At 44.3% G+C, this 144,179-nt stretch overlaps 2 protein-coding genes and 1 long non-coding RNA gene across 3 annotated transcripts; 2 read left to right on the forward strand and 1 right to left on the reverse strand.

Moving 5' to 3' along the window:
- Positions 1-58,459: 58,459 nt before the first annotated feature.
- Positions 58,460-76,339, reverse strand: LOC135565612 (uncharacterized). Its single transcript, XR_010461739.1, has 3 exons — positions 75,537-76,339; positions 74,858-74,940; positions 58,460-58,888 (listed from the first exon to the last, which is right to left on the reverse strand). It is a non-coding gene; the product is annotated as an uncharacterized LOC135565612 (long non-coding RNA).
- A 70-nt stretch (positions 76,340-76,409) lies between these two features.
- On the forward strand, positions 76,410-102,556 carry LOC115121729 (72 kDa type IV collagenase). The gene is made up of 13 exons (XM_029650863.2): positions 76,410-76,784; positions 77,204-77,430; positions 78,276-78,424; positions 78,978-79,106; positions 79,358-79,531; positions 80,879-81,052; positions 83,509-83,682; positions 83,963-84,118; positions 84,352-84,478; positions 92,970-93,106; positions 99,294-99,453; positions 99,867-99,976; positions 101,522-102,556. The coding sequence occupies exons 1-13, from the start codon at positions 76,629-76,631 to the stop codon at positions 101,626-101,628; spliced, it is 1,980 nt and encodes a 659-aa protein (XP_029506723.2). The 5' UTR covers positions 76,410-76,628; the 3' UTR covers positions 101,629-102,556.
- A 1,217-nt stretch (positions 102,557-103,773) lies between these two features.
- LOC115121728 (lysophosphatidylcholine acyltransferase 2-like) lies at positions 103,774-115,279 on the forward strand. The gene is made up of 13 exons (XM_065013195.1): positions 103,774-104,008; positions 104,520-104,662; positions 106,943-107,160; positions 108,436-108,548; positions 109,285-109,345; positions 110,607-110,700; positions 110,989-111,043; positions 111,260-111,342; positions 111,434-111,559; positions 111,820-111,973; positions 112,782-112,880; positions 113,189-113,330; positions 113,761-115,279. The coding sequence occupies exons 1-13, from the start codon at positions 103,898-103,900 to the stop codon at positions 113,934-113,936; spliced, it is 1,575 nt and encodes a 524-aa protein (XP_064869267.1). The 5' UTR covers positions 103,774-103,897; the 3' UTR covers positions 113,937-115,279.
- The last annotated feature ends 28,900 nt before the right edge of the window (positions 115,280-144,179 follow it).

Below are 144,179 nucleotides of genomic sequence, written 5' to 3' on the forward strand. Positions count from 1 at the left end.
TCACGTGTGGAGGAAACCTGGCACCTACTGTGAAGCATGGTGGTGGCAGCATCTGCTCTGGGGATGTTTTTCGGTGGCAGGGACTGGGAGACTAGTCAGGATCAAGGGAAAGATGAACGGAACAAAGTACAGAAAACCTGCTCCAGAGCGCTCAGGCCCTCAGACTGGGGAGAAGGTTTACCTTCCAACAGGACTATGACCCTAAGCACACAGCCAAGACAATGCAGGAGTGGCTTCGGGAAAAGTCTCTGTATGTCCTTGAGTGGCCCAGCCAGAGCCCGGATTTGAACCTGATCGAACATCTCTGGAGAGACCTGGAAATAGCTGTGAGCGACGCTCCCTATTCAACCTAACAGAGCTTGAGAGGATCTGCTGAGAAAAATGAGAGAAGCTCCCCAAATGTAGGTGTGCCAAGCTTGTAGCGTCATACCCAAGAAGACTCAAGGCTGTAATCGCTGCCAAAAGTACTTCAACAAAGTACTGAGGAACGGGTTTGAATACTTATGTAAATGGGTATTTCAATTTTTTATTTTTAATACATTTGCAAAAATGTCTAAAAACCTGTTTTTGCTTTGTCATAAAGGAGTAGTATGTGTAGATTGATGAGGTAGAAACAATATTTAATCAATTTTAGAATAAGCCTGTAAGGTAACAACATTTGGAAAAAGTCAAGGGGTCTGAATACTTTGTGAATGCACTGTATATAATAACTACCTTTTAAAACCCTGTCTATCTTTGTTTCCCTAACACAATTCAACACAATCACAATAGCTTTTTTTGTTGTCTTTTAATCATTTGAATCATCTTTTAACGCAGGCTTAATACTTAACAAAGACTTTGCACTTTTTAAAACAATTTTAACATAAGCCAGGCCCTGTTGTTACCTCATATCACAGCAATAATGCCTTGCATTATGCCTGGGAAGAAAACAGTTCAATTTGCTCAACTTCCCATTGGCTCAAAATTTGGCTCAATTTACCCCATGGATATTGACTCAACTTACCCCAAGGCAAACATTTGAACAATATTACCCCTCAGCTACAAGGATGCACTTTCATGCTAGGTTTAGGACCTCATATTGAAGCTTATAGAGACCCCACCTGATGTACAATCTTAAAATGATCTACTTTGCTATAGATACAAGCCTAATGAAACCTTTAACACAATACATTCATTTGACTTGGTGAAAATCCGTTTTTCGGACCTAACTCCATGAAATGATGACCTCTTCCTAAATATTTTGTAAAATTACACATTTTGTGTATGGTTTCCTAGAAACAAGGGTGGCTCAAGTTACCCCTTTTGCTCAACTTACCTATCAAGAATGCATCTTACGGTCCTATTGTAGATAAATATCTTGGAAAGAGAAGGCTCTGGTAAATTATCTATTTTTTGGACTGAGAGGAGAGGAAGGGATGTGTTAGGCTAGTTTTAGCACTTCATTCATAGGGGTTGAAGGACAAGTCCTTTGGATTATCTATCAGTGGGCTATCAGGCTTTCCCATCCATCCCATCCATCCATCAGCACATCAAATGAGCGTCCCCTCAATGAGCTATGTGCCTCTCTGTACTGGGAGGAAGGATGTTTTTAGATGGGGTGGCAGGTAGCCTAGTGGTTAGAGCATTGAGCCAGTAACTTAAAGGTTGCTAGAACGACTCTCTGAGCTGAAAAGGTAAAAATCTGTCATTCTGCCCCTGAACAAGGCAGTTAACCCACTGTTCCCCAGTAGGCTGCCATTGTAAATAATAATTTGTTCTTAACTGACTTGCCTGGTAAAATAAAGATTTGTATCCCAAACCAGTTCTTAGAAAATCATGATGAAAGTGACCATTTTAGGACCCATTTTTAGACCTATACATGTCTCCTGTAAAACCCTATGATCTGTGAACTGTACATGATACAGACAACATCTTGGTGTCATTATACTTCTTATAATGTTATCTCAAATATGGACTATGTCTAGATTCTGAAATACAAATGTTCACATTCATTTATTCAACGTAAAAATATTAATATAAATACCTCAAATGTACCATTGTTGATACATTTTTAGACATTGTTTGAAACAATATACTCTACAAGTACATCAAATGTACACAGTGGGTGCTCTGCTACTACTGAAGTTGCGATACATTTATGAACATCACCAGCACAGTGAATTGGAAAATGGATTCAAAGGAATGCGCTCTGATGGTGATTTGCTGAATTTAGTATTTATTTTTTATAAACTTTAATTTATTTGAATAGCCCAATAGAGACCATGGTCTCATCCCCATTGGTGCCCTGAGTAAAAACATTTTCTCACAACAGGAAGAACAATATACATTTCAATTAAAACAAGAAGAATACAAATAGGCATAACTTCAACACCACAATTTCAACTAAGAAAACACTACAATCAATCAAAACTACTGCAACCCTCAATGAATCCATTCAACACTGCCCTAGCGGCACCATGGAATCAAGATGCAAAGAACTTTGTAGGTTATTCCAACAATCGGGGGCACTAAAACTAAAGGAGGATTTACCAGAGGGACCTCAATACTGCGAGCGGGTTTGGTAGCTCATTCTCTTATACGTTAGCAATGAAGTCGGGTAAATTAGAAGTTTGTGTAGCAGAGCTTTGTAAACAAACAGGGAGTAATGAATTGATCTACAGGACTTTAATGAGGGCCAGCCAACCTTTTGATACAGGATGCAGTGGCGAGTATTAAAACTGTCCCCTGTGATAAAACAAATGGTGCTGTGGTAGACGGCATCCAAAGGCTTTAGAGTGGTGGCTGCTGAAATCTGGTGAATGGTGTCACCATCAATAACAAGTGTTAGGAATGTGATTGGTTATTTACCTAGAATGTCTATTTCTATGTATACATTGGGTCACATCTCCAAAAGTAGCAGAGAGCCCACTATGGAAAATGTATATTGTTCCAAACAATATGTCTAAATATAAGCTCAATCGAAAAGGGTACATTTGAGATTTTTATTTGATTTATTTCACCTTTATTTAACCAGGTAAGCAAGTTGAGAACAAGTTCTCATTTACAATTGCGACCTGGCCAAGATAAAGCAAAGCAGTTCGACACATACAACGACACAGAGTTACACATGGAGTAAAACAAACATACAGTCAATAATACAGTAAAAAAACAAGTCTATATACAATGTGAGCAAATTAGGTGAGAAGGGAGGTAAAGGCAAAAAAGGCCATGGTGGCAAAGTAAATACAATATAGCAAGTAAAACACTGGAATGGTAGTTTTGCAATGGAAGAATGTGCAATGTAGAAATAAAAATAATGGGGTGCAAAGGAGCAAAATAAATAAATAAATTAAATACAGTTGGGAAAGAGGTAGTTGTTTGGGCTAAATTATAGGTGGGCTATGTACAGGTGCAGTAATCTGTAAGATGCTCTGACAGTTGGTGCTTAAAGCTAGTGAGGGAGATAAGTGTTTCCAATTTAAGAGATTTTTGTAGTTCGTTCCAGTCATTGGCAGCAGAGAACTGGAAGGAGAGGCGGCCAAAGAAAGATTTTTTTTTTTCGGGGTGACTAGAGAGATATACCTGCTGGAGCGTGTGCTACAGGTGGGAGATGCTATGGTGACCAGCGAGCTGAGATAAGGGGGGACTTTACCTAGCAGGGTCTTGTAGATGACATGGAGCCAGTGGGTTTGGCGACGAGTATGAAGTGAGGGCCAGCCAACGAGAGCGTACAGGTCGCAATGGTGGGTAGTATATGGGGCTTTGGTGACAAAACGGATTGCACTGTGATAGACTGCATCCAATTTGTTGAGTAGGGTATTGGAGGCTATTTTGTAAATGACATCGCCAAAGTCGAGGATTGGTAGGATGGTCAATTTTACAAGGGTATGTTTGGCAGCATGAGTGAAGGATGCTTTGTTGCGAAATAGGAAGCCAATTCTAGATTTAACTTTGGATTGGAAATGTTTGATATGGGTCTGGAAGGAGAGTTTACAGTCTAACCAGACACCTAAGTATTTGTAGTTGTCCACGTATTCTAAGTCAGAGCCGTCCAGAGTAGTGATGTTGGACAGGCGGGTAGGTGCAGGTAGCGATCGGTTGAAGAGCATGCATTTAGTTTTACTTGTATTTAAGAGCAATTGGAGGCCACGGAAGGAGAGTTGTATGGCATTGAAGCTTGCCTGGAGGGTTGTTAACACAGTGTCCAAAGAAGGGCCGGAAGTATACAGAATGGTGTCGTCTGCGTAGAGGTGGATCAGAGACTCACCAGCAGCAAGAGCGACCTCATTGATGTATACAGAGAAGAGAGTCGGTCCAAGAATTGAACCCTGTGGCACCCCCATAGAGACTGCCAGAGGTCCGGACAGCAGACCCTCCGATTTGACACACTGAACTCTATCAGAGAAGTAGTTGGTGAACCAGGCGAGGCAATCATTTGACAAACCAAGGCTGTCGAGTCTGCCGATGAGGATGTGGTGGTTGACAGAGTCGAAAGCCTTGGCCAGATCAATGAATACGGCTGCACAGTAATGTTTCTTATCGATGGCGGTTAAGATATCGTTTAGGACCTTGAGCGTGGCTGAGGTGCACCCATGACCAGCTCTGAAACCAGATTGCATAGCAGAGAAGGTATGGTGAGATTCGAAATGGTCGGTAATCTGTTTGTTGACTTGGCTTTCGAAGACCTTAGAAAGGCATGGTAGGATAGATATAGGTCTGTAGCAGTTTGGGTCAAGAGTGTCCCCCCCCCTTTGAAGAGGGGGATGACCGCAGCTGCTTTCCAATCTTTGGGAATCTCAGATGACACGAAAGAGAGGTTGAACAGGCTAGTAATAGGGGTGGCAACAATTTCGGCAGATAATTTTAGAAAGAAAGGGTCCAGATTGTCTAGCCCGGCTGATTTGTAGGGGTCCAGATTTTTCAGCTCTTTCAGAACTTCAGCTGAATGGATTTGGGAGAAGGAGAAATGGGGAAGGCTTGGGCGAGTTGCTGTTGGGGGTGCAGTGCTGTTGACCGGGGTAGGAGTTGCCAGGTGGAAAGCATGGCCAGCCGTAGAAAAATGCTTATTGAAATTCTCAATTATGGTGGATTTATCAGTGGTGACAGTGTTTCCTATCTTCAGTGCAGTGGGCAGCTGGGAGGAGGTGTTCTTATTCTCCATGGACTTTACAGTGTCCCAGAACTTTTTAGAGTTAGTGTTGCAGGAAGCAAATTTCTGCTTGAAAAAGCTAGCCTTGGCTTTTCTAACTGCCTGTGTATAACGGTTTCTAGCTTCCCTGAACAGCTGCATATCACGGGGGCTGTTCGATGCTAATGCAGAACGCCATAGGATGTTTTTGTGTTTGTTAAGGGCAGTCAGGTCTGGGGAGAACCAAGGGCTATATCTGTTCCTGGTTCTAATTTTCTTGAATGGGGCATGTTTATTTAAGATTGTTAGGAAGGCATTTAAAAAAAATATCCAGGCATCCTCTACTGACGGGATGAGATCAATATCCTTCCAGGACACCCCGGCCAGGTCGATTAGAAAGGCAAGATATTTAGTTTAATAATTTTAACGTTGAAAAAATGAATGTGAACATTTGTATTTCAGAATCTAGACATAGTCCATATTTGAGATAACACTATAAGAAGTATAATGACACCAAGATGTTGTCTGTATCATGTACAGTTCACAGATCATAGGGTTTTACCGGAGGGATGTATAGGTCTAAAAAGGGGTCCTAAAATGGTCACTTTCATCATGATTGTCTAAAAAATGGTTTGTGATACAAATCTATAAGGCGTATCAAACATCCTTCCTCCCAAATAAGTTCATTTGAGAATTGCAAGAACAATCTGAGACACCAAAAATATTTTCGGGTCTTCCTGGCTTGGAATCACCCTATGGAAGATGAATCAAACTGACATGACAGCGACGGCCAATTCATACTAATAAGACCCATAATAACAATAACATCCAGAACAACAATTTGTCCCTGGGCCTGACAAAAGAGCCAAAGTGGAGGTGCCATTTGATGTGTCCCACGCTGGGCTCGGAGGGCTCATAAACAAAGTCTTTGTGCTGATGGCTCAGGGTTCAAATGTTGATGAGGGGGACAATATACACACTTCATTACATTTTGTCAAAGGGCGCCATGAAATGTGTGTGGGACATTGTTTCGGTGCATGTCCTCCCTCCATGAAATTCCTGGTCGCCGATGTCGCTACAAGGTCTCTGCTAATGAGTTTTGTCAAAGATAATTATGGGGCTCGGCAGAGTGGCCAAAGCCAGGGATGAAAAGCTGGCATTGTGCGGCTCAGGAATAGACGTTGCATCGCGACCCCTGCTGCATCCTATGCCCCCTGGGTGACCTGCACCTCTCCTGGCCCACATCCACTCACTACCCACTGCTCCATGCCGGTCTAAAACTCAGGCAACAGAGACCTCTGATCCTCTCCTCTGATACTCTCCACTGATCCACTCCACCATCGTCAGACCCAGGGCTGTCCTTTGGGTACACTGGCCTACTAGGACACCCCTCTGCCCCCTTCTTCAGTGTCCTTGTTCTGATCCTAATTTAACCAAATGGAACTTGGCAAAAGGGTTATGCCAATACAGTAGGTTCCCAGGGACAGGCTCTGTGTCCCAAATGGAGTGTCATATGGAACTTACCCAGGGCCCATAGGGAATAGAGTGTCATATGGAACTTACCCAGGGTCCATAGGGAATAGAGTGTCATATGGAACTTACCCAGGGCCCATAGGGAATAGAGTGTCATATTGAACTTACCCAGGGTCCATAGGGAATAGAGTGTCATATGGAACTTACCCAGGGTCCATAGGGAATAGAGTGTCATATGGAACTTACCCAGGGCCCATAGGGAATAGAGTGTCATATGGAACTTACCCAGGGCCCATAGGGAATAGAGTGTCATATGGAACTTACCCAGGGCCCATAGGGAATAGAGTGTCATATGGAACTTACCCAGGGTCCATAGGGAATAGAGTGTCATATGGAACTTACCCAGGGTCCATAGGGAATAGAGTGTCATATGGAACTTACCCAGGGTCCATAGGGAATAGAGTGTCATATGGAACTTACCCAGGGCCCATAGGGAATAGAGTGTCATATGGAACTTACCCAGGGCCCATAGGGAATAGAGTGTCATATGGAACTTACCCAGGGTCCTCAGGTCTGGTGGCCTTCCGCTTGGCTTCCCCTCTGAGACCGGGAACAGGGGTTTGAAGAGTCCTCTGACCTGACACATAGTGTAACTCTATAGGAATATAGGCCTCCTCTGTGGCTGGGTACAATACAGAAGGCCCTGTTCGCTCCTCTCATCGCTCATCTCTCAGCTCAGTTCAGCTAGCCAGCTTCTGGGTCATTGTGAATGGGAGAACAGTGATACTATGTGGAGGGTCACCCTGTAACTAGGCCTAATAACGGTGCTTTCATAACTCTGAATGCCTGTGTTGCATATTGACGCAATGACAGGGCCCGGCTGGGCTACAAAGAATGGCCTAGATGTAAACTGGGAATTGGGATCTTTATGCACAAGAGAAACATTGTTTTATAGTGGTATTAAACTACAGCACCTAAAGGGTCTGTTTTAAACACGTTCTTAGATCATCCTCACACTCTAGATGGTTCTATTTGGCCACGTCTGCAAGGTTCTCAAATGTCACATTGTAATGTGTTGAAAGGCTGCACTGGTGATGGACTACATACGATAATAGAAACAGTCAAGAAGTCCCAATCACAAGATATGAGAAGAACACAAAGGGGGAACATTGGAAAAGAGAACCCCATGGAGGGACAGAACAAGAACAAGATAATCTCTCATTTGGAGAGGCTGAATCGCCACATTGTACCTGCTTCAAACACAGTCTTAGTCCCTAATGGCACCCTATTCCCTATGTAGGGCACTGCTTTTGGCCACAGACCTATGGACCCTATATAGGGAATAGAGTGCACTATATATGGAATAGGCTGCTATTTGGGACATAGCCAGAGTCTCTTTCTCCTTCCGGTTGTCTTGATGTTCTTTTCTGTTTGTCTCCTTCCTGTTGTCTTGTTGTTCTTTTCTGTTTGTCTCCTTCCTGTTGTCTTGTTGTTCTTTTCTGTTTGTCTCCTTCCTGTTGTCTTGTTGTTCTTTTCTGTTTGTCTCCTTCCTGTTGTCTTGATGTTCTTTTCTGTTAGTCTCCTTCCTGTTGTCTTGATGTTCTTTTCTGTTTGTCTCCTTCCTGTTGTCTTGTTGTTCTTTTCTGTTTGTCTCCTTCCTGTTGTCTTGATGTTCTTTTCTGTTTGTCTCCTTCCTGTTGTCTTGATGTTCTTTTCTGTTAGTCTCCTTCCTGTTGTCTTGATGTTCTTTTCTGTTTGTCTCCTTCCTGTTGTCTTGATGTTCTTTTCTGTTTGTCTCCTTCCTGTTGTCTTGTTGTTCTTTTCTGTTTGTCTCCTTCCTGTTGTCTTGATGTTCTTTTCTGTTTGTCTGCTGAAGTGGCAATTCTCAGCCAGTTGGTGACCTTGAGCAGACTGTCTCTGGCTGGCTGCTGCCTGCCGATGTCGGAATAATCTTCTGTGTCATTTTAATGCCTTTCAATAATCCCCCCATCTCTTATTTAATCTCCCCCTCTACTTCTGTTTTCTTCTCCTTTATGTCAGTCATCTGTTGGGCTTGAAGGCCTGCTGTTGAGTCTCCATTTGACTAGCACGCAGGGTGTATCATGTCACAGCTCTCAGCACAATCCCAGTACTATGTCTCTGTGCTCCTACGACTCCAGAGAAAGCCCCCTCGTTGTCTCATATCTAGTACACCATGGTAAAGCCTGCCAGGAACAGATACAAAACAATGTACAGAGGAGATGAGACAATTAAGATTATACAGGGGTACACTAACAAGGTATTAACAGGATACAAATAGTAATGTATTGAAGAGGGCATTTGGCCGGGGGTAGAGCGACATAATATAGATACTGTAGGGCTTATGTTTCTGATGTTATTGCACCTTTAGAAACATCATCTCTGACGACATTGTAGCAAACCGTATATAAAGTGTGCTGCTGATTTAAACGTCAGTCAGGTCTCTATTAGATGGAACAATCATTTGACTTGCACCCCAGTGTCTAATCCTGGAGCAAGGGCTTCACACAGAGAGGCAGGCCCCAAGCCGAGACAGAGGAGAGGAGCGTGTTGAAGACATACTGTAACACGGCCCTGCTGTGACCGCCAGTCAACCTCCTTATTCCCCCCACCTTCCTACATTCCAAACAAAACTAATGGAGTGGAAATACACTCTGCTCAGGTGGGGATTGCATGTCTATTCTAGCAATGCTACTGTTGGTACGTTTGATTATTCTACATATCAGATAGAGAGAGATACTACAATTATTGGCACATTTGGTTTGCTATTGCCTGGAAAGGAGGAAACTGTGGTAGTAATCTTCAAGCATATTATGTTAAATAAGTAGGTGCCTTTGACTTTGACTTCTAAAATGATCATCAGGCCATCAGCACTGAAACACATCACTGCTTGCAGCTACCACACAAAAACCAGGGTTCTCACAGAGGAAGAAATACTAAACAACCTCACAACAACAACAACAACAACAACAACCACAGTGGGCGAAAAATAATCAGGCGTTGTCATGGTAGCACGCCTGTAGTCATGACGCAGTGTTGGAACCATCCACTCCTCCAGCCCTGAGAGGCATCTAAGACAGGAAGTCACGACACGCTGCACATTCTAAAGGAGCAAGGTAAACAGCTAGTTCCTCACACACACACTGCTGGGGCCTGGGGGGGAGAAGAGGGGGAGGAGGAGGGAGGGAGGTAACATACAGACAGACCACACATTGTCAGAGTTCGCTCTTAAACACAGCCTCAGCTCCTCATAAAAATCAGGTCCCATTATTCGCGGGTGGGATTTTCTCTCTCTCTCTCAGCACACACAGCTAAACAGGCCCAAAAGGACCCCGGGGCTGCGTCCAATGACGGAGCAGCATAATTACGCCTCCTTTTTTATTGGCCGTCTTATTCCAGCTATGACTGATGCGGCTCCCAACCTCTAAGCGTTTCCATTTGCACCTTCATGTGGTAAGTGAGCAGAGAAGAAAAAGCCACGGCTCGCCTGCCTTTCAAAGGTGGCTGACAAATATTTACGGCCTGACGTAAAGTCACTTTTAATCAGCGCTCTTGACCTGTTCCTGGGGAATCTGGTCCTGGAAGGAACAGTAACACATCATTATCTCCTCCATTATCAATGAGCCTTCAAAGACCCACTGTGCCCCTTCATGTGGTTGTCTAAGAATATTAAGGGACACATTTATTTGGAATTATTCATAATCAAGGAAGGACTAGGCTATCAGAAGGCACAAGGCAAATGCTGCTGCCTTTCTGTGTTAGAAGGCAGAAATAAATCAATGATCTCCCTCTACTGGTCAGCATGAGAACTACACTACAAATGACCTGCTCTCTCCCTCAGAAGTACTAGCAAAGGATAAGACACACAGTACAAACACATGGAGGAGCGTTTTGAAGAAATATGTGGATAGCATAGTTGATCAAGGCAAACATATTTTCTTATGATGAAATTTGAGACAGGGATTTCTTAACGTATATTCTCTGTCAGTCAGAACATGCTAGAATATGTATTTCCAAATAAATAAAACTTCAGCACACATAAGCAATCATTTACGCTTTGCTGGGCTATAAAACATACAGGGGCTGAGGATGAAGGATACATGTTTGAGTTTGATCACCTCAAAAGGTTTTGGTAACAGATCTACTACTGACAAAATCCAAATTCAAACATCATCGAATCATTCTCTACAAACATTAAATACATTAATTCAATTCTCACTCACTCACACTATGAACTCAAAAGAAAACTCATGCATATATCTGATATGTTTTATAAACAGAAGAGGATGTGATTGATGATTTGGGCAATTGTACACAGAACAAAAAGGAAACAAGACATCTGAAAATAAAGCACTATATTTATATTTAATTTAACTAGGCAAATCAGTTAAGAACAAATTCTTCTTTTCAATGACGGCCTAGGAACAGTGGGTTAACTGCCTTGTTCAGGGGCAGAATGACAGATTTTTACCTTGTCAGTTTGGGGATTTGATCTTGCAACCTTTTGGTTATTAGTCCAACACTCTAACCACTAGGCTACCTGCCGCCCCAAATTAATAATGATTAATTAGTAATACAAATTAATTACTTAAACAGTATTAAACCAAACTTATTGCCTTAATATCAAAGCTAGAGTAACATCTAATCCCTCTGTTTCATTTCTCTCATCCACAGTTGGTCCTTCGGTAATCTCGCTGTGTGTTTAAAGATGTCTAGTTTGAAATGTAGATTTATTGCACCAATATGTTTTTTTCCATGCTTTAACAGCCTATAAGGCGTTATGGGAGGGCTGCGTTACTGAAAACACACATTTCCCCTGTATTAGGAGTTATGGTGGATAGTGATCCTTAAAATGAAAGCCATAAATCATATTTCCCAGCTATTATGTCATTAACAGGAGCATGGTTCTGTCATTTAGGTCATGCTAATAGTTTGGGGTAGCTGAGGTTGTGGTCGTGCCGTCGGGATAAGGGGGACGTGTTCACTTCTTCTCTTCCAAGTGAGGAAGGAGCATATTGTGTGATCTGAGGCTCAGACAGCTTGTGTTGGTGGTCCTGGGTTAGCTATAGTCCCACTGCCCCCCCCCTTCTCTCTCTCTCTCTCTCTTTGTATGTCATCTGCTCTGCATTTTACTGCTCTTTTTTCCTGTTTTTCAATTGACTTTCTAAACTCTGCTTCAGTCCTTGTGGTCTTCCAAAGAGACCCCACGACAATCTATCGGCACTTTTTTGCACAGTGCCGAGGCCCCTCCGATGCCAGCACAGAACATATTAAATTTGTTACTAATTTTAATCCTGGCATGGCGGTCCGTGTATCCTCCACTAGCTTACTGGAGGCAGGCGGGTTCTGGGTTCAACCCCAACGCAACCACAACCACAACACAAACAAAGCATGAGGAACAGCAGCTCCCAGTGTTCTCCTGACAGTAAATGTTTAGAAAAGGGACTATTAAAAATAACTCCATCGTAATAGAATTAGTGGGAAACTGGAGAAGCCCTGGTTGGCTGCAGGATCTGCTGGATTCATGTTCTCCTTTTTAAAACTACTGTACCAGATTAAAATAGAGTTTTGAAAAAACACAACAAAATTGAGGGATGGGTAGATGGATGGATGAGACTACTTTTGTATTTTAAAGACCTTTCATTTACCTCTTGTGAACTGTCATTGGGTGTATAATTCTAAAGAAATATTGAACCTAAAAAAAGTCCATGAAAGTGCTGTGAAATTTGAATATAGATACCGGCCAATGGTAAGAGTGAGAAATTCAGCTGCCTGCCGCAGAGGAAAAGACAGTGTTACAATAAAAGCCAGCTGACTTCCTCTTCCAATGTGCCTCTTAACATGAGCTTCATGAACCCACACCACTGATCCTGAAGCAGTGAGACTGGTTACACATTCCCTTCCAACCTCACCCTTCTCTCATTGAGACCTGAGCTGGAGCCAGGTGCATTCTAGGTGTGTAAAAACCTCCACCGTTCAACCCAAGCAGCACTAGTTCATTTAGATTCCACTGATCTCAGGAGCAGCTTCTCCCCTGAATCTGGTGACAAGGTCAGAGGGTGGGGGAGTGTGATCTGCGTGGCTGGCCAGTGGCCACCACTTGACAGTGTTTTGTGGAAACACATTGGCTCTCTTTTTTCTCTCTCCTCTTTTCCCCTCTCCCCTCATCCCTCTCTATTGTCTAAGTGGCCGTGTTAGAGTGTGTGTGTGCGGTGTGCGGTGTGCTGGCTGTGGCGGCCCCAGCTGTGTCTGTCACCCATGGAACTCCAGTGACCTCTAGAGACCGCTCCCTCCACGTACAATATGGAGGTTCAGTGACCTCTAGAGACCACTTCCTCCACGTACAATATGGAGGTTCAGTGACCTCTAGAGACCGATCCCTCCATGTACAATATGGAGGTTCAGTGACCTCTAGAGACCGCTCCCTCCACGTACAATATGGAGGTTCAGTGACCTCTAGAACCCACTCCCTCCACGTACAATATGGAGGTTCAGTGACCTCTAGAGACCGCTCCCTCCACGTACAATATGGAGGTTCAGTGACCTCTAGAGACCACTCCCTCCAAGTACAATATGGAGGTTCAGTGACCTCTAGAGACCGCTCCCTCCACGTACAATATGGAGATTCAGTGACCTCTAGAGTCCGCTCCCTCCACGTACAATATGGAGGTTCAGTGACCTCTAGAGACCGCTCCCTCCACGTACAATATGGAGATTCAGTGACCTCTAGAGTCCGCTCCCTCCACGTACAATATGGAGGTTCAGTGACCTCTAGAGACCACTCCCTCCACGTACAATATGGAGGTTCAGTGACCTCTAGAACCCACTCCCTCCACGTACAATATGGAGGTTCAGTGACCTCTAGAACCCACTCCCTCCACGTACAATATGGAGGTTCAGTGACCTCTAGAGACCGATCCCTCCACGTACAATATGGAGGTTCAGTGACCTCTAGAGACCACTCCCTCCACGTACAATATGGAGGTTCAGTGACCTCTAGAGACCGCTCCCTCCACGTACAATATGGAGGTTCAGTGACCTCTAGAGACCGATCCCTCCACATACAATATGGAGGTTCAGTGACCTCTAGAGACCACTCCCTCCACGTACAATATGGAGGTTCAGTGACCTCTAGAGACCGCTCCCTCCACGTACAATATGGAGGTTCAGTGACCTCTAGAGACCACTCCCTCCACGTACAATATGGAGGTTCAGTGACCTCTAGAGACCACTCCCTCCACGTACAATATGGAGGTTCAGTGAACTCTAGAGACCGCTCCCTCCACGTACAATATGGAGATTCAGTGACCTCTAGAGTCCGCTCCCTCCACGTACAATATGGAGGTTCAGTGACCTCTAGAGACCACTCCCTCCACGTACAATATGGAGGTTCAGTGACCTCTAGAGACCGCTCCCTCCACGTACAATATGGAGGTTCAGTGACCTCTAGAGACCGCTCCCTCCACGTACAATATGGAGGTTCAGTGACCTCTAGAGACCGCTCCCTCCACGTACAATATGGAGGTTCAGTGACCTCTAGAGACCGCTCCCTCCACGTACAATATGGAGGTTCAGTGACCTCTAGAGACCACTCCCTCCACGTACAATATGGAGGTTCAGTGACCTCTAGAGACCGCTCCCTCCACGTACAATATGGAGATTCAGTGACCTCTAGAGTCCGCTCCCTCCACGTACAATATGGAGGTTCAGTGACCTCTAGAGACCACTCCCTCCACGTACAATATGGAGGTTCAGTGACCTCTAGAGACCGCTCCCTCCACGTACAATATGGAGGTTCAGTGACCTCTAGAGACCGCTCCCTCCACGTACAATATGGAGGTTCAGTGACCTCTAGAGACCGCTCCCTCCACGTACAATATGGAGGTTCAGTGACCTCTAGAGACCGCTCCCTCCACGTACAATATGGAGGTTCAGTGACCTCTAGAGACCACTCCCTCCACGTACAATATGGAGGTTCAGTGACCTCTAGAGACCACTCCCTCCACGTACAATATGGAGGTTCAGTGACCTCTAGAGACCGCTCCCTCCACGTACAATATGGAGGTTCAGTGACCTCTAGAGACCGCTCCCTCCACGTACAATATGGAGGTTCAGTGACCTCTAGAGACCACTCCCTCCACATACAATATGGAGGTTCAGTGACCTCTAGAGACCGCTCCCTCCACGTACAATATGGAGGTTCAGTGACCTCTAGAGACCACTCCCTCCACGTACAATATGGAGGTTCAGTGACCTCTAGAGACCACTCCCTCCACGTACAATATGGAGGTTCAGTGACCTCTAGACACCGCTCCCTCCACGTACAATATGGAGGTTCAGTGACCTCTAGAGACCGCTCCCTCCACGTACAATATGGAGGTTCAGTGACCTCTAGAGACCACTCCCTCCACGTACAATATGGAGGTTCAGTGACCTCTAGAGACCGCTCCCTCCACGTACAATATGGAGGTTCAGTGACCTCTAGAGACCGCTCCCTCCACGTACAATATGGAGGTTCAGTGACCTCTAGAGACCGCTCCCTCCACGTACAATATGGAGGTTCAGTGACCTCTAGAGACCGCTCCCTCCACGTACAATATGGAGGTTCAGTGACCTCTAGAGACCGCTCCCTCCACGTACAATATGGAGGTTCAGTGACCTCTAGAGACCACTCCCTCCACGTACAATATGGAGGTTCAGTGACCTCTAGAGACCACTCCCTCCACGTACAATATGGAGGTTCAGTGACCTCTAGAGACCGCTCCCTCCACGTACAATATGGAGGTTCAGTGACCTCTAGAGACCGCTCCCTCCACGTACAATATGGAGGTTCAGTGACCTCTAGAGACCACTCCCTCCACATACAATATGGAGGTTCAGTGACCTCTAGAGACCGCTCCCTCCACGTACAATATGGAGGTTCAGTGACCTAGAGACCGCCCTCTAGAGACCACTCCCTCCACGTACAATATGGAGGTTCAGTGACCTCTAGAGACCACTCCCTCCACGTACAATATGGAGGTTCAGTGACCTCTAGACACCGCTCCCTCCACGTACAATATGGAGGTTCAGTGACCTCTAGAGACCGCTCCCTCCACGTACAATATGGAGGTTCAGTGACCTCTAGAGACCACTCCCTCCACGTACAATATGGAGGTTCAGTGACCTCTAGACACCGCTCCCTCCACGTACAATATGGAGGTTCAGTGACAGGTTTGGCACAGGGCAGGAGGGATGACAGCAGTGTGATTACAGCCAGGTTGAGACTGTTCTGCTGCTGGAGGCCAGAGACTGGATAGTGGATATGCCATCACACACACAGACACTGCATGCACACACACAACACACACACGCACAAACACATGCAGACACTTACAGAGAAACGTATGTACATATACACATACAGACGCGCGCACACACACACACATTGTGGAGAGCATGGGCCACCCGGGTGCGTCGCTGCACTGTAGATCACCCTGAGCAGAGCAGAGTGAGAGAGCTGAGGTTTGATCTAATGTCTTTAGCAAACAGTCATTTATTCTGCCTGTTCCGTAACACCACCCAGCCTGTGTTTATGAGCCTGGTTCCGCTCAGTTCATCTGCAGTTCATCTCAGCTCAAGCTTTTGATACACACACAGAAATACACACACATGCATGCATGCCCACACGCAGTGAAACACACACACACACATGCATGCACACCCACACGCAGTGAAACGCACACACACACATGCATGCACGCCCACACGCAGTGAAACGCACACACACACATGCATGCACACCCACACGCAGTGAAATGCACACACACACATGCATGCACGCCCACACGCAGTGAAACGCACACACACATGCATGCAAGCCCACACGCAGTGAAACGCACACACACACACACACACACACACACACACACACACACACACACACACACACACACACACACACACACACAGACACACACACACACAGAAACAGAGACACACAACACAGAAATATACGCAAGCAAGAACAGACACACACAAGCAGAAACACACACATTTTTGTAGAATTAATTTATAACTTGATGTTTGATTGTTTGGTGTTGCTGTCCATAAGGGTGAACTGAGACAATTCTCCTCAATATTAAATCAGAACTGCAGCCATTTGAATCAAATAGGAAAAGGTTGATTTTAAATATATTTTCATAGTAAATATTACCGTCTAGGGATGCCAGGTAAAACCTGTGACATTCTGTTGCACTAGGAGAGAGGCCAAATTATATTTTCTCTTTTTCCTTTCCGCAAATATGAAATGTTTTGATAAGCAAGCAGATAGATATACACACATTTCCTGCTAATTTAAATGCTAGAGAGAGAGGGAGGGGAGAGGGGGGAGAGAGAGAGAGAGAGAGAGAGAGAGAGAGAGAGAGAGAGAGAGAGAGAGAGGGGGAGGGAGAGGGGGAGAGAGAGGGGGAGAGAGAGAGAGAGAGAGAGAGAGAGAGAGAGAGAGAGAGAGAGAGAGAGAGGGAGGGAGAGAGAGAGAGGGAAAGAGAGGGAGAGAAAGAGAGAGAGGGAGAGAGAGAGAAAGAGAGAGAGCGAGAGAGAGAGAGAGAGAGAGAGAGAGAGAGAGAGAGAGAAAGTGGGGGGAGAGAGAGAGACAGAAAGAGAGAGAAAGAGAGAGAGAGATTTACTAAACCATTGTAGAACACTACCCTGTATATACTGTACAGGACCTACATCATGTACCATGTAATGGAACTGCAGCAACATCCCAACATATAAAACATCCTGAAGAGGCTATATTTGACCAAAATCCCTGTATTAGATATATACGTTTCATTCCAGAGAATACTGTAAAACTCTGCTCTTGCCCTTTACGTCTGTAGAGAAACATTCAGTGTCTCATTCAGGCCCACATGTTGTAAAGTTATTTTATATGGTAGTTATTGTTGTTATCATCATTATCATTCCGTATGTGCTATAAAAGATGGATGATGGAGGATGTATGAAGGAGCACAGCCATAAATAAGGGTTGTGGCTGTAGCCCTAAACCTGTCTCACTCCTCTGTGGGAGACTGAATAAAAATAAGCACCTCACCTTTCAGATAACATTTACACCAGCATCAAGTCGGACTTCTCCTCCTGGTCGTATGCAGTCCCACAGAAGAAGAGTACAGGTCTGACTTCTCCTGGTCGTATGCAGTCACGCAGAGGAAGAGTACAGGTCTGACTTCTCCTGGTCGTATGCAGTCCCACAGAGGAAGAGTACAGGTCTGACTTCTACTGGTCGTATGCAGTCCCACAGAGAAAGAGTACAGGTCTGACTTCTCCTGGTCGTATGCAGTCACACAGAGGAAGAGTACAGGTCTGACTTCTCCTGGTCGAATGCAGTCAAACAGAGGAAGAGTACAGGTCTGACTTCTCCTGGTCGTATGCAGTCCCACAGAGGAAGAGTACAGGTCTGACTTCTCCTGGTCGTATGCAGTCACACAGAGGAAGAGTACAGGTCTGACTTCTCCTGGTCGTATGCAGTCACACAGAGGAAGAGTACAGGTCTGACTTCTCCTGCTCGTATGCAGTCCCACAGAGGAAGAGTACAGGTCTGACTTCTCCTGCTCGTATGCAGTCACACAGAGGAGGAGTACAAGTCTGACTTCTCCTCCTGGTCGTATGCAGTCACACAGAGGAAGAGTACAGGTCTGACTTCTCCTGGTCGTATGCAGTCACACAGAGGAAGAGTACAGGTCTGACTTCTCCTCCTGGTCGTATGCAGTCAGACAGAGGAGGAGTACAGGTCTGACTTCTCCTGGTTGTATGCAGTCAGACAGAGGAGGAGTACAGGTCTGACTTCTCCTGGTCGTATGCAGTCAGACAGAGGAGGAGTACAGGTCTGACTTCTCCTGGTCGTATGCAGTCAGACAGAGGAGGAGTACAGGTCTGACTTCTCCTGGTCGTATGCAGTCACACAGAGGAGGAGTACAGGTCTGACTTCTCCTGGTCGTATGCAGTCAAACAGAGGAGGAGTACAGGTCTGACTTCTCCTCCTGGTCGTATGCAGTCAGACAGAGGAGGAGTACATGTCTGACTTCTCCTCCTGGTCGTATGCAGTCACACAGAGGAGGAGTACAGGTCTGGTGTGTTTAAGAGACGTAGAATGTGTTTAAGAAAGTAGAATGTGAATAATATGTTTCCCTACCCATAATGAAATGCCCTCAACACAAGGTAAAGGAACTTTTTTAAACAATTATATGGAAACTGAATAAGATTCATAAACGCACACACGGGGGCATGCATATGCACGCACAGACACACAAAGACATTACATTGCCCCCACACACACACGGGGGCATGCATATGCACGCACAGACACACAAAGACATTACATTGCCCCCACACACACACGGGGGCATGCATATGCACACAGACACACAAAGACATTACATTGCCCCCATACACACACAAGTCCCCAATCGTCCCTCCCTGGCAAACTGTTTGGACTCTGTTCCGTCAGGTCCATTATTGACACCCTTGATAAAGATGAGCAAAAAAATATAATGTTACAAATACTGAGCTGTAAAAAACGGGAAATGACATACTGTTATGCTAATACTTTTACTTAGAGAAAGACATTTTGTTTAACAAGTAATAATAAAATGTAAATACTCCAGCGCCCTCCCCATGTGAGGATAACGTCACTGAGCCTAATTCTAAAAGGTTTTATGAGATTGGAGAGCACGTTGGGAATGATCTTAGACCATTCCTCCATACAGAGTCTTTCCAGATCCTTGATATCCTTCGTCTGCTCTTATTGACTGCCCTCTTCAATTCAAACCACAGGTTTTCAATGAGGTTCATGTGCGGAGACTTATTGTCTTACTGGAAGATCCTTTGTGGCCAAGTGTCAACCTCCTTGCAGAGGCAACCAAGTCTTGGGCTAAAATGTCCAGGTTCTGGGTAATCTTCATGATGCTGTTGACCTTACAAGGGCCCCAGGACCAGCTAAAATGTCCAGGTACTGGGTAACCTTCATGACGCTGTTGACCTTACAAGGGCCCCAGGACCAGCTAAAATGTCCAGGTACTGGGTAACCTTCATGATGCTGTTGACCTTACAAGGGCCCCAGGACCAGCTAAAATGTCCAGGTACTGGGTAACCTTCATGATGCTGTTGACCTTACAAGGGCCCCAGGACCAGCTAAAATGTCCAGGTACTGGGTAACCTTCATGATGCTGTTGACCTTACAAGGGCCCCAGGACCAGCTAAAATGTCCAGGTACTGGTTAACCTTCATGATGCTGTTGACCTTACAAGGGCCCCAGGACCAGCTAAAATGTCCTGGTTCTGGGTAACCTTCATGATGCTGTTGACCTTACAAGGGCCCCAGGACCAGCTAAAATGTCCAGGTACTGGGTAACCTTCATGATGCTGTTGACCTTACAAGGGCCCCAGGACCAGCTAAAATGTCCAGGTACTGGGTAACCTTCATGATGCTGTTGACCTTACAAGGGCCCCAGGACCAGCTAAAATGTCCAGGTACTGGGTAACCTTCATGATGCTGTTGACCTTACAAGGGCCCCAGGACCAGCTAAAATGTCCAGGTACTGGGTAACCTTCATGATGCTGTTGACCTTACAAGGGCCCCAGGACCAGCTAAAATGTCCAGGTTCTGGGTAACCTTCATGATGCTGTTGACCTTACAAGGGCCCCAGGACTAGCTAAAATGTCCAGGTACTGGGTAACCTTCATGATGCTGTTGACCTTACAAGGGCCCCAGGACCAGCTAAAATGTCCAGGTAGTCGGTAACCTTCACGATACTGTTGACCTTACAAGGGCACCAGGACCAGCTAAAATGTCCAGGTAGTGGGTAACCTTTATGATGCTGTTGACCTTACAAGGGCCCCAGGACCAGCTAAAATGTCCAGGTACTGGGTAACCTTCATGATGCTGTTGACCTTACAAGGGCCCCAGGACCAGCTAAAATGTCCAGGTTCTGGGTAAACTTCATGATCCTGTTGACCTTACAAGGGCCCCAGGACCAGTGGAAGCAAAATAGCCCCACAACATCAAAGATCCACCACCATATTTTACAGTATGTATGAGGTACTGTTCTGCATATGCTTCTGTTTTTCAATGCTAAACCCACCGCTGGTGTGAGTAGCCAAAGAGCTCTATTTTCATGTCATCTGACCATAGCACCGGTTCCAATCCAAGTGCCAATGCCGTTTATCAAACTCCAGGCGGTGCTATGGTCAGATTACATGAACATAGAGCTCTCTCAATTGTATTAGTATAAATGAATATCATTTCCACAAACAATGGAGCATACAATATAGCTCAATATATCAGTGTTTTTTGCTCATTTTTATCAAGGGTGTCAATAAAATGGTCCTGGCGGTGTATCTCAGTATATACTGTATGTGGTTTCTATTAGCCAAATACTGTACACTTTATCAGACCACAGATGTCCAGTACAGTGCCATACGGCCTGTGGCTCATTAAAGCCCAGATCTAATGCATGAATCAAAGGGTGGAGGGGAGGAAACCATCAATCAGCCTAATGGGAATCCCCTGTGTGAGGAGCGTGGGCCGGGCTGTGGGGCCTGGTGGTGGTGGTAGACCCAGCTGTAGTCTCTCAGTGTGAACTCCCAGACTTAAACACACACCAGCCACCAAAGTGTCCGGAACGTTACTATGTTAAGATACACTACTGAGACTCTGAGAACCACAAGGCTGTGTAGCACACACAAAATAAAGACAGACACACAGACATGTGCGCCACACACACAGCCTGTGTGTGTGTGTGCGGGTGCGTGTGTGTGTGCTGATGAGGTTTCCAGAGCAGGCTTAGAAGACCTGGCGTATCCCACGTGGCAGATGGAGCTGCCTGGGTCCTCAGAGTAGAGTGTCGCCAGGCTAGCTGCAATCCCCACATGTGGCGGCCATATTCATCACACCACGCCACGCCAGGAAAGACCCTTGCTTAGTGCTTGATGTGGAGGACCATCAAAGAGGTGATAGGGATGAGATTTATTGGCCAACGGCTATTTTGGTTTGAGTCTGTGTTATGCATTGAGAGGATTGTATGTTTGGTTTATTCTAAGTGTGTGAGCTTGTGACCAGGCTCCATGGTTGTTATCCTGTGGAGTAGAATAACCTCAACTAAATGGGGTCAAGGTAAGGTTTGACACCCAAAGTCTAGTCCCTTCCTAGTCTCTCCAGACAGCTCTTTAATCTCTTACAGTTCTCATATTGACACACACACACGAGAAACACACACAGACACTAACACACACTACACACACCGATCCCTCATGAAACACTACTTATCTATTCAGCTCTGGATTGCCGGCAGCCCGTTAAGAATCGAGTTATGCTAAACAGAGGTTGATTTAAACCAGGGGTTGACCTTTGAACTGGGCTTAGAGGATAATGTCTCAGGCAAGGAGAGCAAAGTCCTGTTACCAACCATGAATCAGGACCAGCCGACACTATTTCAAAATTGCTTAGTTGCATGGAACTCCCTTTAGTGCTGAACGGACTTTCATAAAATTGATTTTCTGAGTACACCCTTTTAGTAGCTATAAGCTTGAAATATGAACCCTTCATTGCTGAAAGCATTTTATATTTTTCCTTTCCTTTTGCCCTCCTTGTGTAACTAATGATCTGGGGAAGGAGTGTGTTTGAAATTCTCCTCAGCAGCCATTTCCATAATTAAACACTGCTAATTATAGAGCTTTGGCTGACTTTAAACAAACAAGCCTCGCTGCGGCGCGGAGTGGAGCTGAGCAGGAGCTAGACTTGATGCCTGACGCCTTCCATTTGGAAATCTATGCAAATCAGACCCCTGGCTAATGTGTTTTCACAGATGAAACTACTGACAACATTTACACACATTGCTCATTCACACTTAGTACAGTAGATCTGACGGTGGAATGTATTAGAGATTTAGAGGGAGATTCAACGACGATATTAGCTTTCAGAGGGAGAATAATAGCTATGATATTGATGGTTTTCATGAAATGGCTTTCATATTGAATATCCACTATGATTACTTAGCTGTAAAATAAGAATCGAAAAATTGTATAAGCATGAATTGATCATATTCATATTTATGTAGAGTGTGTGTGCGCACGAGCGTGCATGCACGTGTGCATTTGTGCATTCATTCATTACTATGAGTACCCTCTATAGGAAACGCTGAAGAAGATTACCTATTTTTCCTTTGTCTGTGTCTTGGCAACCCACACAGCAAAACATTTCCGCATTGTCGATTTCAGTGCTGTGACAGTGGTTGTCAATTTATCACCCTTTGACAGCAAGCCACTAGAAGCCATTATATCAGAGAAATGAAAATTATATATGAAGATTAACATCAACTAATTTGTTAGGAAGAAAATACCCCGATTGAACCGAGCGCAGAGGACTGAGAGCTATGCTGCCAGTAATTCACACATCAACAGCATTTAAATTATTAAAAAGATTGGAAATAATAATTGGCCATATATTTTCTCCCCATTCTTCTGCACCAAATAGCCTTGCCCGGGGTACTTGACATTCACCAGTGGTTTATAATGTAAATGACAGGGAGAAAATTCTGTTCTATCTCAAACAGTGGATGGAGTGATTGACTACAGAATATTTATAGAAGCTTATAAGCAGCTATAGGTGGAGGTCAATTATCATTTGAATAATGGAGCCGAGACGTCGGCTGCCTAGCTGCCTCTGTGAAGTGTGACACATTTTTATCTCTATGCATTTCAATGAAGTCAGACTGGTACATAAAAGGTTATCACCTAGGAAACATATTTGCCTAAGCGCAAGTTAAACAGGCAAGTGAGATCGGCATAGATATTCAATTTAGCCAGTCAACCCTGACCTATAAATATTTCAACAAAACCCGATGAGGGAGTCTTTTTTTCTCCCCCCCTCTTTGATCCAATTCCATCTCAGCAGCAGGAGATATGAGGGGAGGAGTGGAGGAGATATGAGGGGAGGAGTGGAGGAGATATGAGGAGAGGAGTGGAGGAGATATAAGGGGAGGAGGGAGGAGATATGAGGGGAGGAGTGGAGGAGATATGAGGAGAGGAGTGGAGGAGAAAGGGATGGGGGGATGGGGAGGGAGGGACGAAAAAAGAAAGTCAAGCATACGGTATCTTATCTATTAAGTGGGTTGTTTAATGCATCTGGCATCTCTTCACCCAGGGGAGGGGGTCCGGAGGGGAAGGGGGAGAGGAAAGGAGAGATTTAACAATCCTGCACTATAGACACTGATGGCACCAATAGCTCCCAAAGTTCAACAGACATAAAATAATCTATAGTTGTGAGCTGACAAATCTGACCTGACACACTGCTCTATGGCGGACGGTGGTGTGTGTGCATGTGTGTGTGTGTGGTGGGCTGTACTCTGGAGATGGGCATTAATCACAGTGTGTTTGCTGCTGCCGAGTATGCGAACGGAGAGAGACCAGGCACACCGGGGACACCTCAAAGTGAGTTGGAGGTTATGCAGGCATGGGGATTAATCAATAAGGACCCCATAATAACATTGGGTCCTGGCGACTCTTAAACCACTCTGGTACAAACACACAGTACACACACGCACACGCACACACGCACACACACACACACACACACACACACACACACACACACACACACACACACACACACACACACACACACACACACACACACAACAGTCCTCCTAGCCTAACCAAGCCTCAGTCACCCTCAGAATGTGGATGTGTCTGTCTGCTATAGCGCCACACTGTGCTGCAATTACAGCAGTGCTGCCTAGATACAAGACTGATAAGCCCTCTCAGCTGGGAGTTACAGTACAGTACGGCTGCAGACACACACACCATAAAGCAGGAGGAGTATCCCGTCCTGTCCAGGCTGAGCCCAGGCTGGGCCCCCGGCTCTCGGCCCCCTCTGATGGAGCCCGCCACCCAGAGAGACCTCGATCAGCAGCCTCCCCTCCGCCTCCACCCGGCCCGGCCCACTCTGACAGCAGATCTGTCAATCCCTTCATACAGTCAGCACCAACTGATTTAGCAGGAAGCAGACAGTGTGGCAGGAGGTGAAAACTCCAGCTATTTGTCAACGTGGCGCTCCATGTCAAAGTGTCAGGCCCAGGGACATTCCCCATACAGCTGGCCTGTTAGCTAAAGAGACAGGCCGTATGGTCTGAGCAGCTAGGAGGACTGTTGACACTGTGTGTATGTGTGTGTGTGAATGCGTGCGTGTGTGTTGTTAGCTAAAGAGACAGGCCGTATGGTCGGAGTAGGAGCATGCTGCTGTCAAAGACCACTCAAAGCTGCCTGCTGGAGAGCTTCCTTCTCTCTCTCTCTCTCTCTCCCTCTCTATCATTTTCTTTCCCACCTGCTTCCTCTCATTGACTATTGGACTGTCTCAGTCTCTGTATTCTGTTCCCTCATATCTGTCTCGCTCTCGATCTCTGTCTCTTATTTTTACTGGCTTTTCATTCCCCTTGTTACATTCTTTGAAAAATAATATAATAGACAGGAATTCTGGTGTCTGCAAAATGGAGGACAGAGGCCCAGCAGTTTAGTGCTCAGGGACAGTGTAGATGCATGCACTAACATTCAAGATAAGGACTATGATACTACTCAACAATAATACCCCCAAATGTTATATATTCTGTGGGATTATCAGGCCTAAAATATCTTCATGTTTACACACCTCAATGCCAAACAACTATGTTTAAGTAAAAACAATTTCATGAATATCCCCCCCCAAAACTGAACAACAGTATAACCCATGTAGTTATAATGTTATGTCTAAAAGCCATGCCAAAATGACACTTCCCTTGTACTCTGGAGAATTCAAACCCATAAAAGATTAAGTGTCAAAAATAACAATAACAGAAAATCAAATCAAGGAGCATATGAACTGAAAAAAACAACATTAACTGTATTAATTCACTGAGAAATAAATAAATACACTTATCTTTTCTTAAGCTTCTTTAGCTTTGTGTTTACTATGGGGTAGAGAGGGTAGAGAGGGAGATTTATGAGCATACAAACAGGGTATTAATGGGTCAAACACAGCCTAGCTGGCTTTATTGACAGATTATGACCATTTTCACAAATTCAGTTTGATAGCAGTTTGATAACATTTTATAGCGTTTCATAAATAAACCTTATTAGGGGCACATTGGCACAATGCTAAAGGATTGGTACAGGGGATTGAGGAGAAGGAGGGAGGGGGTCTTTTCCTTTTTGCCTCTACTGACCATGCTGCAATTGTTGTTGTTCTCTCTCTTCTCGCTCCTCTTTCTGTCCGTTTTGTTTCCCTGTCTTCTGAACCCCCCTCCTAGGATCCATCTGGTACCTCTACTCCCCTTCAGAACACGGCCGGCCTGGTGGAATTCCCTGGACTAATTAATGAGTAGACAGTCACAGACGTGTCTGTCTCCCTACACCTCCTTCCCCCTGGAGAGACTTTATTGAAAAGAGAAATACATGAGATGGGCTGGTCAGAATGGTTCAGTCATACAGCACCAAAACATCATGTCAGCAATAAACTAACGTTTGGGGCCTTGTTGTTATTTAGATGTGTGAAACCCCCCTGAACTCAATATAATATATTGATGAAAATACTGGTTAAATACTAGTATAGTAGCTATACTGTATACACTGGGGAGTGGGAACCCCCCCTGAATTCAATATAATATATTGATGAAACTACTGGTTAAATACTAGTATAGTAGCTATACTGTATACACTGGGGAGTGGGAACCCCCCCCTGAACTCAATATAATATATTGATGAAACTACTGTTTAAATACTAGTATAGTAGCTATACTGTATACACTGGGGAGTGGGAACCCCCCCCCCTGAACTCAATATAATATATTGATGAAACTACTGGTTAAATACTAGTATAGTAGCTATACTGTATACACTGGGGAGTGGGAACCACCCCCTGAACTCAATATAATATATTGATGAAACTACTGGTTAAATACTAGTATAGTAGCTATACTGTATACACTGGGGAGTGGGAACCCCATTTCAGTTGTATTAATAATACTGGGGGTTGTGTTATGAATTGCCTTATGAAATATCAGCAATATGAAATGTCAGTAACCACTCAACTTAATATATATGAGGAGAGACTATTAGGGACTACAGCAGCAGGGATAGCCAGCCAGTCAGTCAGCCAGCTAGCCAGCCAGCTAGCCAGCCAACCAGCCAGGTAGTCAGCCAGCCAGTCAAGTAGTCAGCCAGACAGTCAGCCAAGTAGTCAGTCAGTCAGCCAGCCAGTCAGCCAGCCAGCCAGCCAGCCAAGTATCAGCCAATCAGCCAGCCAGGTAGTCAGCTAACAAGCCAGCCAGCCAGTCAGCCAGGTAGTCAATCAGCCAGCCTGCCAGTGAGCCAGCCAGCGAGCCAGCCAGTCAGTCTGCCAGTGAGCCAGCCAGTCAGCCAGCCAGCCAGTCAGTCAGTCAGCCAGCTACTCAGCCATTTAGTCAGCTAACAAGCCCGCCAGTCAACCAGGTAGTCAATCAATCAGCAAGCCAGCCAGCTAGCCAACCAGCCAGTGAGCCAGCCAGCCAGTGAGCCAGCCAGCCAGAGAGTCTACAGGAGGCCTAGGGTCTATGACGTCATACCTCCCCTCCTCTACACTGACAACAAGGGCCCGAAGCCAGAACAAACTACTAACTTACAGTACAGTATATACACAGTTTGCTGTGCCACAGTGGCCAATGAAGGGTACTGTACTGTTAACATCCAAACTACTGCCAACCAGTGCTGGAGAGCTTCTCACAAGAGTGAGTGACATCTCAGAGGGAGAGCCATAACTACCGTACTGTACTGTACATGGGCCAAACTCACTGCTGGCTGGGAGAGAGAGAAAAAAAGAAAATGAACAAGATGATGTTTTTAAATATGTTCCTTCTCTTGTGCAACTTTGAGTCTGGACATATTAGCGGAGCTGGGCATCAATCATGCAATAGTTAATGGCACATCCAGCCTATGAATCTTTCACCAACAAGTCCCTCTCTTCTCCCCCAACCAGGCTGGGTGGAGTGGGGCTCTTCCTGTTCAACAGCTGGTAGAGCATGGCACTGTGATGAGTATGAGGGCCCATGTGGATATGCCAGCCCCATCGCTTTGATCTATGCTTGTGGAACAGATAGCTGTGAGGTTCTGGGCCTGGTTCCTGGGCCTGGTTCTGGTTGCTTCTCCTCCATCCCTCCTCCACACAGACCTCGGTTCAAATACCATAAACCCTGCCCATCTGGCACTCCATACAGACTAAAGCAAACACTGAAAGTATTTCAAAGATTTCAAATATAATTTGAGCCCAGGTCTGCCTCCTCCACAGGCCTTTCCCAGGCAGGGAGGCAGTCTGAGCCCGGTTGGGCTGGGTACAACACAGGAACAGCCTGGTGTGTCCATGGTCCCAGAGGCTCCAGTGACACACTTTCCCTTTTAATGGGGCCACCTGCAGCCCCGCGTCGGGCCCCCGTCCGAACACTGTCAGAGGGGAAAAGAGCAGGAGCTGGTTGGGCAGGCTTGCAGTGTGGTGGGCATCTGCAACTGGCATTGACTTTAAGAGGCCTCTCAGTTATTCGTGTTGGAGAGAGAGTGCCATGGGCACCCATGCTGAACTGGCCACGGATACATGGGTTCAGGCCAGGAAGGGTACTGACACATGTCAGGAAATGCTTTCTCTGTGATCTGGGTCACAGGGAGTAACTTCATGCTCTGTCTGCATTGGTGATGTGTCAAGTAAGAGGGTAAGCATGGAAGCTAGCTGTGTAAATCCCCTGAAAATAACATATCAGCCAATGGGTGTGATCATAAACTCATTTGGTAACAATGGATTATATATGATGTACTTGTATGCACTCTTCTGAATGCATTTCAGTCCATTATGTATCTCCTGGCATTGTTAACCGTGTCTATTCTAAACAGGGATAACTGAAACACAGATAACTGAAATGCATTCACATAATATGCAGTCAATAATCTATACTTTATCTGCTGTGCCTGGCATGTCTTAAAACTGTTTAAACTTTTCCTGTTGAAAAGCAATATCCCAAGTATAAATACAGTAAAGTACACACACTAAATATGTTTTGAGCAAAATAGTGTTTTTAAGGCACAACTGTAAACTTCAAGTATCATCGGCCTCCGTCTTGCTTGAGGAACAATAGAGGAGTTTATGCCATGTCAGGAGGCACCTGAACCCCCTATTGGGAGTTGCCTTTTGTTAAGTAAATCAGGTGTTAAATGAGGTGAAAAGGAGACTGGAGTAGGACTTCAACTTTGTTCATACTCCTTTAATAATGGGGGTAAATCAAAAAGGGGTTTTGTCTTCCTTTCATCTGATGATAAGGTCTTTACATCTCAGTTAAATGTCTCCACTAAACTACTAACAGCTCCAGCTCCATAGCTAACCCTGCTCCACTCCACTCCCTCTACTCCCCCTCACTCTGCTCTGAGCTAAAAACATGATAATTCTGATTTAATGTGTGTATTTAAAGCAATAATTACCCAAACAAAGCTCACAGTAGGAATCCGTTGGACAACAGTGATGAAAAGGGCATGAATTCGCATAGAGCCTGGATTATGCATCCCAAATGCCACCCTATTTCCTATACAGAGCCTTATGGATCTTCACTTCAAAAGATGTGCACTATAAAGGGAATAGTGTTCCATTTGGGACAGACTGGGAGTGTGTCTAGTACCTGGGGTGTAATTTCCTTAAACGCCATCCTACCAGGCAGTTAAAAGGGGCGTTCTAGAGAAACAGGGTGTCCACGATGCCTGGAGGCGCCTGCAGTGGGTACATTTATGGGTGCACTTTGCTCATTACACCAGGGGATAATCAGCCTTTAAACAAACCTGTCATTTCCTCCTGGGCCTCTGATGCCTCTGAAGTCCACAGCCAGTCAGCCAGCCAGCCAGTCAGTCAGCCAGGCCTATTCATATCATTAGCCTCATCATCCCTCTGACAGACCCAGTCAGCCCACACAAAGAGAGAGATACACACACGCAGGTACACCCAAACACACACAGGCGCACAAACACAGGCTAGCAGACACACAGGCATGTGTGCACACACACACACACATACACAGCTCACTGACCTTCTGCTACAATAATAAGGCACTTATCAGAGAGCGACAGATTTATAGTGACAAGACACTTGGTTAGAGGGTGGTGTAGAGGCGTTAGGATGGGGGGGGGGCTCATTCACTGACAGAACTGAAGAGGGGGGGTTGACCACACACACAGTTCATTAGGGTTTATGTGGGATCCAGAGGAACAGGTGAAATGATCTGTTGATTATAGTTATTTTAAAAGCATGTCATTTTGGAGCCATTGGCTTGTTTACAACACAATATTTACCAGCTGTTATTTTGCCAAGCAACCAGTGAAAAGCATTAGGTTACTGCAGCAGCAGTGGATGTTCAGAGCAGCTGTATCCTGCCTCTGACTATCTGCCCCTCTCCATTCACTGGTACAGTATCACACCATGTAGGAGGTCGTCGATATGTTTCAAAACTAGATCGATATTCAAATCTAGATTAAAATCTCTCAAATCTGAAATGCTGTAGGCTATTTATTTCTGACTAGGCTACAAAAGCCTAATCATTTCAGGCATATCGTTTTTGAGGTAAACCAATTTTCTCCTAAACGCACACACCATCATTCATGACAGGAAACCTGACCCTGCGTTCTGAACAAAGTGGAAAGCGCAGAGAGCGAGTTAAGAAGGAATCAAAAAGAGAGCGATTTCATGGGAATTCAAGGGGATCAAATGGTGCCTTTATTGCAGGTTGAAGCCCCTGAACGGGGGCCTATGAAAGGCTGATCTGTGCTGTGCTACTTGGCTGCTACCTGGTTGGGTCTGGGCTGGATCTGGGCTAGATCTGGGCTGGGTCAGGTGAGACATCCACTGAGAGGGAGCACTCAGGTCTGCGGATCCCATTCACACCGTCACCAAACCCTCACAGGTCACCCTGCTTCACTGCTTTAGCCCTTAGCCTAGCATAGCACCACCACTAATGCATTTCTCAACAGGTACAGTGAGCAGGGCCGCGGAGACAAGGGCACAGGGCTTTGGGAGGCAGGTACATAGCTGTAACACTACGCTGATGGGACCACTCGGCTTTTCAGCGAGCAGGGCGGTCACTTCAATGATCATCGTGTTAGCAAGAGCGATGAGACGCAGGGCTTTTAAGTGAATGGAGCTAAATGAATGAGAAGGGTTTTGGCATTGAGTCTTTGACTGGTGAATGCCGGTGATGACAATCCAGGTCAAAGGTTATCTCTCATCTTACCAGGGTGTGTGGAGCAAATTCAATTTGGCGGCAGGGACAAAAGTATCTCAGAGCCAAAGAGGAAATATCATTCATAATTATACAACCCTCACTCAAAGCCTCACGCCAACCCTCCCTGTAGAGACGCAACAACAATGGGACTTAATTACATTTGACATTATATGTCTCCAACCCCTCCTCCCTTCAAAGTAAAACACATTGACGACAAATTTGGCATTGGGATTCAGGCTCATGGCTACTCGCCATGCCAGTTCCCCTTTTTTCTGTGCCATACGCCAAGACAAATCATATTAACATGTTACTAAAGAATACTAAACCTTTTGGCTCCAGTCCTCGGCCCTGCCAGTGTGCCAGTAAACTTCATTAAGCGCTATAGAATGCTTTTAGGAAACCTTGCCTCAGTTGCAATTATAAATAAGTTCCTTCATGGAGAGAAGCCCCCGTCATGGGTGGGCTGGTGGCCGGGCCGCTGGGCCACGGGCTGGGGGGGGCAGCAGGGCGATGGGGCGTTGGAGCTGGGGGCGTCTGGCTGGCTGGCGTGCAGACAACTGATCACTATTCTGAATGAAAAAGCAAGCTCAGTGAGTCAGCTCAAGTAACTGCGTTGTTACTGAATAAATGTTGCCGGCAACAAAGTTCAACAAAGAACCATTTGTCAACATGTTTACACCATAAATACTTATAACTATGGTGACGAAAGCCCAAAAAATAGGTTTGAATTGAATCCCCATAGAGGAATGGAAAGTAAAGGAGGAAAACACAATCTAGTCTGGGATTTGCTGTTTATAAGACACAACAAAACAACCTCGTGGGGACTGGGAGATGTGATGGTGCTTCTGTGGTGGAGGCACAAAGAGCCAGGTACCAGGCGTCAGTTGGATTGTGTGTAAGGTGAGATGATTGGGGCTGTTGAACAGTTACAATACAACAGACTCTTACGTATTCATTTCCACCAAGGACCTTGCCATCATATGGCTTCCTACCTACCTACACACACACACACACACACACACACACACACACACACACACACACACACACACACACACACACACACACACACACACACACACACACACACACACACACACACACACACACACACACACACACACACACACACACACACACACACACACACACACACACACACAATCTCACTCTCCCTCCTGTCCCTGAGCTGCTCTCTCCAATTAAATTAAGTTAGAAAACAGTGTTCATTAGAAAAGTGTTCCTCACAATCTGGCAACCCTGACGGTTTTACCCAGCCTTCCCATGGACCCCTGAGGCAAGCGCTCCGGCACGAAACATATTCATTTAATCTTAAATTACATTACTTAATTACTTCATTTATTTGCTTAGTAAACACTATGAAACCAGGGAATCTCACACATTCAGCTTCTGCATGCAAATAAGGCCTAAACACTTACAGACTGGTATAAACACTGATGTAGTCTAATCAAAGAAAAAACATGTTCAACTATACGAAAACTTGCTCAAAAGCACAAACTAGAATTTGTGTTAACTTTATATTACTTCAAACTGTATTTCATTATATAACTGTAACTCACATACCAAAATCTACAGAATATCAATAACTCCAAGTAATGACTCTGTGACAAGCTACACGCATGCAGTTATGTAGTTCTACAAACCATTTTTGACCTCTTTTGTGTTCATGTAGAAAACACATGGAACCGTGGTAAGAGCTATGTAGTTATCTGTAATTATCTACCTAGTATAAGGTAATTACACATGATATCTTGTAGTTACCTAGGTATGTAATTGTAATGTAAAGACATGCCTTGAATTATCGGCTATATTCCAAATGTAACTGAGATCAACAATGTAACTGAAAGGTAAGCCTTGGAACCTTTTCTCCAGGCCCGTTAAGAAAAGATAAAAGCCTTTAGTGAAGCCTAGCTGGACCAAAGCCCAAGTGTCACACAGCCAAAGATAATAATCCTGACATAGTCCAAGAGACTGACACAGGGAGAGAGAGAGAGAGAGACAGAGAGAGAGAGAGAGAGAGAGAGAGAGAGAGAGAGAGAGAGAGAGAGAGAGAGAGAGAGAGAGAGAGAGAGAGAGAGAGACCGCCTCTCCTAACACCTAAGCCTCCCCTGGCCTTGATCTGATCTGTCGTGACATGGTAGGACCATTTCTGGGATAATTAGGAATAATTATTAGACAATCCTCTGTGGTTGTGAACTCAAGTCTTAGATTAGGAACTAGAACAGAAACTCTTTGTGAATGTCGTGAGGAGTTAAGCACTGTCATGTCATAGTTCTAGCAGACCTAGCCAATACATGTTTCTTCTCCTCCATCACAAATCCCACTAAAAGGAAAATGTTTTTTTTTTCTTCCCAAAATGTTTCACACAGTATGGGTGATGTTGAAGAACTTTCAATACATAAAGACAGACAGAAACTAAGAAGGGGGGTTAGTTTAACATTAAAACCAAATGTAGCTGTTCCTTTCACATTCTCATTAAATAATAGCTTGTGAAAGCTTAAGGCTAGTAGCCATGTTGAGCCTCACTAATGCCCGTTAGGGCTCTTTTCATCTGTGGTTGCCTCCTGAGGCCTGGTTCAGACAGTGTTATGAATGGGAGAGCTGTTTAGCGAGTGCAACTGGACCAGGCTGCTGTCTCCTTGCCACTCCATCACTCAATGACCCCAACATACGACAGAAATCCCCTACTACCTGTTCCATGTGATACTCATACTGTTAGCCAGCATCTACACACACTAACACACACACACATACACCTCCCTGATAGACAGGGTGAGGGGTGAGGCGACAGGGATCAGGCCTCGTGTTTCAAACACACCATTAATCTTTCTTCCTTTCTCCTCTCTGACACGTGAAGCGGACCCTCGAGCGCAGCCCAGTGGGCCCAGACCTTGAACCAACCGCCAACCACCTCCTCTCTAGTCTCTGATAAGATCTGAGCAAAGCGGCAGGCCGCCTGCAGCGCACCGGTACCCCTCAGCCACTCACAGCCCGTCCTACCCCCTGCCTCACTCAACTCACTAACAGGCAACCATTACATACTGATGGGGAGCTGAAACCTAACCCATCTCTATGCACGCACACACACACACACACACACACACACATCTCTCCCTGCCCGACAATTTCTCTGATTGTAGTCAGACGCCAAACGGAGGAGAAGAGAGATCTGCGATCACTTCCGACGCCCACCTCCAGGCAAAGGCACAACAAAGGCTCTCTAAACGGGAGTCCTCCTACAGAGGAGGCACACAAACCCCACCACCGGTGAGGAGAGGGGGCCTGGAGGAAACAGTAACACACACGGCTGTGAAAAGGGAAAACAACTCGAAATCCACACCTGTGTAGAGGTGTCTTCACAGTTCACTCAGACACTAAACTCATGTGGGTTTTTATTGAAGACAAACCACGATCCTCCTCAGGTTTTGTATCCACACAGTGGAAGGAAGCTGTGATGATGGTTGACAGACAGGGACATTTAATTGATACCCACTGCAGTGAGATTGATATGACAGGGAATCATTGTGATGTGTGTTTGAACAGCAGCTGATAACAAGGTGAAGTGTGTCTCTGAGCCAAACATTTAATACACACCTGATTTCCTCATGGGGAAACACTGATAGTCATATCTGTTTGTCTAAGGTGTCAGACCTATTCATCTAAACAAATTCCATTGTCTCATCTTTGGGAACATTCCATTGTCTCAGCCTGTTGAACGTTCCATTGTCTCAGCCTGTTGAACGTTCCATTGTCTCAGCCTGTTGAACGTTCCATTGTCTCTGCCTGTTGAACGTTCCATTGTCTCAGCCTGTTGAACGTTCCATTGTCTCAGCCTGTTGAACGTTCCATTGTCTCAGCCTGTTGAACGTTCCATTGTCTCAGCCTGTTGAACGTTCCATTGTCTCAGCCTGTTGAACGTTCCCTTGTCTCAGCCTTGGGAACGTTCCATTGTCTCAGCCTGTTGAAAGTTCCATTGTCTCAGCCTTGGGAACGTTCCATTGTCTCAGCCTGTTGAATGTTCCATTGTCTCAGCCTTGGGACATTCCATTGTCTCAGCCTGTTGAACGTTCCATTGTCTCATCCTTGGGAACATTCCATTGTCTCAGCCTTGGGAACATTCCATTGTCTCAGCCTTGGGAACATTCCATTGTCTCATCCTTGGGAACATTCCATTGTCTCAGCCTTGGGAACATTCCATTGTCTCATCCTTGGGAACATTCCATTGTCTCAGCCTTGGGAACATTCCATTGTCTCAGCCTTGGGAACATTCCATTGTCTCAGCCTGTTGAATGTTCCATTGTCTCAGCCTTGGGAACATTCCAATGTATTAGCCTTGGGAACATTCCATTGTATCAGCCTTGGGAACATTCCATTGTATCAGCCTTGGGAACATTCCATTGTATCAGCCTTGGGAACATTACATGGTATCAGCCTTGGGAACATTCCATTGTCTCAGCCTGTTGAACGTTCCATTGTCTCAGCCTGTTGAACGTTCCATTGTCTCAGCCTGTTGAACGTTCCATTGTCTCATCCTTGGGAACATTCCATTGTCTCAGCCTTGGGAACATTCCATTGTCTCAGCCTTGGGAACATTCCATTGTCTCATCCTTGGGAACATTCCATTGTCTCAGCCTTGGGAACATTCCATTGTCTCATCCTTGGGAACATTCCATTGTCTCAGCCTGTTGAACGTTCCATTGTCTCAGCCTTGGGAACATTCCATTGTCTCAGCCTGTTGAATGTTCCATTGTCTCAGCCTTGGGAACATTCCATTGTCTCAGCCTTGGGAACATTCCAATGTATTAGCCTTGGGACATTCCATTGTATCAGCCTTGGGAACATTCCATTGTATCAGCCTTGGGAACATTCCATTGTATCAGCCTTGGGAACATTACATGGTATCAGCCTTGGGAACATTCCATTGTCTCAGCCTGTTGAACGTTCCATTGTCTCAGCCTGTTGAACGTTCCATTGTCTCAGCCTGTTGAACGTTCCATTGTCTCAGCCTGTTGAACGTTCCATTGTCTCAGCCTGTTGAACGTTCCATTGTCTCAGCCTGTTGAACGTTCCATTGTCTCAGCCTTGGGAACGTTCCATTGTCTCAGCCTGTTGAACGTTCCATTGTCTCAGCCTGTTGAACGTTCCATTGTCTCAGCCTGTTGAACGTTCCATTGTCTCAGCCTGTTGAACGTTCCATTGTCTCAGCCTTGGGAACGTTCCATTGTCTCAGCCTGTTGAACGTTCCATTGTCTCAGCCTTGGGAACGTTCCATTGTCTCAGCCTGTTGAATGTTCCATTGTCTCAGCCTTGGGACATTCCATTGTCTCAGCCTGTTGAACGTTCCATTGTCTCATCCTTGGGAACATTCCATTGTCTCAGCCTTGGGAACATTCCATTGTCTCAGCCTTGGGAACATTCCATTGTCTCATCCTTGGGAACATTCCATTGTCTCAGCCTTGGGAACATTCCATTGTCTCATCCTTGGGAACATTCCATTGTCTCAGCCTTGGGAACATTCCATTGTCTCAGCCTTGGGAACATTCCATTGTCTCATCCTTGGGAACATTCCATTGTCTCAGCCTGTTGAATGTTCCATTGTCTCAGCCTGTTGAACGTTCCATTGTCTCAGCCTGTTGAACGTTCCATTGTCTCAGCCTTGGGAACATTCCATTGTATCAGCCTTGGGAACATTCCATTGTATCAGCCTTGGGAACATTACATGGTATCAGCCTTGGGAACATTCCATTGTATCAGCCTTGGGAACATTACATGGTATCAGCCTTGGGAACATTCCATTGTCTCAGCCTGTTGAACGTTCCATTGTCTCAGCCTGTTGAACGTTCCATTGTCTCAGCCTGTTGAACGTTCCATTGTCTCAGCCTGTTGAACGTTCCATTGTCTCAGCCTGTTGAACGTTCCATTTTATCAGCCTGTTGAACGTTCCATTGTATCAGCCTGTTGAACGTTCCATTGTCTCAGCCTGTTGAACGTTCCATTGTCTCAGCCTGTTGAATGTTCCATTTTATCAGCCTGTTGAACGTTCCATTGTCTCAGCCTGTTGAACGTTCCATTGTCTCAGCCTGTTGAATGTTCCATTTTATCAGCCTGTTGAACGTTCCATTGTCTCAGCCTGTTGAACGTTCCATTTTATCAGCCTGTTGAACGTTCCATTTTATCAGCCTGTTGAACGTTCCATTGTCTCAGCCTGTTGAACGTTCCATTGTCTCAGCCTGTTGAACGTTCCATTTTATCAGCCTGTTGAACGTTCCATTGTATCAGCCTGTTGAACGTTCCATTGTCTCAGCCTGTTGAACGTTCCATTGTCTCAGCCTGTTGAATGTTCCATTGTCTCAGCCTGTTGAACGTTCCATTTTATCAGCCTGTTGAACGTTCCATTTTATCAGCCTGTTGAACGTTCCATTGTCTCAGCCTGTTGAATGTTCCATTGTCTCAGCCTTGGGACATTCCATTGTCTCAGCCTGTTGAACGTTCCATTGTCTCATCCTTGGGAACATTCCATTGTCTCAGCCTTGGGAACATTCCATTGTCTCAGCCTTGGGAACATTCCATTGTCTCATCCTTGGGAACATTCCATTGTCTCAGCCTTGGGAACATTCCATTGTCTCATCCTTGGGAACATTCCATTGTCTCAGCCTTGGGAACATTCCATTGTCTCAGCCTTGGGAACATTCCATTGTCTCATCCTTGGGAACATTCCATTGTCTCAGCCTGTTGAACGTTCCATTGTCTCAGCCTGTTGAACGTTCCATTGTCTCAGCCTGTTGAACGTTCCATTGTCTCAGCCTTGGGAACATTCCATTGTATCAGCCTTGGGAACATTCCATTGTATCAGCCTTGGGAACATTCCATTGTATCAGCCTTGGGAACATTACATGGTATCAGCCTTGGGAACAATCCATTGTATCAGCCTTGGGAACATTACATGGTATCAGCCTTGGGAACATTCCATTGTCTCAGCCTGTTGAACGTTCCATTGTCTCAGCCTGTTGAACGTTCCATTGTCTCAGCCTGTTGAACGTTCCATTGTCTCAGCCTGTTGAACGTTCCATTGTCTCAGCCTGTTGAACGTTCCATTTTATCAGCCTGTTGAACGTTCCATTGTATCAGCCTGTTGAACATTCCATTGTCTCAGCCTGTTGAACGTTCCATTGTCTCAGCCTGTTGAACGTTCCATTGTCTCAGCCTGTTGAACATTCCATTGTATCAGCCTGTTGAACATTCCATTGTCTCAGCCATTTGGGAACATTCCATTTGAACATTACATGGTATGTTCCATTTTATCAGCCTTGTTGTAACGTTCCATTGTCTCAGCCTGTTGAACGTTCCATTTTATCAGCCTGTTGAACGTTCCATTTTATCAGCCTGTTGAACGTTCCATTGTCTCAGCCTGTTGAACGTTCCATTGTCTCAGCCTGTTGAACGTTCCATTTTATCAGCCTGTTGAACGTTCCATTGTATCAGCCTGTTGAACGTTCCATTGTCTCAGCCTGTTGAACGTTCCATTGTCTCAGCCTGTTGAATGTTCCATTGTCTCAGCCTGTTGAACGTTCCATTTTATTGTCTCAGCCTGTTGAACGTTCCATTTTATCAGCCTGTTGAACGTTCCATTGTCTCAGCCTGTTGAACGTTCCATTGTCTCAGCCTGTTGGGTTCCATTTATCAGCATTCCATTGTCTCAGCCTGTTGAACGTTCCATTGTCTCAGCTGTTGATTCCTTCAGGAACATTCCATTGTCTCAGCCTTGGGAACATTCCATTGTCTCAGCCTGTTGAACGTTCCATTGTCTCAGCCTGTTGAATGTTCCATTGTCTCAGCCTGTTGGGAACGTTCCATTGTATCAGCCTTGGGAACATTCCATTGTATCAGCCTGTGGGAACATTCCATTGTCTCAGCCTTGGGAACATTCCATTGTATCAGCCTTGGGAACATTCCATTGTATCAGCCTGTGGGAACATTCCATTGTCTCAGCCTTGGGAACATTCCATTGTCTCATTCAGCCTTGGGAACATTCCATTGTCTCAGCCTGTTGAACGTTCCATTGTCTCAGCCTGTTGAACGTTCCATTGTCTCAGCCTGTTGAACGCGTTCCATTGTCTCAGCCTGGGAACATTCCATTTTATCAGCCTGTTGAACGTTCCATTGTATCAGCCTGTTGAACGTTCCATTGTCTCAGCCTGTTGAACATTCCATTGTCTCAGCCTTGGGAATGTTCCATTTATCAGCCTGTTGGGAACATTCCATTGTCTCAGCCTGTTGAACATTCCATTGTCTCAGCCTGTTGAACGTTCCATTGTCTCAGCCTGTTGAACGTTCCATTGTCTCAGCCTGTTGAACGTTCCATTTTATCAGCCTGTTGAACGTTCCATTTTATCAGCCTGTTGAACGTTCCATTGTCTCAGCCTGTTGAACGTTCCATTGTCTCAGCCTGTTGAACGTTCCATTTTATCAGCCTGTTGAACGTTCCATTGTCTCAGCCTGTTGAACGTTCCATTGTCTCAGCCTGTTGAACGTTCCATTGTCTCAGCCTGTTTGATCAGCCTGTTGAACGTTCCATTGTCTCAGCCTGTTGAACGTTCCATTTTATCAGCCTGTTGAACGTTCCATTTTATCAGCCTGTTGAACGTTCCATTGTCTCAGCCTGTTGAACGTTCCATTGTCTCATCCTTGGGAACATTCCATTGTCTCAGCCTGTTGAACGTTCCATTGTCTCAGCCTGTTGAACGTTCCATTGTCTCAGCCTTGTGAATATTCCATTGTATCAGCCTTGGGAACATTCCATTGTCTCAGCCTTGGGAACATTCCATTGTCTCATCCTTGGGAACATTCCATTGTCTCAGCCTTGGGAACATTCCATTGTCTCATCCTTGGGAACATTCCATTGTCTCAGCCTGTTGAACGTTCCATTGTCTCAGCCTTGGGACCATTCCATTGTCTCAGCCTGTTGAATGTTCCATTGTCTCAGCCTTGGGAACATTCCATTGTCTCAGCCTTGGGAACATTCCAATGTATTAACGTTCCATTTGGGAACATTCCATTGTATTGGGAACATTCCTTGGGAACATTCCATTGTATCAGCCTTGGGAACATTCCATTGTATCAGCCTTGGGAACATTACATGGTATCAGCCTTGGGAACATTCCATTGTCTCAGCCTGTTGAACGTTCCATTGTCTCAGCCTGTTGAACGTTCCATTGTCTCAGCCTTGGGAACGTTCCATTGTCTCAGCCTGTTGAACGTTCCATTGTCTCAGCCTTGGGAACGTTCCATTGTCTCAGCCTGTTGAATGTTCCATTGTCTCAGCCTTGGGACATTCCATTGTCTCAGCCTGTTGAACGTTCCATTGTCTCATCCTTGGGAACATTCCATTGTCTCAGCCTTGGGAACATTCCATTGTCTCAGCCTTGGGAACATTCCATTGTCTCATCCTTGGGAACATTCCATTGTCTCAGCCTTGGGAACATTCCATTGTCTCATCCTTGGGAACATTCCATTGTCTCAGCCTTGGGAACATTCCATTGTCTCAGCCTTGGGAACATTCCATTGTCTCATCCTTGGGAACATTCCATTGTCTCAGCCTGTTGAACGTTCCATTGTCTCAGCCTTGGGAACATTCCATTGTCTCAGCCTGTTGAATGTTCCATTGTCTCAGCCTTGGGAACATTCCAATGTATTAGCCTTGGGAACATTCCATTGTATCAGCCTTGGGAACATTCCATTGTATCAGCCTTGGGAACATTCCATTGTATCAGCCTTGGGAACATTACATGGTATCAGCCTTGGGAACATTCCATTGTATCAGCCTTGGGAACATTACATGGTATCAGCCTTGGGAACATTCCATTGTCTCAGCCTGTTGAACGTTCCATTGTCTCAGCCTGTTGAACGTTCCATTGTCTCAGCCTGTTGAACGTTCCATTGTCTCAGCCTGTTGAACGTTCCATTGTCTCAGCCTGTTGAACGTTCCATTTTATCAGCCTGTTGAACGTTCCATTGTATCAGCCTGTTGAACGTTCCATTGTCTCAGCCTGTTGAACGTTCCATTGTCTCAGCCTGTTGAATGTTCCATTTTATCAGCCTGTTGAACGTTCCATTGTCTCAGCCTGTTGAACGTTCCATTGTCTCAGCCTGTTGAACGTTCCATTTTATCAGCCTGTTGAACGTTCCATTTTATCAGCCTGTTGAACGTTCCATTGTCTCAGCCTGTTGAACGTTCCATTTTATCAGCCTGTTGAACGTTCCATTGTCTCAGCCTGTTGAACGTTCCATTGTCTCAGCCTGTTGAACGTTCCATTGTCTCAGCCTTGGGAACATTCCATTGTCTCAGCCTGTTGAACGTTCCATTGTCTCAGCCTGTTGAACGTTCCATTGTCTCAGCCTGTTGAACGTTCCATTGTCTCAGCCTGTTGAACGTTCCATTGTCTCAGCCTTGGGAATATTCCATTGTATCAGCCTGTTGAACATTCCACTGTATCAGCCTTGGGAACGTTCCATTGTCTCAGCTGTCACTTTCGTCGTAATGAATTGACCAAGGCGCAGCGTGAGGGGCCTTGGGAACATTCCATTGTATCAGTCTTGGGAACATTACATGGTATCAGCCTTGGGAACATTCCATTGCCTCAGCCTTGGGAACGTTCCATTGTCTCAGCCTTGGGAACGTTCCATTGTATCAGCCTTGGGAACGTTCCATTGTATCAGTCTTGGGAATGTTCCATTGCATCAGCATTGGGAACATTCCATTATCTCATCCTTGGGAACATTCCATTGTATCAGCCTTGGGAACATTCCATTGTCTCATCCTTGGGAATATTCTATTGTCTCAGCCTTGGGAACGTTCCATTGTCTCAGCCTTGGGAACATTCCATTGTACCAGCCTGTTGAACGTTCCACTGTCTCAGCCTTGGGAACATTCCATTGTATCAGCCTTGGGAACATTCCATTCTCATTGTCCTTGGGAATATCCAGCCTGTATTGTCTCAGCCTTGGGAACGTTCCATTGTCTCAGCCTGGGAATATTCCATTGTACCAACGTTCCATTGTATCAGCCTTGGGAACATTCCATTACCTCAGCCTTGGGAACATTCCATTGCATCAGCCTTGGGAACATTTCATTGTATCAGCCTGGGAACGTTCCATTGTCTCAGCCTGTTGAACGTTCCATTGTCTCAGCCTTGGGAACATTCCATTGTATCAGCCTTGGGAACATTCCATTACCTCAGCCTTGGGAACGTTCCACTGTATCAGCCTTGGGAACGTTCCATTGTCTCAGCCTTGGGAATGTTCCATTGTATCAATCTTGGGAACGTTCCATTGCCTCAGCCTTGTGAACGTTCCATTGTATCAGCCTTGAGAATGTTCCATTGTATCAGTCTTGGAATATTCCATTGTCTCAGCCTTGGGAACGTTCCATTGTCTCAGCTGTCACTTTCGTCGTAATGAATTGACCAAGGCGCAGCGTGAGTAGAGTTCCACATATCTTTAATAAACCGAAACTCAGCAAAACAAAACAAACAAGCACAAATGAAACGTGAAGCTACTGGTGCACACAGGCAACTGTCCGTAGATAAGATCCCACGAATAGCCATGGGGAAATGGCTACCTAAATATGATCCCCAATCAGAGACAAACAGCTGCCTCTGATTGGGAACCATATCAGGCCACCATAGAAATACAAAACACTTAGATGAACCACCCAAGTCACTATCACGCCCCAACCAACACAGAGAATAAGCCTTGGGAACGTTCCATTGTCTCAGCCTTGGTAAAGTTCCATTGTCTCAGCCTTCAAATCAAATCAAATCCAAGTTTATTCGTCACGTGCGCCGAATACAACAGGTCAGAATGAAATGCTTACTTACAGGCTCTAACCAATAGTGCGAAAGAAAAAGGTGTGTGTGTGGGGGGGGGGGTAAGTAAAGAAATACAACAACAGTAAAAAAACATTTGAAAATAACAGTAGCAAGGCTATATACAGACACCGGTTAGTCAGGCTTATGGAGGTAGTATGTACAGTGGGGCAAAAAAGTATTTAGTCAGCCACCAATTGTGCAAGTTCTCCCACTTAAAAAGATGAGAGAGGTCTGTAATTTTCATCATAGGTACAATTCAACTATGACAGACAAAATTAGAAAAAAAATCCAGAAAATCACATTGTAGGATTTTTTATTAATTTATTTGCAAATTATGGTGGAAAATAAGTATTTGGTCACCTACAAACAATTAAGATTTCTGGCTCTCACAGACCTGTAACTTCTTCTTTAAGAGGCTCCTCTGTCCTCCACTCGTTACCTGTATTAATGGCACCTGTTTGAACTTGTTATCAGTATAAAACACACCTGTCCACAACCTCAAACAGTCACACTCCAAACTCCACTATGGCCAAGACCAAAGAGCAGTCAAAGGACAGCCAGAAACAAAATTATAGACCTGTCCCCCTGCTTAAGCCAGTACATGTCCAGGCCCGTCTGAAGTTTGCTAGAGAGCATTTGGATGATCCAGAAGAAGATTGGGAGAATGTCATATGGTCAGATGAAACCAAAATATAACTTTTTGGTAAAAACTCAACTCGTCGTGTTTGGAGGACAAAGAATGCTGAGTTGCATCCAAAGAACACCATACCTACTGTGAAGCATGGGGGTGGAAACATCATGCTTTGGGTATGTTTTTCTGCAAAGGGACCAGGACAACTGATCCGTGTAAAGGAAAGAATGAATGGGGCCATGTATCGTGAGATTTTGAGTGAAAACCTCCTTCCATCAGCAAGGGCATTGAAGCTGAAACGTGGCTGGGTCTTTCAGCATGACAATGATCCCAAACACATCGCCCGGGCAACGAAGGAGTGGCTTCGTAAGAAGCATTTCAAGGTCCTGGAGTGGCCTAGCCAGTCTCCAGATCTCAACCCCATAGAAAATCTTTGGAGGGAGTTGAAAATCCGTGTTGCCCAGCAAAAGCCCCAAGACATCACTGCTCTAGAGGAGATCTGCATGGAGGAATGGGCCAAAATACCAGCAACAGTGTGTGAAAACCTTGTGAAGACTTACAGAAAACGTTTGACCTCTGTCATTGCCAACAAAGGGTATATAACAAAGTATTGAGATAAACTTTTGTTATTGACCAAATACTTATTTTCCACCATAATTTGCAAATAAATTAATAAAAAATCCTACAATGTGATTTTCTGGGTTTTTTTTCTTCTCATTTTTTCTGTCATAGTTGAAGTGTACCTATGATGAAAATTACAAGCCTCTCTCATCTTTTTAAGTGGGAGAACTTGCACAATTGGTGGCTGACTAAATACTTTTTTGCCCCACTGTACATGTGGGTATGGTTAAAGTGATTATGCATATATGATGAACAGAGAGTAGCACTAGAGTAAAAGAGGGGTTGGCGGGTGGTGGGTGGTGGGACACAATACAGATAGCCCGGTAAGCCAATGTGCGGGAGAACTGGTTGGTCAGGCCAATTGAGGTAGTATGTACATGAATGTATAGTTAAAGTGCCTATGCATATAAGATAAACAGAGAGTAGCAGCAGCGTAAAAGAGGGGTTGGGGGGCACACAATGCAAATATTCCGGGTAACCATTTGGTTACCTGTTCAGGAGTCTTATGGCTTGGGGGTAAAAACTGTTGAGAAGCCTTTTTGTCCTAGACTTGGCACTCTGGTACCGCTTGCCATGCGGTAGTAGAGAGAACAGTCTATGACTGGGGTGACTGGGGTCTTTGATAATTTTCAAGGCCTTCCTCTCACACTGCCTGGTGTAGAGGTCCTGGATGGCGGGCAGCTTTGCCCAGTGATGTACTGGGCCGTACGCACTACCCTCTGAAGTGCCTTGCGGTCGGAGGCTGAGCAATTTCCGTACCAGGCAGTGATGCAACAGATCAGGATGCTCTCGATGTTGCAGCTGTAGAACCTTTTGAGGATCTCAGGAGAGATAAGCTGTAGGGTTGTGGTCTCCTGTAACCTGACCTGATCAGGACAGTCATGACACTTGGTTACGTTGAGGAATATGTTGTTTTTCTGGCACCACCGGCCAGGTTTCTGACCTTCTCCCTACAGGCTGTCTCATTGTTGTCAGTGATCAGGCCTACCACTGTTGTGTCGTCTGCAAACTTAATGATGGTGTTGGTGTCGTGCCTGGCCATGCAGTCGTGGGTGAACAGGGAGTACAGGAGGGGACTGAGCACGCACCCCTGGGGAGCTCTAGTGTTGAGGAGCAGCGTGGCAGATGTGTTGTTACCTACCCTCACCACCTGGGGGAGGCCCGTCAGAAAGTCCAGGATCCAGTTGCAGAGGGAGGTGTTTAGTCCCAGGATCCTTAGCTTAGTGATGAGCTTTGAGGGTACTATGGTGTTAAACGCTGAGCTGTAGTCAATGAATAGCATTCTCACATATGTGTTCCTTTTGTCCAGGTGGGATAGGGCAGTGTGAAGTGCAATAGAGATTGCATCATCTGTGGATCTGTTTGGGCGGTATGCAAATTGGAGTGGGTCTAAGGTTTCTGGGATAGTGGTGTTGATGTGAGCCATGACCAGCCTTTCAAAGCACTTCATGGCTAAGGACGTGAGTGCTACGGGTCTGTAGTCATTTAGGCAGGTTGCCTTTGTGTTCTTGGGCACAGGGACTATGGTGGTCTGCTTGAAGCAGGTTGGTATTACAGACTCAATCAGGGACATGTTGAAAATGTCAGTGAAGACACCTGCCAGTTGGTCAGCACATGCACGGAGCACACGTCCTGGTAATCCATCTGGCCCCGCAGCCTTGTGAATGTTGACCTGTTTAAAGGTCTTACTCACGTCGACTATGGAGCGCGTGATCACACAGTCGTCCGGAACTGCTGATGCTCTCATGCATGCCTCAGTGTTGCTTGCCTCGAAGTGAGCATAGAAGTGATTTAGCTCATCTGGTAGGCTTGTGTCACTGGGCAGCTCGCGGCTGGGTTTCCCTTTGTAGTCTGTAATATTTGCAAGCCCTGCCACATAAGACGAGCGTCGGAGCCGGTGTAGTATGATTCAATCTTAGCCCTGTATTGACGCTTTGCCTGTTTGATGGTTCATCGCAGGGCATAGCTGGATTTCTTGTAAGCTTCCGGATTAGAGTCCCGCACCTTGAAAGCGGCAGCTCTACCCTTTAGCTCAGTGCGAATGTTGCCTGTAATCCATGGCTTCTGGTTGGGGTATGTACGTACAGTCACTGTGGGGACGAAGTCCTCAATGCACTTATTGATAAAGCCAGTGACTGATGTGGTGTATTCCTCATGTCATCGGAAGAATCCAGGAACATGTTCCAGTCTGTGACAGCAAAACAGTCCTGTAGTTTAGCATCTGCTTCATCTGACCATTTTTTTATAGACCTAGACACTGGTGCTTCCTGCTTTAATTTTGGCTTGTAAGCAGGAATCAGGAGGATAGAGTTCTGGTCAGATTGACCAATTGGAGGGCGAGGGAGAGCTTTGTACGTGTCTCTGTGTGTGGAGTACAGGTGATCTGGAATTGTTTTCCCTCTGGTTGCACATTTAACATGTTGATAGAGATTTGGTAGAACTGATTTAAGTTTCCCTGCATTAAAGTCTCCGGCCACTAGGAGCGCCGCCTCTGGATGAGTGGTTTCCTGTTTGCTTATTTCCTTATACAGCTGACTGAGTGAGGTCTTAGTGCCAGCATCTGTCTGTGGTGGTAAATAAACAGCCATGCAAAGTATATCTGAGAACACTCTAGGCAAGTAGTGTGGCCTGCAATTTATTACAATATACTCTACTTCAGGCAAGCAAAATCAAGAGACTTCCTTAGATTTCGTGCACCAGCTGTTGTTTACAAATATGCACAACCCCCCCTCGTCTCGTGTGCTGAGTGTGCTGTTCTATCCTGCCGGTGCAGCGTGTATCCCGCTGGCTCAATATCCATGTCGTCATTCATCCACGATTCCGTAAAACATAGGATATTACAGTTTTTGATGTCCCGTTGGTAGGATATTCGTGATCGTACCTCGTCTAGCTTATTGACCAATGTTTGCACGTTGGCGAGTAATGTTGACGGTAACGGCAGCTTTCTTAGTGGCCTTCTGCGGGTCCGGACGATGCATCCGGCTCTACATCCTCTGTGTCACTTCCTTTTGCGAATAATTGGGATGTCTACCCTGTGGGGTGTTTGGAGAATATTGTGTGAGTCCTGCTTGCTGTTGTTGTTGTTGTTTTTGTTGGAAAAATCTTTGTCTAATCCGAGTGATCGCTGTCCTGATATCTAGAAGCTCTTTTCTGCCATAACATATGGTTGCAGAAACATTATGTACAAAATAATTTACAAATATTGCGGGAAAAAAACACATTATAACACAATTGGTTAGGAGACCATAAAACGGCGGCCATCTCCTCCGGCGCCATTTTCCAATTGGGAACGTTCCATTGTATCAGCCTTGTTTCACTGTGTTCCAACTTGGTGTTCCAACTTTTCAGAGCATTTCTTAGAAGAGCTAAGTAAACAGTGTTAACAAGAAAGACAGAAACTCTTGTAGGTTCTTATAAGTGAACAAAAGCCTGGAAAATAGGTGCTCTAGTCTGTCTGACTGCTTCTGCTGCCATCCCCCTGAAATCACCATCTTAATCTAAGAGTCAGGCTGCATTGCATTCTGTCTGGTTTCTGTGTTACAACCAGGGGAGAGAATAGAGAGGAGCGGAGTGGGCCTGGCCAAGGGAGACATCAAAGAGACCAGGGAGACATGTATGGCTGCTAATTTTTCAGGCCGGCGCATTTGTGTCAGAGAGCTTGGATTTGAGAGGCTCTCCTCCTCACTTCAAAGCCTGGCGCCTTAAAAGGTCTGGCTGTGTTTTGACGTGGATCTGCAGAGGTGAATGAGAATCAAGCAGCCGCTGCTAGACCCTTCAGAAGTCAGGCTCACTCTCTTTAACCCCCTGCTCCCCTCCACACACCTACCACTACCCCTCCCGTCTCCACAAAGAAGAAGAGAAGAAGAAAAACAAGAAAATTCAATAATGCCTTAGAGAGGCAGGATTACCTGAGGAGACGCCTGCTAACTCTGCTATGCCGGGAGTGAAATCTAAAGTGCCTCTCTCTCTCTCAGCTAAAGACAGCCCTCAAAAAGCACATCAAAACTCTCCTTTGATGCCACAGCAAGCAATTAACCCCTTGAGTCCAAAATTACAGATTTCTGGTTGAAGTGACACTTTTTGGAGGAGTTGTGTGTGTGTGTGTTTGCATGGGTGGGGTGTATTGTTTGTTTTCAGACCAGGCTACTTCTTTAATGAAGCGGTTGGTTGGAGTCAGCGCCGTACCATGCTGTATTTGAGACAACCCATTTCTGTCAGTTTGAGAAGTAAAGTAGGCTAAACCTCTAGAGAAGGGTTATCTGGGGCTGGGAGGAAGTGTTACTGCAGCACTCCGTTATTTGTTACTCCTGCTCACTTCTGAGGAACACTGCTGCAAGACACAGCCTGGAACAAAGGAGACGGGCTCCTTGTGAAGCTTAATTAAGTCGTGGGCGCATGCAGCCAGACAATAAGGTGTGCGTCCCAATTGGGACCCTATTCCTATATAGTGCGCTACTTTTGACCAGAGCCCTATGGGAATAGGGTGTCATTTGGGATGCAATCAATGTCTACCCCTGATTTCTACTGTGTGTGTTGTGTCACCACCACCGCTCTGCCTGTATAGTGTTTGCATCAAAAATAATTAGGCGGCTTGTGAGGAGAGGTGGAGAACTAGAGATAAATCCTCTATGTTATGTTCCCTTGACTGATGTAGAAGATAAAGAACCTTATTGGACAGCTGTGGATTAACACTGGGTAAACAGCATGTATGGTGAAGGGGTTCAGCACTGGGATGGGATTTTACACAACAACTATTTCAGAGCTCATACGGGGGCAGGTGAGTGTGTGACAAGCCTTGCAGAGGAATGTGATGACACTGCTCCAGACAGTGGTGTGACAGGTGTGTGTGTGTGTGTCTGAATATTTTCACAATTGAAAGGGACATCCTCCACAGACATCCTGCCACAAGGGTACACACCTCTCCCTTATCTGAACAATTAAAGCAAATCCAAAGTGATTTATTACACCTTATAGATCTGGTGTCTGTTTCTACTGAGGACCAACGAGTCATCTAACTCATCTCACACACCAGATTCATGGCCTTTTAATCCTCCTGCCGGATACAGATACTGTTCTGATCTCAAGACATTGTTTTATGGAGGTCTCTCTGCTCTGCACCCACCACCCTCCCCTGGTCGACACTGAAATACACAATGATTATAGGCAACTCTACTGTATATTGTATGACAGCCCCATCCACGTGAGAAACTTACAATCATGTTTCATTAATTTGGCTTGAATGAAGCCTCATTTAAAGCATCGAGGAGGTTAAGATTTATGTGAAATTAATAACATAACAGATGTGTTCACAATTTCTGCCGCCCCTCTGGTAAGAATATACTGTAGTATATAAGAATATACTGTAGAAATACTGATTACCTCAAGAAACTCCAAAGTACTATGAAGGACTGTCCTCAAAAGCTAGAGCTTGTCACTTACATCCTTCAATGCCAAAATACCAGAGGGATACTCACATGACAGGTTTATATCTATAATCTACACCGTCTCTCTGCTTTTAGCCTATCTGGGGCACATCTTAAAAAGTGAGGTGTTGCATGCAGGAGGACAGTAAAATCATAGAGGAACACCAGGAAATCCTAGTAGGACATAATACGCAGGCAGGACGCTGTTTTATTTCTCATGAGATGCTATAATACCTTTGCATCAGTTATGTTCTTCCAACAAAATGCATATCTGTGTTCACAAATGTCTCCACTCTTCCCTGCCGCTTGGGGAGCCCTGTACTAGATAGCCTCAGGCCAAAAACACTGTAGCGTTCTCTTTCCCTTTCTTACAGTACTTCCTTTCTCTCTCTGGGTTACAAACACAGGGACATGAGCTTCACAATCCACTATCTTCCACAGTGCTGCCCCATCTATTCCCAAGGCGTTTCACCTAATGTCTGCTCTTTAGAGAGAGAGAGAAAGAGAGCGAGAGAGAGTGAGAGAGAGAGAAATGGAGAGAGAGAGAGAAAGAAAGAGATGGAGAGAGAGAGAGAGAGCGAGAGAGAAAGAGTTATGATAAATCATTCAGGTAAGGGGTTTTGTTCCAATGTTCCATAGAGCGGCTGCTGCGATCCCAATCCCTTTTTACAGTTTCCTTTGTCTTAGACTAAAACTGTCTGGATGTGATATGACAGATAGACAGAACATCCAACTACCTCTGCAGTTTGTTTATGCTGATCCATGGATCCGTCACTTTAATGCTTCCAAATTCAATATGACATCATTGACATATTCCCCTTTAGAAGAATGACTGATTCTAGAGCAGTGAGAGATATCACAGGTTGTTCACCTGTCATTGCACAAAATCCACCATGACACTCGATTTTCAGACAGAAGTATTATTTATTATATATTTTTTTTAAAGTCTTACATTTTGGGAGATTGACACATTTCTCAAGATACACACCTGCTCTTTAATGGCGGGTGCGCTGTAACAATTAGATTCCGGGTTTTTATTTGTATTTGTTTGGTGTGAATCTACTTCCGTACTAGAGAGGAAACAAGTCTCACCGATAGTTCAACGTTAGGCCTGTAATCAGTAGGCAGTAGAATAGATGAACAGATCAAATGGAAAATGGAAAAAGAACCCCTCTCATTTGCATGTAAAACTCTACTAATTCAAACTGTGGAATAAAAGGCAATACACCAAGAAGTGAACAAGAACAGCTGGCTGTGTGATGAAATACCATTAATAAAAGCTAAACCGACAAACTGACAACGATCGTGAATATATTAAAAGCCATTTGAGTCTGTGACTAATATTCATTTGCTTCTTCATAATTAATGTAATCATTTTTTTCCCCTTTTCTTCTCCTCTCACCGCTTGAACTATGAATCCAATTTATTGTCGGCCTCATTGAAGACACTGTATTTATTCATGATTGTGCAGTCGCTCTTACTGTCTCATTGGATCTTTGGGTCTTAATGTGTGTATGTCTTTGTTAGTGGCAGAGTGGCAGCGCTGGCAGAATTCCCGTCTACGCCAGACAGCACGCTGGCTTGATTCAGCTGTTGAAGCTTAAATACAATGAAAACAGGAAAACAATAAAGAGAAATCTGAGTTATTAAATTGGATATTGCGGTAATGCATAATCTAACTTCATCTCAATGGCTCCGCGGGAAAGTCTTTGTCTAGCCAGAGAGAGCAGAGGAACTCCAATAATTGAAAAACCAATTCAAAATTTTATGAGAGCCGATCCTCTATGCAAAAAAGTGGGTGGACTGGATGAATGAAGTGGAGGGAGTACATTGATCATTATAACCTTATTATTTTTTCCTCATTTCTAGATGAACAATTGTCTCCTGTATTATATGATCAAACTGAGTTTGGCTAATAAAGTCTGGAGAATAAGGCGGCTTACAGTGTGTCACTCAGACTGTTTTCTAATGGCGTCTAATACTAGTACACTCTGAACTCCCAACCCTCTACTCCTCTACTCTCTCTGCTTAGTTAACACTTCAATGGGCACATTGGGTCTCTGACTGACTGACTCCTGCAGCGAACACAGCAGAGCAGAATAAAGCAGAGCATTGTCCTATTAAAGTGTCTTTAATCTATTCACTTTAAATGGCTGGGTAATGTTCAATACGTCCGTTTTATAACTACGTTGAGTCAACAACTGGTGCATTCATGTTGCTACATCTCTCAGGGTGTTGAGTTCCACACCACAGAAGTTCTAAGAGAAGTCACTTCTGTAATAGAGACACACACACACACACACACACAGACACACACACACACACACGAACAGACACACACACACACGAACAGACACACACACACACAGACACACACGCACAGACACACACACACACACACACATACACACGCACCCATGCACACACACAGCTCTTTAATTCTGTGATTGACGTCCAATTATTTTATTCTCAGGAAGGTGAGTTAGGGGAGTGGGGTGGGGGGAGGTGGCAGGGGAGCTGGGGGGCCGGGGGGAGTCAGCGTATCTCTGACAAGGTGTTCATTTACTAATAAATAGGGGGTGAGGTGGGGTCTGTGGGAGGGCCGTGATGTGCTATAGTCTTGGTGCTGGCCCAAGGGTGATCCGTGGAGAGATGTGAGCACGGGGCCTTGGCTAGCGGCCAGCGCTCACTGTACTTATCCCTCTCCTCTTGCCAGGAGAACATCCATCTCCCGCTCGGCCCTGACACTCCGTTTATTCCCACATTCATTTGTCATGTCCCCCAATCACTGCGATGAATAGAAACGCTCCGACCATGATGGATGAGCTTTCTAATTAAGACCCAAAGAAAAGATCTGCGCTCAACTTGAGACCACACTTTTTCTTTTTCTCTCCCTCCTCTCTCTGTTCATCTAATAAGAGTCCAGCCTTCTTTTTTAAAGAGCTGGTGAGTAATGGTCTTTGTAGCCACTGTCAGTCTACTGTAGGTCATCTGACCAGACAGGAGGGGGGGGGGGGTGTTGGAGGAGGGAGCTGAAACTACTCTGCTGTACCCAGGATGCTGCTTGCTTTTGTTTGTTTGTTTGCAGTGTTTAAAACAAAGAGCGCATGGCATTGAGAATTCCATGTGAAGGAAATCCCCTCAGAGATTAGCTATTCAAAGGCATGCAAATGACATGGCCCGCCATGTGCTGGTTTCAGAAGGGGGTTGTATTCATTTTGGATCTGCTTAATTGCCTCATTTCTAAAATAACTTCTCTGTTGTTTACCAGCAACAATACACTACATATAAAAGCTGTTGTAGTGTACAGGAGGAGTTGTAAGCCATTGGATATGTCAGTTTTTGCATTGTGTGTGCATCATTTCACTGGATGGGAAGGCTCTGTATATCAGACATTCATATAGGTTACTGTAGACTAGAACAATATGACATATAGGTTACTGTAGACTAGAACAATATGACATATAGGTTACTGTAGACTCTAGAACAATATGACATATAGGTTACTGTAGACTAGAACAATATGACATATAGGTTACTGTAGACTCTAGAACAATATGACATATAGGTTACTGTAGACTAGAACAATATGACATATAGGTTACTGTAGACTAGAACAATATGACATATAGGTTACTGTAGACTCTAGAACAATATGACATATAGGTTACTGTAGACTAGAACAATATGACATATAGGTTACTGTAGACTAGAACAATATGACATATATGTTACTGTAGACTCTAGAACAATATGACATATAGGTTACTGTAGACTAGAACAATATGACATATATGTTACTGTAGACTCTAGAACAATATGACATATAGGTTACTGTAGACTAGAACAATATGACATATATGTTACTGTAGACTCTAGAACAATATGACATATAGGTTACTGTAGACTAGAACAATATGACATATAGGTTATAGACTAGTTACATATATGTAGACTCTAGAACAATATGACATATAGGTTACTGTAGACTAGAACAATATGACATATAGGTTACTGTAGACTAGAACAATATGACATATATGTTACTGTAGACTCTAGAACAATATGACATATAGGTTACTGTAGACTAGAACAATATGACATATAGGTTACTGTAGACTAGAACAATATGACATATAGGTTACTGTAGACTAGAACAATATGACATATAGGTTACTGTAGACTCTAGAACAATATGACATAGGTTACTGTAGACTAGAACAATATGACATATATGTTACTGTAGACTAGAACAATATGACATATATGTTACTGTAGACTCTAGAACAATATGACATATAGGTTACTGTAGACTAGAACAATATGACATATAGGTTACTGTAGACTCTAGAACAATATGACATATAGGTTACTGTAGACTCTAGAACAATATGACATATATGTTACTAGACTCTAGAACAATATGACATATAGGTTACTGTAGACTAGAACAATATGACATATAGGTTACTGTAGACTCTAGAACAATATGACATATAGGTTACTGTAGACTAGAACAATATGACATATAGGTTACTGTAGACTCTAGAACAATATGACATATAGGTTACTGTAGACTAGAACAATATGACATATAGGTTACTGTAGACTCTAGAACAATATGACATATAGGTTACTGTAGACTAGAACAATATGACATATAGGTTACTGTAGACTCTAGAACAATATGACATATAGGTTACTGTAGACTAGAACAATATGACATATAGGTTACTGTAGACTAGAACAATATGACATATAGGTTACTGTAGACTCTAGAACAATATGACATATAGGTTACTGTAGACTAGAACAATATGACATATAGGTTACTGTAGACTCTAGAACAATATGACATATAGGTTACTGTAGACTAGAACAATATGACATATAGGTTACTGTAGACTCTAGAACAATATGACATATAGGTTACTGTAGACTGTAGAACAAAATGACATATAGGTTACTGTAGACTCTAGAACAATATGACATATAGGTTACTGTAGACTGTAGAACAAAATGACATATAGGTTACTGTAGACTCTAGAACAATATGACATATAGGTTACTGTAGACTAGAACAATATGACATATAGGTTACTGTAGACTCTAGAACAATATGACATATAGGTTACTGTAGACTAGAACAATATGACATATAGGTTACTGTAGACTAGAACAATATGACATATAGGTTACTGTAGACTAGAACAATATGACATATAGGTTACTGTAGACTAGAACAATATGACATATAGGTTACTGTAGACTAGAACAATATGACATATAGGTTACTGTAGACTAGAACAATATGACATATAGGTGTGCCATTTCAAACAAAAGCTAAACAAAACAATTTGATTGAACTTGATTGAGTTAAATTTGATCATTTATGTTGATGATATTCATAGCTCAGTTTTATTTGAGTGAATGTAAGAGTCACAAAAGACTTCAAGTCACTCATCGACATTCTGATAAGTCAAGATTCTGAACTGGCCTCTCTCATGCTCATAGGAGGAACAGTCAAGATCCAGCAGGCCATCTTATCTCACCTGCCACATGTGACCCCAACACAATGCACATCTAGAGAAAGAACCTCCTTACAGTGCCACTACTCAACCTATGTTAATATGCCACAGAGGAAAATACGAGGACAGGTTTTGTTATTGAAGATGGTTGGGTATCTAGGTCTGTTTGTATTAGTGTATATGTGTGGGTGTGTGTATCAGTGTGTGCGTGTGTGCGTGTGTGTAAGGATTAACTAGAGATCAGGAGTGTGTGTGAGTGGTGTGGGCATTAGCCACAGTATGGGGCTCTATAGGGGCCAGTCCCAGCCCCCCTGCACCCCTGTGTCTGTTACCCCTGTGTCCTGTCCAGGGGCGAGGTGATTACCTCCGTGTGAAAAGGCCAGACTGAATTACCGGAGAGGTGGCTCAACGTGGCGTGCGTATCTCTGGAATTAAGCCATGCGTGACGTGACTGCACTCCCCTTTAAAACATGCAAGAGAGAGCTAGAGCCAGCGGGATCTCAAGGCGGCTTTGGAAATCAGTGAAAAGAATCAATTAGTGTAAATACATCAGGAGCAGCCATGCATGAATCACATGACATATCTTAGCATTTCAGCCAGCCTGGGCCTCCTGGACTACCATCACGGGGGCTATTGCTATCTATTGTGTGATTGTGGAGGTGGTAGATATGGAGGGTGTCCTAACTAATATCCCTAATATATAGGCAAGTGTATGTCATTAAATTACACTTTTTACGATGAATTGTTGCTCCCTCTTTTGTTGAACAACTAATATCAAAGAGTGTCAGATGAGATGTCTTGTATCTGGCACCAAATAGCACATTAGTTGTATGGTGGATGTTTTCAGGCTGTTTTTCAATCATAGGAGTAAAATGACCCCCCCCCCCTCCCCCCTTTCAACACAAACCCATCTTTCTGAGAAACGGAAGTCGTTGAATGAGCCAATCACATTTGTCTTCCTTGTAAAAAAGAAAATCATTGTTTGCTTATAATTTGATGTGGTCATACAATGTTTGTATTAATAACATTGTTTAGTTTATTTTGTTTACATCAATATTTTGATGCCTGTACAATAGATTATAATTTGTCATTGATTGTCTATAGTCCCAAAATGTTTTCAAAAGACACAACATAACATTACTGAGAATAGGATTCAGTTCAGTGTCTTTTGAAAAAATTTCAGAACATTAAGAGCCTAAAAAACATTGAGGAAAGAGGAAATGTTGTTGTCATATTTTAGCCTACCCCAAATCTCACCAATATTGCCTGAATATAGCTGTTCAGTACATCACATAACCTGCCGTGACCCCAATCAGCCCAAAAGCCTTTCTTTAGCTTTATATCAAGAGTAACATCCCTAATCTGATGTCCACCAAAATAACACATCACAATAACATCATCCCATAACATCATCCCACCGCCTCTGCCTAAATCTTTTTCCCATGTTGCTCCTGAGTGGACAAGCAATGTTTATTACTGTCAAACAAGGCAGGGACAAGGTTTAGGATCCCCCTGTAGACACGGTCTGAAGACCAAACCACTGTTTTCACATCCATTCCCAATGTCTACACGCTGTAAACCCACGCTGGTATCAGACGGAAACCTTTGTTAACACTTGTTTACAGGTGGTTCCTCTTGATTAGATAGCTGGTCAAAATATTGATCGTTACACATTTCGGACATTGTCTGTATGTATACAGGACACAGGACAGCAACCGTGAAAGTGGCGACGAGGATAGGATTCTCTCTCTGGATGGAAGAGAGGAACGGGAACAGGCCCTGTCTAATACTGTATGTGCCCACAGAATTATGCCACCAAATACACACGCACGCACGCACGCACACACACACACGCACATACACACACAGGCCTCTGTGTTCTCACTCCTCTGTTCAGTTTGAGGGGCATTAGCTGATCGTTCATTATTAGCTCCCGTCTGTCAAACGAAACAATGAATGGACTGCTCAGAATTGATGACTATATAGAAGTGCATATGAGCAAAAAGCCTTCCATTTAGTGCCCTACCTCTCTGTATAAAAGGTGACAGACATGATGGATATGACACTATACACCAGATTTATCTTGGAAATTGAATAATTACCCAGTGGATGCATGGCTGGTGGTCTGCATTAATACTGATAGCTAACAGGACACCCGCCCACCCACCCACACTACAGCCAGGATATGCATAAAGGGAGATGGGGGGTCAGATGGTGTGACGATGGTGATGGTTAAATCCCAAAGGCCTTATAGCAGTGCATTGGAAATCTTCACTAACTATGGGAAAATAGATTTTCCTGGTTCAAGGTTAAGACACTAGCCTAATATTATGCACTCTGACTATGTCACCTCCATCGGGGATAAAGAAGCTCATAGCAAGGTGACCCCAGAGCACCCAATGGTGACTAATACTCCTGTAGAGAGAAGCCAGGGGTTAGCAGGTGCCAGGCCATTTACACCCAGACCAACACGAGTTCACATTATGGATCAATAGGGGAAATTACACATCCCTCCACCTTTCTTCTTTGTCCCATTCCTTCAAAATCTAGTGAGGAAACACATCCTGGTAATGTAGAAATAATGTCGATGTTCTAATCGACTCCCTAGGTTTTACATAGTGAAGTCGATACATCAACGTAGAGCCATGTAAATGCTCCACTGTTTCAATAGAATGATTTTCCATTACAAGTTATCAGTTGAGTTGTTCTGCTCTGTCTGGAAACAGAACAAACAGCTCTACTATGCACTGAGCCTTTATAATTGACTGTGTGTTTCCCAGACATCAAAACAATCAGAATGTGTCGGCTTTGGGCCGCTCTGTCTCTCTCTCTCTTCATCATATCAGCCTAACTTCGGATAGGCTTTGTTTTCTCTCTCTTCTCTTCCTCTCCCTCTCTCTCCTCGGGGATGAAGCAATCCTTCAGTGGTGTCATGGAGGGTGTTTTGTAAAACACAAAGGAGAATCATCTCCTCTCTGAGGTATATTTTATTTTACAGGTATCAGTCATCCTGCTGTCAATCATGCCCAACAGATTTCACACGCCACTGCCACCTCTGCTCCACAGTCGCAACTCACACACACACATATTCACACACACACACACACACTCTGCATCTCACCTCCCCTTCCTGATTGTATTTATATATACACCCGCCAGTCTGTTCCACAGTGGACTGACTGCATCCAATTCCACAGCAACTCAAACATTTCATGCAAGTACATGCACAGGCCATCAGAGGAAGGAAACCATCGACTAATAAACAGTAGGAAGCCATTTGAGGATGGTGGGACTGTGGGATTGTGGTTGTTGTTCCAGCTCGCAAGACTACAGATCCACTCACAATGATTAGTTACTGTGTTGTGATGTGAAGCAGGACTGTGGATGAACTCACTCCACTACAGTGACGAAACAAGAGAGAGAGGGGGAGTGAGAGGTACAACACTGAGTAATGCAAACAGTAGTTTTTAAATTTTATTTTTGTACCTTTATTTAACTAGGCAAGTCAGTTCAAATCAAATCAAACCAAATTGATTTATATATCCCTTCATACATCAGCTGATATCTCAAAGTGCTGTATAGAAACCCAGCCTAAAACCCCAAACAGCAAGCAATGCAGGTGTAGAAGCACGGTGGCTAGAAAAAACTCCCTAGAAAGGCCAAAACCTAGAAAGAAACCTAGAGAGGAACCAGGCTACGAGGGGTGGCCAGTCCTCTTCTGGCTGTGCCGGGTGGAGATTATAACAGAACATGGCCAAGATATTCAAATGTTCATAAATGACCAGCATGGTCAAATAATAATAATCACAGGCAGAACAGTTGAAACTGGAGCAGCAGCACGGCCAGGTGTACTGGGGACAGCAAGGAGTCATCATGCCAGGTAGTCCTGAGGCATGGTCCTAGGGCTCAGGTCCTCCAAGAGAGAGAAAGAAAGAGAGAATTAGAAAGAGCATATTTAAATTCACACGGGACACCGGATAAGACAGGAGAAGTACTCCAGATATAACAAACTGACCCTAGCCCCCCGACACATAAACTACTGCAGCATAAATACTGGAGGCTGAGAAAGGAGGGGTCAGGAGACACTGTGGCCCCATCCGATGATACCCCAGGACAGGGCCAAACAGGAAGGATATAACCCCACCCACTTTGCCAAAGCACAGCCCCCACACCACTAGAGGGATACCTTCAACCACCAACTTACCATCCTGAGACAAGGCCGAGTATAGCCCACAAAGATCTCCGCCACGGCACAACCCAAGGGGGGGTCCCAACCCAGACAGGAAGATCACATCAGTGACTCAACCCACTCAAGTGACGCACCCCTCCTAGGGACGGCATGAAAGAGCACCAGTAAGCCAGTGACTCAGCCCCTATAATAGGGTTAGAGGCAGAGAATCCCAGTGGAAAGAGGGGAACTGGCCAGGCAGAGACAGCAAGGGCGATTCGTTGCTTCAGATCCTTTCCGTTCATCTTCACACTCCTGGGCCAGACTACACTCAATCATATTACCCACTGAAGAGATGAGTCTTCAGTAAAGACTTAAAGGTTGAGACCGAGTTTGCGTCATTCACATGGGTAGGCAGACCATTCCATAAAAATTGAGCTCTATAGGAGAAAGCCCTGCCTCCAGCTGTTTGCTTAGAAATTCTAGGGACAATTAGGAGGCCTGCGTCTTGTGACCGTAGCGTATGTGTAGGTATGTACGGCAGGACCAAATCAGAGAGATCGGTAGGAGAAAGCCCATGTAATGCTTTGTAGGTTAGCAGTAAAACCTTGAAATCAGCCCTTGCCTTGACAGGAAGCCAGTGTAGGGAGGCTAGCACTGGAGTAATATGATCAAATTTTTGGGTTCTAGTCAGGATTCTAGCAGCCGTATTTAGCACTAACTGAAGTTTATTTAGTGCTTTATCCGGGTAGCCGGAAAGTAGAGCATTGCAGTAGTCTAACCTAGAAATAACAAAAGCATTTATTAATTTTTCTGCATCATTTTTGGACACAAAGTTTCTGATTTTTGCAATGTTACGTAGATGGAAAAAAGCTGTCCTTGAAACAGTCTTGATATGTTCGTCAAAAGAGAGATCAGGGTCCAGAGTAACGCCGAGGTCCTTCACAGTTTTATTTGAGACGACTGTACAACCATCAAAATTAATTGTCAGATTCAACAGAAGATCTCTTTGTTTCTTGGGACGAACAAACATCTCTGTTTTGTCCGAGTTTAAAAGTAGAAAGTTTGCAGCCATCCACTTCCTTATGTCTGAAACACAGGCTTCTAGCGAGGGCAATTTTGGGGCTTCAGCATGTTTCATTGAAATGTACAGCTGTGTGTCATCTGCATAGCAGTGAAAGTTAACATTATATTTTCGAATGACATCCCCAAGAGGTCAAATATATAGTGAAAACAATAGTGTTAACAGTTAAGAACAAATTATTATTTTCAATGACAGCCTAGGAACAGTGGGTTAACTACCTTGTTCACCTCAGGGATTTGATCTTGCAACCTTACCGTTACGAGTCCAACAGTCTAACCACTAGATACCCTGACGCCCCAGTATGAGTGTAATCACACCTCAATGAAAGCCACTCCATGGTTAAACTAATTTCAGTCAATAGCTTCACTAATTCTTCATACATTTATGTGTTACCATTCGACCGGCAGTTGTTCAAAGATATATGAAAAAGCACAAATCCACCTTGCCTCCGGGAGACATGTTTGACAAATAGTACCCAACCAAATGATAGTCTCAACACTGATGGAAAGAGGTTTCAACCACATGCCTGAACTGAACCCATCTGCCTGGTTGATGATGATTCCCATTCATTCCTGTTCTAGTGATACGGGTGCTGTGTCAGTGTCTTTGATCAGCTGGATGGAGACAATAGTAGCTGTCCCCAGCCTGTGGTACTGGGTTTACCTGCTGCTAAGCCAGGTATCACAGCCTGCTGGGGGACGACATAGCACCTTAAAGCAGCTTTAGCCCACCTCCCTCTGGATCGGCCTTCAGCTGACATGATTCATGTGGGCCGGGACGTGGATTGGAGAGAGTCCCTACTGTGGAGGAACGTCGTCTTTCATGTCTCTGAGGAGTGTTTATGAGGATATGGGTACGTGAGGACGGTGTTCCATTCCTTTAAGCACTGATACTGAAACGACCTCAGGCTGGGTTAAGGCTTGATCCCTTCTCTGACGAGGAGGAGAAATCTACCTCTGGATGAATCCCCTTGTAGTACAGTTAATTCCCATAAGAACATGGCGCGTGAGGAAGCCTCATCTTGGTAAAAGAAAGGAATATGAGAGCAGATGAATATTACGAACAGTAATATTCCTGGCAGCAGCATCTGCATGCACCAGGGATTACAGGGCTCCCGGGTGATTACCGGCGGGGGAAGAGGGGTTACAAGTCCACACAACTTTTCATCTTCGTCCAGGGCACAGAGCACACACACATAGACATACAGGCACACACACGCATACACACACACACCATATGCTCAGTATAGCAATGACATGACATACTTCCGTTACTGGATCACAGTACACAAATAGTCTTGACACAGGGTGGAACACAGTACATACACTGTGTATCTACTGTCAGCTGATTGCATGTTCTAGCGATGTTATATGTTCCCATGATGAATAGAGTTGTTAGAGCACATTTTGTATGGATAGCAGACTGCATTAGCAGTAAATAAATAATGCAGTGTGTGAGCTTGAAAAGCATCCAACAATAATCTACTAACTACATTAAAACATGTTTCCATTCAGCACATCAATTTATATATTGTTTCTGTATTTTCCTGTAAGTGTGAGCACAGGAACTTTCAAAGGTACAAGGGTTAGCAAAGCCAAACTCCCATAGGACAGAGTGAGTGGAGCCCCTCAGGGCTGTGTGTCCGGCCCACTGATGATGTGGCGATCAGGTTCCAGTGAGGCTGAGGCCTGTGTGGTGTGTGAGGGGCCTGCCAGGGCCAGTCTGAGCCCCAGTTCTCTGTAAGCTCTCTTTATCCCCCCTGCCATCGGGCAGGCAGACGCCGGCCACGCGTGCAAAGCAAGCCCAGGAAATCGCAGCCAGGAGATGTCTTACGACCGATAGAACTCAGCAATTTCCTTGGCACCTTTCGCGTGAGGAATAACACACAAGTCTAGTCTGTGACCAATAAGCAGGCCTAATGAAGGCCAGGCGGGGGCAGAATAGGGGGCGACGCAGGGCTCAAACAGGCCTCTCATGTCTGAGAGGATCCTGAGGAAACTACCCTGACATTCTACTCTAGCTGCTGGCTGTAGTGTGAAAGAAAAGAAACAACACTGTTTCCATTTAGAGACTAAAGCCAAGAATCACAGGGTAGACATATTTGCTGGGAGAAAAACAGTGGGACGTTTCCCGTCTTCAGACTCAACTGTTGGCTTTGTAGTATGCCGCGGGGTGCCTGGATTTTGGACCAGAGGAAGGAAGGAGAGGGGGTGCAGGGCGACACTGCTGTGCTCCCCCATGTGGCGTCTAAACGTGTGTCTGCACCTCCTAATCTGGAGGTTCAAAGAAACCTCTGATAGAAGGGGGTACCAACCTACAATCTCTCCTCAGCTGCCAGCTGACTGCTTCCGATACTCACCCACCAGTCATCAATTAGGAACCTGACGGCCACCATCCATCCACGCACAAACAACACACACACACACACACACACACTACCCGACTGACGGACCTAGCGTGTGGAAAATACATACCTTTACTGAAGCTGGAAATCTGATATAGAAGGCTATACACTGGGGCCCACTCACAGAGCTTATAGCGGGAATAGACCTTCTACTTTCACATGTACAGTACTACTTTCACATGTCAGACCTACACTCAGCTACTTTTTTGCAGATGTGAAAACATATTGCAACAAAGTGTGACTGTTATAAGAATCAATGATTGATCACAGGATATATTGCAAAGAGAAAAACACATTTGTTAGTTAATACTTGAAAAAACAGAAGAGGAGAGGCTATACAATCATGCAGAAGCAGTTGGAAATGAATACGTTTCTCATTCTGCATACATTTCCAAAGGTAGCAATGAAGTGCAGTAATGTTCCATGAGAGGAACTCACATGAATAAATATCATTCCGCTCTTTCATTTTTCTTTTCTAATTCAACCAGTCTTAACACACGACACATTCCCCCACAAAGGCACTAAACGCTCTGTTGAAGAATGTGATTGGAAGGCGGGCGGGCCGGGTCATTGGTGTAATGGTCGCCTAGGTGATTATACCCCACAAATTGCTCTTTGCTATTAGAATAAGATTTCGTGCAGATGGTGACAACGTGCTCCGTCTCTGAAATTAAAGGGCAGCAGTAATCTTAACACCCCTCTCCTAAATATAATTTAAAGCGTTGTAGCGAGGAAACATCCCAATTCATAATCCCTGAAATATATCATTATTGGGATAATGCGAGTGGATGAATTACTTTGCATACACTAGCCGTCTGGAAGGCTGACCCTGGCTGGCAACAATTCCATACGACACTTATCCAGAGCCATATGAATTCATTTTCATTTTCCTGCAATGGCTGTCCTAATCAGCATGCCTTATTGTGACAGAGGGTTCATTATTGCTGTTCAGATTTCCTGGGTGCTACAGGAGCCTATGGGTGCTGTTCAGATCGCTGGACCTGGGAGTTAGAGGAGCCAATGGGTGCTGTTCAGATCACTGGGCCTGGGAGTTAGAGGAGCCTATGGGTGCTGTTCAGATCGCTGGGCCTGGGAGTTAGAGGAGCCTATGGGTGCTGTTCAGATCGCTGGGCCTGGGAGTTAGAGGAGCCTATGGGTGCTGTTCAGATTGCTGGGCCTGGGAGTTAGAGGAGCCTATGGGTGCTGTTCAGATCGCTGGGCCTGGGAGTTAGAGGAGCCTATGGGTGCTGTTCAGATCGCTGGGCCTGTGAGTTAGAGGAGCCTATGGGTGCTGTTCAGACCGCTGGGCCTGGGAGTTAAAACTTTCCTGTAATGCAGGAAATGTCAAACGTGTACTGTATTTGTCATTTATAAAGGCTTTTGAAGTTTGTAAATTACACTTAAAAAAAAAAATTTCCCTTATGAAAAAATGTCAACCCCTAAAAAAATGTCCATTAAATTTAATCCACATAATAATTCATATTTCCTGTTGCTGCAGGATTATTTTCCTGCTATAGCAAACTGGCTCAAATGAAGACCCAACATGGGCACTTTACTGTATGTTGTAACACACCAGACAGAAAGTAGGGTATGAGTAAAGGTTGACAGGATGAGGAACTGGGGGATTATAGTCTGAATAGCATCCCATCTGTAACCCAAACCAAACATAAGGTCAAAATAATCATCTGCCTGTATCTAAATCCTCACTCAGAACCTAATTGTGACAGGAACATGCGACCCATGGGGCCAGAGAATCACTGCTTTACGGAGACTGACATCTATGGGTTCCAGGCAGTTTCACAGCACTTTTAAAAAACAGATGGGAACTGCAGATAGGTGACATAAATGCATAAACAGGCCTGGTGCCTGTCGTAAATCAATACAGGCTTCTATTTGCATCACTTTGATCATGTTAAGGCAGAAGCAGGAGATTAAGAAACACAAGCTCTGCCTGACAGGCCGATCGTTTACATTAACATTAACACCAGTAGCAATCTGTCTGTACCTCCATCTACACGTCCTGTCTAACACTAGGGGAGATGCCTTAGGGAAGACCAGACAAGTGTAGAACATCAGTGAATTGCAGAGTGCAAATGTACTGTAAGACTGCGGACATACAGTAACAAACATACTGTACCTGTAGTTAGTGTTGTTTGCTGTTAGGTGAGTGTGCACATTGTGCACAACCTGTGTCAAGTAAACCTCAAATCATACATAACCTGACCTGACCAATTTCATCATCTAGTCGTCTTGAGTAGTACTATTATCAAACAGGTTACACATTTAACCAGAGAAAAGAGATCAGAATTAATACTTCCATTTCCTGGGAAAATTATAATCAGGGTATTGTAGAATTTGGGTCAACAGAGGCAATGTAGAATGGTGACCTCTGCACTTTCCTCTCTCAAACCCAAAAGGCCTCAATATCCCCCCTCTCTCAGACCCCTCCTCACCCCTCCCTTCCCCATTCTCACCCCCTCCCTGTAATCCTTTCAAGGATTGGTCCTCTTAAATGATTAAGCGACTCTGATCTGAGGAAACAGACTGCAATTTCATACGTCAGTGATATTCACAATGCTGTAGGAAATACCAGGGCATATTGTCCACCCCCACCTATCCACCGTTGTTCACAACACACACTACACACACACACACACACACACACACACAAACACACATCGTAATCACCAAAGCGGGTCTAACAATGTTTTTGGTGAGGGAAATCACGGTCCCTGATATATTACAGAGATATAAAAAATTATGTGTAGGATTACGTCCTGATACCAGCTCTTACTTCCTCCTATTGGTATAATAAAAACACCTGCCTCCAGTCCTGACCCAATAGGATCAGAGGATTCATCTTGGTAAGACTAAATACATACAGATGGTCAGACAGGAGAAATTAGAAAAATATGCAATATGAATACATTTGCCTTGTGTATTATGAAATATGAATACATTTGCCTTGTGTAATATGAAATATGATTAATCTATGGGAGAGACTACAGCCTGATGTATTGGTGTACTTAGCAAAGAGACAAAGTTCATTTCTTTATAGGCCAAATGTTCCTGCCAAGACCTGGGAATAATAATGATTCTTCTGGGAATATCATATAAATGACAGTTAGGCCGTCTATCCGGGTTGCATATTAATGCTGCTGGGGTTAGCACAGAGCACTGATTCATTTCATTCCCTGTCACATTCCCATATTAAAGATAAAATACACTCTGTCTAACATGCGACTGCCTGTCATGTGCCTTTAGTTATTTTACATAGAAATAAAATGTTCATACCCCAACTAAGAAACATGCACTGAAAACTAGAGGATAACAGACCTGCTACACAAACTCACTACACAAACCTAATACACATACCCACTACACAAACCTACTACACAAACCCACAGCACAAACCCACTACACAAACCTAATACACTAACCCACTAACACAAACCTACTACACAAACCCATCTTTATTATATAGATATAGAGTTCATTCTTGACATCCTTATATTTGGGTATCTCAACACCAGTGGGGGCTGCTGAGGGGAGGACGGCTCATAATAATGGATGGAACGGAGCCAATGGAAAGGCATCATGCCATGTGTTTGATACCATTTCACCAATCCCTCTCCAGCCATTACCACGAGCCCGTCCTCCCCAATTAAGGTGCCACCAACCTCCTGTGCTCAACACAAGGCTATGATCCCAGTGCTTTACAAACCCCCAAACCTGTCACCCATCAGACACAACTTCTGCTGTTACCTGGAGAGAGAGAGGTGATACAGTAATCTAGAGCAACACAACCTCCGCTCTCCAATGGCCTGTGGGCCTCCACTTCCTGACACAGGTCTTTTCCAATATCCCGTAAACTAACATCCCTGGTGGGTGGGCGGGTGGGTGTAGAAAGGAAAGAGAGGTGGCGTGCTTAGTTAGAGGGGGCCTACGGGCCACAGACTGACAGGCCTATACAACAGGACCGAAGATCCTAGATCACAGGCTGCAGAAATAGGAGGAGGCATGGGCTTCCATGACCAGAACACTGGCTCATACATGGAACCACCTCCGGGCCGCCGCCTGCTAACACGCATCACAACACAATGCTGTTTTCATAACCTACCATGCAGGCCAGGCCAGGGTAGAGTCTCTGTGGTGACAACATCCATTAGCATGCCTCTGCAGTCTGAAGACCTGCACGATGAGTAATAGTGTCTTCATATCTGGATCAACAAAGCCACTAGTTTAAGGCTATGTGACTAAAAGTGAATCAGTGATATAAGGTGGCGCAGTGGTCTAAGGTACTGCATCTCAGTGCAAGAGGTATCACTGCAGTGCCTGGTTTGAATCCAGGCTGCATCACATCCAGCGGTGATTGGTCCAGTTGGTTCAGTGTCGTCCGGGGTAGGCCGTCATTGTAAATAAGAATTTGTTCTTAACTGACTTGCCTAGTAAAATAAATGTTTAAAAAAATAATATATATATATACTGTATTTCATGGAAATTACAACCGGCTACACTCAAAGTCAATCTTAAATGAATCATTCTTTATTACTATCAGTGCACTGGAGAGGTTCCAACCAACTCAATGCGCCATAGTACACATGTCAATCAGGAGCTCTGCTGTGGCAGTCCCAGCAGTTGTCTTATACTATATACGGCAATACACAGACAAGTTATATTTGCATGATTTAGCATAATTAATTCATCATTACCGTTTTGTTTCATTCATGTGGCAGACCAATACCTCACAAGGATTCTTCTCTCTAAGCCGAGACCTTGAAACTGAGATATCTTTTGTTCTCAAAACAAAGGTCTGGGCGTACTGCCAAATTGCAGCTACTGATAGTGAGGATTCGTTCAGTCAGTCACTTGCATGAACATAGAAAACGGTTATTAGAAAAGCACATGAATAGAACACAGAAATGAGTTAATAGAAAAGCACAAACATTAGAAATGTCCAGCACAGGCGACTTCTTTACCAGCGTGTGATTCTGAGAGGGGCTTGAAAACAGCTGCACAATGACTGGGGTCTGTGGACAGTGTGGGCCAAAGAGGAACTGATGTAGCCAGTCTGATGTGTTTCTGTTTCTTGGGAAGGCTATAAAGGTTACATACATGGTGGAAAAGCAACGGTAATCCAACTCTCCTGGACTAACAAGGGTAACACGGGGTCAAAGTGGAATAAATAAGTGACAGGTTTATTGAATCATGCTTCCTCATTTTCAGAGGTGATTCTCTGGGTGTTATTGACAGGGAATAGGAAATTCACTTCTGTCTGGAATTTGTGACAGAGGGTACAAAACCACAACAATGCCATATTGAGCTTTAAAGCTATTACGTTTTTCCTGGAAGCCGGACCAATAAGGTGACTGAGGGACATTTGTTTGAAGCAGTTCGGGTTGTGAGAGAGATTTAAGTTTAAAATAAAACATGTCAAAACTCATATCGAGGCCAGCTGTTGAAATGTGCTGTTTGATGTAAAGCGGGTAGATACACATCAAATCAAATCAAATTCTATCTGCAAGCTCAAAGCAGATTAAACCTGCTTACCTGGGTGTATTACACATTCTCTGAATTAAGAGCCGAGCCTGAGGGACAAGCTGCTGGAGACCTCATAGTAGACTAGAGAGAGGCAGACAGGCTATACTCAATGATGAGGTCATCTCAGCCACTAAGCACACACAGACACAAACAGTGTCACACACATCACAATCACACACACTGTGTCGCACACACAGTGTCACACACACACGTCACACTCCCATACACAAAAAACAACACATTATTAAGACGACAGACTAGGGTTGGAATACATTAGTGCCAGGAAGGTGATGATACGAGCCCCCTGGAAAGAAGGAGAGAAGGGAGAATGGATTAGAGAGACGCTCCACCACCTCATGTTCAAAGAGGGATTTGTGTTCTCCTAGCCTGGGCCTTGGCATCTGCTCTCCCTCTCCCCAGAGACAAGGTAATGGGGCCTGGGAACATGTCCTTCTAAAGTGCCTATACATACCCTCCATTAAGAGTCAGTCATCAGGTAGTTACTATTCTACCATCATTTTCTTGTTCTCATGAGATTTACTATAGGTCAATCCTAACAACTGGAGCGCATTTACTAAAATAAGGAATCTCACGTGTTCTTTTTTCACAAAGCACTTATGAAAAATGTAAATCTTTCGGAAGAAGGAAGGAAGCTAAATTACTAGCTTGGGATGAGAAATAGGACTCTGGAAAATACATTATTGCTCTTTAAAACAAAACGTGATATGCTCTTTAAATCATACACAAGCCACGGGTAAAGAAATTAAGACCATTGATTGACTACATGTCATTTCTACTCATCATGATAATATCCTTAACAAACAGTAATCACTAGAAACACAATTGTCCCTGTCCCCATCTGACATGTACAAACAGCACCAGGAGCTAATCTGCAGCAGAGCTCTTAGAACTGTCAGACTGAATGCTTTCACTCACTTACATCATATTTCATTCACATCCCTCACCATCGGGGCAGGTACATCCAAACCTGAACATGACTTATCAAGGCTATTCATTTTCTTCTGTGACGGCCAAATCAGAACAACCACTGACAAAGTAATCCCCCTACTGTCAACCTGCCAGCTTGTGCATAGCAAGCAGGGGAGTGAGGCTTTCATTCCATAAATACCACTTTGAATATTTTACAATTACTAAAAGCAATTCAAGGTAAGCATTCATATTTCATTTCCATGTCCGAGTATGTACCTCTCTGAGATATCTTTCGAGAGTAATTTGTCTGAGACGTGAAAAAGGCATCAATATTTGAATATCTCTAAAACATATACATACAGGCCCAACGGTGCCATCATTGCCTAGTGGTGCTGATTCTTTTACAAACTGATGGTTTAGCTGTCTTCTATTGAGATGACAAAATGATATATGTACTACTTCACATTAAAAACTCTGATGCCTAATCTAAATCCCTGTTGTCTGACAGTCATGGAGGTTAAGGAAGAAAACAAATAAATGAGAGAGAGAGAATAAAGCCCAAAGACTGGGTTCTGATGCCTTGCTCTCTCTTAGTCATTTCTATGATGTGTATTTGCGAGGCCCCACCACAGAGTGGTGCAGCAGGAGTATGAGGATCTCTGCCTTGTAGTGACGCAGGGCCCGGGGTCGGCCTCATGTCCTATAAACACAATTCAAATCATTTACATGCTGCACTCATCAAAGCCACCTCTTCCTCCCTCATCTCCATAGAGATTCACTGCTGATCTGAGCTCCAATTGCATCTCGGAGCGCCGCCACCGCTGCTAACCTTTGCAACTGCCCAAAATGTTATACATTTTTCAAATACAGCTGTTGACCTATTATTGAGATGGAGAGGAGCCACGGGAGACGAGACGCAAGTCTCTTCCTCTCAGCGCTATAATGGAAAGCGTTACTGCATCAGTGTTTACACGGCAACACTAAAAGAGAAACAGAATGGAGGGGAAAAGCATTAAATACAACCATTCTGTTCATGTTGCTCTCTGGGCCAGGCTCTCAGATTTCACATACAACACGTCAGTCAGTCAAAACTGAGCGAGTAAAGCTGTGATTCATTGCATTTCAACTAACTTTGGTAGTTTGCAAGCATCCAAGAGGAGCAGACCTGGGTTCAAATACTATTTGAAATATTTCAAACAAGTGAAATATTAATAAAAGTGTATTATATAAAAGTGCCAGATGGGAAGGGTTTACACTTTTGAGACTATTCTATTGGTTAATTACGACAGGCAAGTCTACCAAGTACATATTAAGGATTTTAAATGTTTTTAAATAATATTTGAACCCAGGTGTGGAGAGGAGCAGTGACACAATATGGAACAATAATGACCCAGTAGTGCTGAAGTGTCTTAGCGTGCTTATAAATTAAATATGTCCAAGATAATGGATGTATGTTCTATAATTCATCATCACAATGTTTCAAACTGAGTGATATAATATGTGTCATACTATTCGCTAACACAGTGCTTAGCCAAATTAAAATAAATTAATTGGTCAGGGATAAGATGTTGGGTTTTGTTTACTCAGCAACCATTGCTTAATCATTTCAAACAACCAATCCTACCAGACTGATTATCAACCTCTCTGCGTCAGTCTTAATTGCTCTCAACATAACAACTACAATTCCATTCCACCACATCGACTTGAATACTAAGGCATGCAAGGAGGGACATGGCTTTTCCAGTTCCAGTCTGTTTCACTCAAAGCTGTGTGTGCCACTCCATCCTCCTAAGTTCTACTACTACCAGAACCGCTCTACAACTTTGAGTGAGAGGAGAGGGTGGAAGTGTATGTAGAGGAACTGTGACTTTTACCAGGTTGGACATTTAGAGAATCATGAAGAGGTTTGGTGATTCATCAGGCTTCTAAGAACAGCCAGAGGACCAAAGGAAGGTGTGTTGGTGTGTGTGTGTGTGTGTCTTCTGTTGGACTGGGGTCAATCAGTAGTACTTGAGCAGACCAAGGACCACTGGAGAGGCTTGATACAGTAGAAGAAACTCTTCATGTCCAGTCTGTCCCATTCCCATCCCTTGTCACATCCAGTGATTTATATACAGTGCCTTGCAAGAGTATTCACCCCCTTGGCATTTTTCCTATTTTGTTGCATTACAACCTGTAATTTAAATATATTTTTTATTTGGATATCATGTAATGGACATACACAAAATAGTCCAAATTTGTGAAGTGAAATGAAAAAACGTACTTGTTCCAAAAAAGTCACAAAAAAAAAAAAACTGAAAAGTGGTGGGTACATATGTATTCACCCCTTTGCTATGAAGCCCCTAAATAAGATCTGGTGCAACCAATTACCTTCAGAAGTCACATAATTAGTCAAATAAAGTCTATATGTGTGCAATCTAAGTGTCACATGTTCTCAGTATATATACACCTGTTCTGAAAGGCCCCAGAGTCTGCAACACCACTAAGCAAGCGGCACCATGAAGACCAAGGAGCTCTCCAAACAGGTCAGGGACAAAGTTGTGGAGAAGTACAGATCAGGGTTGGGTTATAAATAATATCAGAAACTTTGAACATCCCACAGAGCACCATTAAATCTATTATTATAAAATGTAAAGAATATGGCACCACAACAAAACTGCCAAGAGAGGCCCGCCCACCAAAACTCACGGACCAGGCAAGGAGGGCATTAATCAGAGAGGCAACAAAGAGACCAAAGATAATCCTGAAGGAGCTGCAAAGCGCCCAAAATAGAACTTTTTGGTAAAAACTCAACTTGTCGTGTTTGGAGGAAAAAGAATGCTGAGTTGCATCCAAAGAACACCATACCTACTGTGAAGCATGGGGGTGGAAATATCATGCTTTGGGGCTGTTTTCTGCAAAGGGACCAGGACGACTGATCCGTGTAAAGGAAAGAATGAATGGGGCCATGTATCGTGAGATTTTGAGTGAAAATCTCCTTCCATCAGCAAGGGCATTGAAGATGAAACGTGGCTGGGTCTTTCAGCATGACAATGATCCCAAACACACCGCCCCACTGCTACTACTCGCTGTTTTATCTATGCATGGTCACTTTACCCCTACCTACTTGTACAATTTACCTTGACTAAGCTGTAACCCTGTATATAGCCTTGTTATTGATATTTGATTTACTTACTTTTCATTTTATTTTGTACTTTAGGTTTTTTAGTAAATATTTGAACTCTATTTCTTGAACTGCATTGTTGGTTAATGGCTTGTAAGTAAGCATTTCATGGTAAGGGTGTTTGGTACATGTGACAAATACAATTTGATTTGAGTAAGCATATTGCACACAAACTGAACATCTTCCCTATGTAAAGAAAATAAAATCTGTTAGTCATTAAATCAAATATATGTGGGATGTTTATGATTATATTTAGGCCCTGTGCTATGTATGAAGTTATATACTGTAAATTATAGAAGTACTATTCGGCATATTCTATTACAATCAGGTTTGTTTCCCTTTAAAAGTCAACCATCAGGATGACATAAAATACAAAGGAGGAGATCAACACATGCAGACATTTGCAATCAAAACAACAAGAACAACACACACACACGCACGCACACACGCACACACACACACACATGGAGGAGCGAGAACTTGAGAGTCGCTGCCTTCAATCTAAAGGAGCTGTGGCAGTAAACAAACAGAGAATAAAAGAAACAATTTACATGCAAATCAAAGTTTATCATCTCAATCTCTTTATGCCCGTATCCCCTGCAAATGTGCATTCATATGCACAAAGGCATTCACTTAGCTGTTACCCAAGTTTACACGCCTCAGCATTTTCTATTTGGAAAAGGCAGGGTGCATGTACATTTAATGGGCATCCCTCTCTATTTGTCAGAGCTGTGAGAAATCTGTGTGTGTGTGTGTGTGTGTGTGTGTTTGGGTGCATGAGTCTGTGTGTGTGTGTGTGCACCTGCGTCAGTGCGTGCGTGTGTGTCCCACTCCCTGCGTGTCAGTCTGCGCAGATGGCTGCATGTATCAGTGCATGAAATGAAGCCCTGCTCTGCAGTGACAGGCCCAGGATATTGTAGGCAAATGGATGTTACATTTACTCTGCTTCAGCCACAAACAGGCCTATGCTATGAAAAATTAACTGTACTCTTGGCTAAAAGCACAGGAAATTGGTTTATGAGATAAGCCACAGAAATCCTATTTGCTAGCTCCAGTATATCCGCCTGTCTGTCTGTCAGATCTCTGGGTAAAGTCCTTTGGCTTCCTCTATTAAGGAGTCAGTTCACAGTTATACTGTCAGGGGTAATCCACGGTGATAGGAGAAACAAAGAGATGTCAAATGGAGTTAGGATATCTCTTAGAGATCCTGAGCCTATGTGATGTGGCTGGCCTAGCGTTGCTCTATGTGAGCTACTGATGAGAAAGAGATGCATGGCTTTGTTCAGCCACTAGAGGGAAATGATACAAATCCACAACCCTTTAATGATGAAGCTGCCTCACCACAATCCTTCACATCAAGCTGCCTCATCAAACAGGACAGGCTCCTGCTACTATGAGCTGCCCTGGCTTGTGGAAGGCTACTTAATATATATCTGTTCTAGAGTATAACAACAGCTCATGGATATGATGTTAAAGGGACTGCATTCAGCTTGATGATATGGGCCAAGATTGCCATTGGTTCAATACAGCAGCATACTGTATGGAAACAGAGGTAGCAAACATGAGTCAAGAAACACCTATGTCTTTAAACAAAACACATTTTCTAAGTGAGATAATGACAACAAGCCAAAGTCTATGTTGCCTTGTGTGGTGCCCAATTAAATAGTTCACCATGATTTTCCTGACTAGACTTCTTTCGGTACATAATGTATTTACACCACATGACCACCAGATGTCAGCCTTTCACCTCATATTGCATCACACAGAGTTTAGCATAATCTGGCCCAGTCTGAGAGGACCTCCATGTATGCAATGTTGAATGAGTTACATTTTATGACTTTTTTGGTGGGTCCCTTGGTCTACTACAATTTAAATAAATACAATAAATACAAATACAATTTAAGTAAAGTCCTAATGAAAGGAAAAGATCAAAGCAGAAGCTGCTCAATGTCTGTTGTTTAGCCATTCGACACATTCAACAAACCGCCATTATGTTGTATAGGCTGCTATACTCTACCAACCCTGTCATACTGAGCAGCCTATGAACATAGGCCTATTATTGGGCCAATGGGTCCTAGTACCATCTTCATTAGAATTTGACTGAAATTGGGTTTGTGGGTCAAGATTGCGATTTTTGGGAGGACAAAATTGACCAATACCGATATATCTGCCAATTACAGCAGGAAATTAAAAAGTGCCGTTGTTCCACACTGAGTTCTCTTAAATTGCCATCCCAAAGCGCAATTGTCCAAGAAATAGGTTTAAAATGTTGATTTCTTACACAGTGACAATAATGACACATCATGAGAATGATAAGCATGAGACTAACATTTTTTGAATATCGGTTATCGATGGGATTGTCACACGATATCGATATATCAGCTCTAATCTCCATGACAACACTAGAGATGATGTAATGTCACCATCGTGGTTGAATTATGAAATTGCCTTCGTTTTGCCATAGACTACTTATTTTCCAAGATTATCATTTGTTTTCCATAATACATTTTCCAAGAGGCACATTTTGGAATAAAAAGACAGTCCCACAAGATCAGCACAGAGGCTGTGTGAAGAGATTAAGGGATGATTTACTTTGCATCCATTGGTTGGCATTGGCACCACTGTTCACCATCAGAGTCCGAACAGCAAACGGTCCAATTGTAAACTCTCAGAAGCTGGGGAAGAAATACCACAATAAAGTGCATTCCATGACATGTTCACATGGAACTAGTGCTTGATATAGCTGGTGATTGATGTAGCCTAGTCCATGAGAGCAACATTACTATTCTTATCATGATTTGGAGCTATACATCATTTTTTTGTTAACATCACATTTTTTTAAAATAGTATTTTGGGTTATGGTTATATAGTATTAGGAGACAGTCTAAGCTTGCTAAGGTACATTCTTAGAAAAAGGGTTCCCAAAGGGTTCTTCAGCTGACCCATAGGAGAACACTTTTTTTCAGGTAGGACCCTTTTTGGTTCCATGTAGAACTCTCTCTGGAAAGAGTTTTACATGGAACTCAAAGGGGTTCTACCTGGAACCAAAAAGGGTTCCTCGAAGGGTCCTGCTATGGGGACAGCTGAATAACTCTTAGTTTCAAGATAGCATCTTTTCTTCTATGAATGAAGTAGTAAGCCACACCTAGGTCTAGGATACTAAATGTACTGTTCCTTGCAGCAACAGGTGTCAGGTAAACATGTTTGCTCACGCCTTTTGTAGGCATTTTGCTAACATAATCAGAAAGGTCTTAAGAGGGGCGCTGCTCACCTTGTAGCCAGGACAGAACAGGTGAACTCTCAACTTCAGGGCCTGGTGAGAGAGCAACTTTGCTGAACTCATGTTCCAACTTTTTCTGTGGTTTTAACATTTTGTTAAACTTAACTATTTCTAGCGATATTAGGCTACTACACACGTTACCATTTCGTTCACTGTTAAAGTGGTTGTTTTGATTCCTTGCCGCAACATTTGTCTCTTTCCTTAATTCATGTCATTATCTGGTGTTTGGTCCTCTGAGTGGATGAATGCGGTGTATAGGAGCTCAAACATTTTCTAACACTTCCGCTTCGAACACACCGACATAGTCATTGCATTTTGGTACACCAGAATTAAGTTAAAGCTGCGTTTGCCTTGCAGCGTGTTGGATGTATTGAACATATGCGGTCAAACTATATGTACAGCGGCTTGACAGAAATGGTAGCAGAAGTATAATGTTGAACTTTTGTTGAATACATATCCAGATGATGCTGCGTACTATTTTGCGCAAATCCCTGTCGGTGTGATCCAAGCGTCACAAGACATTCCCTGTAGTCCCGCGGCGGATGGCCTCTGTTCGCCTGCAGCCTAGAAAGGCGCGCTCTTTCCCGCGTTGAGTTATTTTATGCTATGACATAGACCTTGGATACAACTGTGTTCATTGCAATTTATTCTGAATTTTCCCTATCTGTTTGGTTTCATTGTTAATCTATCTACTATTTATGCTGGATTCGTGCCTTCATTGTACCCGCTTCAATGTATGCGCAAATACAACATTGTAGGCCTAGCCTACAATGCAAAGAAAACAGACCACAGAGGCTAGGAATTACGCAGTAAACTCGTAATTGGAACAGGTATCCGGTTACATTTCTCCAACGTTCCACTATTTGGGGAGACTGCGCAGTCTGTAGCCTACACTTCCCGTGGAAAGCAGCATACAAAATTGCATGTGTAAGCACAACTAAGTTTGCAGAACTGGGTTGCAGAGCAGAATGTCCCGTTGAGGAGAAGATAAAGCAACAGAAGAGGCAAGAGGACATCCAACCCAGAAACGTTCTGTTTTTCTCCATCCTGATTACATACACAGCGATTCTCCACCGGGGAAAGATGGGGTGCCAGACGGCATTTAGCCCCCGACACCTTGTCCTCAAAGTGTTTTTGGTACAGTTAATCGCCTTTCTCCAGAAAACCTCTGCAGCCCCCTCGCCCATTATCAAGTTCCCAGGAGACGATAGTCCAAAAACAGACAAAGAAGTGGCTCTGGTAAGTGTTCCTTAAACAACTTTTCATAGTGGGAATGTAATGTGACTTTTGCTTCAAAATACTTTATCGGTTATTTTCAATAAATTCAGGAATAACAAACTTAAATGCCATTCTACCATTTGTGAGTTACTTTAAAAAGACAAATCATTCATGAAATTCATAATGTTTTGGCTTCACATACCCACTGGGTATCCAACTGTTTCCACGTCATTTCAATTCAATTACATTAAACCAACGTGGAATAGACATTGAATTGACATCTGTGCCCAGTGGGGATGTTTCATTGTGTAATGCACACAAATGTTCATGCATTCATTGATACAGTATGTCTACATGGATGAATGCACTATATAGAGTAGGAAGGCATCAGAATAGATCCTATATCAACTCATAGGCTTGTCTTGTATTCTCTTCTGCAGCACTATCTGAACAAGTTCTATGGCTGCCCACAAGACAGATGTAATCTCATGGTGCTGAAAGACACCCTGAAGAAGATGCAGAAGTTCTTCTCTCTGCAAGAGACGGGCGAGATCGACCCCAAGACAGTGGAGATCATGAAGAAGCCCCGCTGTGGAGTTCCTGATGTTGCCCAATACAACTTCTTCCACAGGAAACCCAAGTGGCAGCAAAACGCCATCACCTACAGGTCAGTGGTCAAAACATGTTCGTTTGGCCCAAATAGTGTTCTGGTATAGGGAGTTGTGCATTAGGCTTTGAACCCCATGTGCAGTAGGGTTGTACTCCATATAACTCCCTATGTTGCTGTGCAATGTGCTGACTGCTGAACTAAGGAAATTACTAAGGAAATGACTCCTCCAGCCCCTGCAGTTTGTTTTGGGGAGATGAAAACCTCAACTATGTGCTGCCCACCAACCCAACCACAATCTGCTAACTCCAAGATTCCTGTACAATGTGTGCTTGTTTGATATGTTTTATTTGAGGTTAAGAAGAGAGTAAAGTTCTGTTGTTTACATCAGCCCTTTCTGTGTCCTCATGACCACTCAGACTCACTGTATGTACCATGGAGAAAAACAAAGATGGGGAGGAGTTAACCAAAACAACAAGAGACAGAGCGTTATCCTGCTCAGACAGGCTCACATAGCAGGGGTTAGTTGCTGGACTCTCTCATGGAGCATTCTAACCACATGAGTCATAGGCAAGGCCTGAAGACTGATGGACTTTATGTCCAGAAGGGGAGTTTAGGAAAGCTCTGTTCTATTGTTTTTGTCCTGTAAATAGAAGAGAGATGGGTGTACAAGCTTTTGCCTTCTGCATTTTGACATCGGTGAATCTCACGTTTGAGGGTTTTTAAATGCTGACGTTGGTCCCTCTTCTGCTTGTAGTACATGTATTTCCTCAAGCATACCTAGTCAATCACACAGTAATATTCCATTATGTAAGATGTATCATGCAGCACAACTTCATCCAGGGATGAGCTGTTTAATGAGTCTCCTCCTCAGTTTCTTCTCCTCTCTGTGTTCCACCTCTCAGGATTCTAGGCCACTCTCCTGACCTGGACGAGGAGACTATTGATGACGCCTTCTTAAGGGCCTTCAAAGTCTGGAGTGACGTCACCCCACTCAAGTTCACCCGCCTCATGGATGGAGAGGCTGACATCATGATTAACTTTGGCCGCAACGGTATTACAGAACAGTTTTGACTTTTATATTCTGCTGAATGTACTGTGTGAAACGTCAGCAATGCCAGATGATGAGTAGCCTAGTTAAACCAGACTTTATTCTGCTCTCACCTTCGTTCAGACTAGTTTAACCAGGCTACTCATCACCCGACTATTGCGCAAAAGGGCGGAATTGGCTGGGAACTAGATTAGATGATGGGTGCTCAGTGCTGCTAATCGTATAGTGTGGTACAGTAGGCCTGCCTGAGTTACTAGTTGCTCTTTCTCTGGGTTCCCTGTGTCTCACATAAAGTCAATATTCTCGTGGCGAGGCCAGACATCACGTAAGAACATATAGAGGTCACTGTCTGTGGTCAAAACAAGCCCAGAATGATGTGTTTTCATTACATGTCTTCATGGCACCATCCCATACGTGATCTACTCTGTTGAAGTCTAACACTAGCTACTTCAGAAACAGTTCTATTCTGAGTTGAATCCATCCAGTAAGGCTGTAATTTTATACTGATCTGTGCCTTTAGTCCTTTTGTTTTGACCCTTGTTATGTGAATCCACAGAGCATGGTGATGGCTACCCCTTCGATGGTAAAGATGGTCTGCTGGCTCATGCCTTCGCTCCTGGACCAGGCACCGGAGGAGACTCCCACTTTGATGACGACGAGCAGTGGACCCTGGGAGAAGGACAAGGTACTGGAGACTGTACTGTCTGAGTTGTAAATAAAGTCTGTAAATAAGAGTTCATCCTGATCTAATATATAAACCTACTTGTTTTTACTAATCACCTATTTATTCATGGTCACACATTTTTAAAGCAATTTGCGGTTAACATTTCACCAATGAAATGGAGATAGCTGAACCACACAGTATCTGAAACAGCTCTGTTTGAGCTCTTTGGATCATCACCTCTCCCCTCACCCCCATCCCCCTCCTCTCCACAGTTGTGAAGGTGAAGTTTGGTAATGCAGAGGGGGAGTTCTGTAAGTTCCCCTTCATGTTTATGGGGAAGGAGTACAACAGCTGTACCAATCAGGGCCGTGATGATGGATTCCTCTGGTGCTCCACCACATACAACTTTGACGACGACGGCAAATACGGTTTCTGTCCCCATGAGTGTGAGTAGGAGCCAACATGGCTGTGTTTTTCTTTTTCCTCTAAAGAGTTCCTGGGTTTCTGTCCCCATGAGTGTGAGTAGGAGCCAACATGGCTGTGTTTTTCCTCTAAAGACTTCCTGGGTTTCTGTCCCCATGAGTGTGAGTAGGAGCCAACATGGCTGTGTTTTTCCTCTAAAGACTTCCTGGGTTTCTGTCCCCATGAGTGTGAGTAGGAGCCAACATGGCTGTGTTTTTCTTTTTCCTCTAAAGACTTCCTGGGTTTCTGTCCCCATGAGTGTGAGTAGGAGCCAACATGGCTGTTCTTTTTCCTCTAAAGACTTCCTGGGTTTCTGTCCCCATGAGTGTGAGTAGGAGCCAACATGGCTGTTCTTTTTCCTCTAAAGACTTCCTGGGTTTCTGTCCCCATGAGTGTGAGTAGGAGCCAACATGGCTGTTCTTTTTCCTCTAAAGACTTCCTGGGTTTCTGTCCCCATGAGTGTGAGTAGGAGCCAACATGGCTGTTCTTTTTCCTCTAAAGAGTTCCTGGGTTTCTGTCCCCATGAGTGTGAGTAGGAGCCAACATGGCTGTGTTTTTCTTTTTCCTCTAAAGACTTCCTGTGAATGTATTGTGCAAAACAGTTATAGTGTGCATTTTGATATCTACATGGACTGTATAAAGTTAAGAGTGTTGCATTCAGCAGTCCCTCAAGGAACGTCTATTGTGGTGTTTTAGCTATAGTTTCTGACGAGGAGTTGGCCAGGAGTTACTCCAGATGAGAGGTTTGTGATTAGTTAGAAGAAGCTGAGTTGCTGTTGGACTGGGACCAAATGGGTGGGAGTACATTCTGGGAAACTAGTGTTGTTGTCTGGGTCATAAAATACTCCCACTTCTCTGTGTTGCTGGGCAAGATTCATGAAGCTTTTCATCAGTCCTTTTGTCTGTCTGTTTATGCTGCTGTCCATGGTACTGACATTAGGGTATAGACTCACCATAAATGAGCGCAAAGACATATTGATACATATAGGCTTTACAGTCGACTCATATGAGACCAACAGTCTTATGAAACTCCCTAACTGGTTATCCTTTGATCTTGAGAAAATGGCCTACTCAGTGAAGTCTTGTGAAACAGTTCTCTTGTTGATAGTTTTATACACTGCTGATATACTGTAGCAATAAACATTTGAGTCTGGACAGAGTGGATGTGTAACACCCTGACAAACAATGATTTTGCGGTTCAGTTAGCTTAAGATTGAGTCTGTGAAATCACTCAAACTCAGGCTCAACGTAACTGCCATGGCATTTGATTAAATTATGTAAACCTACTGTAAACTCTGTATAGATAATTCCTTCAACTTCCTGTGTTACAGTGCTGTTCACCCTGGGTGGAAACGCGGACGGAGATCCCTGTAAGTTCCCCTTCACGTTCCAAGGGGAAAACTATGATGGTTGCACCACTCAGGGGCGTGACGACGGCTACCGCTGGTGTGCTACGACTGAGAACTATGACAATGATAAGTCCTACGGGTTCTGCCCTGAAACAGGTGGGTTCCCAGTTCATACTGCCAAAGTCCGAAGGTGTCTCTCCGTCCATATAGCATACAAGCCTCATCAGCTGTGTTAACCCAAACAGCTAAGGGCACTGATGCATCCAACAGACCTGACTGTTGCATGGAAACCATAATCTGAGGATTATATTGAAATATGTGTGTGCTTTCGATTATACTTGAGCCAGGTTGTGTGTGTGCTAGCGTGTGTTAGTGGTGCGCGGGTCAGCTGTTTCTTCACCCGCCCACTATTGCTATTAACCCATCCGCAACCGCCCGACTATATGTGATAGTGAAAATCTGAGGCCCTCACCCAACCCTAACCTGTGTGTCAGGTATGCGTAAATGGCTGTAAGGGAGTCAGGTGCAGGAGAACAGATATTGGGTAGCAAACGGAGCCTTTTATTTAGGCGAACCAAAAGCACACGGCACAACGAACACGAAATACAATACGGGTTGACATAACCCAGAGCAACAGACTAACGTGCAAATAACATGAAACAGAATAAACAATACCACACAAAGACATGGGGGAAACAGAGGGTTAAATACACAACACATAATGAGGGAAATGAGAACCAGGTGTGTGGGAAAACGAGACAAGACAAATGGAAAATTAAAAATGGATCGGCGATGGCTAGAAGACCGGCGACGTCGACCGCCGAGCACCGGCCGAACAAGGAGAGGCATCGACTTCGGCAGAAGTCGTGGCACCGTGAATGTAGAAAATGTTTTATAGGCTACAGTCAAAGACTGCAAAACCATTTTTTGACTGGGTACAGGATATTTTTTTTGCCTGATTTAAATATGTGTCTGCTTATAATTTGACATTTTGGTGGGCTATTTGTTAGTCAACTTGTCTATAATTAGATACATGTAGCTGTCATTATACAGTGCACACATTTTGTTACGTTACAGCCTTATTCAAAAACAAAATATATGTTTATACCATGATGACAAAGCGAAAACAGGTTTTTAGAATTTAGTGCAAATTTATTAAAAATACAAATCTGAAATACCTTATTTACATACACTAATGTTAAAAAGTTTGGGGTCACTTAGAAATGTCCTTGTTTTCCATGAAAACATACATGAAATGAGTTGCAAAATGAATAGGAAATATAGTCAAGATGTTGACAAGGTTATAAATAATGATTTTTTTTATATATATATACATGTATTTTTTTACCCCTTTTTCTCCCCAATTTCGTGGTATCCAATTGTTTAGTAGCTACTATCTTTCCCAAAAGCATTATTTGGCTTTCTGCTCATTCCCAAAAGCATTATTTGGCTTTCTGCTCATTCCCAAAAGCATTATTTGGCTTTCTGCTCATTCCCAAAAGCATTATTTGGCTTTCTGCCCATTCCCAAAAGCATTATTTGGCTTTCTGCTCATTCCCAAAAGCATTATTTGGCTTTCTGCCCATTCCCAAAAGCATTATTTGGCTTTCTGCTCATTCCCAAAAGCATTATTTGGCTTTCTGCTCATTCCCAAAAGCATTATTTGGCTTTCTGCTCATTCCCAAAAGCATTATTTGGTGATTGGCGGTGTAGGCTATTTGGCACACGTACAGTTAAGCCCTGAAGTTTAGGTTTATGCACTAATACCAGATAGCCTAAAATAATCCAAGAAAAACCTCAGTGTAACCTATATATATCGCACAAGAATTATACATTTATGGATTTTTTAAGGTATTGTTTATCTTTATTCAACCCGCCCGCCTACCCACCCACCCTTCAGCCACACAATATTTAATGACCCTAAACCCATCCTCCCGGGACTGCGGGTTATGAGTCAACCTGCGCATCACTAGTGTGGGTGCTTGCATTTATTAGTCAAGGTGTGCTGTGCTTATGCCATGTATTGGTGGAGAATGTTATAATGTTCCAGACATATGGTTTCCAATCTTGCAGTAGCTATGCTCCTGAATGACTAAAAGTATTTTACTGAGTGGCTGCTGGCGGGGGCTATTTTCCATTGTGTCAGTGGGGCTGGCTCAGGGGTTTGAGGTAGAGTCGGGAGAGTGGGATATCGGGAGAGAAAGAGAGGCAGAAAGGGAGAGAGTGGGGGTTGAAGGCTGAGGTTTTCATCTGGTTCTAATTGGTTGGGAATGCTGGCGTGCAGTGTAGTCTTGTGTGTAAGAAGCACTGAATAAGAAACAGGCTGCTTAAAAAAAAATTGCACAGGCCCAGTATTGTGCTGTACCAACCCAGATATAATATTATCATGCAGGAAAAGAAAAGCCCCTTTTTGGAGAGTAGTATTTGGTTTTGTTTTGGATATACCGTAGATACAAAATACATCTGATGTCATTACAGTCATGGTAGTTTCTCAAGCAAATCCATTTAGCAATTCAACCCAAATCAAGTTGATCACTTTTAGCACGACCTCATCGGCACACAAAGAAAAGTCCATTTGGTCCTGAAATATGTGTGTTTGTTCACCCATGCAGCCATGTCCACCGTTGGAGGAAACTCTGAGGGTTCCCCCTGTGTGTTCCCCTTCACGTTCCTTGGAGACACTTATGACAGTTGCACCGCCTCTGGACGTAGCGACGGTAAGATGTGGTGCGCCTCCACCAAGAGCTACGACGACGACCGCAAGTGGGGCTTCTGTCCGGATCAAGGTAAATATGTCATCAATGACCTTTGACATTATGCTTGTTTGTAGGTGGTTTTAGCAGTTTAGTGGACAATGACAATTCATGTTTATTTATTTGAATCATTTGTATTATTATTCTGTTTTATTCATTATTGTATTCAGTCATTGTCTATGCAGAATGAAGGGAAAGTGGCCAACAGGAATTTCCCAACATGGAAACTATTTTCATTCACCTGAATATAACTTGACTTGTTATGCTTTGAATATGTGTTGCTGTATCTCTCACTCCTATTGGTGTTGTCCAGGCTACAGTCTGTTCCTGGTTGCGGCCCATGAGTTTGGCCACGCCCTGGGCTTGGAGCACTCCCAGGACCCTGGTGCTCTGATGGCCCCCATGTACACCTTCACCAAGAACTTTAGACTGTCCAACGACGACATCAAGGGAATCCAGGAGCTCTATGGTCAGTTTGAAATTCTTATGTACTGCTTATGGGTTATGTATGGGTTATGAATGTGTTATGAAATCATTATGTAGGTACCTTTTAAAATAACGTGTAACCATGACTTCACCCGCTGTTCATAACCAGAGTACTTTGGTGAATGTCCTGCAGGTAACGCATGTATTTCTCCTTGTTGAAGGATATCAATCTCATCTACTCATTGCTCACCATGTTGCCTCTCCTTTTCCTCTCAGGTACTGGTACAGACAAGCCTGTGCCTCCCACTCAGGGCCCAGTCACTCCTATGGACATCTGTAATGAACCTGTGGTGTTTGATGCTGTGGCCCAGATCAGAGGAGAGACCTTCTTCTTCAAGGACAGGTAAATGATTTACTGGGGATTCTACAGTATTACTTCTGATTGCCAATGGTTAGAGCAACATTTGACTTTTAGGTAATTCACTTTTGTTTGGTCTTCTCAAAAAGCATGTTGCCAATCTGACCACTGATCTGTCTAAACAGGCAGAAAGAAAACAGGCAGAAGGAACATTTAACCTGAAGACTCTTATTTTAGACTCTGTGGTTAGAGTCATTGGAGCAGACCAGTCCACAAGTTAGACCTCACAATCCACAACTAAATCATTTCACCACAAACAATGGGTAGTTAAATAGGGGGCTTTGTTTGGTCTCAGAATGAATTATTTTCTCTTGGCAATCAGTTGTTTTGTTTGAATGAAGGGGGTGGTGTTTTGTTTGAATGAAGGGGGTGGTGTTTTGTTTGAATGAAGGGGTGGTGTTTTGTTTGAATGAAGGGGGTGGTGTTTTGTTTGAATGAAGGGGGTGGTGTTTTGTTTGAATGAAGGGGGTGGTGTTTTGTTTGAAATGGGGGTGGTGTTTTGTTTGAAATGGAGGGGTTAGTGTTTTGTTTGAATGGAGGGGGTGGTGTTTTGTTTGAATGGAGGGGGTGGTGTTTTGTTTGAATGAAGGGGGTGGTGTTTTGTTTGAATGGAGGGGGTGGTGTTTTGTTTGAATGAAGGGGGTGGTGTTTTGTTTGAAATGAAGGGGGTGGTGTTATCTCTGTTTGTCTGAGCTCTAATGCTTAATATAAGTATAAAGTTATGAAATAACTGGTAATAATAACCACTCTCACAATCCTGTATCAACTATGGTAAACCAAAATGGCTTTCTGTTATTAAGATTGTAAACCAGAGCCTACTATACAGTACAGGGTACAGACTTCAACTGGGATTGTCCTATGTAGTGGAGAAAAGGAATAGGCCTTCTGTATCTCTCCATCTTACATTATCTGTTGTGGTTCATTCTGAGCTTTCCATGACTCAGTGTACTTTTCCTCTGAAACATGAACTCTTCACCACAACAGATTAATCCTGTCTGGGACAAATTATGTTAGGAACACTTTCAACCCAAACAATAAGCAATTGCATGCCATCCAAATGACAAAATGTTGACTGAAAAGCAGGTTTAGATTAGGATTCATTGGACATTTATATGTTCCTTCTCAGACTTTGCCGCCACATCTTTTAGCCTCCAAGGGGTTAAGGTGAGCTTTACTATATAGCTGTCATTGCTGACTTGGAACGGTGTCCAAAGCAAACAAGTAGACTGCCTGGCTTTGCCCCCTGCACACCCTGAGTCAGGGGCTGGAGGAAAACCACCCTCAAATCATGCTTACAAATCCTGCTTTAGTTCATAGAATCCTGTTTAGTTCAAATAATCCTGCTTTAGTTCATGGAATCCTGCTTAGGTTCATGGAATCCTGCTTTAGTTCATAGAATCCTGCTTTAGTTCATGGAATCCTGCTTTAGTTCATGGAATCCTGCTTTAGTTCATGGAATCCTGCTTTAGTTCATGGAATCCTGCTTTAGTTCATAGAATCCTGCTTTAGTTCATAGAATACTGCTTTAGTTCAAAGAATCCTGCTTTAGTTCATAGAATCCTGCTTTAGTTCATAGAATCCTGCTTTAGTTCATAGAATCCTGCTTTAGTTCATAGAATCCAGCTTTAGTTCATAGAATCCTGCTTTAGTTCATAGAATCCTGCTTTAGTTCATAGAATCCTGCTTTAGTTCATAGAATCCAGCTTTAGTTCATAGAATCCTGCTTTAGTTCATGGAATCCTGCTTTAGTTCATGGAATCCTGCTTTAGTTCATTGAATCCAGCTTTAGTTCATTGAATCCAGCTTTAGTTCATTGAATCCTGCTTTAGTTCATTGAATCCTGCTTTAGTTCATTGAATCCTGCTTTAGTTCATTGAATCCTGCTTTAGTTCATAGAATCCTGCTTTAGTTCATAGAATCCTGCTTTAGTTCATGGAATCCTGCTTTAGTTCATGGAATCCTGCTTTAGTTCATGGAATCCTGCTTTAGTTAAGCGTTAAGTCTTTACTCGCTGTGGTTCACCATGCATTAACACTGTTCAGGGAACAGGGACAAACATCATGCTGAAGGCTGTTCTGTGGACTATAAACCACTGTATAAACAGTGTCGTGTTTGGTTGATGTGTCAACGTAATATTCACTGTTAAAGGAGGGAGTACTGCCAATTAAAACCGGAGTATGGTTTTAACAGTCTCAATAGTTAGTTTAGAAAGGATTTGACTATGCCTGTAAGTCATATCTTTGATTGGGTTAGTTTGGTTATGTTCTAGGTATATCATCTGTTGTCTGCTGCTCAAACATCCTAGAGAATCCAAATCCACAAGATATCCAGCCATGATAAAAGCTGGCAGAATACCTATACAGTGATGTGTTGTGGACAAGACACTGGACCTGGGGATTTCAGGAGAGATTCTCCATTTCCTCATCAGGATCATTGTCTCATTGCAAGATCATTGTCTCATTCAAAATGATTTGCGGAGTTCTAGTTCTAGATATCACATATACCATGATATCATTAACAATGACACATATTCAATGATGGCTATAATTATGGGGTGTATATCTCTCAGATGGAGGGAAATGCCATTACGGAGGGAGTTACGGCTGTAGGATCTTAATTTGAGTCAGTTTGCTACAGAAAGGAAATGTGAATAATTATGTGGATCATAATTCATGGATATTTTTGTCGGTGTTGATACATTTTAAGTTAGTGAAAATCGAGTCTGAAATGTTAGTGGAAATTACAAACTTTAGATGCCTTTTAAAAACGTGAATAAACTGCTGTGCAGGAAAACTCTCATCAACAAAAGAGTGGTCAAATTAAGATCCTACATCTCTATGGAGGAGTTACAATACCAAACCCATAGCTGCAAGATATCTGGACTCAGAGGGCCAGTTAGGCTGTATCTCAGGTTTCAGTGGTGGGAGGACTTTGGTCCCTAGTTATTCATTGTTGGCTCTAGGTCACCAGATGGTTTAGCTATCAGAGCCATGGATCAGAGGAGTGAGAAGAGATGGAACAGAGATGCAAGAGTGAGAATAGATTCAATATAGAGAGAAAGAGTGAGGAGAGATTCAGTATAGAGAGAAAGAGAGAGTGAGGAGAGATTCAATATAGTGAGGAGAGATTCAATATAGAGAGAAAGAGAGTGAGGAGAGGAGAGATTCAGTATAGAGAGAGTGAGGAGAGATTCAATATAGAGACAAAGAGTGAGGAGAGATGGACACTCAAGTCAATAAGCAAAGATTAGGATAGAGACTACTAAGGTTATTTGCATTTCGTTTCCTCAGACAAAAAAAATATTTTCATGGAGCTGTCAACCAATCAAGGTTAATAAAAACAGCCTAGGCCCATTAGGATATTCATTTCTGTGTGCATCCGTTTTGTTTTGTTCTGCTTCTCCCTAGTTTTAGTCAGTAGACAGATAATTAGGAAGTCACAGACTGGAGGGCAGAGACAGATAAATAGGGAAGTCACAGTCTGGAGGGCAGTCCCCAGTCTAATGGGCCAATGTAATGTCTGGAGGGCAGTCCCCAGTCTAATGGGCCAATGTAATGTCTGGAGGGCAGTCGCCAGTCTAATGGGCCAATGTAATGTCTGGAGGGCAGTCCCCAGTCTAATGGGCCAATGTAATGTCTTGAGGGCAGTCCCCAGTCTAATGGGCCAATGTAATGTCTGGAGGGCAGTCACCAGTCTAATGGGCCAATGTAATGTCTGGAGGGCAGTCACCAGTCTAATGGGCCAATGTAATGTCTGGAGGGCAGTCACCAGTCTAATGGGCCAATGTAATGTCTGGAGGGCAGTCCCCAGTCTAATGGGCCAATGTAATGTCTGGAGGGCAGTCTCCAGTCTAGTGGGCCAATGTAATGTCTGGAGGGCAGTCGCCAGTCTAGTGGGTCAATGTCATGTCTGGAGGGCAGTCCCCAGTCTAATGGGCCAATGTAATGTCTGGAGGGCAGTCGCCAGTCTAGTGGGCCAATGTAATGTCTGGAAGGCAGTCACCAGTCTAATGGGCCAATGTAATGTCTGGAGGGCAGTCGCCAGTCTAGTGGGCCAATGTAATGTCTGGAGTCTGGAGGGCAGTCACCAGTCTAGCTGGTCAATGTAATGTCTGGAGGGCAGTCGCCAGTCTAGTGGGTCAATGTCATGTCTGGAGGGCAGTCGCCAGTCTAGTGGGCCAATGTAATGTCTGGAGGGCAGTCACCAGTCTAGTGGGTCAATGTCATGTCTGGAGGGCAGTCGCCAGTCTAGTTGGTCAATGTAGTGTCTGGAGTCTGGAGGGCAGTCACCAGTCTAGTGGGCCAATGTAATGTCTGGAGTCTGGAGGGCAGTCACCAGTCTAGTTGGTCAATGTAGTGTCTGGAGTCTGGAGGGCAGTCACCAGTCTAGTGGGTCAATGTAATGTCTGGAGACTGGTGAAAGGATACAGAGTATATCAGTTTAAACGTGTTGGTGTGGGTAGAATCCTCTCTCTAATCTCTCTGGTGTAGGTAGAATCCTCTCTCTAATCTCTCTGGTGTAGGTAGAATCCTCTCTCTAATCTCTCTGGTGTAGGTAGAATCCTCTCTCAAATCTCTCTGGTGTGGGTAGAATCCTCTCTCTAATCTCTCTAGTGTAGGTAGAATCCTCTCTCAAATCTCTCTGGTGTAGGTAGAATCCTCTCTCTATTATCTCTGGTGTAGGTAGAATCCTCTCTCAAATCTCTCTGGTGTAGGTAGAATCCTCTCTCTAATCTCTCTAGTGTAGGTAGAATCCTCTCTCAAATCTCTCTGGTGTAGGTAGAATCCTCTCTCTATTCTCTCTGGTGTAGGTAGAATCCTCTCTCTATTCTCTCTGGTGTAGGTAGAATCCTCTCTCTAATCTCTCTGGTGTGGGTAGAATCCTCTCTCTAATCTCTCTGGTGTAGGTAGAATCCTCTCTCTAATCTCTCTGGTGTGGGTAGAATCCTCTCTCTAATCTCTCTGGTGTGGGTAGAATCCTCTCTCTAATCTCTCTGGTGTGGGTAGAATCCTCTCTCTAATCTCTCTGGTGTGGGTAGAATCCTCTCTCTAATCTCTCTGGTGTAGGTAGAATCCTCTCTCTAATCTCTCTGGTGTAGGTAGAATCCTCTCTCTATTCTCTCTGGTGTAGGTAGAATCCTCTCTCTAATCTCTCTGGTGTGGGTAGAATCCTCTCTCTAATCTCTCTAGTGTAGGTAGAATCCTCTCTCAAATCTCTCTGGTGTAGGTAGAATCCTCTCTCTATTCTCTCTGGTGTAGGTAGAATCCTCTCTCAAATCTCTCTGGTGTAGGTAGAATCCTCTCTCAAATCTCTCTGGTGTAGGTAGAATCCTCTCTCTATTCTCTCTGGTGTAGGTATAATCCTCTCTCTATTCTCTCTGGTGTAGGTAGAATCCTCTCTCTAATCTCTCTGGTGTGGGTAGAATCCTCTCTCTAATCTCTCTGGTGTAGGTAGAATCCTCTCTCTAATCTCTCTGGTGTGGGTAGAATCCTCTCTCTAATCTCTCTGGTGTAGGTAGAATCCTCTCTCTAATCTCTCTGGTGTAGGTAGAATCCTCTCTCTAATCTCTCTGGTGTAGGTAGAATCCTCTCTCTAATCTCTCTGGTGTAGGTAGAATCCTCTCTCTCTGGTGTAGGTAGAATCCTCTCTCTCTGGTGTAGGTAGAATCCTCTCTCTCTGGTGTAGGTAGAATCCTCTCTCTAATCTCTCTGGTGTAGGTAGAATCCTCTCTCTATTCTCTCTGGTGTAGGTAGAATCCTCTCTCTATTCTCTCTGGTGTAGGTAGAATCCTCTCTCAAATCTCTCTGGTGTAGGTAGAATCCTCTCTCAAATCTCTCTGGTGTAGGTAGAATCCTCTCTCTATTCTCTCTGGTGTAGGTATAATCCTCTCTCTATTCTCTCTGGTGTAGGTAGAATCCTCTCTCTAATCTCTCTGGTGTGGGTAGAATCCTCTCTCTAATCTCTCTGGTGTAGGTAGAATCCTCTCTCTAATCTCTCTGGTGTGGGTAGAATCCTCTCTCTAATCTCTCTGGTGTGGGTAGAATCCTCTCTCTAATCTCTCTGGTGTGGGTAGAATCCTCTCTCTAATCTCTCTGGTGTAGGTAGAATCCTCTCTCTAATCTCTCTGGTGTAGGTAGAATCCTCTCTCTAATCTCTCTGGTGTAGGTAGAATCCTCTCTCTAATCTCTCTGGTGTAGGTAGAATCCTCTCTCTCTGGTGTAGGTAGAATCCTCTCTCTCTGGTGTAGGTAGAATCCTCTCTCTCTGGTGTAGGTAGAATCCTCTCTCTAATCTCTCTGGTGTAGGTAGAATCCTCTCTCTAATCTCTCTGGTGTAGGTAGAATCATCTCTCTAATCCCTCCTGTCTCAGCATGTTGATGGAAAGCAGATCTGAACATGAAGGATGAGTAAGACATGCTGGTGGTCTAACTTCACTGTGTGCTCAGCACCTTATTTACAGTCAATGGCTCAGCACAGGGCTGGGTGGGAAGTCTGCAGAATAATCCACTGAACTGAACCCACTGTTCACTGTCACTGGCCTAGTGATTTTTTAATTTAACCTTTATTTAACTAGGCAAGTCAGTTAAGAACAAATTCTTATTTACAATGACGGCCTACATCGGCCAAACCCAGACGACGCTGGGGCAATTGTGCACCACCCTACGGAACTCCCAATCATGGCAGGTTTGGCCGGTGATGAGGTGGACCTGTATGGGATCGAGACACTGAACACAGACAGCCCTGCTAGCTAGGTTTCTCTAACCTCTCTGGCTGCATCTTATGCAGGAAGTGTATTACATATGCATCCAGAATGTGACAGGAGTGAGTGAAATGATGAAATCTCTGTGACCCAGATATAGTATTTCCTGTCATCTCACAATTAGAGGTGGACATGAATTGTCTTCCTGTCTGATTCAGGGTCAGGTTGGCTTGTTTTGTGGGGCTAATTCAACATACCTCAACCTTGAATAGATTGCTATAGCAGATCATCATATGACTACTTTGTCCATATCTGCATAGCATTTTATAACCATTAACAGGCTTTATCTATCTGAGAAATATCTGGCTCTTTGAAAAATAGGTCAATGGACAAGACTTGTGGAGCTGCTGCTGCTGTTGTTGCTCATGCAGCTGCCTGTTGGAAATCTGTGCAAGATGGGTCTTGTTCCCCTGGCTTCTATAAACCCCGGTCCTAACGAGAACCAGATGCTGAATGAATCAGGCTATTGTGGCTTCGCTGCCTGGGCTGCTGAAACTCTCCCTCTCACTCACTGCCCCTCTCTCTCTTTCCCCCTTACTTCCCCTCTCACATCTCTTACTGTCCTTCACTTTCTCCTCTCCCCTCTCTCTTTCCCTCTTCCCTCCTCTCCTCTCCCCTCTCTCTTTCCCCTCTCCCCCTCTCCCCTCTCTCTTTCCCTCCTCTCCCCTCTCTCTTTCCCTTTCACTCACTGCCCCTCTCTCTCTTTCCCCCTTACATCTCTTACTGTCCTTCACTTTCTCCTCTCCCCTCTCTCTTTCCCTCCTCTCCCCCTCTCTCTTTCCCCTCTCCCCTCTCTCTTCCCCCTCTCCCTCTCTTTCCCTCCTCTCCCCTCTCTCTTTCCCTTTCACTCACTGCCCCTCTCTCTCTTTCCCCCTTACTTTCCCCTCTCACATCTCTTACTGTCCTTCACTTTCTCCTCTCCCCTCTCTCTTTCCCTCTTCCCTCCTCTCTTTCCCCTCTCCCCTCTCTCTTTCCCTCCCCTCCCCTCTCTCTTTCCCTCTCCCTCTCTCTTTCCCTCCTCTCCCCTCTCTCTTTCCCTTTCACTCACTGCCCCTCTCTCTCTTTCCCCCTTACTTTCCCCTCTCACATCTCTTACTGTCCTTCACTTTCTCCTCTCCCTCTCTTTCCCTCCTCTCCTCTCCCTCTCTCTTTCCCCTTTCCCCTCTCTCTTTCCCTCATCTCCCCTCTCTTTCCCTCTTTCTCCCTCTCTCTTTCCTTCCTCTCCCCTCTTTCTTCCTTCCTCTCCCCTCTCTTTCCCCTCTCCCCTCTCTCTTTCCCCTCTCCCCTCTCTCTTTCCCTCTCCCCTCTCTCTTTCCCTCTCCTCTTTCCTCTCTTCCCTCTCTCTTTCCCTCTCTCTTTCCCTCTTCCCTCTCTCTTTCCTCTCTCCTTCTCCCTCCCCTCCCCTCTCTCTTTCCCCTCTCCCCTCTCTCTTTCCCCCTCTCCCCTCTCCCTTTCTCCCCTCTCCCCTCTCCCTTTCTCCCCTCTCCCCTCTCCCTTTCTCCCCTCTCCCCTCTCTCTTTCCCTCCTCTCCCCTCTCTCTTTCCCTCCTCTCCCCTCTCTCTTTCCCCTCTCCCCTCTCTTTCCCCTCCTCTCCCCTCTCTCTTTCCCTCTTTCCTACTTGCCGCTCTCTCTTCCCCACTGCCCTCTACTCTCCCTTCAACCCCCTCTTACATGATTTGAACCAGTAGGTAACTTCTCTCTCTGCTCTCTCTATCAGGTTCATATTCAGGTCAACCAACTTCCGGGGCAAGCCTTCAGGTCCTATGCTGGTAGCCACCTACTGGCCTGAGCTCCCGGTCACCATCGACGCTGCCTATGAGAACCCACTGGAGGAGAAGACTGTGTTCTTTGCAGGTAATGTATGTATGGGAGACTGAGTTGTGCCATCCACCGTTGTGATACAGTGCCTTCAGAAAGTATTCAGACTTTTCCAAATTTTGTAACGTTACAGCTTTATTCTAAAATTGCTTTTTTTTTAAACACACAATACCCCATAATGACAAAGAGAAAACAGGTTTTTAGATTTTGGGGGAAATGTATTAAAAATAAAAGTATTCAGACCCTTTCTATGAGACTCAAAATTAAGCTCAGGTGCATCCTGTTTATATTGATCATCCTTGAGATGTTTCTACAACTTGATTGGAGTCCATCTGTGGTAAATTCAATTGATTGAAAAACATGAGCTGGCGCACACACACCCATTTTATTTTTGTGTGGTGCTGACTAACGGCAAATAAACTATAAAAATAGAGTCACACACTCCATATATAAACTCCCAGTCATTTATTGGGTAAATCACTAACGGTTCAGCATCACTGTGCCATTTCGGACATGATTTGGAAAGACACATACCTGTCTATTTAAGGTCCCACAGTGGACAGTGCATGTCAGAGCAAAAAGCAAGCCATGATGTCGAAGGCATTGTCCATAGAGCTCCATGACAGGATTGTGTCAAGGTACAGATCTGGGTACGGGTACCAAAACAATTATGCAGCATTGAAGGTCCCCAAGAACACAGTGGCCTCAATCATTCTTAAATGGAAGAAGTTTGGAACCACCAAGACTCTTCCTAGAGTTGGCCGCCCGGCCAAACTGAGCAATGGAGGAGAAGGGCCTTGGTCAGGGAGGTGACCAAGAACTCGATGGTCACTCTGACAGAGCTCTAGAGTTCCTCTGTGGAGATGGGAGAACCTTCCAGAAGAACAACCATCTCTGCAGCACTCCACCAATCTGGCCTTTATGGTAGAGTGGCCCGACGGAAGCCACTCCTCAGTAAAAGCCACATGATACCCCGCTTGAAGTTTGCCAAAAGGCACCTAAAGACTCTCAGACCATGAGAAACAAGATTCACTGGTCTGATGAAACCAAGATTTAACTCTTTGGTCTGAATGCCAAGCGTCACATCTGGAGGAAACCTGGCACCATCCCTACGGTGAAGCATGGTGGTGGCAGCATCATGCTGTGAGGATGTTTGTCAGTGGCAGGGACTGGGAGACTAGTCCGGATCGAGTCAAAGATGAATGGAGCAAAGTACAGAGAGATCCTTGATGAAAACCTGCCCCAGAGTGCTCAGGCCTTCAGACTGGGGCGAAGGGTCCCCTTCAAACAGGACAACAACCCTAAGCACACAGCCAAGACAACGCAGGAGTGGCTTCAGGACAAGTCTCTGAATGTCCTGTTTTTGCTTTGTGATTATGGGGTATTGTGTGTAGATTGTTGAGGAAAAAACACAATTTTATCAATTTTAGAATAAGGCTGTAACGTATCAAAATGTGAAAAAAGTCAAAGGGTCTGAATACTTTCCGAATGCACTGTACATACGTACATACATTACATACATAATAGGGTTGAATATTTTCCCTGTATTTTACAAATGTTCCATCCCTAGAAAAAATCACTTTTCTCCCGGGTAACCCGGGAATTAGGCTAAAACCAGAAGTGTCATTGAAAAGCATTATAAGGAATATAAATATGTCTGGATTTGATTAGAGCTTAAAACCTGATGCTACCTGAGCCTAACGAGCCATATATTAAATACATTTAATGAGACACACAATTAAATACATTTTATGAGCCCTACATTAACCACATTTAATGAACCCAAACCCAAAAAAGCCCAAATAATTGTGCCGTTATCCAATAAATGCCCATAGTTGTAGCTAGCTAGCTCTTTGGTAGATAAATGAGATAAATCTCCCGTAGGCTAATATTTTTGAGTGTGAACAGTATTACTGTACTATATTGTATTATACTGTATTATATGGGCTGGAATTACACACATCATTCAAACCATGATAAAGCAGAATAGAACATGCAATTCTGAAGCATCACATGCGGCCTACAAAGTTAAAGTATAGCCTAGAAATGTGATTTTAATTTTGGAATTTGTACAATTAGTAGGCTGACGCTTCATTTCTTTCTCGCTTTCAACAGTTAAATTAAATTAGTTTTGATGTCCTTATCTTCATCATTCTTATGATATCCTTGAATAATATAGGACCAGAATTAGATGCAGAAGGCTTTCACTTCTCTTCATGAAGATTGAATGGTTATGGGTCTGAATAAATAACTGTTATAACCTACCACCATCGCGAGTTCGCTCTTCTTTCAAACTACCTGTGAATTCTATTGGCTGCTGTATTTAACATTCAGCAAAAAAAGAGCTTGCGTCCCTCTTCGAATAGTCTACTGGTATAATTGTCTATTGTCCAGCAAACTATTCTAGTCTGGCTTTTCCTGCATGGGACTCCAAGAGCTAAGGGGCGTTTTTAAGGAGGCCAGGGGAGCAGAGGTGCTTGGGTATTGCACAAGAGACAGAGGCTATAAGTTATAAGCCTATTATGCATAACCCATCATTAATTGGCTAAATATAAGGTTAATACCTTATTGAATGTATTACCTGATAGCGGTAGGTGAGGACATCTATATATAGGGCTGTATGTCAATCTAGAACAGGATGATCTATTTTGAATGGAGTTGATGGAGAGAGAGAAAGACTACACGGGCACTGATTTAAAGCAACGATATTCGAGTGACAGGCTGTTTTAAAACTCTGCAGCTGCAATACAAAACATGTTCTATCTTTACAGTTAAAAAACAAGGCGACCCCTGGAAGCCAGATGGAGATGGGTAAATTAGAGGTGCATTCAGTCGTTCTATTACTGAGCATAGACTATGCTGTAGCAAATATAGGCCCACCTGTCACAAGAAGAAAAGTTACCATGATGAGATGATAGGTCTATATGCACAGTGAACTACGCTCCATACTGAGATGGGCTGTCTGTCCCCACCCTGAGATGGGCTGTCTGTCCCCACCCTGAGATGGGCTGTCTGTCCCCACCCTGAGATGGGCTGTCTGTCCCCACCCTGAGATGGGCTGTCTGTCCCCACCCTGAGATGGGCTGTCTGTCCCCACCCTGAGCGTTGATTCATCATGCAGAGGCCGTAGAATAGCCAGATTTAGAAATTGCTAATAATTTAACCATTCCATTTCACGCCATGCTGTTTATCTAAATAATTTATTATATTTTACTGGTTTCTCAGTTACTGTATTTATCCTGGGAAAAGGGAGTGGTAAAACTCAGTAACCGGTTTCTCACAGTTACTGTATTTATCCCGGGAAAGGGGAGTGGTAAATCTCAGTAACCGGTTTCTCACAGTTACTGTATTTATCCCGGGAAAGGGGAGTGGTAAATCTCAGTAATCGGTTTCTCACAGTTACTGTATCTATCCCGGGAAAGGGGAGTGGTAAATCTCAGTAACCGGTTTCTCTCAGTTACTGTATTTATCCCGGGAAAGGGGAGTGGTAAATCTCAGTAACCGGTTTCTCTCAGTTACTGTATTTATCCCGGGAAAGGGGAGTGGTAAATCTCAGTAACCGGTTTCTCAGTTACTGTATTTATCCCGGGAAAGGGGAGTGGTAAATCTCAGTAACCGGTTTCTCACAATTACTGTATTTATCCCGGGAAAGGGGAGTGGTAAATCTCAGTAACCGGTTTCTCACAGTTACTATGTTTATCCTGGGAAAGGGGAGTGGTAAATCTCAGTAACCGGTTTCTCAGTTACTGTATTTATCCCGGGAAAGGGGAGTGGTAAATCTCAGTAACCGGTTTCTCTCAGTTACTGTATTTATCCCGGGAAAGGGGAGTGGTAAATCTCAGTAACCGGTTTCTCAGTTACTGTATTTATCCCGGGAAAGGGGAGTGGTAAATCTCAGTAACCGGTTTCTCAGTTACTGTATTTATCCCGGGAAAGGGGAGTGGTAAATCTCAGTAACCGGTTTCTCACAGTTACTGTGTTTATCCTGGGAAAGGGGAGTGGTAAATCTCAGTAACCGGTTTCTCACAGTTACTGTGTTTATCCTGGGAAAGGGGAGTGGTAAATCTCAGTAACCGGTTTCTCTCAGTTACTGTATTTATCCCGGGAAAGGGGAGTGGTAAATCTCAGTAACCGGTTTCTCTCAGTTACTGTATTTATCCCGGGAAAGGGGAGTGGTAAATCTCAGTAACCGGTTTCTCAGTTACTGTATTTATCCCGGGAAAGGGGAGTGGTAAATCTCAGTAACCGGTTTCTCAGTTACTGTATTTATCCCGGGAAAGGGGAGTGGTAAATCTCAGTAACCAGTTTCTCAGTTACTGTATTTATCCCGGGAAAGGGGAGTGGTAAATCTCAGTAACCGGTTTCTCTCAGTTACTGTATTTATCCCGGGAAAGGGGAGTGGTAAATCTCAGTAACCGGTTTCTCAGTTACTGTATTTATCCCGGGAAAGGGGAGTGGTAAATCTCAGTAACCGGTTTCTCAGTTACTGTATTTATCCCGGGAAAGGGGAGTGGTAAATCTCAGTAACCGGTTTCTCACAGTTACTGTGTTTATCCTGGGAAAGGGGAGTGGTAAATCTCAGTAACCGGTTTCTCACAGTTACTGTGTTTATCCTGGGAAAGGGGAGTGGTAAATCTCAGTAACCGGTTTCTCTCAGTTACTGTATTTATCCCGGGAAAGGGAGTGGTAAATCTCAGTAACCGGTTTCTCTCAGTTACTGTATTTATCCCGGAAAGGGGAGTGGTAAATCTCAGTAACCGGTTTCTCAGTTACTGTATTTATCCCGGGAAAGGGAGTGGTAAATCTCAGTAACCGGTTTCTCAGTTACTGTATTTATCCCGGGAAAGGGGAGTGGTAAATCTCAGTAACCAGTTTCTCAGTTACTGTATTTATCCCGGGAAAGGGGAGTGGTAAATCTCAGTAACCGGTTTCTCAGTTACTGTATTTATCCCGGGAAAGGGGAGTGGTAAATCTCAGTAACCGGTTTCTCAGTTACTGTATTTATCCCGGGAAAGGGGAGTGGTAAATCTCAGTAACCGGTTTCTCAGTTACTGTATTTATCCCGGGAAAGGGGAGTGGTAAATCTCAGTAACCGGTTTCTCAGTTACTGTATTTATCCCGGGAAAGGGGAGTGGTAAATCTCAGTAACCGGTTTCTCACAGTTACTGTGTTTATCCCGGGAAAGGGGAGTGGTAAATCTCAGTAACCGGTTTCTCAGTTACTGTATTTATCCCGGGAAAGGGGAGTGGTAAATCTCAGTAACCGGTTTCTCTCAGTTACTGTATTTATCCCGGGAAAGGGGAGTAGTAAATCTCAGTAACCGGTTTCTCTCAGTTACTGTATTTATCCCGGGAAAGGGGAGTGGTAAATCTCAGTAACCGGTTTCTCAGTTACTATATTTATCCCGGGAAAGGGGAGTGGTAAATCTCAGTAACCTCTTTCCTGCCATTCAACCCTAATACATACATACAGTTTTTTTGGTATGTATGAATGGGATAGTATGTAGATTAGTTGTCATTCACTGTTGATACCCAGGAGAACAATCCAGGACTGCACGCTTGCATATATGCATTTCATTGTTGTGCTTATTGACTTGATCAGAAAAACACACAATGACATTTTAATGGCTGTTTCCTCTCTCTCACCGTTAAACGGCTGTGACAATTTCCAGTAAATAACATCCTATTTCTAAGAAGTTCACCGTTAGGAGAATCATAAGTGTGTCTTTTAGTATTTCAGTCAAGTATACTGCTAGTATGTGGTTTGGACATTTTGGACATTTAGTACTGTAAGTAGTTACTAGTGGTCTATAATACATGCCATGCATTGTAGAAGCATGCTATTCTACTTTAGAAAAGCTCCATGAAATCAGAGCCCTTCCAAAACATAGTGTCTCTATTTAAGAAGATGAATGCTTGGCCTTGCAGAACAGAACCATTTATTTTCCATCCAGCCCTTTAATTGTAAAGCTATGAGTCACATTTCCTCAATCATTTATCCAGTCCTCCCTAACCACAAGATATGATCAAATGTTAGCCTGGCCCCAGATCTGTTTGTGCTGTCTTTCTAACTCCTATGATCATTGTCTCTCTGTGGCTAATGAAAATGTAAGAGTTTTTGAGAAACTCTATCCTCACAAACCCTTCCCTGTGAGCATCTTGACCTGTGCTCATTTGCCATCTCTCCCCTCCTCTCTCTCTCTCTCTCTCTCTCTCTCATATAGGCAATGAGATGTGGATCTTCAATGCAGACCAGATAGAGAAAGGCTACCCCAAGAGAATCTCCTCTATAGGCCTGCCCACAGACCTGAAAGGCATTGACGCAGCCTTCTCCTTTGGAAAGAGCCAGAAGACCTACCTGTTCGCTGGAGACCAGTTCTGGAGGTGAGTCACCACAACACAACCCCTACCAAAGCCTGTGTCTGATCCACTCAGGATTGTAGCGATGACATCGCTATAGAATTAGAATTACTTTCAAATCTAATTCTATAGACGTCACTGTGTGTTGATATGTTGGTGTGCTGCTGTGCTGAGCCATGTCTGCTTTTAATGAGAGACCTTAGCTTCCAATGGACTGTTAAAACAGCTCACTCTGCTCTTACCTAATACAGGGATAATGTAAGATACTGTTGCTGTATGTACTTAACTCTTGCATGACTGCTGTGATTTGTCAACCAAAACGGCCCAATTTTCTCGTACCTAACAGACTAACATAGCATCATGTACTTAACATAACATCATGTACTCATGACTAAACATTGATATCATGGCCTCTGTGTGTTATCATGCCCCTCCAGGTACAATGAAGCCAAGAAAAAGATGGACCCTGGCTTCCCCAAGCTCATCGCTGACTCCTGGAACGGAATCCCAGACGGCATTGACTCTGCCTTTAGTCTGAATGGCATCGGTAAGCATACTAGAATACAATACTGTATAATAGATACTTTATTGAACATCACTTAGAGTGACATCACCACACACACAGAGCAGGGGGTAGAGAGGGAGAGAGGGGGGAGACAGAGAGGGGGGGGGTATAGAGAGAGATACCCACTGGACACAGACATCAATTCAACGTCTATTCCACTTTGGTTCAATGTAATTTCATTGAACTGACGTGGAAACAATGTTGCTTCAACCAGTGTGTGCCCAGTGGGATATCTACTGAAGAGAGAAATAGAGAGAGAGATGTCAACTGGAGAGGTAGCTGGGGCCTGTGTGAACATGGAGGGAGCACTGCTTCCTGCTTCAGTCTGAGCTGTACTGACACACCACTGGCTGCAGGCTTACATTCCTGACAGTTAGAACCCAACCTGACCCAGCCAGTCCTCTCATTATGAACTGGCACCTGGCCTTAAAGCTGGAATCCTTAGTGGTGAAACTGCCACGTCTGTTTAGATATTACAACAAGACGTTACTTAAAACAACCAAAACTGTTTCATTCCCTCTGACATCATTGCACTGCACATCATTGCACTGCACATCATTGCACGCCCGATAGGCAGGAGGAGAGAGAGCAAGGAGAGAGAGTAGAGGCAGGAGGAGAGAGAGTAGAGGCAGGAGGGGAGAGAGAGTAGAGGCAGGAGGGGAGAGAGAGTAGAGGCAGGAGGGGAGAGAGAGTAGAGGCAGGAGGGGAGAGAGAGTAGAGGCAGGAGGGGAGAGAGAGTAGAGGCAGGAGGGGAGAGGGTAGAGGCAGGAGGGGAGAGGGTAGAGGCAGGAGGGGAGAGGGTAGAGGCAGGAGGGGAGAGGGTAGAGGCAGGAGGGGAGAGAGTAGAGGCAGGAGGGGAGAGAGTAGAGGCAGGAGGGGAGAGAGAAAGCAAGGAGAGAGAGTAGAGGCAGGAGGAGAAAGGGAGCAAGGAGCAGAGAGTAGAGGCAGGAGGAGAGAGTAGAGGCAGGAGGAGAGAGAGAAAGCAAGGAGAGAGAGTAGAGGCAGGAGGAGAGAGGGAGCAAGGAAAGAGAGTGGAGGCAGGAGGAAAGAGAGTAGAGGCAGGAGGAAAGAGAGTAGAGAGAGGAGGAAGTAGAGAGCAAGCAGCGAGAGTAGTATAACACAGGAGGTAAATCTTAAGTCTATGGCAGTTAACCGGGGTTTTTTTATACCCTTGCTTCTGACACACATATACATCACACACCGCGCTTCCCGACTAAGAAACCGTGTTTGATAGAGCCAGCCTGTGCTGCTTCACAGAGGTACCTCTGTCTTCATTCTAATTAGCCTGAGCTCCTCCACCGCTGATTCCTGATTGGGTGTTTTTACTGAGGAGACGAGTGACATCATCATGTCCTCTTCCTCTGGCTTCTAAGCTTCTAGGGGACATATTTTACACTATCTCACATTTCCCTTCTAGTTTGTAAGGCCTCGTGGCTTGCTCAAGGTGAAATTAGATGTATATTTGATGCACTGAATGTGATGATTTTGATGTACCTTGTCTGTCATAATAATGTTTGTGTTTTCCAGATTACACCTACTTCTTCAAAGGTGCCCACTACTTCAAAATGGATGACAGTAGCCTGAAGATCGTCAAACTGGGCGAGATTACAAAGGACTGGCTGGGTTGTCACTAAGCAACAGTGAGACGCATAGACGTTGGCTAAGCTCTCAGCGGACTGATTCCCCCATCCCTATCCAACCAGCCTATCCTGCACCCTAGCCTAGAAACTAAAGACACCCTCTAACACACCGTGGGGCCATCTACACAGGCTGAACATAGGCAACAGGATTTTGTATTATATTACTGTGTGATATTATCAGTTTCTATGTTATGATGATGCAGATTTACTTTGATCTCTCTACCCCGTTGTTTGTTATTAGAAACTCAGACATCCGGTATGTCCACACTACATAGAGACAGGCAGTGTTGTACTGGAAGATATTCTCCTATATAAATGTACCTTCACCTGAGCAGTATTGCATCATCTGGAGAATGAATGCTGTCTATATTTACTGCTATGTCTGCAATCTAGAGACTACATGATACTGCAATAGAATGTGAAATAGTCAATAGTAATTTCAGTGTTGTGGAATACATTTGAAAATATGAATTTGCACAATATGCCTGGACAGATAATGGTGCTTATAGAAAATGCTTAATTGCATGATCCTATATTTGATATGCAGTTTTTCTACATTCTTTTCAGACTATTTTCAGAAGTAAGTACTTATAGACACACCTTGTTCTTCAAATAGGGCTAGCACTTTGTATTAGACTATACAGGGATACTGCACAAATATGGAGACCAAATTCTCAATTTTGTAGGATTTGTCTATTGTTTCACTGATGGTACAGGGAGATAAAAGGCACGGACTGCCTAGAGACTATCTGGTTTGTTGTTGCATGATGGAGTCATGACAAGAGAAGTACCACAGAAGTATTGTGTAATAATCTTTTTGTTTTGTTACTAGTCATTTTGTTTTGATTCGTATGCTTTTTTATAATGTTTTGTGCAATGTGTCATTCTCTGTCTGTAAAATAATAAAGATGGATGGTCAATACATTGTGTGTGTGTGTATGAGAGAGAGAGAGAGAGAGAGAAAAGCCCTTGATGGTTCTTACCAGATAGGACTGTCACACTAGATATGACTATGCCTTTCTGTAGCCTACTAGCACACAATTTGTAATCAGCAAATTAATAGTTTATAAATAGGTGTAGTTTTAAAACATTTTTTCTCAAGTACACTTCATACTGTATATTTGTATTCAGGTCCTTGTTGAGCTGTTCTGAGGGCCCTTACATACAGTACCTCTGTGGTCAATGTAAATGCCATATTTGACTAACAGGTGACATCTTGTGGGATGGATGAAAAACGCTTTTCTGTGGTTTTTATTATTGAGCAGAGCATGTCATCACGCAGCCATAGTATGCCTTTGCACTTGAGATATGACTTCGTTTATTTCATACAAATGAACACAACAATTTCACCCCAATTGCTAAACTGTGAAAATAAACCCCAATAACTTCTTATTCTTCTATGGGTATTTCTGTGTTTTCTTTTCTTTAGGCCCTATATCTAGTCTATTGAATGCAACCCTAATCTTGTAAAGTTGCTTCAAAATTATACATTTTGTAATTCAACACCATTTATTTCAGTGAATCAATTTCAATGTACGGGGCTTTATTGGCATGGTGTGCAAATAGTTAAAGTACAAAATGGAAAATAAATCAACATAAATATAGGTTGTATTTAAAATGGTGTTTGTTCTTCACTGGTTGTCCTTGTGGCAACAGGTCACAAATCTTGCTGCTGTGATGGCACACTGTGTTTTCGAATTCTTTGTGTGTCAGTGCAATCTGAGGGAAATATGTTTCTCTAATATGGTCATACATTTGGAGGTTAGGAAGTGCAGCTCAGTTTCCAACTCATTTTGTGTGCACATAGCCTGTCTTCTCTTGAGAGGTCTGCCTTCGGCGGCCTTTCTCAATAGCAATGCTATGCTCCGTGAGTCCGTACAGCGTGCATAGTCAAAGATTTCCTTCATTTTAGGTCAGTCAAAGTGGTCAGTTATTCTGCCACGGTGTACTCTGTTTAGGCTCAAATCGGATTCTAGTTTGCTCTGTTATTGTGTAAATTATTTCCAATGTGTCAAGTAATTTTATTTGTGGTTTCACCCCACCACTGCCCACCAGGCAAAAGGTTACAATCCCACGTAAACCCAGTGCAGTAGGTGGGGCCTAAAAGTAATCGGAGGCAGAGTGCCAGATGACTCTCGTCCTCACTCTACGGTTGTTGTGACCGATGTTATCGCAACATTCGAATCGAGGAAGTGGGGTGATTGCAGAACTACTGTGCAATTCTAAAGCTTATTGACGCCATACCGCGACCCGAGCGAGAAGAATGACTCCCCGGAGAGTGTTCGCGCTACCCAGGCAGCAATCTCTGTTTCTTCCGGCCGTCCTTAATCCTTTTGTGCAGGAGGTGAAATTGGCAAAGGCTGACATTATCAAAGTGAGTATAAAATGTAAAATAAATCGATTAACTCATTAATTTACCGGTCACGGAACTGGGGTTGGTATTCAAACGTAAACAGTTCTACTCCACTACCCACCGATGAGCGCAGCCGGGTGGTTGTCCTCTATAGCTCCTCGGCTGTGTGTGTGTCTGGTGGTGCGTGACTATAGCATACAGTACAGGTACATAGCTAATCTAAACCGATGAAACCCTGACAATCCTTTTGTAATGCCTTGTTATTGTGTAACACAAACAATGGAGGCATTTGTGTACCCTTCTAGAAATGCCTCCAACCATGTTCATTTCTAGAATGAAAAGTCTATAACGTGCGTATCCCTTGGTCAATGGTTGTATCGTTGCGCATTATATATGTTGGTTAGGAAATGTGTGTTTTAAAATGGCTCTTTAAAGTCCTTCCAGTGGCATGAAGTCAGTAACCTTAACACGTTTTAGATCTGTATAAAAAAAAACTGGTGTGTGTGTGATGTTTTTTTCTCTCTCTTTGCAGTGTGTATTCCGGGGAATCTTCCTGGTACCTATCCGTGCCATCTTCCTGACTCTGGTTCTCATGGTAACATGGCCTGTTGCTGTCATAACAACATTCATGCACCCTCTCAAAGGAGCAGTGGCACCCATGACCGGATGGAGACGGTAAATATACTGCAAAACACCATCCTGTGCCACTACTGGTCTTGTATGTATAACTATATTTCAACTATGCATCCACTATGAGTACTTTAATCATTAGTTCCAGAGGATGTACAGAGCATTGTTGTTTATGACTTAAGTAGTTAGGCCTATTTGCAGTAACACGGTAACAGAGTTTTGAGAAAGGAAAGAAGATGAGCTTGCTGGTGTTTTGGACAATACAGACAATATCTAATGAAGACAGCTTCAGCTACACAGAACGAGCTGATGTAGGCTACAGTCCTTAACAGCTTGACAGTTAGTTTTTAGTTGAGGATGAACAAGAGTTAAACTAGCGTGAAATTACGTAGTTGTTACTCCTCCCTCCTTCCTGCGTTTCTCAATGTGTGAAAATCCCACAGCTCTTGATGCGTAGGGGCGCTTCCACATTAACAGAACTGCACAAACAGCACAAACCATCATTCTTTTACCAAATGTTGCATGTGCACTGTGTGTTTTTGGAACATTTTCTGCCGAAATTGTTCAAAGTAGTCATTGTGCATATAGTTGTGTGGTTTGTTTACAGTGAAAATATGTATATTTTTGGGCAACGGTCCAAATTCACATAGAAATATGAGTTATAGATCTATCATTCTACATGAAAGCAAGTATAGGAATCGGTAAATCTGTTCTGTGTGCACTATTTCCATGCTTCCCGTTCATTTTTGTTTTTGAGTGTTTTACTTTCGGTTTTGTACACCACTTTCAAACAGCTGAAAAAACAATTATTTTGATTATGGAAACTATATTTCACAGAGGTTTCGATGGTATAATTATTCTCTACACTATACTAGCTTATTTTGTCACATAAACTGAAATTAGGCTAGCTATTCGTTTTAGCAACCAGGAAATGGCGTAGAGATTCCTGCATAGTGCAACTTTAACTTTGCAGTCTTTGTTGTTGTTTGACCTAGATTTTAAAGTGAAAAATCTGTCTCAGCATCACTATGTTACCATGGAATTGCCCCTATACATCAAGAGCTGTGGGATTTTCACACATTGAGAAATGCAGGAAGGACGAAGGAGTAACAACTATGCAATTTCACACTAATTCTTGTTCATCCTCAACTAAAAATGAAACTGTCAAGCTGTTAAAAGGAATGTAGCCTACATAAGCCCTTTTTGTGTGTTTATTTATTTGTTTTTATTTAACAAAACAAGTCAGCTAAGAGCAGATTCTTATTTAAAATGACGGCCTACCAAGAGGCAAAAGGCCTCCTGCAGGGACAGGGGCTGGGATATAAAATACAAAAGTAGGACAAAACACCTCATGAGAAGAGAGACACCACAACACTACATAAAGAGAGACCTAAGACAGCAACACATGACAATGCAGCATGGTAGTAACACAACATGACAACAACACGATAGCGACACAACATGGCAGCAGCATGACCTGGTAGCAGCACAAACGTGGTACAAACATTATTAGGCAAAGAAAACGGCATAAAGGGCAAAAAGGAGGAGACAACAATACATGATGCAAAGCAGCCACAAGTCTTTGAATGCAGAGATGGAGATACAACTCTCCAGTTTGTGTGTAGCTGAAGCAGTCTTCATTAGATCTTGTCGGTATCGAACAAAACACTATCTACCTCTTCTTTATTTCCTCAGAATGGAGGGGGTCATAGAGATATGTTGCATGAGGCCAAATGTGTTCTTCTGTGACTCAAAAGCAGCCCACTTCCCTCTCTCTTTGATTGTATGTGTTGATATGACCACAGCTACATGTGTAACGGATGTGAAACGGCTAGCTTAGTTAGCGGTGCGCGCTAAATAGCGTTTCAATCGGTGACGTCACTTGCTCTGAGACCTTGAAGTAGGCCGCAGCTTTTGTGGAGCGATGGGTAACGATGCTTACAGGGTGACTGTTGTTGATGTGTGCAGAGGGTCCCTGGTCCGGGTATGGGCGAGGGGACGGTCTAAAGTTATACTGTTACACATGCAGCTGCTGGTTGTTTATCGCTCGTGTTCAGGTCTGTTTTATTTGATAGTTGATAACACTAACTAGCTGATGAACATGGAGCACCAACTTAGTACAGTACTACTGACCATCAAAAGGCTAAGTTGAGGTCCTGACAACACACAGATCTATGTTGACTGTAATATTGGTCCATTCAGATGTAGGCTATATGTATCCATGTTCAGTGTCTCTATGTGAATATTCCTGACAGTATACAACTGTTAGTTTAATCTGTATAGTTTCATGCTAAATCTCTGTTGTTTGACTCTCTGGTTCCCCAGGTTCATGTGTCGGCGTGTGATGGCGTTCCTGGGGAGGTCCTACTACTTCTTCATGGGCTTCAGGGTGGTGGTGAAGGGCCAGCAGGTGAGCAGTGCAGAGGCCCCCATTCTGGTTGTGGCCCCACACTCCACCTTCTTTGATGGCATTGTGTGCATCGTAGCAGGCCTGCCCTCCACTGTGTCCCGCACTGAGAACCTCGCCACTCCTGTATTCGGCAGTGAGTGTTGTTTCTTTCTGTTGTTTTTTAGTAGAGGGATTTTTTTGTTTAGAGTGTGTGTTTGTGAGTCAGCAGTAAGTGTGTGTTTGTGAGTCAGCAGTAAGTGTGTGTGTGGGTCTGTCAACGGTAAGTGTGTGTGGGTCTGTCAACGATAAGTGTGTGTGGGTCTGTCAGCGATAAGTGTGAGTATTTGTGCTGATTCTGTTTGCAGATTTAATATCCGTTAGTGTTTATCTGATGTGTGTTTCCTCTCTCCAGGGTTACAGGCCTCCAGCCTCTAATGGTGTGTGTTAGTGTTTATCTGATGTGTGTTTCCTCTCTCCAGGGTTACAGGCCTCCAGCCTCTAATGGTGTGTGTTAGTGTTTATCTGATGTGTGTTTCCTCTCTCCAGGGTTACAGGCCTCCAGCCTCTAATGGTGTGTGTTAGTGTTTATCTGATGTGTGTTTCCTCTCTCCAGGGTTACAGGCCTCCAGCCTCTAATGGTGTGCGTTAGTGCTGAGCGATTAACTGACATTTTTAAACAACTAATTGACCAACAGTGGTTCAATTATTTAATTTCCATTAAAAAAATACATTTATTCTGTGAGCTCAATGCGTACATTGCACAGATTCTCGTACATTCTCTAGAGATAAATCAGATCCAGCCTGAACTGTGTGATGTTGTAGTTTCCAACAGGCCAATATTATACATAGTTTAGTGCATAAAAAATGGGAATTAACTACAGTGACCATAATCTATTGTGCATCTGCTTGTCCGGTCTGTGTTTCTTTTACACCTGCAACGGAAGACAGAAGAATGCGAGATCGTGAGGTGATATAGAGAGCAGATGTTGCTTTGTGCAGCATCTCTAACTAAAAATACATGATCTTAGGGATCGATAGTTGGTATTCAGCAGTCATAAAGTATGCCTTATTTACTTTGAAGAACTACAAAATAGTGATATTGTCAGACAGCATAGGTAGCAATAAAAAAATAATAATAATAATAAAGTCATCACATAAAACAGATGTAATATACACAACTGCAATATTTTATTAAAGTAATGTGAATAAATGATGGTTAATAAGTGATAAGCAGTAATGGACAGTCACTACTATCATGGGACTTTTATTAATTGTTTTATTATGTGTAACAGTATTCAATCCACATAATGCATAGTGCATTTAATCTTTTAAAAAATAATTAATAATCGTATTCGAAACGCTAAAAAACACTAATTGCTCAGCACTAGTGTGTGAGTTTATCTGATGTGTCTTTCCTTTCTCCATCCAGGGTTTGTGCGGTGTCTCCAGCCGGTGCTGGTCTCCAGACAGGACCCAGACTCCCGTAAGAACACCATTATGGAGATAGACAGCAGAGCCAAGTCTGGAGGCCGCTGGCCACAGGTCTGTAGCATGCATAAACACACACACAGTCTTGAATAACCTTGTGGGGCCTTACAATTCCGTCCCATTCAAAATCCTATTTTCCCTAACCCCTAACTCTAACCCTAGCTCCTAACCCTCAACCTAATTCTAACACTAATTCTGACCTTAACCCTAAACCCCCCATAAATACCATTTGATGGGGCCTAACCAACTGGGGTCTTTTTTTTTTTTTTTTTACTATTCATGTGGGGGACTTCTGTTCCCCACAAGTATAGTTAAACACATACACACACACACACACATGCACACAGCCATTTGATATTTTTTATCATAATGTATCATGTCTTGTCTAGCTTGTCAACTTCCTCTCACATGACATATCCTTCAAACACAATTTCTGCGGCTTCTTCTTTGTGACAGAAAGTCTGCTTCATTCAGCATAGAATGAAACACTGGACTAGATCCATCTACATTGTCAGTGGTGGTAACCTAGTGGTTAGAGCATTGGGCCAGTAACCGAAAGGTTGCTGGATCAAATCAGCGAGCTGACAAGGTAAAAATCTGTCGTTCTGCCACTGAGCAAGGCAGTTAACCCACTGTTCCCTGGGCAACAAAGACGTGGATTTGATTAAGGCACCCCCCGCACCTCTCTGATTCAGAGGGATTAGGTTAAATGCAGGAGATGCATTTCAGTTGTACAACTGACTAGGTATCTCCCTTTCCTAAAAGAAACATTTAGTTATTTATGTTCCAGATCCTGGTCTTCCCTGAGGGGACTTGTACAAATCGCTCATGTCTCATCACTTTCAAACAAGGTAGGTTGAACTTCACTACCATGCTTGTTTTTAAATAGGAGTAGAAACACCTTTGTGTGGATCCAAGGTATCAACTTATACCAAACAGTGTACTGTTGATAGGGTATGAAAATCATGTGGGACCCTACAATGTCCATGTTGTATTCCCACTTAACAGGCTGGTTGTCATTTGTTTATAGTGGGGACAAAGAGTCTGCTGGGAGAGACACACAGTACCATCCACACTAGTGGTGTCATTTACTTAATGCAAATTCACTCGTAAACTAATGGCAGAGATAGGGCCATCATGCGGTTGCAGAATGGTGTTCATTTAGCTTCTTTCTGGGGTGCTTGTGTAACCGGTGTGAAATGACTAGCTAGTTAGCTGTGCACGCCAGTAGAGTTTCAATCACTGACTTCACCCGCTCTGAGACCTTGAAGTAGTTGTTTCCATTGCTCTGCAAGGGCTGTGGCTTTTGTGGAGCGATAGGTAATGATGCCTCGAGGGTGACTGTTGTCGACGTGTGCAGAGGGTTCCTGGTTCAAGCCCAGGTTGGGGCGAGGAGCGGGACGGAAGTAATACTGTTACAGTTGTTTTGACACAACACCTCTTCATTTACTCCCAGTATGCTACATGCCATCTGCCTCATTGTGTGGTCAGTCACCTGATGCACACTCAATGGGCTTCTCCAGAGTGAAGGGGCCTGAGTGAATCCATTACTTCCTGAAACAGAACAGTAGCCATAGCGACATTTAATAGATTGCACGATGTGATAATTAACTTCAGAAGGAAATGACTGACTGATCATCTTCACTCAATACCAAGAACTAGGCTATTAGGATCTGAGGGAATTAAACAGTAGCAATTGCTATGGTTCAATCCTAAAGCTGTAAACCTGAGAATGCATCTAATAATCAATGCAAATAACAGCATACAAGACCATCAATTACACTCTATGGCATGTTACAGTTTTTGCATGGACATTTGCATCTAACTGAATGACTTTGTTCTACTACAGTGCCAATAGCCAAACCAACATACCTAATACTAGTGGCTTCCTTACAGTACTGATTGGTATATTGATCAGGGTTAGATGAATCCAGCTTCAGGTCTTGTTATTGGTAGGATGTGTACTGTGGGTAAATGAGTTGTCATCGGCTGTCTGTGCTCCTGTGTTTGCACATATAGGTTGTGTGTGTGTGTGCTCAGTAAGTTAGAATAGTAGTCAGTGCTGGTGCTGGAGGTCAGTAGGGTCTCACTCTGTCCCTCTCTCCCCGTCAGGTGCCTTCATCCCTGGGGTCCCGGTGCAGCCTGTGGTCATGAGATATCCCAACAGACTGGACACTGTGACTTGGACTTGGCAAGGCTTCAGCTCGTAAGTCTGCAGTGCACTCAGTGGATTACAATCATCAGTGTTGCCTCAACGCTTCGACGCTACATGTCCCCTGTTGTTTTCTGTACCGTGTCTCATATTGCAACTATGTTCCTGTGACTTCTCCTCATGGGCCATAGTTAGGCCTCAAACTCTGGGAATAGAGATTTTCACTGTTGAGCGATGAATTGTTTTTCAGTTTAGTGGGCTTACATTTCAATCTTGTTGTATGGGATTGCCGTTATGCCCTTTGAATAGAGGTGATGATGATTTGTGGTGATGTTCTTTCAGGAGAACCCTGCTGCTTCTCACTCTGTCTCAGCTCTACACCAATGTAGAGATAGAGGTTAGTATTAACACAATACACAGGAATATTTACTTAGAAAGCCAAGAGATAATGACTTCATAACACATTCATTATCAGTACCTGTGTGTTATGTATGGTTTGTAAAGGTGTTATGTATGGCTTATGAATGTGTTATAAAGACCTTATCTAGGTAGCCCTCTAGTTAGCCTGTACTTCCTGGTTAGTCCCTGTTTTGACCTTTGCCCTCTCCTCCAGTTTCTTCCTCCAGTTACCCCTACTGAGGAGGAAAAGAAAAGACCTGTGCTGTTCGCCAGGACCGTACGAAATGTTATGGCCCAGTAAGTGTGTGTGTGAATGGTAATACAGCATTTAATCATATCTTCCTTATGTATATTCTTACCCATCTCTTCTATCCCTATGTGTGTGCAGGGCCCTGGGTGTGCCAGTGACGGACCACACATATGAGGACTGTAGACTGATGATCTCGGCTGGGGAGCTCACCCTGCCAATGGAGGCTGGTCTAGTGGAGTTCACTAAGATCAGCCAAAAACTTGAGTAAGACTGGCTCCTCTACCGCTCTAATACTGTGCTATTGCCACTGTGGCAACACACTATGTCCTGTTATGTACTGTTGTGTCACCCACTGGCAAGCTCCACACTGAAGTAACACTGCCTTACACAATACTGCTACATTTGGCCAACTGCTACATCGGCAATTGGTAATAGTTGGACACACACACAGACCTACACCCTCTTCCACCCCTGAGTAAGTCCTTGTGTCCTGCCCTCCTCCTTTCCTCCCCGGTCCCCCTCAGCCTGAAGTGGGACAACGTGAAGAAGGAGCTGGAGGGCTTTGCAGCTGTGGCCTGCTCCTGTAAAGGAGGCCGCATCACCATCCAGGAGTTCGCCAGCTTCCTCAAGCTGCCCATCAGCCCCGCCCTGCAGGAGCTGTTTGCTCTATTTGACAGGGTGAGAGCCAGTCACATCTAGTTCGGTTCAATCTCTCTTCTAGGCTTTCCTAGGTTGTGTTGGATTGGTGCAAGCTTGACTGGAGGAAGTCTGCACCATATTTCTTACAACATTCCTTTGAAATCCACAAAGGGAAGTGTACGACTGCACTATTCTTTCAAAGCGTAGAGAATCAGACCACAGCCATTCTGTCTGTTCTCTCCAACCGGTGACTGGATGGGCGAAGTAACCGAGGATTTAGTATGCTGTCCCCCACTGCTTTGTTCATAGAGAGGGTAAACAAACTGTCTGAAGAAATAAAGGAACCATTGTTCATCTTGGAAAAACATACTGTATTTGTAGAGTATTGTAGTCCACCGAATGCAATGTGTAGTCTGGCTTTGTTAACTGATACTTAGTTGTTACTCTGTCTCTCTAGGATGGAGATGGCACCATTGACTTCAGAGAGTAGTCTGGCTTTGTTAACTGATACTTAGCTGTCACTCTGTCTCTCTAGGATGGAGATGGCACCATTGACTTCAGAGAGTAGTCTGGCTTTGTTAACTGATACTTAGCTGTCACTCTGTCTCTCTAGGATGGAGATGGCACCATTGACTTCAGAGAGTAGTCTGGCTTTGTTAACTGATACGTAGCTGTCACTCTGTCTCTCTAGGATGGAGATGGCACCATTGACTTCAGAGAGTAGTCTGGCTTTGTTAACTGATACTTAGCTGTCACTCTGTCTCTCTAGGATGGAGATGGCACCATTGACTTCAGAGAGTAGTCTGGCTTTGTTAACTGATACTTAGCTGTCACTCTGTCTCTCTAGGATGGAGATGGCACCATTGACTTCAGAGAGTATGTCATCGGTGTAACCATCTTATGTCGGCCAGCTAACACCGAAGAGGTCCTCCGCACAGCTTTCCAGGTTCGGCCAATAAAAACCCTGCTTGTTGCGAATGTTGCCATGTCACATTTAGCTGTACAACACATGACATTGGGGCGTTGGAACATAGCTGACGCAGACTGTGTCTTCCCATGGTTTGGAAGCAATAGAGGAGCACTCAGTGGCTACGATAAAGTCAAATACGTGGGGGGGGGGTACTGTATTTTGTGGTTGTCTGAGGGGAACATGAAGTAGGTTTGAAAGCCACACGGTCATAAGAGCAGTCTCGATTTCAATAATCAAGCCTATGTGTTGTCATTACTTAACTAATTGTCTCCCTCTCCTCTCAGCTGTTTGACACTGACGAGGACCAAAGAATCACTCATGAAGAGTTCTCCTCCATGCTTCGCTCTGCTCTAGGCGTGTGTGACCTCAACGTCTCCAAACTCTTTAAGGAGATAGATACAGACAGCTCTGAATTCATCACTTTCTGTAAGTAGACCCTTGTGAAGGTCAAAGGTTATCTGAAGTGGAGGACTCCAGCATGAACTAAAGGCAGCTGACTGCTTGCCTTGACGGAACACCATAGAAAAGGCCGGGTTGAGCCTTGGATCTCTCCATTCTAGAAATATAGAAAGAGAAACTATATGGATTTGAAAGTGGGATATTAATATTTGTATAGTTTTTGTTATCCTTTAGTTTTAATATCCATAGGAAATTAACATAACTTTCACCAAAAGTAGGCCATTTTAAACAACAACTTTGTGGAATTTTGTTTGAATTTTTATGATGTAACAGAATTGCTTCTTTAGTCACTGATCCTCTCTGAAACTGAATTCCAGTTTTGTGAGCATCGATAATATACCAGATATTCTACTGTAAGTTCTGATTTGATCCTCTGTCTCTCCATTTCTCTCTCCAGCCGAGTTCCAGGCGTTTGCCCTGAACCACCCAGAGTATGCCAAGCTGTTCACCACCTATCTGGAGCTCCAGCGGTACCAGGCCCTCCAGGGGCTGGAGTCAGAATTCTCCTCCACCAATCACGTCTCCTCTGAGGAAAACCAGGAAGAGAGCGTCTCTGACAAAAAGGACGACTAAGTCTGAGGCAGAGACTGTCGTTGTGTTTGAGAGCATTACCATACATTTTGTTCAGTAGCTGATCACGGACTGAGCAAACTGACTGATCTACTGTTAATAATACAGTTATTTAAGATCCAAGGTGATTTGTTGATCAAGTCTGCAGTTGCCGACTGCAATGTTGTCGATCTAGATCATATACAGAGACGGAACTCTTTTTGAGCTCTCAGTTGAATACACAAAGAGACTAACTACTGAGTCTGATGAACCACAACAGGATCTTTTCTATTGCACTGATTTTAGAGAACTGGAACCTCAATTTTTCATAGGAAATAGGATGATGTATGTTTAAATTAATGTTGCTTTTTTGCTAAAAATAAAATATATTTTTTGCTTAAATTCTTTCTATGATTTTTTAATGCCTTAAAAAGATTTGTAAGCGAGGTTTGTAAGAGCTATTGTTTGTGTTTCTGTACAGATGGGGTGGAATCAGACCTCCAAGTATATTTTTTCAGATCCTTGTTTATGGCAGTAATGTGGTCATAGGAAGGTTGAACATTATACAGATATCCACTTAATCCTAACGCTTTTAGGAAGTTGCTCATAGCAATGTTGAACTTTTTGCCAATGTTTTTTATAGATTCCCCTGCTGATTTTGATTTAAGGCATCCCATTGTTTTGTCATAGTTTTGCCTCTTCAGATGAAAACTACCTAGTGCCAGCCCATAATGTATTTAAATGACCTGGATACCCTTCTGAGATGACTGTATCCTGTACTCTTTAATGTGTCTACCTGTTCACCTCTGTTTTCTACACATTTTCCTTGAAGATAACTGGAAAGGCTGCCAAACGTTGCTTTTGTATGAGTTGAAAGTCTTTAATGTATGACTGGATTGCAGGAAACATCATTAATACCCGCTTTTTCTAATGATATCAACCCAATCTGGCAACCCAGCAAAGGAGCAATAAGACAAGCTATAAGGATACATGCTGTGCTTTACAGTTTTTCCACTGCTTAGGGACACACACTGTAAGTCGTGCTGCTGTATAATTAGCTAAAGGTTTTGCTCTGCATCTGTTTCTATTTGCATTTCCATTGAAGAGTGATCTTGCTGAGGCAGCAGTGGAACCTTATGGCTTTAGCCAAACTAAAGCCCAAGCATCTACTGAAAAATAAGGCAATTTGTGAGCAAAAAGGCAAGTGTGTCTTGTAATACAACAGTGTATTCCAGGGGTTATGTATGGTTTCAAGTTAACTAGCGTGCATTGTTATTTATTTAGCAGAGCGCGTTGTTGCAATTCTGTTAAGTTTTGTGAACACAGCAAACTTTATTTTTTTGCAATAAAATCCAGTACAATTTTAACTCTTCGATGACTTTTATTTTATAGCTTTTAAACTTCTGTAATTAGTATTTTTGCTTTCAACTGTCTTGTTCTATTTATGTGTATTCTCCCTGTTAGTGTACTTACTTGTGTGTATGGTTGTTTGACTCAGTTGATTCGAGCTTGGCATGAGAAACTCCAAGGTTGAGGGTTCAATTCCTGTAGGAATCACATACACATACTATACATGTGTGCACTCACTTTACTGTAAATCCCTTTGTATAAAAAGTGTCTGCTGGATGGCATATATACTAAACAAAAATATAAATGCAACATGCAACAATTTTAAAGATTTTTCTGAGTTATAGTTCATATAAGGAAATCAGTCAATTGAAATACATTTATAAGGCCCTAATCTGTGGATTCCACATGACTGGGCAGGGGTGCAGCCATGGGTGGGCCTGTGAGGGCATAGGGCCAGAATTGGAGGTCCTGGGCTGGCGTGGTTACACGTGGTCTGCAGTGAGGCCGGTTGAACATACTACCAAATGATCTAAAACGACATTGAACAACATTGCCTTTGGTAGAGAAATTAAAATTCAATTCTCTGGTGGCAGTCAGCATGCCAAATGAACTCTCCCTCAAAACTTGAGACATCTGTGGCATTGTGTTTTGTGACAAAAGTACACATTTTAAAGTGGCCTTTTATTGTCCCCAGCACCTGTGTAATGATCATGTTCTTTAATCAGTTTATTGATATGCCACATCTGTCAGGTGTAAAGGAAAAATGCTCAATAACAGGGATGTAAACAAATTTGTGCATAAAATTTGAGAAAAATATGGAACATTTCTGGGATTTTTTTTGTCACCTCATTAAACATGGGACCAACACTTTACATGCTGCATTTGTATTTATGTTCAGTGGTTTATCTGCATGTTCTGTTCTGTAACCCACCACCAGGTGACAGAAGTCATCCACTTGACCAGCGTCATCCCTCTCTCCAAGGGAAGAGGATAGGAGTTGAACAAGCCAATTGGAAGCTGGGGACGATTACATTTCTTATTGTATGATGGTCACGGAATGATTGTGGCTATAATTTAGATTCATGTCAGCAGAGGTGGTGCAGTGCACATCTACAAAATGCTTGCTTTTAGCTTTTGTTACTTGATTCTTTCTTACTACATTCATTGTAAACTGGGAGACAAATACAACTTTTTAACCCCATGGTGGAGATAGTGATGTATGTATCACACAATTGCTGCGTTTACACAGGCAGCCCAGCTAATATTTTTTCACTAATTGTTATTTTGAGCAATCGGATCAGCACTGATGTATTTACTTATCCTTTTTTTTTTTAACTAGGCAGGTCAGTTAATAACAAATTCTTATTTTACAATGACGGCCTAACCTGGCCAAACCCTCCCCTAATCCGGACGACGCTGGGCCAATTGTGTCCCCGCCTATGGGACTCCCGATAACGGCCGGTTGTGATACAGCCCCGGATAGAACCAGAGTCTGTAGTGACGCCTCCAGCACTGAGATGCAATGCCTTAGACCGCTGCACCACTCAGGAGCCCAAAGGGGAGCTGACATGAAAAGATCTGATGTGATTGGTCAACAGATCAATTGGTAGAAAAAGTTATCTGAATTGGGCTGGTTGTGTAGACGCAGCCAAACTGGCCCAACATCTTTTCACTGGCATCTATTTACCAACATGCATTTTAGTTAACTATTTCAATTTCATTTTTACTAGTGTCCAGATTACCACAATAAATACATAATAGAGAGTTTTGGCCTATTGGATAGCTATGATGTTGATACCATTGATACCTTATTAATTGCTCTTCTTTTCCCACAGTCAGGGGCATTAGTTAGCTCTGTGTAGTTTGTTTTTTACTCTCTTCTTTCTGTGTAAGTCTCTTAGTATGGACCAAAAAAGACTTTTCTGAAGAATTGTCCCTCAGAAAAGAAGGGGATTGAAATTAATGGGATTTAAACCTAACCACAGCAGAAAATCTAATAGTTTATGAAAGAAAAGTATAGCATTGATTACCATTCTCTAATATCTGGCCTAAGGAGGATAAAGTCTATCCAATTACCTTTGGCTGCCACCATCGTTAACTTGACGGGCCCTCCAGCCAGTCGGCGCCTATTGTCTGTCTTACTGAGATGCCAAACACAGGGACAATGGCTGCCATGCAGTGAGACGGTCCTAATTAGAGGCTGCTGGCTGGGTATGCTAATACCTCCAATGTAAAACCTTTACTAGGGTAATACCTCTCCTCTCAACTAAAGCTGTTTTACCAATCTCTTCTGTGGGATTTTTACATTTTTAAATGGATTAATTTCACCTTTATTTATCCAGGTAGGCCAGTTGAGAACAAGTTCTCATTTACAACTGCGACCTGGCCAAGATAAAGCAAAGCAGTGCGACAAAAACAACAACACAGAGTTACACATAAACAAACGTACAGTCAATAACACAATAGAAAAATATATGTACAGTGTGTGTAAATGTGGAAGAGTAGGGAGGTAGGCAATAAATAGGCCATCGATGCGAATTAATTACACTTAGCATTAACTCTGGAATGATAGATGTGCAGATGATGATGTGCAAGTAGAGATACTGGGGTGCAAAAGAACAAGAGGATAAATAACAATATGGGGATGAGGTAGTTGGGTGTGCTATTTACAGATTGGCTGTGTACAGGTACAGTGCTCTGACAGCTGATGCTTAAAGTTAGAGAGGGAGATATAAGTCTCCAGCTTCAGTGATTTTTGCAGTTCAGTCCAGTCATTGGCAGCAGAGAACTGGAAGGAAAGGCGGCCAAAGTAAGTGTTGACGGCGGCCAAAGTAAGTGTTTGGGGATGACCAGTGAAATATACCTGCTGGAGCGATTGCTACGGATGGGTGTTGCTATGGTGACCAGTGAGCTGAGATAAGGCGGAGCTTTACCTAGCAAAGACTTATAGATGACGTGGAGCCAGTGTATTTGACGAAGAATATGTAGCGAGGGTCAGCCAACAAGAGCATACAGGTCGCAGTGGTGGGTAGTATATGGGGCTTTGGTGGCAAAACGGACGGCACTGTGATAGACTATATCCAGTTTGCTGAGTGTTGGAGGCTATTTTGGAAATGGCATCGCCGAAGTCATGGATCGGTAGGATAGTCAGTTTTTCGAGGATATGTTTGGCAGCGTGAGTGAAGGAGGCTTTGTTGCAAAATAGGAAGCCGATTCTAGATTTCATTTTGGATTGGAGATATTTGATGTGAGTCTGGAAGGAGAGGGGTATGTGGAGAGTGACTGTCTCTTTATTTCCTCTTAAAAAATCTGAGTGTTGCTCCATCTCCAGCCTATCTCAGTTTCGGGTTGTGTCCCAAATGACACCCTTTTACCTATGTAGTGCACTACTCTTGACCAGAGCCCTGTGGGCCCTGATCAAAAGTAGTGCACTTTATAGAATATGGTACCATTTGTGTCAGGCAGCCACATTCTGCTGCCAGTACAGTGAAGGCCAAGGGAGGCTCCCAGCCTAGAAAAGGCTGCTGTAAAACGTGTCATGTATATTCTCTGTTTGGACCATAGATTGTGGGTTTGGACCAGCCAGAGACAGATAGAGTAGGTTTTCTTCCATTCAAAGTTTGTCTCTATCTGGAATAGTTATTACTAGCTAGCATGACGACAGTCAGAGATAAAAAATCCACTTTATCCTAGTTAAGTACTACAGTACAGTAGTCTCCTGTTGCTGTTATGTAGTCTGTTGCTGTGTGCCTGGCACACAAGGCTGGCCTTTTTGTCTCTCTAGGCTAAACATACTGCCTCCTTTTCACATCTAAATCCCAGAGTTTGAGTACGGTAAACTAAGGTGGTCAGGGACGGACAGGTTAATACCCGATCCATCAAAGGGCCAACACATACCCTAACTGACTGACTCTGCACCTGTTGGATGGACAGGACAAGCTCCAACTGGGCTCTGGCCAAGCTTCCTATTGACCCATTCAAAGACTCTTGTCTCCCCTGCAATTCTCCAGGTCGTTGCTGTGTAAGAGAATGTTCTCAGCTCAATTGACTAGTTAAAATAAGAGTTAAATAAGACAGAACAGGTGAGAATATGCAAAATTGCTTGAATTTCAGTAGAATTACTTGAATTGGCTGACAGGTGTTTAGGGTTAGAATCATATATTGTATGAGGGCCGTTTAGGTGGTTTATGCAGGGTGTGCAGGTAGTTTATGCAGGGTGTTTAGGTAGTTTTTGCAGGGTGTGCAGATAGTTCTGTCACGAATGTCGTCAGGGAAATGACCGGACCAAGGTGCAGCGTTGTGAGCGTACATTTCTTCTTATTATGAATGTCGCCAACAAAACATGAAACAACAAAAATGAACGTGAAGCTTCCTAGGGCTATACAGGCCACTAACAAAGACAACTACCCACAACTAAGATGGCAAAACAGGCTGCCTAAGTATGATTCCCAATCAGAAACAACGATAGACAGCTGTCCCTGATTGAGAACCCTCGCTGCAAGCCCCGGACTGGGGGCCCTCGCTGCAAGCCCCGGACTGGGGGCCCTCGCTGCAGGCCCCGGACTGGGGACCCTCGCTGCAGGCCCCGGACTGGGGACCCTCGTTGCAAGCCCCGGAATGGGGGCCCTCGCTGCAGGCCCCGGACTGGTGACCCTCGCTGCAGGCCCGGACTGGGGACCCTCACTGCAAGCCCCGGACTGGGGGCCCTCGCTGCAGGCCCCGGACTGGGGACCCTCGTTGCAAGCCCCGGAATGGGGGCCCTCGTTGCAGGCCCCGGACTGGGGACCCTCGCTGCAGGCCCCGGACTGGGGACCCTCGCTGCAGGCCCCGGACTGGGGACCCTCGCTGCAGGCCCCGGACTGGGGACCCTAGCTGCAGGCCCCGGACTGGGGACCCTCGCTGCAGGCCCCGGACTGGGGGCCCTCGTTGCAGGCCCCGGACTGGTGACCCTCGCTGCAGGCCCGGACTGGGGACCCTCGCTGCAAGCCCCGGACTGGGGGCCCTCGCTGCAGGCCCCGGACTGGGGGCCCTCGTTGCAGGCCCCGGACTGGTGACCCTCGCTGCAGGCCCGGACTGGGGACCCTCTCTGCAAGCCCCGGACTGGGGGCCCTCGCTGCAAGCCCCGGACTGGGGGCCCTCGCTGCAGGCCCCGGACTGGGGACCCTCGCTGCAGGCCCCGGACTGGGGGCCCTCGCTGCAGGCCCCGGACTGGGGACCCTCGCTGCAGGCCCCGGACTGGGGACCCTCGCTGCAGGCCCCGGACTGGGGACCCTCGTTGCAAGCCACGGAATGGGGGCCCTCGTTGCAGGCCCCGGACTGGGGACCCTCGCTGCAGGCTCCGGACCGCGGATCAATACTGGAGGCTACGTGCCATGGATCATCACTGGAGGCTTCGTGCCATGGATCATCACTGGAGGCTTCATGCCATGGATCATCACTGGAGGCTTCTTGCCATGGATCATCACTGGAGGCTTCGTGCCATGAATCATCACTGGAGGCCTCGTGCCATGGATCATCACTGGAGGCTTCATGCCATGGATCATCACTGAAGGCTTCGTGCCATGAATCATCACTGGAGTGAGGAGACGTATAGGCAGCCTGGTGCGTGGATCTGCCACAGGACTCATCAGGCTGGGGAGACATACAGGAGGCCTGGTTCTGGGAGCAGGCACAGGACTCACCAGGCTGGGGAGACATACTGGAGGTCTCGAGCGTAGAGCCTGCACAACCCGTCCTGGCTGGATGGTTACCTTCGCCCGGCAAATGCGGGGAGCTGGCACAGGACGCACTGGGCTGTGCAGACGCACCGGAGACACAGTGCGCAGAGCCGGCGCAGGATATCCTGGGCCGAAGAGATGCACTGGAGGCCAGGCGCGCTGAGCCGGCACCATCCGTCCTGGCGCGATGCCCACTCTAGCCCGTCCAATGCGGGGAGCTGGAATGTAGAGCACCGGGCTGTGAACGCTCGCTTGAGATACCGTTTGCTCCACTCCATAACACGGTGCCTGACCAGTACCACGCTCCCTACGGTAGTGTCACACCCCCCAAATAATTTTGGGCTGCCTCTCGTGCCTGCTCCGCTGTGCCAACTCCTCGTATTGTCGCCGCTCTGCTTTCTCCGCCTCTATCTCCTCCCTTGGACGCCGATACTCTCCAGCCTTTGCCCAGGGTCCCTTGCCTTCCAATATCTCCTCCCATGTCCATTCCTCCAGAAAACGCTGCTCCTCCCGGCCACGCCGCTTGGTCCGTTTGTGGTGGGTAGTTCTGTCACGAATGTCGTCAGGGAAATGACCGGACCAAGGTGCAGTGTGATGAGCGTACATTTATTTTATTATGAATGTCGCCAACAAAAACATGAAACAACAAAAATGAACGTGAAGCTTCCTAGGGCTATACAGGCCACTAACAAAGTCAACTACCCACAACTAAGATGGAAAAACAGGCTGCCTAAGTATGATTCCCAATCAGAGACAACGATAGACAGCTGTCCCTGATTGAGAACCATACCAAAACATAGAAACAGAAAACATAGAAATAAAGAAACTAGAATGCCCACCCTAGTCACAACCTGGCCTAACCAAAATAGAGAATAAAAGCCTCTCTATGGCCAGAGCGTGACAAGTTTGTGCAGGGTGTGCAGGTAGTTTGTGCAGGGTGTTTAGGTAGTTTATGCCGTGTATGCAGGTGGTTTATGCAGGGTGTGCAGGTAGTTTATGCAGGGTGTGCAGGTAGTTTATGCAGGGTGTGCAGGTAGTTTATGCAGGGTGTTTAGGTAGTTTATGCCGTGTATGCAGGTGGTTTATGCAGGGTGTGCAGGTAGTTTGTGCAGGGTGTGCAGGTAGTTTGTGCAGGGTGTGCAGGTAGTTTATGCAGGGTGTGCAGGTAGTTTATGCAGGGTGTGCAGGTAGTTTGTGCAGGGTGTGCAGGTAGTTCATGCAGGGTGTGCAGGTAGTTTGTGTAACTGCGTTCTTCGTTTGTAGAAAGAGAGTCGGACCGAAATGCAGCGTGTAGGTTACTCATGACTTTAATGAAAGAATGCGTACATGAAATAACTCAATAACATACAAAGCAAAACAACAAACGGAACCTGAAACTAATTACAGCCTATCTGGTGACTATAACACAGAGACAGGACAAACACCCACAAAATACGACGCGAACTCAGGCTACCTAAATACGGTTCCCAATCAGAGACAACGATAAGCAGCTGACTCCAATTGAGAATCGCCTCAGGCAGCCAAGCCTAACTAGACACACCCCTAATCAACACAATCCCAATTACTACAAACCCCAATACGAAACACAACATATAAACCCATGTCACACCCTGGCTTACCCAAACATATACCAAAAACACAAAATATAATGACCAAGGCGTGACAGTTTGTGCAGGGTGTGCAGGTAGTTTGTGCAGGGTGTGCAGGTAGTTTATGCCGTGTATGCAGGTGGTTTATACAGGGTGTGCAGGTAGTTCATGCAGGGTGTGCAGGTAGTTTGTGCAGGGTATGCAGGTAGTTTATGCAGGGTGTGCAGGTAGTTTATGCAGGGGGTACAGGTAGTTTCTGCAGGGTGTTTAGGTTGTTTATGCAGGGTTTGCAGGTAGTTTGTGCAGGGTGTGCAGGTAGTTTATGCAGGGTGTTTAGGTAGTTTGTGCAGGGTGTTTAGGTAGTTTATGCAGGGTGTGCAGGTAGTTTATGCAGGGTGTTTATGTAGTTTGTGCTGGGTGTTTAGGTAGTTTATGCAGGGTGTTTAGGTAGTTTGTGCAGGGTGTTTAGGTAGTTTATGCAGGGTGTTTAGGTAGTTTGTGCAGGGTATGCAGGTAGTTTATGCAGGGTGTTTAGGTAGTTTGTGCAGGGTATGCAGGTAGTTTATGCAGGGTGTTTAGGTAGTTTATGCAGGGTGTGCAGGTAGTTTGTGCAGGGTATGCAGGTAGTTTATGCAGGGTGTTTTTATTTAGTTTGTGCAAGGTGTTTAGGTAGTTTATGCAGGGTGTTTAGGTAGTTTGTGCAGGGTATGCAGGCAGTTTATGCAGGGTGTGCAGGTAGTTTGTGCAGGGTGTGCAGGTAGTTTGTGCAGGGTGTGCAGGTAGTTTATGCCGTGTATGCTGGTGGTTTATGCAGGGTGTGCAGGTAGTTTATGCAGGGTGTGCAGGTAGTTTGTGCAGGGTATGCAGGTAGTTTATGCAGGGGGTACAGGTAGTTTATGCAGGGTGTTTAGGTAGTTTATGCAGGGTTTGCAGGTAGTTTGTGCAGGGTGTGCAGGTAGTTTATGCAGGGTGTTTAGGTAGTTTGTGCAGGGTGTTTAGGTAGTTTATGCAGGGTGTGCAGGTAGTTTGTGCAGGGTATGCAGGTAGTTTATGCAGGGTGTTTAGGTAGTTTGTGCAGGGTGTGCAGGTAGTTTATGCAGGGTGTTTAGGTAGTTTATGCAGGGTGTGCAGGTAGTTTATGCAGGGTGTTTAGGTAGTTTGTGCAGGGTATGCAGGTAGTTTATGCAGGGTGTGCAGGTAGTTTATGCAGGGTGTGCAGGTAGTTTGTGCAGGGTGTGCAGGTAGTTTATGCAGGGTGTGCAGGTAGTTTGTGCAGGGTGTGCAGGTAGTTTATGCAGGGTGTTTAGGTAGTTTGTGCAGGGTATGCAGGTAGTTTATGCAGGGTGTGCAGGTAGTTTGTGCTGGGTGTTTAGGTAGTTTATGCAGGGTGTTTAGGTAGTTTGTGCAGGGTGTTTAGGTAGTTTGTGCAGGGTGTTTAGGTAGTTTGTGCAGGGTATGCAGGAAGTTTATGCAGGGTGTGCAGGTAGTTTATGCAGGGTGTGCAGGTAGTTTATGCAGGGTGTTTAGGTAGTTTGTGCAGGGTGTTTAGGTAGTTTATGCAGGGTGTTTAGGTAGTTTGTGCAGGGTGTTTAGGTAGTTTGTGCAGGGTGTTTAGGTAGTTTATGCAGGGTGTTTAGGGTGTTTAGGTAGTTTATGCAGGGTGTTTAGGTAGTTTATGCAGGGTGTTTAGGTAGTTTATGCAGGGTGTTTAGGTAGTTTATGCAGGGTGTTTAGGTAGTTTGTGCAGGGTGTTTAGGTAGTTTATGCAGGGTGTTTAGGTAGTTTATGCAGGGTGTTTAGGTAGTTTATGCAGGGTGTTTAGGTAGTTTGTGCAGGGTGTTTAGGTAGTTTGTGCAGGGTGTTTAGGTAGTTTATGCAGGGTGTTTAGGTAGTTTATGCAGGGTGTGCAGATAGTTTATGCAGGGTGTGCAGGTAGTTTATGCAGTGTGTGCAGGTAGTTTATGCAGGGTGTGCAGATAGTTTATGCAGGGTGTGCATGGTGTAAGCCTATAATACTGTAAGTGTGTGGGGGGACTCACAGCTGGAGTGTAGTGAATATAGTAGTTACTGTAAGGACCAAGGGTCTAATGGTTTTCTAATTGTATTCTAAGTGCCACTCCATCTACTGTATGGCCACTGTAGAACAGCAGCAGAGAGCTCAGAGCTACCCGAACCAGATGCCCTGACATGGATAGAAATCTACCAGATAAGGATATGGATATCTTACTCAAGTCCTGGCTCAAACACCTATTGTACTGTTTCCTCAGATCACGAAAACACTCTGCCACAGGATAACACACTTAGGGACTTTGCAGAGTATGTAACTAATTGTAACATGAAGAGACCTCTCTGTAAAACACAGGATAAAACAGTGCTAATAGATGGATTGTTTCCTTCTTTGACAGAAGCATCCTACTGTACTCACATCCCTGGGTTTTTGTAACTCTTTCAGAGAACAAACACATATTTTACAGTATCTAATAGCTACTTTATGTATTCTTATTGTTTCTCCCTTGATTCATATAGTAGTAGTACTATAATAGTACTGCATGTGTTTCACAAATACTTGATATGAAAACATGCATATGAACTCCTCTATGTTTTGCCTATGTACTTTTATTTCGCAATGTTGTATTGCCTGCCTGCAGGTGTAAGTGTTATGGATAGACTGATGCCTGTCAATATATATATATATACACACACACACACACACACACACACACACACACACACACACACACACACACACACACACACACACACACACACAGCCTGGTCTGACGATGCTCCAGGGGCCTCACACACACACATTGCCGGACCTCGCCTCGGCCTCCCAGGAAATCCGCTGCAGATGGACAGGATAACATCAAGTCCACTTCCCCAAGCCCGTGGTATGACTGTAACAGATCCCAGAGAGAGACACTGCTGAGCAGAGGACTAGAACTAGAAAGGATTAGAGAAGAGGGAGAGGTAAGATCAACAGTATACTCCATAACTCTGAGTCAGGGAGACAAACACTACAGAGCGCTCTCTCTCTCTCTCTCTCTCTCTCTCTCTCTGTCTCTCTCTCCCTGTCTCTCTCTCTCTCTCTCTCTCTATCTATCCATCTCTATCTCTGTCTCTTTCTCTCTGTCTCTCTCTCTCTGTCTCTCTCTCTCTCTCTCCCCCTCTCTCTCTCTCTCTCTCTCTCTTTCTCTCTCTGTGTGTGTGTGTGTGTGTGTGGTAGCCACATATCCCCTCTGCCCACGTCTGCCTCCCCCCCCTTCCCTGTCTCTCTCCACCTCCCTCCTCTTGTTTGTGTTATGTGTTGGCAGCGATATCATGGATGCTGTTGCAGTGTTGCACATGGTGGGAATTGTTGTGACCACCACCACTCTTTAAAAACATTTGTTTAACCTTTATTTAACCAGGTAAGCTAGCTGAGCACAAGTTCTCATTTACAACTGCGACCTGGCCAAGATAAAGCAAAGCAGTGCGACAGAAACAACAACACAGAGCTACATGGAATAAACAAGCATACAGTCAATAACACAATAGAAAAAAAGAAAGTCTATATACAGTGTGTGCAAATGGCATGAGGAGGTAAGGCAATAAATAGGCCATATTAGCAAGGTAATTACAATTTAGCAGATTAACACTGGCGTGATGGATGAGCAGATGATGATGAGCAGATGATGGTGTGTAAGTAGTGATACTGGTGTGCAAAAGAGCAGCAATGTAAATAAAAACAATATGGGGATGTACAGCTGCAGCGATCGGTTAGCTGCTCAGATAGCTGATGCTGGGTTCAAAGTGTTCAAACATTCTGTGTCCAAAATGGCCCTGATCAAAAGTAGTGCACTATATAAGGAATATGGTGTAATTTGGGACACAACCCATGTGTTACGTAACAATAACCTTCTGTGGTGATAATGTGTTCTTCTGGTTCCTGAATGTACATTGCGTCTTCTTGGGCAGAACTACAAGATGTGCAGAGTAGGGTTTAAGGGGGACAGCTACAAAAATGGTATACTGTACTTATCATATTCCTAGAACTGACTTACCAGGCATTGGTCATGGATTTACTTGTCATTGTTTTGGAGGTTAAGTCCATAAGTCCTTTGTTCCGAGGTCTTCAAATGTTCCATAGACATCTCATATAGCCTACAGACATAGATTATATACTGTTGTAGACGCTGATGAAATAAACTCCTAGAACTGTTTAGGAAACAGCTTCTCATTGTTATTATGTGCATGATGTCAAGATTGAGTAAAGATAGTCTTGTATATTGGTTCTTGACGACAATAGGCTACAACACATTAATCTACCATGTGAATGTAGGACACACGAGGCTCTGAGGGCCGACTGTATCTTAATTTCTAATACATAAAAAGCTAGGGTTTGTTATCATAGCAGGGATAAATAGCCAGATAACTAGAGTTCATTGTGGGTTCAGTTTCAGTGACGCACTATAACTCACTCATCATAATAAACAACAATGATTGGGATACAGTAGCTTTTAGACTGAACAGCCTGCTTTTCTTACCTGGACATTGGAGTACGTGCATTATGATGCCGTGTAACGTAAGACTTCATTGTATTCTGACTTGATATATAGATATGTTTCAATGGACGTTAAACAGCAAAGACATATGCCTACAAACGTACACAAACCCCTGACTCAGGACTCTATTTTTTGATCATCACACTTGGTGTACGTCAACGAGAAATCAAGAGAAAATCAAGCGAGAGTTGGGAGACATTTCCTGGTGATACTTATCTTTACCTGACAGCAGAACGGGTTGGAAGATAGCAACCCACTGTCTTCTTATCTTGTTGCACACTTCCAGTACAGTAGTACTGTACCAGCACAGGAAACGCATGGCCAAATCTGCAAGAGTTGAATCTCTGCTCACACACATGTAACCTCATATGGCAAGGTCAAGCAGATACCGCCTTGACCTCTGAAAGACGTCAACGCACCCTGGCAACAGACAAAACAAGACACAGTACTGCAAAACAAAAACAGCTGTGGAGGAAACATACGTGATGTGAACCGTTAACAAACTCTTAGAAGAGCTGAGGAGTGACTGAGTGAGGACTGCCCACGGCCTGCTGGCTGGCTACACAGTGCAGAGCAGCAGCAATTGTGTATCCAACCTGTGATCTCACTTTGTTCATGCATGTCATCTCATAGGCATTCTCATCTCAAGAGAATACATCTATTTTTTTAAGAATCTTCTTTGCATTCTTGCAGCTCCATCAAATGCAGTTTTTCCTACTAGAGATACATTTTCTAGGGCTCTATTCAATCCATAGCGCTGAAGATCCACTTTATAATATGTCGTCTCGATTGGAAATTTCCTTTACATTTTAACACGGATTTGATTAAATCCAGCCCTTAGTTATGAATTTAAGGGGTAACCTTTCACCCAGATATCGTTCACCATATACTTTTCTCAGCATAATGAAACAGCACTATTCAATATTGTTGTGCTTCATGTCATGTTATACTTTATAGGTAATATGTCATGTTTGTTGAAGTCCAGAGCCTAATACTAATATTCCAGCAAATTGATAGGGTTGTGACCCGAGCCTTGTGTAGGTGGATCATATCATCTCTAAATGAACATCATTTATGCTTGAACTCCGTCTATAATTGTCACGTTCTGACCTTAGTTCCTTTGGTTTGTCTTTGTTTTAGTATGGTCAGGGCGTGAGTTGGGGTGGGCAGTCTATGTTCTTTTTTCTATAATTGAGGATTTTTGTGTTTGGCCTGGTATGGTTCTCAATCAGAGGCAGCTGTCAATCGTTGTCCCTGATTGAGAACCATACTTAGGTAGCCTGGTTTCACCTTTGAGTTGTGGGTGATTATTTTTCCGTTTCAATGTTTGCACCATTCGGGACTGTTTCGGTTTTCATTTTGATTCGCTTGTTCTTTTGTATTTTGTATTCATTTTCCATTGAATCACATTATGGATACATACCACGCTGCATTTTGGTCCTCCAATCCTTCCTACTACTCCTCCTCAGAGGAGGAAGAAGAAACCCGTTACAGAATCGCCCACCAACCAAGGACCAAGCAGCGTGGTAACGGGCAGCAGCAGCGATCTCCAGACTCCTGGACATGGGAGGAGATTTTGGACGACCCTGGGCACAGGCTGGAGAATATCACCGCCCCAAGGCAGAGCTGGAGGCAGCGAAAGCCGAGAGGCGGTGGTATGAGGAGGCAGCACAGCAGCGCGGCTGGGACCAAACATTTTTTGGACGGGGCACATGGGGAGTGTGGCTAAGTCAGGTAGGAGACCTGAGCCAACTCCCTGTGCTCACCATGGAGAGAGGTGGACCGGGCAGGCAACGTGTTATGCCGTGAGGCGAACGGTGTCCCCGGTGCGTGTGCATAGCCCGGTGCCTTACATAGCAGCACCTCGTATCGGCCGGGCTAGAGTGGGCATCGAGCCAGGTGCCATGAAGCTGGCTCAGCGCATCTGGTCGCCAGTGCGTCTCCTCGGGCTGGGGTTCATGGCACCAGCCCTACGCATGGTGTCCCTGGTTCGCCAGCACAGCCCAGTGCGGTCTATTCCACCTCGCCGCACTGGCCTGGCTACGGTGAGCATCCAGCCAGGTAGGGTTGTGCAGGCTCAGTGCTCGAGACCTCCGGTGCGCCTCCACGGTCCGGTCTATCCGGTGCCTCCTACACACACCAGGCCTCCGGTGGCAGCCCCCCGCACCAGGCTGTCTCTCCGTCTCCTCCCTACAGGTGCTCCCGCCTGTCCAGCGCTGCCAGAGTCGCCCGTCTGTCCTGAGCTGCCAGAGTCGCCCGTCTGTCCTGAGCTGCCAGAGTCGCCCGTCTGTCCTGAGCTGCCAGAGTCGCCCGTCTGTCCTGAGCTGCCAGAGTCGCCCGTCTGTCCTGAGCTGCCAGAGTCGCCCGTCTGTCCTGAGCTGCCAGAGTCGCCCGTCTGTCCTGAGCTGCCAGAGTCGCCCGTCTGTCCTGAGCTGCCAGAGTCGCCCGTCTGTCCTGAGCTGCCAGAGTCGCCCGTCTGTCCTGAGCTGTCAGAGTCGCCCATCTGTCCTGAGCTGCCAGAGCCACCGGTCAGTCAGGAGCTGCCAGAGCCGTTCGTTACTCAGGTGCTACCAGAATCGCCCTTCTCACGTCCATTCGGGACCCGTTGCTAGGGTCCCCAGTCCGAGGTCGGCGGCGATCCGCTCTAAAGAGGCCACAGAGGCGGGTTGTGAGGCAGACAAAGACTAGGGTGGAGTCCACGTCCCGCGCCAGAGATACCACCGCAGACAGACGCCCACACAGACCCTCCCCTATAGGTTCAGGTCTTGCGGCCGGAGTCCGCACCTTGGGAGGAGGAGGGGGGGGGGGGGGGGGGGTACTGTCACGTTCTGACCTTAGTTCCTTTGTTTTGTCTTTGTGATTTTGGGTGGGTAGTCTATGTTCTTTTTTCTATAATTGAGGATTTCTGTGTTTGGCCTGGTATGGTTCTCAATCAGAGGCAGCTGTCAATCATTGTCCCTGATTGAGAACCATACTTAGGTAGCCTGGTTTCACCTTTGAGTTGTGGGTGATTATTTTTCCGTTTCAGTGTTTGCACCATTCGGGACTGTTTCGGTTTTCATTTTGATTCGCTTGTTTTGTATTTTGTATTCATTTTCCATTAAATCACATTATGGGTACATACCACGCTGCATTTTGGTCCTCCGATCCTTCCTACTACTCCTCCTCAGAGGAGGAAGAAGAAACCCGTTACAATAATATGCCAAAAGTCAAACCTCTCTGGAGGTTAAGTCTAATAAATCGATTAAGTCTAATATGTTCAATCATATCAGAGTTTTTTTTCTGCCGTGAGACTCTCTGAGTTCAAGCTCAAGTCCACAAGATTTAGGAGCCGTTGCCAATTCATTTTCTCCTGGATCTGTCTTCTGTGAAAATCCTGCAATGTTATTCCAAACAGTGACATCATGTGTTGTAGTAGTCTGATGGTGAAAGAAGACATTGTTCTGGCAGGGGGACATTAACTGTGAACAGTTAAGCAGAACAGTTTTAATGTTATTAGAAGCCATTGTTGTTGCAAACACAAATGCTAGGGAGAGGGCCAAGAGTTCATTCTTAAGTATCTTATAGAATCACAACAGGGATGTCTATACTTATCTAACTTTGATGTTGTAGACAGACATGTCTGGCTATGATAGAGAGCATTGCTTAACTTCTACGACTAAAAAGATTGCAGTAATGAAATAATAACAATATGGATGTTGAATGTCTATTCCATTACTAACTATATGTCTCAAAATGATAGTATCTGTAGGTTGGCTTAGATAGTTGATAACATGTAGACTATATTTCGTCGCCAATGTTTATGGAAAACGTACATTAAGTTGCACAAGGAGCACTTGTCTCTCAAATACATTGTTACAGTTGTTGGTTAGCTAGTTAGCAAATTTGAGCCATATTAGCATAGATGTGACATCAGCCAAAACATCTCAAAACAAGACATGGTATCAATAACAAGATTAAACTAGCTGCAACGATCCACTTACAATTTACTACATGGCAGTTTATTGTCATTGTTGCTAGTAGTATGTCATCCACAATCACAACAATACACAGCCTCCTGTTCCTTTGAAGTACACACATTGGGAATAACAAAAATCAATGGAACAGATTTCGTCATGCATGTGTCCCACTATCTAATGGAAAGAGTTACTTATCTTAGTTGGAAAGACATCTCCCTCAAACATTTGCCAGTTCATTCTCTAAAAACATGTTTATAGATTTGTATTTGCTTATTTAACATTTATTTAACTAGAATGAGTATAAATCTCTGTCCTGTCGATTTTTAAGACTGGCCTGCTCTTAGCAACCCAAAAAAGGAAATTATAGCAGATATTTTTTGGGGCAGCTTCATTAAATAGTACCCGCAAAACACCAGTCTCAACATCCACAGTGAAGAGGCGACACCTTGATGCTGACCTTCTCGTCATCATGCAAGAGGTCAGACAAGTGAAAATTGTGGTCAATAAAGAAAACTTTAAGCTCGTCTCTCAATTTAAAAAACGTGTCAATACTTAATACTTACTCCTTGATAACCAGTGCACTTCTAGGTTGTAAAAACGTTACATGGTCGCTGCCCATATCATTGCAAAGTTCAGAAAATACACAAGAGTTCAGGGGCCTTGCTTTAACAAAATTAACCATTTTCACTGTAGTATCCAAAACGTCTTTCAAGCTGTCAGACATTCCCTTGGCAGCAAGGGCCTCTCAGTGGATGCTGCAATGTACCCAAGTGGCGTCGGGAGCAACTGCTTGCATGCGCATTACCACTCCACTATGTCTCCCCGTCATGGCTTTTGCACCATCAGTACAGATACCAACACATCTTGACCACCAAAGCCCATTTGATGTCACAAAGCTGTCCAGTACTTAAAACATATCCTCACCTGTTGTCCTGGTTTCCAGTGGTTTGCAGAAGAGGATGTCTTCCTTAATTGACCCCCCATAAACGTAAAGGACATATACCAGGAGCTGTGCCAGGCCCGCCACGTCTGTAATGCACAGCTGTAACTGGCTTGTATGTGAAGCAGTAATTGTTTCAAAACATCTCCTGCCATGTCACTGATGCGTCGTGAAACAGTGTAATTTGATGAAGTAATTGTCTGTATAGTTTTTTAAAACTTTTCCCCCAGCATTGTCTCAGCCATATCTGTGGCAGCAGGAAGAATTAAGTCCTCCACAATAGTATGGAGTTTGCCTGTCCTAGCCACTCGGTAGTTCAACATACAGTGCCTTGCGAAAGTATTCGGCCCCCTTGAACTTTGCGACCTTTTGCCACATTTCAGGCTTCAAACATAAAGATATAAAACTGTATTTTTTTGTGAAGAATCAACAACAAGTGGGACACAATCATGAAGTGGAACGACATTTATTGGATATTTCAAACTTTTTTAACAAATCAAAAACTGAAAAATTGGGCGTTTTATATCTTTATGTTTGAAGCCTGAAAAGTGGCAAAAGGTCGCAAAGTTCAAGGGGGCTGAATACTTTCGCAAGGCACTGTATAAGACGCATCTCACAACTGTCAGTGTCCATGTAAGCTGGGCTAACAACAAATGTATAATTACTGATGCTGGATTGATTGGATGTGCTCATGGAAGCAGAACAACTTGTGTCGTCGACAGGTGCAGGTGTAGTACTGCCAGTAGAGCTGGTATGTGTCTCTATGGATGTTAATTATTTGACTAGGCTACCTGTATTTGTGTTGTTATGTCGCTGAACACTAGATGGTTTCATTTTATTTTTGGCAGTGAAACGAGGCTACTCAGGCGAGAAAAAAACTCACCCAAATGTATAGCCTCGTTGGGAAATATAAATGGACTGTTTGAAAATGTGAAAAAAAGGGTTATTTTTTATGTGAATCACATTTTTATTTGGCGTACCCCCGACGACATTGCGCGTACCCCAGTTTGGGAATACCTGACCTACAGTATACTGTGATTCACAATGTGCCACAGAAAGAGAAAGGGACCTAGAGTCCTAGACCTTGCCAATGTGGTAAAGTCAGATGATGAATCCAGGCCTGATCATTAAAGAGGCTGGACAACCTTGGAGAGCATCTGGTGTCCTCTGAGAGTAGGAGAAGATACATCTGTACTTTGTCTATCTCTCTCTCTCTCCCTCTCTCTCTCTCTCTCTCTCTCTCCTTCCTCTTTCTCTCACTCTCTCTTTCTCTCTCTCTCTCTCTCTCTCAAATCAAATCAAATCAAGTTTATTTGTCACGTGCGCCGAATACAACAGGTGTAGTAGACCTTACAGTGAAATGCTTCCTTACAGGCTCTAACCAATGGTGCAGAAAAAGGTGTGTGTGTCTGTGTGTGTGTGTGTGTGTGTGTGTGTGTGTGTGTGTGTGTGTGTGTGTGTGTGTAGGTACATGTAAGTAAAGAAATAAAACAACAGTAAAAAGACATTTGAAAAAGAGTAGCGAGGCTATGTACAGACACCTGTTAGTCAGACTTATTGAGGTAGTATATACATGTAGGTATCGTTAAAGTGACTATGCATATATGATGAACAGTGAGTAGCAGAAGCGTAAAAGAGGGGTTGGCGGGTGGTGGGACACAATGCAGATAGCCCGGTTAGCCAATGTGCTGGAGCACTGGTTGGTCGGGCCAATTTAGGTAGTATGTACATGTATAGTTAAAGTGACTATGCATATAAGATAAACAGAGAGTAGCAGCAGCGTAAAAGAGGGGTTGGGGGGGAGGGGGGCTTTCAATGCAAATAGTCCGGGTAACCATTTGGTTACCTGTTCAGGAGAAGCCATTTTGTCCTAGACTTGGCACTCCGGTCCTGCTTGCCATGCGGTAGTAGAGAAAACAGTTTATGAGTGGGGTGGCTGGGGTCTTTGACAATTTTTAGGGCCTTCCTCTGACACCACCTGGTGTAGAGGTCCTGGATGGCAGGCAGCTTAGCCCCAGTGATGTACTGGGCCGTACACACTACCCTCTGAAGTGCCTTGCGGTCCGAGGCCAAGCAATTGCCGTACCAGGCAGTGATGCAACCATGCTCTCGATGTTGCAGCTGTAGAACCTTTTGAGGATCTCAGAACCCATGTCAAATCTTTTTAGTTTCCTGAGGGGGAATAGGCTTTGTTGTGCCCTCTGCACGACTGTCTTGGTGTGTTTGTACCAATCTAGTTTGTTATTGATGTGGACAACAAGGAATTTGAAGCTCTCAACCTGCTCCACTACAGCCCCGTCGATGAGAATGGGGACGTGCTCGGTGCTCCTTTTCCTGTAGTCCACAATCATCTCCTTAGTCTTGGTTACGTTGAGGGATAGGTTGTTATTCTGGCACCACCAGGCCAGGTCTCTGACCTCCTCCCTGTAGGCTGCCTCGTCATTGTCGGTGATCAGGCCTACCACTGTTGTGTCGTCAGCAAACTTAATGATGGTGTTGGAGTCATGCCTGGCCATGCGGTCATGGGTGAACAGGGAGTACAGGAGGGGACTGAGCACGCACCCCTGGGGAGCTCCAGTGTTGTGGATCTGCGTGGCAGATGTGTTGCTACCTACCCTCACCACCTGGGGGCGGCCTGTCTGGAAGTCTAGGATCCAGTTGCAGAGGGAGGTGTTTAGTTCCAGGATCCTTAGCTTGGTGATGAGCTTTGAGGGTAATATGGTGTTGAACGCTGAGCTGTAGTCAATGAACAGCATTCTCACATAGGTGTTCCTTTTGTCCAGGTGGGAAAGGGCAGTGTCGAGTGCAATAGAGATTGCATCATCTGTGGATCTGTTTGGGTGGTATGCAAATTGGAGTGGGTCTAGGGTTTCTGGGATAATGGTGTTGATATGAGCCATTACCAGCCTTTCAAAGCACTTCATGGCTACGGACATGAGTGCTACGGGTCTGTAGTCATTTAGGCAGGTTGCCTTACTGTTCTTGGGCACAGGGACTATGATGGTCTGCTTGAAGCATGTTGGTATTACAGACTCAATCAGGGACATGTTGAAAATGTCAGTGAAGACACCTGCCAGTAGGTCAGCACATGCCCGGAGCACACGTCTATTTCTCTCTCTCCCTCTCTCTTTATCTCTCTCTCTCTCTCTCCCTTCTCTTTCTCTTTCTCTTTCTCTCTCTCTCTCTCTCTCTCTCTCTCTCTCCCTCTCTCTCTCTCCCTCTGTCACGTTCTGACCTTTATTTCCTTTGTTTTGTCATTATTTAGTATGGTCAGGGCGTGAGTTGGGTGGGCAGTCTATGTTTGTTTTTCTATGTTTTGGGGTATTTCTATGTTTCGGCCTAGTATGGTTCTCAATCAGAGGCAGGTGTCATTAGTTGTCTCTGATTGAGAATCATACTTAGGTAGCCTGGGTTTCACTGTGTGTTTGTGGGTGATTGTTCCTGTCTCTGTGTTTGCACCAGATAGGACTGTTTAGGTTTTCACACATTTATTGTTTTGTAGTGTTCATGTGTACATTTACGTATTAAAAGAACCATGGACACTTACCACGCCGCATATTGGTCCTCTGATCCTTTTCGCCTCTCCTCTTCGGAAGAAGAGGAGGAAATCCCTGACACCCTCTCTCTTTCTCTCTTTTTCGCTCTCAGTCTCATTCTCTTAATTTCTATATTTATCTCTCTCTTTTGCTCTCACTCTATTTGCTCTCTCTGTCTCTGTCTTTCTCTGCTAATTACACTGTTCTTATTATCAGCCTCTGTATAGAGATAAGGGGAGGACTCTATTGTATCAGAGACAACGGAGACCTGACTTTGACAAAGTGCTCAATCAAATCACAGAAGAAACAGAACTGCATGGGAAATTGTGCATCTTGCTCATTTATCTTCATATAACCAAACTTCAATTTGAAGGAAATGTAGTTTTCATCAAGTCTTTCATCCTTGCAGGATGTTGACTAAAGAGATGTCTGGTTTAAATGTCTGTGGTTACTATGATCTTTTTATGTTTAACCAGGTCATGGAAATACATGATTGATGGAAACAACATTTCCAGCAAATTAAAGTTTAGATATTTTAAAACAAAGTTTAGTCTTGTGTTCAGCTTTTACCAAGAATATGTCTAGTTGCTAGGTTACTGCTATAATGGGGTCTCCCAGTGGGTTTAATTAGACACTTGTGTGACCCACTACACTAGCTTTGGGGACAGGACAAAACATTCCCTGTCATTATGGCCAACACAGCAACTGTGGACACCCTATCCATCCTTTGTACACCTCATCTTCAAAGCCCTCATCTAAGTGGTTGCTTGTGGGGCAGGTCAGGGTCCAGTGTAGGTCTGCTGCTGGTGGTGGTTATGATGGTTGTAATGGGGGTGGGGGGAGACGTTACTGCCGTGGTCCAGGGAGAAAACAGGAAACATGTGCACTGAGGCAGGCACATCCTCCCTGGAGTGTGCCCATGTGACGAAGTGTTTTGTAGCAGAAAGGAATGCTGGTCTAGCTGTTAACTGCACCCCCGGTGCCCACAAGCTGCTCTCATTGGTTCCTCTGAGTCTAATGGTCATATTGGTCATGTTTAGCCTTGGTTAGACCCACAACGTTGTCATCATGACTTGCCTTTTGCCTCGGCTATAACCGCTGGTGTTGTGACCCTCACTGAATTAAAATGGAATGTGGTCCTGCTGCACCCCACCCCCTTAATCCCAGAATGTTGTATGTATGGAACATACTGTACTATCACTACTATTACACACTGACTGTTGTTCTAAAGTTTCCTCTCTCTTCACTCATCGTATGGTATGCAACATGTTTCGGCACATGCCGGTGGAAAAGCTAACGGCATATTACACATATCAATTAGATCAACAGTATTGGTCTTATAAGCAACAGCAAACGTCTGCCATTGAGCCTGCAGCCAGAGACTGATCCAGCCAGAGACTGATCCAGCCTGAGACTGATCCAGCCAGAGACTGATCCAGCCAAAGACTGATCCAGCCAGAGACTGATCCAGCCAGAGACTGATCCAGCCAGAGACTGATCCAGCCAGAGACTGATCCAACCAGAGACTGATCCAACCAGAGACTGATCCAGCCAGAGACTGATCCAGCCAGAGACTGATCCAACCAGAGACTTATCCAGCCAGAGACTGATCCAGCCAGAGACTGATCCAGCCAGAGACTGATCCAACCAGAGACTGATCCAGCCAGAGACTGATCCAGCCAGAGACTGATCCAACCAGAGACTGATCCAGCCAGAGACTGATCCAACCAGAGACTGATACAGCCAGAGACTGATCCAGCCAGAGACTGATCCAACCTGAGACTGATCCAACCAGAGACTGATCCAGCCAGAGACTGATCCAACCAGAGACTGATCAGCCAGAGACTGATCCAGCCAGAGACTGATCCAGCCAGAGACTGATCCAACCAGAGACTGATCCATCCAGAGACTGATCCAACCAGAGACTGACCGACCCAGCCAGAGACTGATCCAGCCTGAGGCTGATCCAGCCAGAGACTGATCCAACCAGAGACTGATCCAACCAGAGACTGATCCAGCCAGAGACTGATCCTACCAGAGACTGATCCAGCCAGAGACTGATCCAGCCAGAGACTGATCCAACCAGAGACTGATCCAGCCAGAGACTGATCCAGCCAGAGACTGATCCAGCCAGAGACTGATACAGCCAGAGACTGATCCAACCTGAGACTGATCCAGCCAGAGACTGATCCAGCCAGAGACTGATCCAACCAGAGACTGATCCAGCCAGAGACTGATCCAACCAGAGACTGATCCAGCCAGAGACTGATCCAACCAGAGACTGATCCAGCCAGAGACTGATCCAACCAGAGACTGATCAGCCAGAGACTGATCCAGCCAGAGACCGATCCAGCCAGAGACTGATCGAGCCAGAGACTGATCCAACCAGAGACTGATCCATCCAGAGACTGATCCAACCAGAGACTGATCCAACCAGAGACTGACCGACCCAGCCAGAGACTGATCCAGCCGGAGACTGATCCAGCCAGAGACTGATCCAGCCAGAGACTGATCCAAGCAGAGACTGATCCAACCAGAGACTGATCCAGCCAGAGACTGATCCTACCAGAGACTGATCCAGCCAGAGACTGATCCAGCCAGAGACTGATCCAACCAGAGACTGATCCAGCCAGAGACTGATCCAGCCAGAGACTGATCCAACCAGAGACTGATACAGCCAGAGACTGATCCAACCAGAGACTGATCCAGCCAGAGACTGATCCAGCCAGAGACTGATCCAACCAGAGACTGATCCAGCCAGAGACTGATCCAACCAGAGACTGATCCAGCCAGAGACTGATCCAGCCAGAGACTGACCCAGCCAGAGACTGATCCAACCAGAGACTGATCCAGCCAGAGACTGATACAACCAGAGACTGATCCAGCCAGAGACTGATCCAGCCAGAGACTGATCCAGCCAGAGACTGATCCAACCAGAGACTGATCCAGCCAGAGACTGATCCAGCCAGAGACTGATTCAACATGTGTGTCTTTTCTGGAGATTGCAGAGTGCAGAGGAAAAACATTTGTCCTTCAATAAGCTTTCCTCCCCTGTCAAACAAAAACAACCACAGGGAATATTTACTGTACTAAAGAAGACTATTGATGCCTGACTTCCTGTGTTGCACCCTAAATACTCCATAAACTATCAAAATAAAGAGAGTTGCACACTCCATATATCACCTCCCAGTCATTAACTGGAGGGCAACAGTAAAGGGCTTGCCTGTGTTACATATATATACTGTATGTTACAGGAGAATGTCCATTTTGGAAATGAATACGTTCCACCTACGTCTCTGCATCACTGTGCCTTCTTTTAAAGTTTATTCGCCGTTCGTCAGCACCTCTACATTAAATCATTTTTCTGGGTGTGCCCCAGCTCATGTTTTTTATCACACCCTAAATACTCCCCAGCATGGGAGAAAGAACCCCAGCATGACCTTTCCTCTTATATCAGTCGATGCAAGTCTCCTCAATTGTGTGTGTGTGTGTGTATGCGTGCGGAAGAATCCCATTGTGACCTTCCCTTTAATATCAGTCTTTTGAAGTCCAGGTGTGCGTAACGATGGTGACAGGTGTGCGTAACGATGGTGACAGGTGTCCGTAACGATGGTGACAGGTGTGCGTAACGATGGTGACAGGTGTGCGTAACGATGGTGACAGGTGTGCGTAACGATGGTGACAGGTGTGCGTAACGATGGTGACAGGTGTGCGTAACGATGGTGACAGGTGTGCGTAACGATGGTGACAGGTGTCCGTAACGATGGTGACAGGTGTGCGTAACGATGGTGACAGGTGTGCGTAACGATGGTGACAGGTGTCCGTAACGATGGTGACAGGTGTGCGTAACGATGGTGACAGGTGTGCGTAACGATGGTGACAGGTGTGCGCCATAACTAGCAGCCTGGCCAGAGAGCGAGCACACATGACACAAGGAGAGTGCATAGGGCTCATACAGAAAGCAGACTCTCTGCTTCCTAAACACAAACATACACACAACTGTACACTTAGCATACCAGTAGTTTAATATGTCAGAGCTTCAAAAGAATGTCAATCTTCAATAAAGCGTAAGTCATGTTCCTGAGATGCAATTGTCTGGCCAGAGTCCAGCAGGAGAACACACACTTCCCCACAGTTCGCAACTAACGCGACTCCGGTTCCTCTATTCATTTCATTGTGTCGAAAGCTGGAGAAGATGCTTGAGCTGAGCTGAGAGTTCGAACAGTGTGAAAGCCAATGGTACAATATTCTAGAACACTGCTGTGTGTACGAGTACATGTTTTCAAGATCCTTACGTCCAACACTTGGAAGGACAAATTTGCTTCACAGCAGCATGCGGAATACCCTGTATCCTGGTGGGCTTTCTTAGAAGTCATTTCTTAGAAGTCATTTCCTGGCACTGCCACTTCTCAGTTCTGGGTGCTACAAGTTCAGGCATGGGCTGGTTTAACATTCTTTCTAAGTAGTTGAAATAAACACCTGTAAATAGCAGGTAGAATCCAAAAAAGTCTACCATTATTATAATGACTGCCTTTGTGTCATTTTCAGATTCATTTCTAAGAAGAAAAAAACATGTAAAAGAAGATCTATTGGCATCATGTGGTCATTGAGCCACTACTGATGTTTTATATAACACTATGAGGACAATGATCAAGTGTGTTGCTAATGGCAAACTATGTTTAAACAAGCACTTCTATTGAATTGAACATCATGCTGGTTACTACTTAGTTTCCTAATACCTAGAACCATCTCATGCTTGAACGTACGCTGGGGAGAGATATCATTGCGTAACACAGGGAAATAGAACACAATTAAAGTCCAGGGATGCTTGTTATTGTGGTCATCCTAGTGAAATGTGCAATAACTCATGTTAACCTTGGCATTCGTTTGTGAGCTCATGGAATCTGATATTTGTTTTACTATCTCCATTCAGTTGCTCAATTCCTTCAATTTACAAAATTGTGTACCTACTGTGGTCGTGGGTGGCAATGGTACTTGATTTATCATGGGTAAAGCCTCAACAAAGATTTGGCCGAATAACGTTCTCCTCTATGCCAACCACACTTCTGAATTCCACCAAGCAAACCTCTGCATTTATCTATTTTTAACATCACCTTCTCTGTTCTCTCAGAGGCTACATCCATCAAGGAGTCTTTAGCTGCCTGCCATCAACAGGAGGAAAGATCTGTCGGTCACATGGAATAATCTCCGCCAATTGGATTTATAAGTAGAAAACAAGGCTTGGATATGAAGAGGAGGTAAACTTTTTAAAAAAGTCCTTATTTTCTCCCCAATCGCATTAGCTCGGCACAGAGCCAGTAATTAGGAGGCTGTCTGTGGAAAGCCAGCTCCATCTTGACTTTTATTGGCTAAACAAATTTGATGAAAGTGTGTGGTTTTGACCTTTTTGCTGCATTGTGTTAAGGCACAACGGGAGGTTCAGAGAGGCAGGCAGAGATAAGACTGAACGAAATGGAACGGCAGACGATGTCAGGGCCTAATCAGAACAGATCACCAGAAAGAGAGAGAGGGAGAGAGAAAGAGTGAGGGATAGAGAGAGAAGGAGAGGGAGAAGAGAGAGAGAGAGAGGAGAGAAGAGAAGAGAAGAGAAGAGAGAGAGAGAGAGAGAGAGAGAGAGAGAGAAGAGAGAGAGAGAGAGAGAGAGAGAAGAGAGAGAGAGAGAGAGAGAGAGAAGAGAATAGAAGAGAAGAGAGGAGAGGAGAGAGAGAAGAGAAGAGAAGAGAAGAGAAGAGAGAGAGAGAGAGAGAGAGAAGAGAGAAGAGACAAGAGACAAGAGACAAGAGAGGAGAGAGAGAGAGAGAGAAGAGAGGAGAGAGAGAGAAGAGAGGAGAGAGAGAGAGAGAAGAGAGAAGAGAGAAGAGAAGAGAGGAGAGAGAGAGAGAGAGAGAGAGAAAGAGAGAGGAGAGAGAGAGAGAGAGAGAGAGAGAAGAGAGGAGAGAGAGAGAGAGAGAGAAGAGAGAAGAGAGAGAGAGAGATGAGAGGAGAGAGAGAGAGAGAGAGAGAGAGAGAGAAGAGAGAAGAGAGAAGAGAGGAGAGAGAATGGCGGGCATCTCCTGTAAATAATGTCCAATAATGGACTTCTAAATAAAATTAAAGACATCCTGCTTTTTGAAAGGGTGTTATCTTCCACTCACAGCACTTTTCCCCCATTAGGTACCCAGCGGTACAGGTAATAACCATGTCACCTGTGTTGATAACAGTCTACTTTATGGCTGACAAAACCCCTTTGATATGACAATTGCCTACACATTGTGTTTGGTTCTTATCGATGTCGTAATGGGGAAAAGGCCCAACCTAAGACTGAGGCAACTGAGAGGCAGCATAGAAGGGAACATGAGAAGAGCATGTAAATCCCTCATTGTCCACACGGGGAATGGGTTACAGTATATTTCTATGTTGTTGCCAATAGAAACAATGGAGCGCTGTTAATAAAGGATTTTCTCAGTTTCAGCTTAGCTCTTAATCCTTTGGCTTCAAAGTATCCTGCTACGTAAAGGAACCCCCTCTCAAAGAAAGACTGTTCTATCAAAGACTGACTGTTCTCTCAAAGAAAGGCTGTTCTCTCAAAGAAAGGCTGTTCTCTCAAAGAAAGACTGTTCTCTCAAAGAAAGACTGTTCTCTCAAAGAAAGACTGTTCTCTCAAAGAAAGACTGTTCTCTCAAAGAAAGACTGTTCTCTCAAAGAAAGACTGTTCTCTCAAAGAAAGACTGTTCTCTCAAAGAAAGGCTGTTCTCTCAAAGACGGACTGTTCTAGCAAAGACTGACTGTTCTATCAAAGAAAGTCTGTTCTCTCAAAGAAAGACTGTTCTATCAAAGAAAGGCTGTTCTCTCAAAGAAAGACTGTTCTCTCAAAGACGGACTGTTCTATCAAAGACTGACTGTTCTATCAAAGATGGACTGTTCTATCAAAGACTGACTGTTCTAGCAAAGACTGACTGTTCTAGCAAAGACTGACTGTTCTATCAAATCCCAGACTGGCACGGATTCTCAGGCTCCATCTCAAATGGCCCCCTGTAGTGCACTACTACTAGTACTTTACACTACAGTAAGAGACCTGTCGCCTGTCAATCGCTGTCATTTCAAATCGGATGAACTATGTATGGTGGCCGTGAACATGCCTGAATGCAGAGAGATAAACTGTAGCATTGCTATCCCAGGAACATGTACTGAACATCAGTATGGGATTACCTGAGGTCATAAAGGACCATGGTACACCACCGCTGTTACAGCACACCACCCACTCCCCTGACCTGTCATACGCCATGTTTGTCAGTTAAATGTAATGTTGCACAATGACTGGCTGTACATGCGTTAATCAGCCTTATTTCCCCTTCATTTGATTAGGTTTATCACACTGTGCCAAGGTGATGATCTCTGCACCAGCTGCCGATCTTTGCAGGACATGAAACTGTCAACATGGGCAAAAAAAAGAGGTTAGCATATTTCTTTGACGTTAATGAGGTGATCACACAGTGGAAGTGTCAATGTGGGCGAGAAAGATTAACATGCTGCTGGCCATTACAATAATGAAGTGGTCTTATTATGGAGCTGTGTCAGTCATAACTACTGTAATGTGTTAGATATAACTACTGTACTGTGTCAGATATAACTACTGTAATGTGTCAGTCATAACTACTGTACTGTGTCAGTCATAACTACTGTACTGTGTTAGATATAACTACTGTACTGTGTCAGATATAACTACTGTAATGTGTCAGTCATAACTACTGTACTGTGTCAGTCATAACTACTGTACTGTGTTAGATATAACTACTGTACTGTGTTAGATATAACTACTGTACTGTGTCAGTCATAACTACTGTACTGTGTTAGATATAACTACTGTACTGTGTCAGTCATAACTACTGTAATGTGTTAGATATAACTACTGCACTGTGTCAGTCATAACTACTGTACTGTGTCAGTCATAACTACTGTACTGTGTTAGATATAACTACTGTACTGTGTCAGTCATAACTACTGTACTGTGTCAGTCATAACTACTGTAATGTGTCAGTCATAACTACTGTACTGTGTCAGTCATAACTACTGTACTGTGTTAGATATAACTACTGTACTGTGTCAGTCATAACTACTGTACTGTGTTAGATATAACTACTGTACTGTGTCAGTCATAACTACTGTACTGTGTTAGATATAACTACTGTACTGTGTCAGTCCTAACTACTGTAATGTGTTAGATATAACTACTGTAATGTGTCAAACATAACTACTGTACTGTGTCAGTCATAACTACTGTAATGTGTCAGTCATAACTACTGTACTGTGTCAGTAATAACTACTGTACTGTGTTAGATATAACTACTGTAATGTGTCAGTCATAACTACTGTACTGTGTTAGATATAACTACTGGACTGTGTTAGATATAACTACTGTAATGTGTCAGTCATAACTACTGTAATGTGTTAGATATAACTACTGTACTGTGTTAGATATAACTACTGTACTGTGTCAGTCATAACTACTGTACTGTGTTAGTCATAACTAATGTAATATGTTAGATATAACTACTGTAATGTGTTAGATATAACTACTGTACTGTGTCAGTCATAACTACTGTACTGTGTTAGATATAACTACTGTACTGTG

This window comes from Oncorhynchus nerka, linkage group LG28 (genome assembly GCF_034236695.1).
Source record: "Oncorhynchus nerka isolate Pitt River linkage group LG28, Oner_Uvic_2.0, whole genome shotgun sequence".
Taxonomy (NCBI): Eukaryota; Metazoa; Chordata; class Actinopteri; order Salmoniformes; family Salmonidae; genus Oncorhynchus; species Oncorhynchus nerka.

Bases quoted from the DNA above. Each gene is read 5' to 3' on its own strand.
- LOC115121729 (XM_029650863.2), top strand. From the start codon at position 76,629: ATGGGGTGCCAGACGGCATTTAGCCCCCGACACCTTGTCCTCAAAGTG. The intron at 77,431-78,275 runs GTCAGTGGTCAA...TCCACCTCTCAG, and splicing joins CAAAACGCCATCACCTACAG to GATTCTAGGCCACTCTCCTG. The intron at 78,425-78,977 runs GTATTACAGAAC...GTGAATCCACAG, and splicing joins GATTAACTTTGGCCGCAACG to AGCATGGTGATGGCTACCCC.
- LOC115121728 (XM_065013195.1), top strand. From the start codon at position 103,898: ATGACTCCCCGGAGAGTGTTCGCGCTACCCAGGCAGCAATCTCTGTTT. The intron at 107,161-108,435 runs GTGAGTGTTGTT...TTCTCCATCCAG, and splicing joins CGCCACTCCTGTATTCGGCA to GGTTTGTGCGGTGTCTCCAG. The intron at 111,044-111,259 runs GTTAGTATTAAC...CCTCTCCTCCAG, and splicing joins ACACCAATGTAGAGATAGAG to TTTCTTCCTCCAGTTACCCC.